At 52.9% G+C, this 140,698-nt stretch overlaps 2 protein-coding genes across 2 annotated transcripts in view; one reads left to right on the top strand and one right to left on the bottom strand.

Moving 5' to 3' along the window:
• Positions 1–30,488: 30,488 nt before the first annotated feature.
• LOC309685304 (sentrin-specific protease 2-like) lies at positions 30,489–96,852 on the bottom strand (the record flags this gene model as incomplete). Its single annotated transcript, XM_082501094.1, has 6 exons — positions 30,489–30,503; positions 94,606–94,701; positions 95,149–95,211; positions 95,915–95,965; positions 96,219–96,296; positions 96,757–96,852. 6 exons carry the CDS (start codon positions 96,850–96,852, stop codon positions 30,489–30,491), a joined length of 399 nt encoding a protein of 132 aa, XP_082357220.1.
• A 32,595-nt stretch (positions 96,853–129,447) lies between these two features.
• Positions 129,448–140,698, top strand: part of LOC309685303 (electroneutral sodium bicarbonate exchanger 1-like) — a gene marked incomplete at both ends in the record, with an annotated part of 17,096 nt that continues 5,845 nt past the window's right edge. Inside the window, 16 exons of the mRNA XM_082501093.1 lie at positions 129,448–129,462; positions 131,918–131,999; positions 132,712–132,846; positions 133,250–133,385; positions 133,577–133,737; positions 134,687–134,875; positions 135,022–135,131; positions 135,263–135,420; positions 135,796–135,883; positions 136,321–136,467; positions 136,632–136,723; positions 137,218–137,392; positions 137,528–137,661; positions 138,555–138,800; positions 138,903–139,008; positions 139,901–140,062. Coding sequence (XP_082357219.1) covers positions 129,448–129,462; positions 131,918–131,999; positions 132,712–132,846; positions 133,250–133,385; positions 133,577–133,737; positions 134,687–134,875; positions 135,022–135,131; positions 135,263–135,420; positions 135,796–135,883; positions 136,321–136,467; positions 136,632–136,723; positions 137,218–137,392; positions 137,528–137,661; positions 138,555–138,800; positions 138,903–139,008; positions 139,901–140,062 — 2,136 coding nt within the window. The remainder of the gene's footprint in view (positions 129,463–131,917; positions 132,000–132,711; positions 132,847–133,249; positions 133,386–133,576; positions 133,738–134,686; positions 134,876–135,021; positions 135,132–135,262; positions 135,421–135,795; positions 135,884–136,320; positions 136,468–136,631; positions 136,724–137,217; positions 137,393–137,527; positions 137,662–138,554; positions 138,801–138,902; positions 139,009–139,900; positions 140,063–140,698) is intronic.

Raw genomic sequence — 140,698 nt, 5'->3', positions numbered from 1 at the left:
ACGGGGAGAGGACCAAGATGGGGCTTGGGTGTCCCTTGGGGTGGCCGGGTGGCGGGGTAGGGCTGCTGGGGGCTGCCACGATGAGGGACACCCCCACGCCTTTCTCCATGGCTCCCAGAGCTCTGCTCCCTCCCTCCCTCCCACCCATCCAGTGCCACCGGAGAGGTGGTGTCCCCCCTCCCGGGGCGGGCAGGGGCTGCTGCCACCCCACCTAACACCTCAACGCACCAAACCAGCTTTCAGCAGTCACAGCCACCCGGGCGCTGCCAAGGGGGCAGCAGGGGCTCCCCAAAGGGGGCTTACAGAACACAGAGAGCGTCCGTACACCACTAACCCCTCTCCAGGGGTGGATTTTCGGGATGCTGCTTGCTCATCTCACCACTGAACAACACCCCGATTGCCCCTTCAGCACGTTGTGACCATCGCTTCGTGGCTTTTGTGCTCCGATGCTCCTCCTGGCTCCAATCCTCTTCCTGGGGGATTGTGAGGGAGCAAAAAACCACATCGCTACATCCAACTTTTTTTCAGTTAAATAAAAAAAAGAATAAATCACCCTCTGTCATTACCAGGTAGAGTTTTGTTCCATTAAGGCTCTTTTTATTAAAATAAATATTTAAATTATATAAAGAAATAAATACTTCTCTTTTCACATTAGATAACTCCCTGGAGACAGCAAAAAACAACCCAACACCACTGTGCACCAGTGTCCACCAGGGCTTTATACTTTTGTGGCTCTCATGTGCCAGGCCATCGAATCCACACAGTCCAATAAAGTCGGTTGTCCCTCTCCTCCTCCTGGCTGGAGGCAGGGCACCTCTACTGTTGACCGTAGTACCTACGATTAGCAGATCGGTTCCTACCTGGTCCGTAGGATCGCCTACCGTAGGTCGGAGCAACCTTCTTCCTGTAAGAATCCTTTCTTCTATCGGCTTCATTTTGCAACTCAAGCACCCGTGCCTGTAGGGCTGAGGTAGGTTCTCCATCCCTCTTCTTCATGTCTTCTGCATATTCACAGAGGCAAACCCACAGGATATCTCGCATCAGCTTTGATTTGTCTTGAGTCGGAGGGTGGTTTTTCTCTTGAGTAGGAGGGCGTTTCCTCTTAGCAGCTGCAACATGAGTCTGTACAGGGAAAGCATGGAGTTTTTCCTCCACCTTGGTTAGTTTATCAAACAGTTTATCGGTTTGCTCAACTAATTTCTGGGTCATTTGCTCTATTTTCTCAGTCAGTTTCTCAGTCATTTTCTCGGTGGTCACAGTCAGCTTTTCTATGGCTGCCACAGAAAAGGGACGAGAGAGACTGTCTTCATACTGTCGTACCTTATTAACCCCTTCATTTACAGTTGGTGTGTCAGTATCGGATCCTCCCCAGACCATTGTTGACAATGGGTGGGAATATGGTGATGGTGCACTTTGTACAAACTTTTTGAGCATAGACCGTTTGCATGGCATTTCATCAGGGTCTACTGTCGCTTGCCCATCACTATAAATCACCTCTCGCACAGGCAGTTCTCTCAGGTACTTAATACCTTTTCCCATGTTGGTCCATTTACTTGGACGGCATTCGATATCGTCCTTAAAGGGATACCTGCGCTTTATGGCTGACACCAGTCGCCTCCAGAGACTGAGAGTGCTTGTCTTTCTCCCAATTTCTTTATCAATCCCTCCATCCTTGGCCAGGTTTCCCAATCGCCTAGCTTCTCTGCCATCTCAGTCTAGGGTATCTGCCCCGCTATCCCAGCATCGGAGCAACCAGGAGACAAGTGTTTCGCCTTCATGACGACTAAAGTCCTTCCTGATATTTCTCAGATCTTTCCTAGAGAAGGATTTAACAACTCCCTCTACATCTGAGTCCTCCTGTGGTGAGGCTGCCCCAGAAGGGGCCTCTCCAGCATCTGCTCTAGAAGGACTCTGGCCTTTGTCTGTTTTCAAAGGTCTCTTTCCCTTCTGTGGTCTTGAAGGACCCTCCCCTGGATCTTGTTCAGAACTCTCCCCCAAGCTATGTGACTTGAGGTGGTCTTTGTGGTAAGGGGCAGGGGAAGGAGTTGACCTCCTCTTCCTGCTCCTGGTTACCGGGGCAGCTTGTACCGATTTTGATGGAGTTGGAGTAGTTTTGGTACTGGTTGTAGTGGCTGCAGTAGGTTGTGCCGGGAGAGGCGGCGGCGTGGCTTGTGCCGCTGCAGGGGGGGGCGCGGCTTGTGCCGGGACGGGCGGCGGAGGGGCCGGTGTTGTTGCAGTGGGGGGGGCGGCTGCCAGTGATGCCGGTGCCGCTGTGGTGGGGGGGCGGTTGCGGCCGGGCCGGGCGGGGCTGCGGTTTGCACCGCTGCAGATCGCCGAGCGGCTGCGCGGGTCTGAGTGGCGGCAGCGCATGGTCCCCTACGGCTCCCCCTGTGCCCATGTTTCCTATGAAACCACCCCTGCAACACATTCAGGAGCACCAACAACACAATCATGATCTTGAGAAGGTACCAGAGCCCAGAAGGTTTCCATGCCCCAGCTCTGAGGGTGTCACATCAGCATAAGTATCAAAGGGCGAAGTAAACATTCCCCAGGTAGAACCGAAAGTATAATTAATAACAGAATCCATCACCTGATGCCCGAGATATACAGGTAGAGCCGTTACCCAACTCATCGTGTTATACATCTGAATTGCGAACCACACCAAAACAGCACCTTTAAACCTTCGCATAAAAAGACAAAGAATAAATGAAGTTTGCAACACCTTTGGCAGGTTAAACCAAGTTGACTGCATTAAGGTCCAACAAAGCTGTTTAAAGGCATGATACACGATTTCGTCTAAGAACGACATGATGCAAGCTGTCTGTTCTAATCTCTGAGCAAACTGGAATTCAAACTATTCGGGCAACTTATCACAGCTCTGGTGGAGCACTGCTCGGGCCCCACGTTGGGCGCCAATTAATCTGTCATGGTTTAGGCCAAATCCACCACTGGGGACCTGGGGGACCCCAAACGGGACCGACAGATGCTCCCCTCTACCCCTCTTCAAAGAGAGAGGCAGAGGAGGAAAAAGAGACTTAGGAGTTTAGAAGGAACTAAACTACTTTAATGAAATATTAATAATAAAATAAAAAGAAATAATGAAAAATATATACAAAACCGTATCAAGCTCCCGAGATGACAATCACGTCACCGGCTGGCACTGGGGCAGTCCCAGGCTGAGTCCCCCTCAGACATCGGCCATTGAAGGAAGAGCACTGACCCTTTGATCCCTCAGCTTTTATACTGAGCATGAGGCAGATGGGATGGAATACCCTGTTGGTCAGTTTGGGGTCACCTGTCCTGTCCGCTCCTCCCTGCAGGTGGGACCCCACTATGCTTTTCCGCTTCCGACCCTCCAATGGGGCAAATCACAAAGTTGTTTGGCCGTGGGGGTTATAGCAATGAGTATAAGCAGAGCCTCTCTGCATCCCACGCCCGGGCATCAGCTGTAACCATTGGTCTGACCTCTCTGAGAGAGTGAACACTGTCTGCACAATATGCAGTTAACTTCAGTAGTTAGAAGAGGCCCCGCTAAGAAGCGAAGTTACTGAACAAAATTGGTTCTGTTTTACCTCAAACCAGGACAGAGGTAGAGTTTCGTTCCATTAAGGCTCTTTTTATTAAAATACGCTTTCTTTCCGTGGTCATGACAAATCCAGTTTTAGGAATCAAGTAGACGGTAGATATTCCAGAAACAGAGGAAAACTCTCTTTGAGGAGACGGTAGTTCAGCACGTTGTCCTTGGGAAGGTAAGTTGGGCAAACACGACTGTAACCACCACCACAGATGTTTCCCATTTGTCTGTAACGTGGTCGCGTGCGCTGTGAGGCGCGAGCGTGCGGCTCAGCCATGGAAGTTCGATGTTCCTTCTTCACTCTGCCCTTAACGAGGTCACACCCATCTTTCTGACTCTCGCTTAAGGTGCGTTAGCTAATTTCAAAGAGAGTTACTGTCTCCAAAATAAGGGGGGTGGGAGGGAAATAAACTGTCTTAACCCACTACTTCATAACTTGAAGAGGAAAATTTGTGTGCCTGCTGCTGTTCCAAATAAGGTCTAAGAAATGTAACTGCAATAACAACTAGTCACCCGGAGGTGATCACAGCGTTGTTCTAATAGTGCACATCTCACAGCAGCTGTTGGTGGTGTTGGCAAAAAAAAACCCCAAAACCCCAGAGTTACTGTCTCCAAAATAAGGGAGGTGGGGGGAATAAACCATCTTAACTTCTACTTCATAACCTAAAGAGGAAAATTTGTCTAAGAAATGTAACTAAAGGTCTAAGAAAACTAACTAAAGGTCTAAGAAATGTAACTAAGGTCTAAGAAACGTAATTAAAATAAGAACTCTAATAGTCCACATGTCACAGCAGCTGTTGGTGGATTATCTCCCACACCATCTTCTTGCGGAAGTATGGCATGTGAGTCTGAAAAGAGAAGAGAAATCCATTAAATTACGACGTCACGGTAGAAAGAGGCGGCAAAGCGGCATAAACGCCCAGCGGAGTCCTTAATAGGAAGTTCCCTTTAGGAACTGTCAACCATTTGGGTACAACACCCCATGTGGTTCCTAAGAGGGTGACACAACAACACGACAAAACCAGATTGGCTTGACTGCGCGACAGCTTACAAGCACGCTAACAAACAAAATGCTATAAAACAAAATCAATAAAAATAAGCAGTGTCTTGACTGGTCAAAGGGTAGAAGCCATTTCTCCAAAAGATACTGAGCCCAGATATGCCAAACCCGCTGGCGGCAGTATCTTGCCCAAGAGGAATCTCACCGGCAGCAGCTCCCAAAAGCGGGGATGGAGAACCACAGCTCTGCCCTGCCCAGGCCACTTGGAAGTTCTGATCCCAGCAACTACGCACCGAAACGGGGCACGAAACCTCAGCCCCTGCCCCGGACACAATTAAGAGCTGCTGCCTAACCTCCCTGGCTCCTGTCCCTGCGCGAAAGGGGCTGGAGGGGTTTATGACCTTCACTCACCTGGGTAAAGTTGAACGGTTTCTCTCTGGAGATGTACTCTGCGTAGTTGCACATAAAGACGCCGCAGTCGCTTCCGTTCAGCTGCTGAGGGATCTCCTAAGGAATGCAAAGAAGATGGAGGATTTCCCTCTGTCTCAAAAGAAAAGCAACTTGGAAGTAGCGCACATTACCCACACCGACACTGCGCTCACCGCACACTCCTGACCCTACTTGCGTAATCCCGAATACCCACTCCCGCCCACGAGGAACAGACCCAGTTCACTGCTCACCATCCCTCCCCTCTGCCTCCTGGACTCGGACCCTACAACCCAAATTCTTGGCAACCCCAGAAGGGGCAGCAGCCCTCCTCCCTGCGAGGCCTCTCAAGGTTCGCACCGCCTCTTTCTCAAGTGACCTTTCTTAAATCCAGTCTTTAGGGACTGCTTTTTACTATCAACTCCTCGAGAAACATCAGCTCAACCCTTTCTTTGTCACGTGCCAGGATCTGGGCCCCAAAGAAGCACTGACAGTTCCCATTTCAAACCCAAGGGGTGCTCACGTACACGTGGCTCCATGCTGTGAAGAGTCCACTCCGAAACATTCAGCTCCAGGTTTCTTTTTTCCCGGCTTTCTTTTTGCAGGTATTGGCTGGTTAAAACAAAAGGGGAAAAAAAAATCCCTTTTCGTCTCTGTAATTTAGGCCAACAACAAAATAAAGTGGCTGAAGGATCACAGGAAGATGAACGGCAGGACGGGAAAACGTCAGAGGATCCTCACAGCAACTGATTTAAGGCTGATTTGGGAGGAAAAATCCCAATCTTCAATTTATAAACATGCTGAGAGGCTGTGAGCTAATGGTCAAGAATGAGACCAACAATTCCAACAGAGGCTTCCACACAAACCTAAGTTCATTGCTTCAGAGAGGTCAAAAAACCCCAAATCACATGTTATCAGAGGACCAAGAGACAAATCAAGCAGGGAACTGTAATGCCATAATTCCACCGGGTGCCTTCATCCCACATACTGGGATCCAACTAACAAAGCCGGTACACGTGTGCCACGGGGCTATGGCGTATTTGGCTGTGCCTATCACGGGAAGGCGGCAGAATCCAGGCACCCCAGACCCTGGGTGCAGGGGACGCTGTGACACCAGATAAGCAGCCGATGCCAGACAACTCGCAGCAAGCAACGCCAAGATTCCGGGTTGGTTATCTACAAGCCATGTGAAAACTTGCAGTCGCCTTACAGGGACTCAATCTAAAATCCCTCTCCTCATTCACACCATAAAAGCAGTGACGGAGCGGTTACTTACAGCAAAGTCTGACAAATCTTGTCCCCTTTCTGGCCCAGCGAGTCCAAGTACGTGATCGTATTCTTCCTGAGATCTATGACCTGTTATTAAAAGGTGACCATTAGACAAAGCACAACCTTCTGCCGCACACCCCCCAACACCTACATGACTTCTCTTGCCAGTTTTTGCTCCCTGTCCAATTCTAAAGAAAAAGCCCGTGGGACTCACGGCTAGTGTCCAGTGTGCTTGCAAGTTCACAGGCACGAAGATGATGTCCTGCTTGAAGACATCGACACTTCTGGTCCATCTTCTTACTGCTTCGTAGCCCCCAGATGTTAGTTTGGCATAAAAGAAAGTACTGAACGCGTGGACCGCTGGATATCCTTCCTTCTTGCCTCTTTCCATCAGCAGACCCATGTAGAAATTAACCACCTGTACCATAAAGAGGAAACGTGAGGTGTCAAAATAAGACGCTGCCTTCCCCAACCAAAAATACAGCACCGCGTCTTTTCTGGCCACCCTTAAGCACGCAGCGGAGAGAACTCCAGCCTCAGCTGTCAGCTTTTGTTCCCAGAATTTCACATGGGGTTACATCGGCAGTTTGATCAAAACACCTGCCCCCCACGCCAATAACCCGGACGAACTCCTGGAAGCTGCATCATACAAGAAGTAACGGAACTTCCAGAAACGCTCGACCCTTCAATACCTCAAATAAGACCTGTACAGAGATTTCTAGGCTCTGCCGCGGAGGTCGTCAAAGAACGTTGACGGGACTTCTGTACACGGCGGAGGGGTATTTTTCAATAAAGGCTGAATGAGACTGTCCCTGTGCTGCAGCTGGTTTTACCTCATCATTTAGCCAGCAAAGGTTCCTGAGCGTGCGGATGTCCTCCCGAGTGACCTTTAGTTTGAAGGCACTGCTCATGATCTCATCTGGCTCACCTTTGCCAAATGCGGCACTGACCTCTCTCTCCATGGCCTGAAAGGAACAATTAAATGGGGAAGGACTTGTGAAACAGCGCATGGAGCACGCTGACCTGGGGGCAGCTTTCCACTGAAACACGGCCTGTAAATTCAGCTCAGCTGACAGAGAAACTGCCTTCGACGGTTTCTTGGCTCAGTGAGCGATAGCGCTTTTGCCTTGCTTGGTTGCTTTCAGCATCCCAACTTTGAACTTTAGAGCCCAGGCTTGCTGCCATTTCATTTCACCAAGGATGTTGGGATAAAACCCGTAAACTCAGCAAACACGCTAAAGCAGCTGAAGACGGAACACAAGTTTGGCAAACCACTTTCCCATGTGCTCCTGCGGCCCTCGCAATACCCAGGTTTAAGCCAACCCCAGCGGGCATCCTCCGTACCGAGGCAGCTAAGTCAGGGGCCTGAAACAGTGTGAAGGTGGGGGACTTCAAAGGGAACGGGAAAGGGGGAAACTGAGGCAGCTACACTGGAGTCAGGCAATGGGGAGTCCAGCTTGTGCACACAACTGGTCCCAATTTGCACGTTCCCATCTAAGTCTGCCTAGGGAATGCAAAGAAACCACTACGGATGGTGGTATAAAATACTCTGATCTGCAATAGCATCTTCTTGCTTGAATCTGGGCGAGCAAAATAAGAAAACCACCCGGTTTCCCTTGTACCCAGCATCAACGCTGCAGACCTTGTAAACTCTGCATTTGCTCGCCCTTTCCGAGTCCATCCTCAACAGGCAGGAAAAGGCGGGGGGAGCTCAATTAGACTGCAACTCCGAAGAATAAAAGCAGCCAAAATTCATACAAGCAGGGGAAACTGAACTCCCACTCCCCGGTGGACGGCACCACGGATCAGCACAAGCTGATCTTTCAGGTTCTATCACCACGGTAGGACAAGAGGCACATCCAATAGAACTGGATGAGTCGGGTTAGCACTGCTCTGGAGACTGGTGTTCAACCTGGACTCATTTTTTGTCCTGCTAACAGAAGGCCCACAAACCCTCAAGGCAGCACAACTGAAGGAGCGCTGGAGCACACGAAATCCTTCAAACCAGCTTTAGTGCTGACCCTCGCACTGCGAAGTCACAGCCGCAGACACTCGCTAACAGGTTCAAAGCAAGTTCTTCTAAGAGGAGTTCCCTGCAGCTCTGTCACAACCTTCTCTTTTGTCTAACAGACTGTCGGCTGTGGTACCTCTGTGAGCGGAGGAAAGCGTTCCGCTGTTTTTCCCAAGCCTGGCACTTTCTTTCCTTCCACATTGAGGCTGGCTGACTTTTTGGACTGAACACGTGTTGGGTGTCCTCGGAATAACGCATCTTCTGAGATTTCAGTGCCACGCTGCCTCTGTTAGACAAACGGACGTTAAGCTAGCAATCAAGCACAGATTTGTTTGCTTGGGAATAGGACAGAAAATCTTGCTTATATAGGAAACTGGAAGGGTTTTTGTACACACATCCAAACAGCAAACCCCAAAGTGACTTTTTATTGACGACTGCATTCCAACTGTGCACCCATGGAGTGCTGCACTTGGAGGCAAGAGAGGCAGAGAGCTCGTTTGGCTTGGGCTAGCGTTAAGAACCCCAGCAAAGCCTCCACGTGTAGGTATTAAGTTGAGAGTGAGACTACTATTTATGATTTCCATGATTAAAATTTTATTTTTGACCTCAATCCTGACCAGAGATGGAAGTCAGGGATGTACTTCCCATCCCAGCAAACAAGATAAGACTAAAGACACCCCAGTCCAGCTTTGCAGGTCAACTAAGGCTGTGCGCTAAAGATTTTGAGGCTATACCCAACACATGAAAGGGGAAGAATCAAAATGCTATAGTGTAGTGTGCTCCTAATAGTCCAGAAACAAAATTAACGGCAGCGGAAAACACTTTGCGACAGCGCTACTCATCAAATAATGCTCCCACTTTCCCTGGGAAAAACAACCTGGGCAAATACAGATATTGTTGAGGAAGTCATGTGAAGTGGAGAGTGCTGAAGTTTCTGATCACAAATAGCTCTATTTTCCTTGTGAATAACACAATCTTACCCCCGCGATGGTTTGTTTCGCTGCTCCTTCCTCTTCCTCAGAGTTTTCCTCTGGTGTGCAGTACCTGCCAGGAGAGGGAGAGAGAGAAGTGAGCTTTGTATCCATCCTCTCCCATGGAATTCTCAGGAATTCACCTTCTGGACAAGAAAGGCTTTTTCAAGGCTTATTCTGACTACAGCCCCAGTTGCACACATCAACACGTGACAATATCGCCTCAACGTCCAGCACCGTTCTTTCTTAGCAGCAGGACTGGGATAGAATGAAGAGCTGGGAGCTTTGCAATTTTTTTTTTTCCCATCTACTTGTACAAGACTCCTTTTCCTTCTCTTTATCAGTTGCATTATTTGGAAAACAGGGAAGCAACCAGCACTTCCTCTGTCGAGTGCTTTGTGATCTGCTGCTGATAAACACTGCACGCTGGGTGTTCTACTGCAAGGTATAACAGGAACATCTGCAACTAGACTTGCATCCAAACAGAGTGAGCTTCGGGAAACTAAGGCCAGCACACTGAATTCCAAATGGGACAGCCACAGGATGTTTACTTGCCTTCTACAGGCCAGTCAAGAGAGTGACTATCCCCATTTGGAGAGGATTGTCATTCAAACCACACAGACTCTGAAGAGCAAACAAATACACAGACATTAAAGTTGTCCAGATATATGTCCCTGCTTCAAAAACAAGAATTCGCATTGTCACCAAAAGACCCCTTTGAGAGAGGCTGCTGGCCTCTCAAACCCAACCGCACGCTGCTTTTTTCCCCCTCCTAGTCAAACCCCACGCATCCTCTAAGTCCCAAAAACTGCCTCAAGTCCCACCAGGCTTTACAAGCTCTCTAATCCTTCTGCTTAGGATGCGGGTTTCCAAGTGAAAGAAGTGAAATGTCAGCTCATTGATGGCTCGGCAGAACGACTCACAAACAAAAACGGATTCTGCACATCCAAGGACAACTTGGGACGGCCACCACTCGCACCCTTACTGGCTTTCTTCCCACAGCAAACACCACACCAGCACAACCCTCTTTGTCACGCAGCACGGCTCTCGCATGGCAGCTGTGTTGGAGATGCAACAGGCTTGCGAGCAATTCCGGAGCCGCAAGGTAGCTACTCATTACTACATTAAAAGAGACTCTACCTGATCGTATCACCTCTCTGCGACCACTGCGGGCAGCAAACATCTATACATTCGACACCTGCACAGAAAAGAAGTAGTAAGAAAACAAGAAGTTGATTTTCAATCACCATTGGATGTACATAGCTCTCCATTTCTGAGTGATAATTAAAAAAAAAAAGAAAAACTTTGAATGCTGACTCTATGGTCAGGAAGTTTGAATTCTGGCAAGCGCTTTGAACATCATCTGCCAGTGTATAAGAAATGCCCTATTCCGATTTGAAGTCTACCTACAAAGTGGAACGGATTGGAATCAGGGGGATACTCACCGGTCCTTAGTGTTGGACGTGGATAGACCTCTCCTCCGTATTTTGGTTCTTCCAGGTGACTCACAGTCGTCACTGGTTCCTTAGAGGAGGCTTGAACGCTTTGGGGCAGGAAAAAAACAACAGAGGAGAATCACAATTTTTATATGTGGGGCATTTGTTATCAGTGTATACCAATTCACGGTGGCTTTTGGGGTTTTTCTTTGAAAAGAACAAAATATTCTTTGCACATCCGACAAATATCTGCATCAACCTGAGGAGGCCACTTTACTCTGTGGGACAAGACAGCGTTCATTTCAACCAGCCCTGACCAATTCTGCTCAATCTATTTGTTAAAGGTTATGCTGACGCTGAGAATGGCAATGTCCACAACATCCACACTGCTGGGACATTTTACTTCAGACCTGCCCTGCTCTGACCTCAGGGACTATATGCTCAGTAGCAGTTGGAGTGCATTAGACACGTTCCCCAGGAACCTTCTCTGGTTTAGCTTCCTCTGAAAGGAATCTCTTTCTCAGGCTCCAGATCTGCTCCAAAATATGAGCCAAACCACAATAAGCAACGACTGGCAGATTAGACGCCCAAAGCAGAGTCTTGACCCGCTCTCAAATGCAGTGCACTTAAACTCAGTGCACACAAAATTACATGAGAAACTGTTTTCTGTATCATTTTCATGATATGGATTTTCATCTGAAGTGGCGGATTCTGGCGCAGCGCGCTCCTTAATGGGCGGCCTCAGGGGTAAGAAGCTGTCTGGACCAGCTTTGATGCTCTGTTTGCCATTCCGGATTGTGCTGAAAACATCAACGGCAAAAGAAATGGTATCCAGAGAACATTCCAATATGCACCTCCACCACCAACTACTTTGTCAAGCACGTACACCGATGATGATGGAGACAGACACGAGATGTTCATGACTTTCAGACGAAGATACGCTGTTGATTGTGTCCTCAGCCTCCTCTCAAGTTCAACACTTCCTCTTACTGCAGACCTTTAATCTCTACCTAATCTCCTGCGTCAATTAAGTAGCTGGGTTTAAAGAAAAAGTTGAAAATTGGTTCTTCAGGGGGGAAGCAGCTGGAGACCTCCCTTACCATAGGCAGTAAACCTTTTGGGGAAGAAGTCAAAGAAAACAGAAGGATTTTTACCTCAGACGTGGAATTATCTTGTGAGGATGGGATAGTGGTTCCTTCGTCAGGTGAGCATGGGTTCCACACGGCATCTGACCTACGAGGGAAGAGCATAAGGCATCAGGAACTCTAAAAGGAAACTGAAGAGGTTCATGAGTTTACAGTAACGAGCTTCAACAAAGATAAACTGTCATTTTCTCTCTCACATCATCATATTATTTCTGTTATGTCACTTGAGGACATTTTCAGGTTTTCACACCGGCAACTGCAGCAAGTTGCGCGCACAAGGTATTGCCAGCCGAAACCTGAAATACAAAAGGCTTCTCGGGATCTACTACTTAAAAGAAGCATTGAAAACAATTTACTTCTGGCAAGCTAACAGTGGACCTATCAGAATGGAAGGACTGCATCCAAGGCAGCTCTGGTACTGAGATGACAAGCTAAATGCCCGGCCCCACTCCAGAAGCAATGCAAGGATGCAGGTAAGAAACAGAGGTCACGCTCAAGTCTTCCCAGATGCTGCCTCGTCCCGTGCCTGCAATAATCTGTACAGAACCCCAGGGGTAGGCTTGGACGGTACACAAGGTAGGGTGAAAATGAAACAAGTCGTATAACTTGATGTCAGCCTTACCAATTTGTAGCATTGCTACATCGAGCGATGAAAATCTTGGTCTTTTACTTGAAGGCTCAAAAGAAGTGGACCGAATCTTAAAAGAAAACAAAAAAAAAGTACCAATGTGAGTATAACCTGAATGAGAATCCAAGCAAACACACTTCCTGAGACTTAGTCAGCTCTGCTATGATTTGCGGACCATGACTTGCTGGGTCAGATTGCAGAAGAATGCCAATCTTTGCAGGACCTTTGACAGGTACGCTTTAATTTTTGAATACAGGCTCTCATACGTGCAGTCAGCTCCTAAACATTCCAAAGTGTGATAATTCAGCCCTTGAAAAATATATTTTGTACAAATAAGAGTTAACGACTCTCTCAGGAATGAAGAATTAGAGCCCGACAGTCTCTTAGGCCTCTAATTCCATGGGGTAATAAGAAAAATAGCACTACACCTTTGAACCAAACTAGGGAGTCAAGCAGTAGGTGGCTCATTTTTACAGAGCCAAAGTCCTACAGGAATCCTCTCCTGGGCTGGTGGCTAATGAGCAGAAAGAGGTTTATCCACAGGAAGTACGCAGTTTTTCTTGTAAGGTAGTGTATTTTGATTCCTTAACCACAAACTCGAGAAAGAGAATAACGCAGACTTGAGTAAGGCAAACCCAGCCCACATTAGAGCTGCCTGCTAGAAATGGAAAAGAACCACCTACTGCTGTACAGGCTCAGAGCAGGCTCAACCTCAAGATGCAGTAGGGAGAGCCGCTTGCTCTCGCACCTTGCACAGATCCTAATATTTCAAAGCCCTCGCTAACCTCTTCCGCAGACTCTGTGCCGGCAGCATCTTCGCTGACGGAAGCCGCCGGGCGTTTGGTTGCCTTGGTCGGCAACTGCAGCACTGCAGAAACGTCAACTTTCTCTTTCTGCTCAGAGATGGAATAATCTAAAAAACAAAGACAGGCCGTATAAGAACAGGATAGAAAACCAACAGAGGTACATTGCGAATACAGACAGGAGGGAGCACACAGCTTGGATTTAAGATACTCTTTCTGCTGACAGGCGCGGGCTCAGCGCCAGAGACCTGGGCTATCTCCTGCTGGCAGTAAAAGTATTGGGCCCTGCCACAGTCACCGCAGAGAACGTCCGTCATCTATAGGGCTAAGCCCTACCGGACACCCTCAAGCCATTGGCTATAGGCATAGAGAGCCACAAGGCAAGAAGCCAACAGCTTGAAAAGCCACCGTTTCAGGAACAATGCCAGAGCACAAAAGCCAGACTTTTCCAAGGGACACGAAACCTCAGAAAAATCGGGCATATTCAGTACTTGTGTAATGCGCGATACCTGATTTTTGCTTTTTCGGCGGAGTCTCGTCATCATCATCATCCACAACTATGCAAACGCTGAGGAAAGAACACACACAACAGTGTTTTGCAACCCTAGGGAAGCTCCCAGCAGGCTGACTTCCCTTCACAGGGCCCAAACTTCCCAAGTTACTTTTCCTATCCCAAAGGTCTCCCCCTCCAAGCGCCCCTGGGATCATCTCAGGCACATACACCTAACTGCAGCCCTCCTCAACACCCCCCAACCTCTCCCAGCCAACGACCGCTCGCAGAGAGCTAATGATCCCGCTGCAGCACATTAGGCCTCTTTGGCTCATTCCGTTAATGCTTCCCAACATTTTACCTTTCTTCCTATCGCCAACAAATTAAGTTCGTTTCGGAAATCCCTACACTGAGTTGCAAAGAAAAGTCTAAGGAGGACAGGACATAAAAGGTGGGAAAGCAACTCGGGCATACACCCACTTCAATCACTTTGTCCTTTGGGAATGGAGCACACAGGTTGGTCCGAGGTGGGTTTTTTCCTCTCTTTGCCCCCCCAAATGTCAGGACAGCCGGATCCTTTGAAGAACTCTTTGGTCTTTCTTACACAAAGGAATTTCTCTTGAACTGTTATGCCCCCGACCCCTGCTGATAGCATTGCTTCTGGCCGGGGAGATGGGGGGGGAGTGGGCGCCGGGGCGATGCCCGGGGGCGGCCCTGAGGCGGCGGGGCGGCTCGCTGCCCTGGGGGGCGGCCTCTTGCGCGGCGGCCCCGCCGGGGGCGGCGAGGAGGGCGCCGAGGGCCCCCCGCAGCCATTAGTGGAGGGGCGGCTGAGGGGGGAGAGAGGGGCGGGGCGGGGCGGGGCGGTGGGTGCGCGCGCGCAGGCGCGCCGCCGTCTGTGCTCTGCCTGAGGGAGCCGTTAGCGGCCGCCCGGCCCGCTTCTGCCCCTGCCCTGCGGTGGGGCCGGGCCGGCGCCGTCCCGCCCGGCCCGCCTGGCCCTGCTCTGTCTGGGGGAGGCGCTTGCCCTTCTCCGGAAGCCCCGAGCCGGGCCCCGGCTGGCAGCTGGGCGCCGGGAGGCCGGGGAGTGCCCGGAGGAGGGGAAGAGGCCTTCGGGGAGAGGCCCCCACGGAGGCCGGAGGGGCCCCCCAGAAGCCCTCCAGAGACGGAGGGGCCCCCCAGAAGCCTCCCAGAGAGCGGAGGGGCCCCTCGGAGAGCGGAGAAGCCTTTCGGCGTCCCGCAGGCCTGAAGCGAGCGACAGCGGCCGGCGGCGCGGGCTCTCGCGCGCCCCCTCCTGCCTCCTCTGCCCTCGGTGGGTGAGGGAATGCCAATCCCGGGCTTACCGAGCCCTTTCCTCCGCGCTCGCACGGCGCTTTGCGCCCCTCTGGCGGGGAGCTGCGCTCGCTGCACCCGGCTGCGCCATGGCTGCGGTGCGACTGGAAGGACGCGGACTGCGTTCGGCGTTCCACCATGGTGAGCGGCTGTGACGGAGCGGCGCCCGACCGCCGGCCGCGGGCAGCCCCGCTCGAGCCGCTGCTGCGGGGGCCGGCGAGCGTGTGGTGAGTGCTGAGCTGTGTGCTGGGGGGTTGGGCTGGCTCTTGGGGCGCTGCCTTGCTCCTAAGGGGGCTTTGAAATGCGGTGCTCGCCCCTCGTTAACGAGCTGTTTCCTGTGGGGTGGAAATGTGCGGCTGTTGCTGCAGCCCCGTCCTGGAGAGGCTTTTTTTCCAGGGCTGGGAGCGAGAGCGGCGTCCAGGCTGGGCAGGGGAGCCGGGTCTGCTCGTCCTCCAGCTGAGCAGTGGTGGTTTGCAGGTAGCATCCGGTTGCACTTGCTGGAATGCAGAGCAGGAGAGAGTTGTGTCGTGGTTTTCCCCTGCAGATGCGGGACACGGGCGGCAAGGTGACAGCGTGGGGGGAGTGGGGGTAACTGGGAGCCCCCATCTGCCTCCCAGCCCCATGGTGGTGTCTTGCTGCTGTGCGTGGGTCTGGGGGTGGCCGGGAAGGGTCTGGCATGCTGGGGCCATCACTGACCCTCATTTTCTCTCCCACCATAGAGCTCCTCGGCATAGCTCTCAGCCAGCTCTCGGCGGAGCTCCCCCAGCCAGCGCCTTCCCACATCAGCACCCTTTAGGTGCCTGTCCCCCCTCTCCAGGAGATCTTTGCTGGGGCACCTTGGGAGAGTGGGCAACCACTACCATGGGATGGTGGGATGGGGACAGCCACCTCCTTTGTCCCCTGTCCAGCTGGTGCCCTGACCCTCTCACTCTTCCATGCCCCCGCAGCTTCCGGAGCAAGAGGTTGTGAACGTGTTCATCGGGACGCAGGCGGTGGGGGCCATCATCGGGAAGAAGGGGCAGCACATCAAGCAGCTGGTGCGGTTTGCGGGTGCCTCCATCAAGGTGAGGAAGGCGCTGCGGGGCTGGTCCTGCGCTTCGTGCCTCAGTTTCCCCTCTGCACTGCCGAGGTCAGGGAATGGGAGTGTGCGGGGAGCAGTTTTGCTCCCCAACTTATCACAGAACGGTTGAGGTTGGAAGGGACCTTGAAGATCATGGAGTCCCACCCCCCTGCCCTGTTCAGGGACACCTCCCCCCAGCCCAGGTTGCTCCAAGCCCCATCCAACCTGGCCTTGAACACCTCCAGGGCTAGGGCAGCCACAGCTTCTCTGGGCAAGCTGGGCCAGTGATTCACCACCCTCACAGTGAAAAATTTCTTCCTGTTACCTCCTCTAAATGTCCCCTCTTCCACTTTGAAGGCACCCCGCCTCGTCCTGTCACCCCATGCCCTTGTAAAAAGTCTCTCCCCAGCTCTCCTGTACCCGTTGGCATGGGCCCACCTCTCCCGCCTGTGTTTAGTAGAAACAGCAGCACCCTGGCCTGCAGCACCCTGGTTATGAGCCCGGCTCGGGTGGGAGGGGATGCTCCTGCATGGGGGGATTGCCCTGCGTTGTGGGGGGACATGCCACCGAGGGAAGGTCTTGCTGAAGCGGTGGCTGCACTCACGCTCCTTCTCCCCCATACTTCCCCAGATTGCACCGGCAGAAGGTCCCAAGGGCAGCGAGCGCATGGTCATCATCACAGGGCCGCCCGAGGCTCAGTTCAAGGTGCGCTGGGTGGGGGCTGTGGGTGTGGGGGACCGTAAGGGCCAAGTTGAGAGCGTCCCTGTGGTCAGCACTGTGCTGCCAGCCTGGCTTGGCCTCCCTCAGCGCCAGGGGAGCTCTTTGCTGGGTACCATGATTTTGATGCTGCTGGACGTGAGGACATTGTGAATGGACTGCTCGGTGCGGGCAAAGCCACCCGCATCCCACCTGGGTTCATCTTCCATAACCTTGTCTCCTGTGCACTTGAGCGGGATGGCGGCCCCCCCCCCCAAAAAATTGAGCCTCTCTCAAGGAGCGATGGAGGAAGCACAAGTTAAAAAAACCCAGAAACCTGAAATTAATTAGGGCTTGTCCGGGGTGAAAAGTTGGGAGCGGCGAGATGCTCGGTGGGGGCTCAGGGGTGGGTGGTGGTGGGAGAAACAGTGCCCTGACCCCCAACTCTTGCTTTTCCCTTCTCCTCCCCAAGACTGCACAGTGCAAGATGAGGGAAATGGTCCAGCAGGTGAAGCAGCAGGAGCAGAAACACGCTCCGGGAGCCCCGGCCTCGCAGCACAGCAAGTGATGCTCCTGTCGTGCCGCCCAGCACCGCCTGATGAATGTAACCCCACTGCCGGACAACCCCCTCCAACCTCCTCCACCACCCCCAGCAGGTCAGGGGAGCAAACCAAAGACCCGCCCAGACACACAGCCCCCCATTCCCGCGGCGCTGCGAGGATGCGCAGCTGAGGGGTACGGGGAGGGCTCTCTCCATCCCACAGCCTCCCCCTTCCTCCTCCGTCGCCTCCCGACGCTGTCCCTTTAGTTGGACTAACAGGGGCAGGTTTTGGTACCTCAGCACCTCACGCTTGTGTTTCCCTTTTAGAGATTTTGTGTGCCTTGTAAAACTGAGAGTTGGAGCATTTTTTCATTAATTTTTTTAATAAAAAAGACTGAGTTGGAAAAAACCATGTCGAGCGAGTGCGAGGCGGGAGAAGGAAAGCAATCCCAGGGGTGCTGACGTGCGGAAAGAAACTCCCCAACTCGGGGCGAGTTACAAAGCAGCATGTTTATTGCAGCGCTGGGTGCAAGGGGGATGGCTCCCAACTCGCCCAGGGGCTGGTAAAGCAAGCGTTCCTTTCTGATGCAAAGGCGTACGTATTCATTAGTGTAGGCTGGGAATAGGCACCACTCTGGTCATGATCTGTGGGTTGTTGTGGAGGAAGACTCCCAGTCTTCCTGCCGGTGTACTTTTCCCCTTTGGCTCAAGAGTGCTGCTGTGGCTGAGCTCTGAGCCGCCAGACCGGTTCTCAGCAGATGGTTACTTCGCGCAGACAATAAGGCCCTGAATAGCCCTTCCTGTTCTCTGGGTGGCTCTGGGTGGCTCTGCTCCTCTGCTGCTTCTAAGGTCGGGCTGCCCCAGTGTCATCATTGAGGAGCCTTTTGTCTATCCAGTTCTCACTTGTGGGTGTTCCTGCCCATGTCAGTGCCAGAGCTCTTCCGTAGGCTCCTTCTGCTAGCGGAGAGCCAGGGGCCGTTCCTTCAGGAGAAAGCTTGAGAAATGTTTAAAAAGAGAAAAGGGAAAGGAGGAAAAATAAAGTGGGAAAATGAAAAAGAGAAAAAGAAAAAAAGGGGGGGAAAAAGGGGGAAAAAGCAAAAAAGGTCAAAAGAAAAAAGGGGTAAAAGAGAAAAAAGGGGGAAGCGAAAACATATTAAAAAAGAAAGGTAGAAAGGAAAAAAAACCAACCAAACCAAGCAAGGAAAGGGGGAACAGCTGCGGGGCAAGAGGAGGGACAGGAGCTGGGGGGGGGGGAGGTGGCAGTGCCGGCGCCGACCCCGGGGGCTGCGACACCACGTTTTTGTCCTCTACTGCAAAGTGTTGTGTGAAAAACAACCAAGCAAAACCCACCCAACGACAACATCAAAAACCAAAGAGAAATCTCTGCAGCTCACAGGAGCCTGAGCTTGCTCTCGGTTGCTTTCTTTCCAGTGTCTTGGGGGTGTCACGGCCGAGCTGAGATTGGGGTGTGGTGGTGGTGGGAGTTTGTCCCATGGCTGTGATGGGGGGAGAAGGGGTGGGCGGGGAGTGGGGGATGTGGTGTGGGGTTTTCTTTGGGTGATGGTGTTTTTTTGCCAGGCGTCGCTTTACCCAGTGGCTCAGGGAGGTGTTGGCATCACAAAGCCTGCGCTAAAGCGGGGTGGGGGCTTCGCCGCAGTTGGTTAGCAGAGCCAAAGTGGTTATTAATGGTTCTTAAGGGCGCCCTAATTATGCCCGTGTAACTGGGAAGCTCAGATGCCCCCTAAGCACCCCCCCGGTGCTTCTCTAGCCAGGCGAGTGCTGGGCGTCCCCCCCTGCAGGAGAGGAGCGCACCTCCAGGGCGGGTGGAAGGGCATCACCCAAGAGGGAGAGGACCAAGATGGGGCTTGGGTGTCCTTGGGGTGGCCGGGTGGCGGGGTAGGGCTGCTGGGGGCTGCCACGATGAGGGACACCCCCACGCCTTTCTCCATGGCTTCCAGAGCTGTGCTCCCTCCCTCCCTCCCACCCATCCAGTGCCACCGGAGAGGTGGTGTCCCCCCTCCCGGGGCGGGCAGGGGCTGCTGCCACCCCACCTAACACCTCAACGCACCAAACCAGCTTTCAGCAGTCACAGCCACCCGGGCACTGCCAAGGGGGCAGCAGGGGCTCCCCAAAGGGGGCTTACAGAACACAGAGAGCGTCCGTACACCGCTGACCCCTCTCCAGGGGCGGATTTTCGGGATGCTGCTTGCTCATCTCACCACTGAACGACACCTCGATTGCCCCTGCAGCACTGTGTGACCATCGCTTCGCGGCTTCTGTGCTCCGATGCTCCTCCTGGCTCCAATCCTCTTCCTGGGGGATTGTGAGGGAGCGAAAATCCACATCGCTACATCCAACTTTTTTTCAGTTAAATAAAAAAAAAAGAATAAATCACCCTCTCTCATTACCAGGTAGAGGTTCGTTCCCTTAAGGCTCTTTTTATGAAAATAAATATTTAAATTATATAAAGAAATAAATACTTCTCTTTTCACATTAGATAACTCCCTGGAGACAGCAAAAAACAACCCAACACCACTGTGCACCAGTGTCCACCAGGGCTTTATACTTTTGTGGCTCTCATGTGCCAGGCCATCGAATCCACACAGTCCAATAAAGTCGGTTGTCCCTCTCCTCCTCCTGGCTGGAGGCAGGGCACCTCTACTGTTGACCGTAGTACCTACGATTATCAGATTGGTTCCTACCTGGTCCGTAGGATCGCCTACCGTAGGTTGGAGCAACCTTCTTCCTGTAAGAATCCTTTCTTCTGTCGGCTTCATTTTGCAACTCAAGCACCCGTGCCTGTAGGGCTGAGGTAGGTTCTCCATCCCACTTCTTCATGTCTTCTGCATATTCACAGAGGCAAACCCACAGGATATCTCGCATCGGCTTTGATTTGTCTTGAGTCGGAGGGTGGTTTTTCTCTTGAGTAGGAGGGCGTTTCCTCTTAGCAGCTGCAACATGAGTCTGTACAGGGAAAGCATGGAGTTTTTCCTCCACCTTGGTTAGTTTATCAAACAGTTTATCGGTTTGCTCAACTAATCTCTGGGTCATTTGCTCTATTTTCTCAGTCAGTTTCTCAGTCATTTTCTCGGTGGTCACAGTCAGCTTTTCTATGGCTGCCACAGAGAAGGGACCAGAGAGACTGTCTTCATACTGTCGTACCTTCTTAACCCCTTCATTTACAGTTGGTGTGTCAGTATCGGATCCTCCCCAGACCATTGTTGACAATGGGTGGGAATATGTTGATGGTGCACTTTGTACAAACTTTTTGAGCAGAGATCGTTTGCATGGCATTTCATCAGGGTCTACTATCGCTTGCCCATCACTATAAATCACCTCTCGCACAGGCAGTTCTTTCAGGTACAATCCCTCCATCCTTGGACAGGTTTCCCAATCGCCTAGCTTCTCTGCCATCTCAGTCTAGGGTATCTGCCCCGCTATCCCAGCATCGGAGCAACCAGGAGACAAGTGTTTCGCCTTCATGACGACTAAAGTCCTTCCTGATACTTCTCAGATCTTTCACGGAGAAGGATTGAACAACTCCCTCTACATCTGAGTCCTCCTGTGGTGAGGCTGCCCCAGAAGGGGCCTCTCCCGCATCTGCTCTAGAAGGACTCTGGCCTTTGTCTGTTTTCAAAGGTCTCTTTCCCTTCTGTGGTCTTGAAGGACCCTCCCCTGGATCTTGTTCAGAACTCTCCCCCAAGCTATGTGACTTGAGGTGGTCTTTGTGGTAAGGGGCAGGGGAAGGAGTTGACCTCCTCTTCCTGCTCCTGGTTCCCGGGGCGGCTTGTACCGATTTTGATGGAGTTGGAGTAGTTTTGGTACTGGTTGTAGTGGCTGCAGTAGGTTGTGCCGGGAGAGGCGGCGGCGTGGCTTGTGCCGCTGCAGGGGGGGGCGCGGCTTGTGCCGGGACGGGCGGCGGAGGGGCCGGTGTTGTTGCGGGGGGGGGGGCGGCTGCCGGTGGTGCGGGTGCCGGTGCCGGTGCAGGCGGCGGCGGAGGCGCCTGTGCCGTGGCGGTGCGGAAGACGGCTGCCGGTGGCGCCGTTGCTCCGGGGGGGGCAGCTGCCGGTGGTGCCGTTGCTCCGGGGGGGAGGCGGTAAGGATTTTAATTTTTTTTTTTTTTTTTTCAGAGGGGGTGGGGGCGGGAGGAGGATGTTTGGTTTTTAGCCAAAGCCGGCTTTTCTCGAGGTTAAAGGACAGGAACTAGTCCAGTGGTTCTCTAATGCCCGGTAGAGCAGGGATGTAGGATTGCCAGCAGGGGGTGAAACCCCCCATAATAATTAAAGGAGCGTTAAAAAGCGATTTCTTAAGGGCTTTGAGAAGAGCAGTGCCTGTATGAGCCAAGAGAAGGGATCCCGTCTCCTCAAAGAGGCATTTCTCTTTCACGCGCCCTTTCCTCTTTGCTTCCCTGAGTCCCAAACTGGGGTTGGCATCTGCTGCGTCCCCCTGTCCCGGCTGTCCCTCTGTCCCTTCGCTCTCCATCACCGCCCCGACGCGGCTGAAAGATGCGGGTTGCAGGAGAGAAGGGGGGAAAGAGGGGCGGCGGGTGTCCTGGTTCCGGCAGGGATGGGGTTAATTTCCCCGAGGAGCCGGCAGGGACACAGGTATCCCATCCCCTGTGAGCCATGCCCGGGGCTGGGGGGAGCTCGCCGGGGGAGGGGGCGGGAAGTGGCGGCTGGGAGCGGGCTGCGGCGGTGCGGGGCCGGTCGGTGCGCGGAGGCGCTGTCATCGCGTCCGTCTATTCCTTTACCGCTGTTATTGGGATTGTTTGCCCTTCCCGTTGCTCTTCTCTTAAACTGCCTTTATCTCAACCCGCGAGTTTTTTGCCTTTTTCTTCCGATTTTGCCCCCGGCTGCGGGAGTGGAGCGAGCGGCCGCGTGGTTCTTTGTTGCCGGCTGAGGCCAAACCACGACGGGGGAAACACCGGATTTCCAAGAGGTTGTCAGCCCAGGGCTGGGGAAAAATAAAAAATAAAAAAAAAACAAAAAAAAAACCTAGCAAAATTATTATTTTTTTTAAATTTCAAAAATAAAGCACACACAACCCCCAACCCCAGATGACACACACACATCCACACAGAAAAAAACACCTCAGGTTTTCATACCTCAGCACCTTGCGTTTGTGTTTCCCTTCTAGAGATTTTGTGTGCCTTGTAAAACTGATACTTGGAGCTTTTTTTGTTGTTTAATTTGTTAAAAAAAAAAAGTTGGAAAAAACTTTTGGAAAAGTTGGAAAAAACGATCTCGACCGAGTGTGAAGCAGGAGAAGGAAACCACTCCCACGGGTGCCAATGCTCTTCCGTAGTCTCCTTTGGCTAGCTGAGAGCCAGGGGCTGTTCCTTTGGAGAAAGCTTGAGAAATGTTAAAAAGGAGAAAAAAAAAGGGGAAAAAAGTGGTGGAAAGAAAAAGGGGGAAAAGAAAAAAAAGCAAAAGAAAAAAGGAGAAAAGAAAAAAAAAAGAGAAAGAGAAAAAAGGGGGGGAAGAAAGGCGGAAAAAAAAGGGAAAAAGAACCCCAACTCAAATATAAAAAAAGGTTGTAAGAAAAAAAAAAAAAAAAACAAACACAAAACAAAACCAAGCAAGGAAAGTGGTGAAAGCCGCTGGGAAGAGGAGGGACGAGGGACGGGAGCGAAGGGGGGGGGGGGGGTGAGGTGGCGGTGCCAGTGTGGCCCCAGGGGCTGTGACACCATATTTTTGTCCTCTACTGCAAAGTGTTCCGTGAAAAAAAAACAACCAAACCCCACCCAACGACAACATCATCACAAGAAAAAGAGAAATCTCTGCAGCTCACACGAGCCTGAGCTTGCTCTCCGTTGCTCTCTTTCCAGTGTCTCGGGGGGGTCATGGCCGAGCTGAGATTGGGGGGTGGTGGTGGTGGGAGTTTGCCCCATGGCTGTGATGGGGGGAGAAGGGGTGGGTGGGGAGTGGGGGCTGTGCTGTGGGGTTTTTTTGGGGTGGTGGTGGTTTTTTGCCAGGCGCAGCTTTACCCAGTGGCTCGGGGAGGTGTTGGCATCAGGAAGCCTGTGCTAAAGCGGGGTGGGGGCCTCGCCGCAGTTGGTTAGCAGAGCCAAAGTGGTTACTAATGGTTATTAATGGTGCACTAATTACGCCCGTGTAACTGGGAAGCTCAGATGCCCCCAGTCACCCACCCCCATCCCCCCCCCCCGGGTGCTTCTCTAGCCAGGCGAGTGCTGGGCGTCCCCCCCGCAGGAGAGGAGCGCACCTCCGGGGTGGGTGGAAGGGCGTCACCCAACGGGGAGAAGACCAAGATGGGGCTTGGGTGTCCCTTGGGGTGGCCGGGTGGCGGGGTAGGGCTGCTGGGGGCTGCCACGATGAGGGACACCCCCACGCCTTTCTCCATGGCTCCCAGAGCTCTGCTCCCTCCCTCCCTCCCACCCATCCAGTGCCACCGGAGAGGTGGTGTCCCCCCTCCCGGGGTGGGCAGGGGCTGTGCCACCCCATCTAACACCTCAACACACCAAACCAGCTTTCAGCAGTCACAGCCACCCGGGCGCTGCCAAGGGGGCAGCAGGGGCTCCCCACAGGGGGTTTACAGAACACAGAGAGCGTCCGTACACCACTAACCCCTCTCCAGGGGCGGATTTTCGGGATGCTGCTTGCTCATCTCACCGCTGAACAACTCCCCGATTGCCCCTTCAGCACATTGTGACCATCGCTTCGTGGCTTTTGTGCTCCGATGCTCCTCCTGGCTCCAATCCTCTTCCTGGGGGATTGTGAGGGAGCAAAAAACCACATCGCTACATCCAACTTTTTTTCAGTTAAATAAAAAAAAGAACAAATCACCCTCTCTTATTACCAGGTAGAGGTTCGTTCCCTTAAGTCTCTTTTTATGAAAATAAATATTTAAATTATATAAAGAAATAAATACTTCTCTTTTCACATTAGATAACTCCCTGGAGACAGCAAAAAAAAAAGCACCACCACTGTGCACCAGTGTCCACCAGGGCTTTATACTTTTGTGGCTCTCATGTGCCAGGCCATCGAATCCACACAGTCCAATAAAGTCGGTTGTCCCTCTCCTCCTCCTGGCTGGAGGCAGGGCACCTCTACTGTTGACCGTAGTACCTACGATTATCAGATTGGTTCCTACCTGGTCCGTAGGATCACCTACCGTAGGTTGGAGCAACCTTCTTCCTGTAAGAATCCTTTCTTCTATCGACTTCATTTTGCAACTCAAGCACCCGTACCTGTAGGGCTGAGGTAGGTTCTCCATCCCACTTCTTCATGTCTTCTGCATATTCACAGAGGCAAACCCACAGGATATCTCGCATCAGCTTTGATTTGTCTTGAGTCGGAGGGTGGTTTTTCTCTTGAGTAGGAGGGCGTTTCCTCTTAGCAGCTGCAACATGAGTCTGTCCAGGGAAAGCATGGAGTTTTTCCTCCACCTTGGTTAGTTTATCAAACAGTTTATCGGTTTGCTCAACTAATCTCTGGGTCATTTGCTCTATTTTCTCAGTCAGTTTCTCAGTCATTTTCTCGGTGGTCACAGTCAGCTTTTCTATGGCTGCCACAGAGAAGGGACCAGAGAGACTGTCTTCATACTGTCGTACCTTCTTAACCCCTTCATTTACAGTTGGTGTGTCAGTATCGGATCCTCCCCAGACCATTGTTGACAATGGGTGGGAATATGTTGATGGTGCACTTTGTACAAACTTTTTGAGCAGAGATCGTTTGCATGGCATTTCATCAGGGTCTACTGTCGCTTGCCCATCACTATAAATCACCTCTCACACAGGCAGTTCTCTCAGGTACTTCATACCTTTTCCCATGTTGGTCCATTTACTTGGACGGCATTCGATATCGTCCTTGAAGGGATACCTGCGCTTTATGGCTGACACCAGTCGCCTCCAGAGACTGAGAGTGCTTGTCTTTCTCCCAATTTCTTTATCAATCCCTCCATCCTTGGACAGGTTTCCCAATCGCCTAGCTTCTCTGCCATCTCAGTCTAGGGTATCTGCCCCGCTATCCCAGCATCGGAGCAACCAGGAGACAAGTGTTTCGCCTTCATGACGACTAAAGTCCTTCCTGATACTTCTCAGATCTTTCACGGAGAAGGATTGAACAACTCCCTCTACATCTGAGTCCTCCTGTGGGGAGGCTGCCCCAGAAGGGGCCTCTCCAGCATCTGCTCTAGAAGGACTCTGGCCTTTGTCTGTTTTCAAAGGTCTCTTTCCCTTCTGTGGTCTTGAAGGACCCTCCCCTGGATCTTGTTCAGAACTCTCCCCCAAGCTATGTGACTTGAGGTGGTCTTTGTGGTAAGGGGCAGGGGAAGGAGTTGACCTCCTCTTCCTGCTCCTGGTTCCCGGGGCGGCTTGTACCGATTTTGATGGAGTTGGAGTAGTTTTGGTACTGGTTGTAGTGGCTGCAGTAGGTTGTGCCGGGAGAGGCGGCGGCGTGGCTTGTGCCGCTGCAGGGGGGGGCGCGGCTTGTGCCGGGACGGGCGGCGGAGGGGCCGGTGTTGTTGCGGTGGGGGGGGCGGCTGCCGGTGGTGCGGGTGCCGGTGCCGGTGCAGGCGGCGGCGGAGGCGCCTGTGCCGTGGCGGTGGGGGGGGCGGCTGCCGGTGGCCCCGGTGCCGTGGGGGAGGCGGCTGCCGGTGGTGCCGTTGCTCCGGGGGGGGGCAGCTGCCGGTGGCCCCGGTGCCGTGGGGGAGGCGGCTGCCGGTGGTGCCGTTGCTCCGGGGGGGGCAGCTGCGGCCGGGCCGGGCGGGGCCGCGGTTCGCGCCGCTGCAGATCGCCGAGCGGCTGCGCGGGTCTGAGTGGCGGCAGCGCACGGTCCCCTCCAGCTCCCCCTGCACAGATGTTTCACAAGAAACCACCCCTGCACCACATTCAGGAGCATCAACAACAAAATCACGATCTTAACAAGGTACCAGTCCTTATCCTCAGAGCCCAGAAGGTTGCCATGCCCCAGCTCTGATGGGGTCACATCAGCATAATTATCAAAGGGCGAAGTAAACATTCCCCAGGTAGAAGAACCCTTTGATCCCTTTGGTCCCTTTTCTACTGAGCATGAGGCAGATGGGATGGAATACCCTGTTGGTCAGTTTTGGGTCACCTGTCCTGTCGCTCCTCCCCGCAGGTGGGACCCCACTATGCTTTTCCGCTTCCGACCCTCCAACGGGGCAAATAACAAAGCTGGTTGGCCGTGGGGGTTATAGCAATAAGTATAAGCAAGAGCCTCTCTGCATCCCATGCCTGGGCATCAGCTGTAACCATTGCTCTTATCGCTCTGAGAGAGTGAACGCTGACGGCACAATAGGCAGTTAATTTCAGTTGGTAGAAGAGGCCCAGCTAAGAAGCCAAGTTACTGAACAAAATTGGTTCTCTTTTACCTCAAACCAGGACACAGGGAGAGTTTCCTTCCATTAAGGCTCTTTTTATTAAAATAAATATTTATATTATATAAAGAAATAAATACTTCTCTTTTCACATTAGATCACTCCCTGGAGGCAGCAAAAAAAGCCAACCCCAAACCAGCCCAAAGGACAGGGGCTTTGGTGAGAAATCAAGAGATGGTAAACGCTTTCTTTCCGTGGTCGTGACAAATCCAGTTTTAGGAATCAAGGAGATGGTAGATATTCCAGAAACAGAGGAAAACTCTCTTTGAGGAGACGGTAGTTCAGCACGTTGTCCTTGGGAAGGTAAGGTGGGCAAACACAACTGTAACCACCACCACAGATGTTTCCCATTTGTCTGTAACGTGGTCGCGTGCGCTGCGAGGCGCGAGCGTGCGGCTCAGCCATGGAAGTTGACGATGTTCCTTCTTCACTCTGCCCTTAACGAGGTCACACCCACCTTTCTGGCTTTTGCTTAAGGTGCGTTAGCTAATTTCAAAGAGAGTTACTGTCTCCAAATTAAGGGGGGGTGGGGGGTGGTGGTGGGGAAATAAACTGTCTTAACCACTACTTCATAACTTGAAGAGGAAAACTTGTGTACCAAAACCCCAGAGTTACTGTCTCCAAAATAAGGGAGGTGGGGGGAATAAACCATCTTAACTTCTCCTTCATAAGCTAAAGAGGAAAACTTGTGTACCAAAACCCCAGAGTTACTGTCTCCAAAATAAGGGAGGTGGGGGGAATAAACCATCTTAACTTCTACTTCATAACCTAAAGAGGAAAATTCGTCTAAGAAATGTAACTAAAGGTCTAAGAAAACTAACTAAAGGCCTAAGAAAAGTAACTAAGGTCGAAGAAACGTAATCAAAATAAGAACTCTAAGAGTCCACGTGTCACAGCAGCTGTTGGTGGATTATCTCCCACACCATCTTCTTCCGGAAGTATGGCATGTGAGTCTGAAAAGAGAAGAGAAAGAAAAGAGAAATTAAATAATGACGTCACGGTAGAAAGAGGCGGCAAACACGCATAAACGCCCAGCGGAGTCCTTAATAGGAAGTTCCCTTTAGGAACTGTCAACCGTTTGGGTATAACACCCCACGCGGTTCCTAAGAGGGTGACACGACAACCCGACAAAACCAGATTGACTTGACCGCGCGACAGCTTACAAGCACGCTAATAAAAGACCCGTCTAAAACGAAATCAATAAAAAGAAGCGGTGTCTTGACTGGTCAAAGGGTAGAAGCCATTTCTCCAAAAGATACCGAGCCCAGATATGCCAAACCCGCTGGCGGCAGTATCTTGCCCAAGAGGAATCTCACCGGCAGCAGCTCCCAAAGGCGGGGATGGAGAACCACAGCTCTGCCCTGCCCAGGCCACTTGGAAGTTCTGATCCCAGCAACTACGCACCGAAACGGGGTACGAAACCTCAGCCCCTGCCCCGGACACAATGAAGAGCTGCTGCCTAACCTCCCTGGCTCCTGTCCCTGGGCGAGAGGGGCTTGGAGGGGTTTATGACCTTCACTCACCTGGCTAAAGTTGAATGGTTTCTCTCTGGCGATGTAATCTGCGTATTTACACATAAAGACGCCGCAGTCGCTTCCATTCAGCTGCTGAGGGATCTCCTAAGGAATGCAAAGAAGATGGAGGATTTCCCTCTGTCTCAAAAGAAAAGCAACTTGGAAGCAGCGCACATTACCCACACCGACACTGCGCTCACCGCACACTCCTGACCCTACTTGCCTAATCCCCGATACCCACTCCCGCCCACGAGGAACAGACCCAGTTCACTGCACACCATCCCTCCCCTCTGCCTCCCGGACTCGGACACTACGATCCAAATTTTTGGCAGGCCCAGAAGGCGCAGCAGCCCTCCCCCCTGCGAGGTGTCTCAAGGTTCGCACCGCCTCTTTCTTAAGTGGCCTTTCTTAAATCCGGTCTTTAGGGACTGCTTTTTACTATCAACTCCTCGAGAAACATCAGCTCAACCCTTTCTTTGCCACGTGCCAGGATCTGGGCCCCAAAGAAGCACTTACAGTTCCCATTTCAAACCCAAGTGGTGCTCACGTACACGTGGCTCCATGCTGTGAAGAGTCCACTCTGAAACATCCAGCTCCAGCTGTCTTTTTTCCCAGCTTTCTTTTTGCAGGTATTGGCTGGTTAAAACAAAAGGGAAAAAAAAAATCCCTTTTCATCTCTGTAATTTAGGCCAACAACAAAATAAAGCGGCTGAAGGATCACAGGAAGACGGACGGCAGGACGGTAAAATGTCAGAGGATCCTCACCGCAGCTGATTTAAGGCTGATTTTGAGGAAAAATCCCAATCTGAAACTTACAAACACAGGGAGAGGCTGTGAGCTAATGGTCAAGAACGAGGCCAACGACTCCATTGCTTCGGAGAGGTCAAAAAGCCCCAAATCACATGTTATCAGAGCACAAAGAGACAAACCAAGCAAGGAACTGTAATGCCGTAATTCCACCGGGTGCCTTGATCCCACATCCTGGGCTCCGACTAACAAAGTCGGCACACGTGTGCCACGGGTCTATGGCGTATTTGGCTGTGCCTCTCACGGGAAGGTGGCAGAATCCAGGCACCCCAGACCCTGGGTGCAGGGGACACTGTGACAGCAGATAAGCAGTCGATGCCAGACAAGTCGCAGCAAGCAACTCCAAGATTCCTGCTTGGTTATCTACAAGCCACGTGAAAACTGGCAGTCGCCTTACAGGGACTAAATCTAAAACCCCTCTCCTCATTCACACCAGAAAAGCAGTGACGGAGCGGTTACTTACAGCAAAGTCTGACAAATCTTGTCCCCTTTCTGCCCAAGCGAGTCCAAGTACGTGATGGTGTTCTTCCTCAGATCTATGACCTGTTATTAAAAGGTGACCGTTAGGCAAAGCACAACCTTGTGCCGCACACCCCCCAACACCTACATGACTTCTCTTGCCAGTTTTTGCTCCCCGTCCAATTCTAAAGAAAAAGCCCGTGGGACTCACGGCTAGTGTCCAGTGTGCTTGCAAGTTCACAGGCACAAAGATGATGTCCTGCTTGAAGACATCCACACTTCTGGTCCATCTTCTTACTGCTTCGTAGCCACCAGATGTTAGTTTGGCATAAAAGAAAGTACTGAACGCGTGGACCGCTGGATAGCCTTCCTTCTTGCCTCTTTCCATCAGCAGACCCATGTAGAAATTAACCACCTGTACCATAAAGAGGAAACGTGAGGTGTAAACATATGACGCTGCCTTCCCCAACCAAAAATACAGCACCACGTCTTTTCTGGCCACCCTTAAGCACGCAGCGCAGAGAACTCCAGCCTCAGCTGGAGGCTTTTGTTCCCAGGATTTCACACGGGGCTACATCGGCAGTTTGATCAAAACACCTGCCACCCACGCCAATAACCCGGACGAACTCCTGGAAGCTGCGTCATACAAGAAGTAACGGAACTTCCCGAAACGCTCGACCCTTCAACACCTCAAATAAGAAGTGTACAGAGATTTCTAGGCTCTGCAGCGGAGGTCGTCAAAGAACGTTGACGCGACTTCTGTACAGGGCGGAGGGGTATTTTTCAATAAAGGCTGAGTGAGACTAGCCCTGTGCTGCAGCTGGTTTTACCTCATCGTTTAGCCAGCAAAGGTTCCTGAGCGTGTGGATGTCTTCGCAAGTGACCTTTAGTTTGAAGGCACTGCTCATGATCTCATCTGGCTCACCTTTGCCAAATGCGGCACTGACCTCTCTCTCCATGGCCTGAAAGGAACAATTAAATGGAGAAGGACTTGTAAAACAGAGCATGGAGCACGCTGACCTGGGGGCAGCTTTCCACTGAAACACGGCCTGTAAATTCAGCTCAGCTGACAGAGAAACTGCCTTCGACGGTTTCCTGCCTCAGTGAGCGATAGCGCTTTTGCCTTGCTTGGTTGGTTTCAGCATCCTAACTTTGAACTTCACAGCCCAGGCTTGCTGCCGTTTCTTTTCACCAAGGACGTGGGGATAAAACCCGTCAACTTAGCAAACACGCTCAAGCAGCTGAAAATGGAACACAACTCTGGCAACCCCCTTTCCCAGGTGCTGCTGCGGCCCTCGCAATACCCAGGTTTAAGCCAACCCCAGCGGGCATCCTCCGTACCGAGGCAGCTAAGTCAGGAGCCTGAAAGAACGTGAAGGTGGGGGACTTCAAAGGGAACGGCAAAGGGGGAAACTCAGGCAGCCGTCCCGCTAACAGAAGGCCCACAAACCCTTAGGGCAGCACAACTGAAGGAGCGTGGGGAGCACACAAAATCCTTCAAAGCAGCTTTAGTGCTGACCCTCGCACTGTGAAACCACAACCACAGCCACTCGCTAACAGGTTCAATGCAAGTTCTTCAGATTTCAAAGCGCCTTAAGAACCACCGAGAAGAAGAGGACTTCCTTGCAGCTCTGCCACAACCTTCTCTTTTGTCTCACAGACTGTCGCCTACGGTACCTCTGTGAGCGGAGGAAAGCGTTCCGCTGTTTTTCCCAATCTTGGCACTTTCTTTTCCTCCACATCGAGGCTGGCTGACTTTTTGGACGGAACAGGTGTAGGGTGTCCTCGGAATAAGGCATCTTCTAAGATTTCTGTGCCACGCTGCCTCTGTTAGACAAACGGACATTAAGCTAGCAATCAAGCACAGATTTGTTTCCTTGGGGACAGGACAGAAAATCTTGCTTATATAGAAAACTGGAAGGGTTTTTGTACACCCATGCAACCAGCAAACTCCAAAGTTACTTCTTCTTGACGACTGCATTCCAACTGTGCACCCATGGAGTGCTGCACTCGGAGGCAAGAGAGGCAGAAAGCTCCTTTGCCTTGGGCTAGCGTTAAGAACCCCAGCAAAGCCTCCACGTGTAGGTATCAAGTTGAGATTGAGACTACTATTTCTGATTACCATGACTAAAATTTTATTTTTGACCTCAACCCTGACCAGAGGTGAAAGTCAAAGAGACGTACTTCCTATCCCAGCAAACAAGATAAGACTAAAGACACCCCAGTCCAGCTTTGCAGGTCAACCAAGTCTGTGCGCTAAAGATTTTGAGGCTATACCCAACACGTGAAAGGGGAAGAATCAAAACCGTATAGTGTAGTGTGCTCCTAATAGTCCAGAAACAAAATTAACGGCAGCGGAAAACACTTGGCGATAGCGCTACTCATCAAATAACGCTCCCGCTTTCCCGGGGAAAAACAACCTGGGCAAATACAGATATTGTTGAGGAAGTCATGTGAAGAGTGCTGAAGTTTCTCATCACAAAGAGCTCTATTTTCCTTGGGAATAACACAAGCTTACCCCTGCGATGGTTTCTTTCACTGCTCCTTCCTCTTCCGCAGAGTTTTCTTCTGGTGTGCAGTACCTGCCAGGAGAGGGAGAGAGAGAAGCGAGCTCTATATCCGTCCTGTCCCATGGAATTCTCAAGAATTCACCCTCTGGACAAGAAAGGCTTTTGCAAGGCTAAATACAGCACTAGTTTTTAAAGCGGGGAGAAGAATAGGGACAGAATTAGCTACAAAACAGGACTGCTGCAACTGAACCTCCCTCTGCTCCCATCTACGCTTTCTCCTCTCTCATGTAAGGGCAGGTCACTGCAGAAAGATGCGTGCATCTTACCGCCGTACAAAATCTCTCCCTGTAGCTGCACCTACTGCCCCCAAAAACCTGTTTCCATAAAGACCGCAAAGCCGTCGCAACTCACAGTCCTGCCAGCTCAGACAGCCAATACCAATGAGGCCGCTGGCCTCTCAAACCCAACTGCACGCTGCCTTTTTCCCCCTCCTAGGCAAACCCCAGGCATCCTTTGGGACTTACAAAGTCCCCAAAACTGCCTCAAGTCCCACCAGGCTTTACAAGCTCTCTAATCCTTCTGCTTAGGATGCGGGTTTCCAAGTGAAAGAAGTGAAATGTCAGCTCATTGATGGCTCGGCAGAACGACTCACAAACAAAAACGGATTCTGCACATCCAAGGACAACTTGGGACGGCCACCACTCGCACCCTTACTGGCTTTCTTCCCACAGCAAACACCACACCAGCACAACCCTCTTTGTCACGCAGCACGGCTCTCGCTTGTGTTGGAGATGCAACTGGCTTGCAAGCAATTCCGGAGCCGCAAGCTAGCTGCTTCTCTTTCACAGCACTGAGACGATCAAAGACCGTTGGTCATCTTCGAGACTCTACCAGCGGCTGAAAGAGATACACGCGCAGAGCCAAAAGGAACAAGAAGCATCATTAGAAGAGACTCTACCTGATCGTATCACCTCTCTGCGACCGCTGCGGGCAGCAAACATCTATACATTCGACACCTGCACAGAAAAGCAGTAGTAAGAAAACAAGAAGTCGACTTTCAATCACCATCAGATGTACACAGCTCTCCATTTCTGAGTGATAAATAAAAAAAAAGGAAAAACTTTGAAGGATGACGGTATGGTCAGGAAGTTCGAATTCTGGCAAGCACTTTGAACTCGGAACGTCATCTGCGAGTGTGTAAGAAATGCCCTATTCGGATTTGACGTCTACCTACAAAGTGGAACGGATTGGAATCATGGGGATACTCACCGGTCCTGAGTGTTGCACGTGGATAGACGTCTCCTCCGTATTTTGGTTCTTCCTGGTGACTCACAGTCGCCACTGGTTCCTTGGAGGAGGCTTGAACACTTTGGGGCAGGAAACAAACAACAGAGGAGAATCACAATTTTTATACGGGGGGCATTTGTTATCAGTGCGTACCAATTCACGCTGGCTTTTGGGGTTTTTCTTTAAGAAGAACAAAATATTCTTTGCACATCCGACAAATATCTGCATTAACCTGAGGAGGCCACTTTACTCTGTGGGACAAGACAGCGTTCATTTCAACCAGCCCTGACCAATTCTGCTCAATCTATTTGTTAAAGGTTATGCTGACGCTGAGAATGGCAATGTCCACAACATCCATACTGCTGGGACATTTTACTTCAGACCTGCCCTGCTCTGACCTCAGGGACTATATGCTCAGTAGCGGTTGGAGTGCATTAGACACCTTCCCCAGGAACTTCTCTGGTTTAGCTTCCTCTGAAAGGAATCTCTTTCTCAGGCTCCAGATCTGCTCCAAAATATGAGCCAAACCACAATAAGCAACGACTGGCAGATGAGACGCCGACAGCAGAGTCTTGACCTGCTCTCAAATGCAGTGCGCTTAAACTCAGCGCACCCAAAATTACATGAGAAACTCTCTTCTGTATCATTTTCATGGTATGGATTTTCATCTGCAGTGGCGGATTCTGGCGCAGCGCACTCCTTAACTGGTGGCCTCAGTGGTAAGAAGCTGTCTGGAGCAGCTTTGATGCTCTGTTTGCCCTTCCGGCTTGTGCTCAAAACATCAACGGCAAAAGAAACGGTATCAAGAGAACATTCCAATGTGCACCTCCACCACCACCTGCTTTGTCAAGCACGTACACCGATGACGATGGAGACAGACATGAGATGTTTATGACTTTCAGATGAAGACCTGCTGTCTTCAACTGGCTAATGGGGAAGTAGAGAGAAGTAAAAGTGAAAATCACAACAACTGCCTTGAAGATACGCTGTTGATTGTGTCCTCAGCCTCCTCTCAAGTTCAACGCTTCCTCTTACCGCAGACCTTTAATCTCTAGCTAATCTCCTGTGTCAATTAAGTAGCTGGATTTAAAGAAAAAGTTTAATATTGGTTCTTCGGGAGGGGAAGCAGCTGACGACCTCCCTTACCATAGGCAGTAAACCTTTCGGGGAAGAAGTCAAAGAAAACGGAAGGATTTTTACCTCAGACGGGGAATTGTCTTGTCAGGACGAGAGAGTGGTTCCTTCGTCAAGCGAGCATGGGTCCCACACGGCATTTGACCTACGAGAGAAGAGCGTAAGGCATGGGTAAGTATAAAAGGAAACTGAAGAGGTTTATGAGTTTACAGTAACGAGCTTCACCAAAGATAAATTGTCATTTTCTCTCTCACATCATCATATGATTTGTGTTATGTCACTTTAGGACATTTTCAGGTTTTCACACCGGCAACTGCAGCAAGTTGCGCGCACAAGGTATTGCCAGCCGAAACCTGAAATACAAAAGGCTCCTCAGGATCTACTACCTAAAAGGAGCATTGAAAACAATTTGCTTCTGGCAAGCTAACAGTGGACCTATCAGAACGGAAGGACTGCATCCAAGGCAGCTCTGGTACCGAGACGACCAGATCGACGCCCGGCTCCACTCCAGAAGCAATGCAAGGATGCGGGTAAGAAACAGAGGTCACGCTCAAGTATTCCCAGATGCTGCCTCGTCCCGTGCCTGCCATAATCCCTACAGAACCCTAGGGGTAGACTTGGACAGTACACAAGGTAGGGTGAAAATGAAACAAGTCGTATAACTTGATGTCAGCCTTACCAATTTGCAGCACGGCTACCTCGAGTGACGAAAATCGTGGTCTTTTAGTGGAAGGCTCTAAAGAAGTGGACCCAGGCTTAAAAGAAAACAACAAAAAAGCACCAGCGTGAGTGTAACCTGAATGTGAATCCCAGCAAACACACTTCCTGAGGCTTAGTCAGCTCTACTATGACTTGGGGACCATGACTTGCTGGTTCAGATTGCAGAAGGCGGCAAATCTTGGCAGGACCTTTGACAGGTACGCTTTAAATTTTGAATACAGGCTCTCATGTGTGCAGCAATTAAAAGAATACAGTCTTGTCACTGAGTTATCACTCAGTCGGCTTCTAAACATTCCAAAGGGTGATAGTTCGGCCCTTGAGAAATATATTTTGTACAAATAAGAGTTAACGACTCTCTCAGGAACGAAGAACTAGAGCCCGACAGTCTCTTAGCCCTCTAATCCCATGGGGCAATAAGAAAAACTGCACTACACCTTTGAACCAAACTAGGCAGTCAAGGTGGCTCATTTTTACAGAGCCAAAGTCCTACAGGAACGCTCTCCTGGACTGGTGGATATTGAGCAGAAAGTGGTTTATCCAGAGCAAGTATGCAGTTTTTCTTGTCAGGTAGTGTATATTGATTCCTTAACCACAAGCTTGAGAAAGAGAATAACAGTTTGCAAACACACTAAAACTATAAACTTGAACCATTCTCAAGTATCTGGAAGACAACTAACAGTTTGCTCCTCCCGCAGCTGCCAGTGCCGGAGCAGAGGACGCAGGCTTGAGTAAGGCAAACCCAGCCCACATTAGAGCTGCCTGCTAGAAATGCAAAAGAACCACCTACTGCTGTACAGGCTCAGAGCAGGCTCAACCTCAAGATGCAGTAGGGAGAGCCGCTTGCTCTCGCACCTTGCACAGACCCTAACATTTCAAAGCCCTCGCTAACCTCTTCCGCAGACTCTGTGCCGGCAGCATCTTCGCTGACGGAAGCCGCCGGGCGTTTGGTTGCCTTGGTCGGCAACTGCAGCACTGCAGAAACGTCAACTTTCTCTTTCTGCTCAGAGATGGAATAATCTAAAAAACAAAGACAGGCCGTATAAGAACAGGATAGAAAACCAACAGAGGTACATTGCGAATACAGACAGGAGGGAGCACACAGCTTGGATTTAAGATACTCTTTCTGCTGACAGGCGCGGGCTCAGCGCCAGAGACCTGGGCTATCTCCTGCTGGCAGTAAAAGTATTGGGCCCTGCCACAGTCACCGCAGAGAACGTCCGTCATCTATAGGGCTAAGCCCTACCGGACACCCTCAAGCCATTGGCTATAGGCATAGAGAGCCACAAGGCAAGAAGCCAACAGCTTGAAAAGCCACCGTTTCAGGAACAATGCCAGAGCACAAAAGCCAGACTTTTCCAAGGGACACGAAACCTCAGAAAAATCGGGCATATTCAGTACTTGTGTAATGTGCGATACCTGATTTTTGCTTTTTCGGCGGAGTCTCATCATCATCATCATCCACAACTATGCAAACGCTGAGGAAAGAACACACACAACAGTGTTTTGCAACCCTAGGGAAGCTCCCAGCAGGCTGACTTCCCTTCACAGGGCCCAAACTTCCCAAGTTACTTTTCCTATCCCAAAGGTCTCCCCCTCCAAGCGCCCCCGGGATCATCTCAGGCACATACACCTAACTGCAGCCCTCCTCAACACCCCCCAACCTCTCCCAGCCAACGACCGCTCGCAGAGAGCTAATGATCCCGCTGCAGCACATTAGGCCTCTTTGGCTCATTCCGTTAATGCTTCCCAACATTTTACCTTTCTTCCTATCGCCAACAAATTAAGTTCGTTTCGGAAATCCCTACACTGAGTTGCAAAGAAAAGTCTAAGGAGGACAGGACATAAAAGGTGGGAAAGCAACTCGGGCATACACCCACTTCAATCACTTTGTCCTTTGGGAATGGAGCACACAGGTTGGTCCGAGGTGGGTTTTTTCCTCTCTTTGCCCCCCCAAATGTCAGGACAGCCGGATCCTTTGAAGAACTCTTTGGTCTTTCTTACACAAAGGAATTTCTCTTGAACTGTTATGCCCCCGACCCCTGCTGATAGCATTGCTTCTGGCCGGGGAGATGGGGGGGGAGTGGGCGCCGGGGCGATGCCCGGGGGCGGCCCTGAGGCGGCGGGGCGGCTCGCTGCCCTGGGGGGCGGCCTCTTGCGCGGCGGCGGGGCCGGGGGCGGCGAGGAGGGCGCCGAGGGCCCCCCGCAGCCATTAGTGGAGGGGCGGCTGAGGGGGGAGAGAGGGGCGGGGCGGGGCGGGGCGGTGGGTGCGCGCGCGCAGGCGCGCCGCCGTCTGTGCTCTGCCTGAGGGAGCCGTTAGCGGCCGCCCGGCCCGCTTCTGCCCCTGCCCTGCGGTGGGGCCGGGCCGGCGCCGTCCCGCCCGGCCCGCCTGGCCCTGCTCTGTCTGGGGGAGGCGCTTGCCCTTCTCCGGAAGCCCCGAGCCGGGCCCCGGCTGGCAGCTGGGCGCCAGGAGGCCGGGGAGTGACCGGAGGAGGGGAAGAGGCCTTCGGGGAGAGGCCCCCACGGAGGCCGGAGGGGCCCCCCAGAAGCCCTCCAGAGACGGAGGGGCCCCCCAGAAGCCTCCCAGAGAGCGGAGGGGCCCCTCGGAGAGCGGAGAAGCCTTTCGGCGTCCCGCAGGCCTGAGGCGAGCGACAGCGGCCGGCGGCGCGGGCTCTCGCGCGCCCCCTCCTGCCTCCTCTGCCCTCGGTGGGTGAGGGAATGCCAATCCCGGGCTTACCGAGCCCTTTCCTGCGCGCTCGCACGGCGCTTTGCGCCCCTCTGGCGGGGAGCTGCGCTCGCTGCACCCGGCTGCGCCATGGCTGCGGTGCGACTGGAAGGACGCGGACTGCGTTCGGCGTTCCACCATGGTGAGCGGCTGTGACGGAGCGGCGCCCGACCGCCGGCCGCAGGCAGCCCCGCTCGAGCCGCTGCTGCGGGGGCCGGCGAGCGTGTGGTGAGCGCTGAGCTGTGTGCGGGGGGTTGGGCTGGCTCTTGGGGCGCTGCCTTGCTCCTAAGGGGGCTTTGAAATGCGGTGCTCGCCCCTCGTTAACGAGCTGTTTCCTGTGGGGTGGAAATGTGCGGCTGTTGCTGCAGCCCCGTCCTGGAGAGGCTTTTTTTCCAGGGCTGGGAGCGAGAGCGGCGTCCAGGCTGGGCAGGGGAGCCGGGTCTGCTCGTCCTCCAGCTGAGCAGTGGTGGTTTGCAGGTAGCATCCGGTTGCACTTGCTGGAATGCAGAGCAGGAGAGAGTTGTGTCGTGGTTTTCCCCTGCAGATGCGGGACACGGGCGGCAAGGTGACAGCGTGGGGGGAGTGGGGGTAACTGGGAGCCCCCGTCTGCCTCCCAGCCCCATGGCGCTGGATGCAGCTCAGATGCACCCACGCTCTGTGAGGGGGGGTTTGAGGGCCTGAAGGGTTGTCCCCGTGTCCCTGCCGGGCTTACGGTGGTATCTTGCTGCTGTGCGTGGGTCTGGGGGTGGCCGGGAAGGGTCTGGCATGCTGGGGCCATCACTGACCCTCATTTTCTCTCCCACCATAGAGCTCCTCGGCATAGCTCTCAGCCAGCTCTCGGCGGAGCTCCCCCAGCCAGCGCCTTCCCACATCAGCACCCTTTAGGTGCCTGTGTCCCCTCTCCAGGAGATCTTTGCTGGGGCACCTTGGGAGAGTGGGCAACCACTACCATGGGATGGTGGGATGGGGACAGCCACCTCCTTTGTCCCCTGTCCAGCTGGTGCCCTGACCCTCTCACTCTTCCATGCCCCCGCAGCTTCCGGAGCAAGAGGTTGTGAACGTGTTCATCGGGACGCAGGCGGTGGGGGCCATCATCGGGAAGAAGGGGCAGCACATCAAGCAGCTGGTGCGGTTTGCGGGTGCCTCCATCAAGGTGAGGAAGGCGCTGCGGGGCTGGTCCTGCGCTTCGTGCCTCAGTTTCCCCTCTGCACTGCCGAGGTCAGGGAATGGGAGTGTGCGGGGAGCAGTTTTGCTCCCCAACTTATCACAGAACGGTTGAGGTTGGAAGGGACCTTGAAGATCATGGAGTCCCACCCCCCTGCCCTGTTCAGGGACACCTCCCCCCAGCCCAGGTTGCTCCAAGCCCCATCCAACCTGGCCTTGAACACCTCCAGGGCTAGGGCAGCCACAGCTTCTCTGGGCAAGCTGGGCCAGTGATTCACCACCCTCACAGTGAAAAATTTCTTCCTGTTATCTCCTCTAAATGTCCCCTCTTCCACTTTGAAGGCACTCCGCCTCGTCCTGTCACCCCATGCCCTTGTAAAAAGTCTCTCCCCAGCTCTCCTGTACCCGTTGGCATGGGCCCACCTCTCCCGCCTGTGTTTAGTAGAAGGCCAGATGCTCGGTGGGGGCTCAGGGGTGGGTGGTGGTGGGAGAAACAGTGCCCTGACCCCCAACTCTTGCTTTTCCCTTCTCCTCCCCAAGACTGCACAGTGCAAGATGAGGGAAATGGTCCAGCAGGTGAAGCAGCAGGAGCAGAAACACGCTCCGGGAGCCCCGGCCTCGCAGCACAGCAAGTGATGCTCCTGTCGTGCCGCCCAGCACCGCCTGATGAATGTAACCCCACTGCCGGACAACCCCCTCCAACCTCCTCCACCACCCCCAGCAGGTCAGGGGAGCAAACCAAAGACCCGCCCAGACACACAGCCCCCCATTCCCGCGGCGCTGCGAGGATGCGCAGCTGAGGGGTACGGGGAGGGCTCTCTCCATCCCACAGCCTCCCCCTTCCTCCTCCGTCGCCTCCCGACGCTGTCCCTTTAGTTGGACTAACAGGGGCAGGTTTTGGTACCTCAGCACCTCACGCTTGTGTTTCCCTTTTAGAGATTTTGTGTGCCTTGTAAAACTGAGAGTTGGAGCATTTTTTCATTAATTTTTTTAATAAAAAAGAATGAGTTGGAAAAAACCATGTCGAGCGAGTGCGAGGCGGGAGAAGGAAAGCAATCCCAGGGGTGCTGACGTGGGGAAAGAAACTCCCCAACTCGGGGCGAGTTACAAAGCAGCATGTTTATTGCAGCGCTGGGTGCAAGGGGGATGGCTCCCAACTCGCCCAGGGGCTGGTAAAGCAAGCGTTCCTTTCTGATGCAAAGGCGTACGTATTCATTAGTGTAGGCTGGGAATAGGCACCACTCTGGTCATGATCTGTGGGTTGTTGTGGAGGAAGGCTCCCAGTCTTCCTGCCGGTGTACTTTTCCCCTTTGGCTCAAGAGTGCTGCTGTGGCTGAGCTCTGAGCCGCCAGACCGGTTCTCAGCAGATGGTTACTTCGCGCAGACAATAAGGCCCTGAATAGCCCTTCCTGTTCTCTGGGTGGCTCTGGGTGGCTCTGCTCCTCTGCTGCTTCTAAGGTCGGGCTGCCCCAGTGTCATCATTGAGGAGCCTTTTGTCTATCCAGTTCTCACTTGTGGGTGTTCCTGCCCATGTCAGTGCCAGAGCTCTTCCGTAGGCTCCTTCTGCTAGCGGAGAGCCAGGGGCCGTTCCTTCAGGAGAAAGCTTGAGAAATGTTTAAAAAGAGAAAAGGGGGGAAAAAAAAAAAGGGAAAGGAGGAAAAAAAAAAGTGGGAAAAGAAAAAAGAGAAAAAGAAAAAAAGGGGGAAAAAGCAAAAAAGGTCAAAAGAAAAAAGGGGTAAAAGAGAAAAAAGGGGGAAGCGAAAACATATTGTAAAGAAAGGTAGAAAGGAAAAAAAACCAACCAAACCAAGCAAGGAAAGTGGGAACAGCTGCGGGGCAAGAGGAGGGACAGGAGCTGGGGGGGGGGAGGTGGCAGTGCCGGCGCCAACCCCGGGGGCTGCGACACCACGTTTTTGTCCTCTACTGCAAAGTGTTGTGTGAAAAACAACCAAGCAAAACCCACCCAACGACAACATCAAAAACCAAAGAGAAATCTCTGCAGCTCACAGGAGCCTGAGCTTGCTCTCGGTTGCTTTCTTTCCAGTGTCTTGGGGGTGTCACGGCCGAGCTGAGATTGGGGTGTGGTGGTGGTGGGAGTTTGTCCCATGGCTGTGATGGGGGGAGAAGGGGTGGGTGGGGAGTGGGGGATGTGGTGTGGGGTTTTCTTTGGGTGATGGTGTTTTTTTGCCAGGCGTCGCTTTACCCAGTGGCTCAGGGAGGTGTTGGCATCACAAAGCCTGTGCTAAAGCGGGGTGGGGGCCTCGCCGCAGTTGGTTAGCAGAGCCAAAGTGGTTATTAATGGTTCTTAAGGGCGCCCTAATTATGCCCGTGTAACTGGGAAGCTCAGATGCCCCCTAAGCACCCCCCCGGTGCTTCTCTAGCCAGGCGAGTGCTGGGCGTCCCCCCCTGCAGGAGAGGAGCGCACCTCCAGGGCGGGTGGAAGGGCATCACCCAAGAGGGAGAGGACCAAGATGGGGCTTGGGTGTCCTTGGGGTGGCCGTGTGGCGGGGTAGGGCTGCTGGGGGCTGCCACGATGAGGGACACCCCCACGCCTTTCTCCATGGCTTCCAGAGCTGTGCTCCCTCCCTCCCTCCCACCCATCCAGTGCCACCGGAGAGGTGGTGTCCCCCCTCCCGGGGCGGGCAGGGGCTGCTGCCACCCCACCTAACACCTCAACGCACCAAACCAGCTTTCAGCAGTCACAGCCACCCGGGCACTGCCAAGGGGGCAGCAGGGACTCCCCAAAGGGGGCTTACAGAACACAGAGAGCGTCCGTACACCGCTGACCCCTCTCCAGGGGCGGATTTTCGGGATGCTGCTTGCTCATCTCACCACTGAACGACACCTCGATTGCCCCTGCAGCACTGTGTGACCATCGCTTCGTGGCTTCTGTGCTCCGATGCTCCTCCTGGCTCCAATCCTCTTCCTGGGGGATTGTGAGGGAGCGAAAATCCACATCGCTACATCCAACTTTTTTTCAGTTAAATAAAAAAAAAAGAATAAATCACCCTCTCTCATTACCAGGTAGAGGTTCGTTCCCTTAAGGCTCTTTTTATGAAAATAAATATTTAAATTATATAAAGAAATAAATACTTCTCTTTTCACATTAGATAACTCCCTGGAGACAGCAAAAAAAAAAGCACCACCACTGTGCACCAGTGTCCACCAGGGCTTTATACTTTTGTGGCTCTCATGTGCCAGGCCATCGAATCCACACAGTCCAATAAAGTCGGTTGTCCCTCTCCTCCTCCTGGCTGGAGGCAGGGCACCTCTACTGTTGACCGTAGTACCTACGATTATCAGATTGGTTCCTACCTGGTCCGTAGGATCGCCTACCGTAGGTCGGAGCAGCCTTCCTCCTGTAAGAATCCTTTCTTCTATCGGCTTCATTTTGCAACTCAAGCACCTGTGCCTGTAGGGCTGAGGTAGGTTCTCCATCCCTCTTCTTCATGTCTTCTGCATATTCACAGAGGCAAACCCACAGGATATCTCGCATCAGCTTTGATTTGTCTTGAGTCGGAGGGTGTTTTTTCTCTTGAGTAGGAGGGCGTTTCCTCTTAGCAGCTGCAACATGAGTCTGTGCAGGGAAAGAATGGAGTTTTTCCTCCACCTTGGTTAGATTATCAAACAGTTTATTGGTTTGCTCAACTACTCTCTGGGTCATTTGCTCTATTTTCTCAGTCAGTTTCTCAGTCATTTTCTCGGTGGTCACAGTCAGCTTTTCTATGGCTGCCACAGAAAAGGGACGAGAGAGACTGTCTTCATACTGTCGTACCTTCTTAACCCCTTCATTTACAGTTGGTGTGTCAGTATCGGATCCTCCCCAGACCATTGTTGACAATGGGTGGGAATATGTTGATGGTGCACTTTGTACAAACTTTTTGAGCAGAGATCGTTTGCATGGCATTTCATCAGGGTCTACTATCGCTTGCCCATCACTATAAATCACCTCTCGCACAGGCAGTTCTTTCAGGTACAATCCCTCCATCCTTGGACAGGTTTCCCAATCGCCTAGCTTCTCTGCCATCTCGGTCTAGGGTATCTGCCCCGCTATCCCAGCATCGGAGCAACCAGGAGACAAGTGTTTCGCCTTCATGACGACTAAAGTCCTTCCTGATACTTCTCAGATCTTTCACGGAGAAGGATTGAACAACTCCCTCTACATCTGAGTCCTCCTGTGGGGAGGCTGCCCCAGAAGGGGCCTCTCCAGCATCTGCTCTAGAAGGACTCTGGCCTTTGTCTGTTTTCAAAGGTCTCTTTCCCTTCTGTGGTCTTGAAGGACCCTCCCCTGGATCTTGTTCAGAACTCTCCCCCAAGCTATGTGACTTGAGGTGGTCTTTGTGGTAAGGGGCAGGGGAAGGAGTTGACCTCCTCTTCCTGCTCCTGGTTCCCGGGGCGGCTTGTACCGATTTTGATGGAGTTGGAGTAGTTTTGGTACTGGTTGTAGTGGCTGCAGTAGGTTGTGCCGGGAGAGGCGGCGGCGTGGCTTGTGCCGCTGCAGGGGGGGGCGCGGCTTGTGCCGGGACGGGCGGCGGAGGGGCCGGTGTTGTTGCGGTGGGGGGGGCGGCTGCCGGTGGTGCGGGTGCCGGTGCCGGCGGCGGCGGAGGCGCCTGTGCCGTGGCGGTGGGGGGGGCGGCTGCCGGTGGCGCCGGTGCCGTGGGGGAGGCGGTAAGGATTTTAATTTTTTTTTTTTTTTTTCAGAGGGGGCGGGGGCGGGAGGAGGATGTTTGGTTTTTAGCCAAAGCCGGCTTTTCTCGAGGTTCAAGGACAGGAACTAGTCCAGTGGTTCTCTAATGCCCGGTAGAGCAGGGATGTAGGATTGCCAGCAGGGGGTGAACCCCCCCATAATAATTAAAGGAGCGTTAAAAAGCGATTTCTTAAGGGCTTTGAGAAGAGCAGTGCCTGTATGAGCCAAGAGAAGGGATCCCGTCTCCTCAAAGAGGCATTTCTCTTTCACGCGCCCTTTCCTCTTTGCTTCCCTGAGTCCCAAACTGGGGTTGGCATCTGCTGCGTCCCCCTGTCCCGGCTGTCCCTCTGTCCCTTCGCTCTCCATCACCGCCCCGACGCGGCTGAAAGATGCGGGTTGCAGGAGAGAAGGGGGGAAAGAGGGGCGGCGGGTGTCCTGGTTCCGGCAGGGATGGGGTTAATTTCCCCGAGGAGCCGGCAGGGACACAGGTATCCCATCCCCTGTGAGCCATGCCCGGGGCTGGGGGGAGCTCGCCGGGGGAGGGGGCGGGAAGTCGCGGCTGGGAGCGGGCTGCGGCGGTGCGGGGCCGGTCCCGGTCGGTGCGCGGAGGCGCTGTCATCGCGTCCGTCTATTCCTTTACCGCTGTTATTGGGATTGTTTGCCCTTCCCGTTGCTCTTCTCTTAAACTGCCTTTATCTCAATCCGCGAGTTTTTTGCCTTTTTCTTCCGATTTTGCCCCCGGCTGCGGGAGTGGAGCGAGCGGCCGCGTGGTTCTTTGTTGCCGGCTGAGGCCAAACCACGACGGGGGAAACACCGGATTTCCAAGAGGTTGTCAGCCCAGGGCTGGGGAAAAAAAAAAAAAAAAAAACCCAACAAAAAACCTAGCAAAATTATTATTTTTTTTAAATTTCAAAAATAAAGCACACACAACCCCCAACCCCAGATGACACACACACATCCACACAGAAAAAAACACCTCAGGTTTTCATACCTCAGCACCTTGCGTTTGTGTTTCCCTTCTAGAGATTTTGTGTGCCTTGTAAAACTGATACTTGGAGCTTTTTTTTTTGTTTAATTTGTTAAAAAAAAAAAGACGAGTTGGAAAAAACGATCTCGACCGAGTGTGAAGCAGGAGAAGGAAACCACTCCCACGGGTGCCAATGCTCTTCCGTAGTCTCCTTTGGCTAGCTGAGAGCCAGGGGCTGTTCCTTTGGAGAAAGCTTGAGAAATGTTAAAAAGGAGAAAAAAAAAGGGGAAAAAAGTGGTGGAAAGAAAAAGGGGGAAAAGAAAAAAAAGCAAAAGAAAAAAGGAGAAAAGAAAAAAAAAAAGAGAAAGAGAAAAAAGGGGGGGAAGAAAGGCGGAAAAAAAAGGGAAAAAGAACCCCAACTCAAGTATAAAAAAAGGTTGTAAGAAAAAAAAAAAAAAAAACCCAAACACAAAACAAAACCAAGCAAGGAAAGTGGTGAAAGCCGCTGGGAAGAGGAGGGACGAGGGACGGGAGCGAAGGGGGGGGGGGGGTGAGGTGGCGGTGCCAGTGTGGCCCCAGGGGCTGTGACACCATATTTTTGTCCTCTACTGCAAAGTGTTCCGTGAAAAAAAAACAACCAAACCCCACCCAACGACAACATCATCACAAGAAAAAGAGAAATCTCTCCAGCTCACAAGGGCCTGAGCTCGCTCTCTGTTGCTCTCTTTCCAGTGTCTCGGGGGGGTCATGGCCGAGCTGAGATTGGGGGGTGGTGGTGGTGGGAGTTTGCCCCATGGCTGTGATGGGGGGAGAAGGGGTGGGTGGGGAGTGGGGGCTGTGCTGTGGGGTTTTTTTGGGGTGGTGGTGGTTTTTTGCCAGGCGCAGCTTTACCCAGTGGCTCGGGGAGGTGTTGGCATCAGGAAGCCTGTGCTAAAGCGGGGTGGGGGCCTCGCCGCAGTTGGTTAGCAGAGCCAAAGTGGTTACTAATGGTTATTAATGGTGCACTAATTACGCCCGTGTAACTGGGAAGCTCAGATGCCCCCAGTCACCCACCCCCATCCCCCCCCCCCCCCCCCCCCCCCGGTGCTTCTCTAGCCAGGCGAGCGCTGGGCGTCCCCCCCGCAGGAGAGGAGCGCACCTCTGGGGTGGGTGGAAGGGCGTCACCCAACGGGGAGAAGACCAAGATGGGGCTTGGGTGTCCCTTGGGGTGGCCGTGTGGCGGGGTAGGGCTGCTGGGGGCTGCCACGATGAGGGACACCCCCACGCCTTTCTCCATGGCTCCCAGAGCTCTGCTCCCTCCCTCCCTCCCACCCATCCAGTGCCACCGGAGAGGTGGTGTCCCCCCTCCCGGGGTGGGCAGGGGCTGTGCCACCCCATCTAACACCTCAACGCACCAAACCAGCTTTCAGCAGTCACAGCCACCCGGGCGCTGCCAAGGGGGCAGCAGGGGCTCCCCACAGGGGGTTTACAGAACACAGAGAGTGTCCGTACACCACTAACCCCTCTCCAGGGGCGGATTTTCGGGATGCTGCTTGCTCATCTCACCGCTGAACAACTCCCCGATTGCCCCTTCAGCACATTGTGACCATCGCTTCGTGGCTTTTGTGCTCCGATGCTCCTCCTGGCTCCAATCCTCTTCCTGGGGGATTGTGAGGGAGCAAAAAACCACATCGCTACATCCAACTTTTTTTCAGTTAAATAAAAAAAAGAATAAATCACCCTCTCTTATTACCAGGTAGAGTTTTGTTCCCTTAAGGCTCTTTTTATGAAAATAAATATTTAAATTATATAAAGAAATAAATACTTCTCTTTTCACATTAGATAACTCCCTGGAGACAGCAAAAAACAACCCAACACCACTGTGCACCAGTGTCCACCAGGGCTTTATACTTTTGTGGCTCTCATGTGCCAGGCCATCGAATCCACACAGTCCAATAAAGTCGGTTGTCCCTCTCCTCCTCCTGGCTGGAGGCAGGGCACCTCTACTGTTGACCGTAGTACCTACGATTATCAGATTGGTTCCTACCTGGTCCATAGAATCGCCTACCGTAGGTCGGAGCAGCCTTCCTCCTGTAAGAATCCTTTCTTCTATCGGCTTCATTTTGCAACTCAAGCACCTGTGCCTGTAGGGCTGAGGTAGGTTCTCCATCCCTCTTCTTCATGTCTTCTGCATATTCACAGAGGCAAACCCACAGGATATCTCGCATCGGCTTTGATTTGTCTTGAGTCGGAGGGTGGTTTTTCTCTTGAGTAGGAGGGCGTTTCCTCTTAGCAGCTGCAACATGAGTCTGTACAGGGAAAGCATGGAGTTTTTCCTCCACCTTGGTTAGTTTATCAAACAGTTTATCGGTTTGCTCAACTAATCTCTGGGTCATTTGCTCTATTTTCTCAGTCAGTTTCTCAGTCATTTTCTCGGTGGTCACAGTCAGCTTTTCTATGGCTGCCACAGAGAAGGGACCAGAGAGACTGTCTTCATACTGTTGTACCTTCTTAACCCCTTCATTTACAGTTGGTGTGTCAGTATCGGATCCTCCCCAGACCATTGTTGACAATGGGTGGGAATATGTTGATGGTGCACTTTGTACAAACTTTTTGAGCAGAGATCGTTTGCATGGCATTTCATCAGGGTCTACTATCGCTTGCCCATCACTATAAATCACCTCTCGCACAGGCAGTTCTTTCAGGTACAATCCCTCCATCCTTGGACAGGTTTCCCAATCGCCTAGCTTCTCTGCCATCTCGGTCTAGGGTATCTGCCCCGCTATCCCAGCATCGGAGCAACCAGGAGACAAGTGTTTCGCCTTCATGACGACTAAAGTCCTTCCTGATACTTCTCAGATCTTTCACGGAGAAGGATTGAACAACTCCCTCTACATCTGAGTCCTCCTGTGGTGAGGCTGCCCCAGAAGGGGCCTCTCCAGCATCTGCTCTAGAAGGACTCTGGCCTTTGTCTGTTTTCAAAGGTCTCTTTCCCTTCTGTGGTCTTGAAGGACCCTCCCCTGGATCTTGTTCAGAACTCTCCCCCAAGCTATGTGACTTGAGGTGGTCTTTGTGGTAAGGGGCAGGGGAAGGAGTTGACCTCCTCTTCCTGCTCCTGGTTACCGGGGCGGCTTGTACCGATTTTGATGGAGTTGGAGTAGTTTTGGTACTGGTTGTAGTGGCTGCAGTAGGTTGTGCCGGGAGAGGCGGCGGCGTGGCTTGTGCCGCTGCAGGGGGGGGCGCGGCTTGTGCCGGGACGGGCGGCGGAGGGGCCGGTGTTGTTGCGGTGGGGGGGGCGGCTGCCGGTGGTGCGGGTGCCGGTGCAGGCGGCGGCGGAGGCGCCTGTGCCGTGGCGGTGCGGAAGACGGCTGCCGGTGGCGCCGTTGCTCCGGGGGGGGCAGCTGCCGGTGGCGCCGGTGCCGTGGGGGAGGCGGCTGCCGGTGGTGCCGTTGCTCCGGGGGGGGCAGCTGCGGCCGGGCCGGGCGGGGCCGCGGTTCGCGCCGCTGCAGATCGCCGAGCGGCTGCGCGGGTCTGAGTGGCGGCAGCGCACGGTCCCCTCCAGCTCCCCCTGCACAGATGTTTCACAAGAAACCACCCCTGCACCACATTCAGGAGCATCAACAACAAAACCACGATCTTAACAAGGTACCAGTCCTTATCCTCAGAGCCCAGAAGGTTGCCATGCCCCAGCTCTGATGGGGTCACATCAGCATAATTATCAAAGGGCGAAGTAAACATTCCCCAGGTAGAAGAACCCTTTGATCCCTTTGGTCCCTTTTCTACTGAGCATGAGGCAGATGGGATGGAATACCCTGTTGGTCAGTTTTGGGTCACCTGTCCTGTCGCTCCTCCCCGCAGGTGGGACCCCACTATGCTTTTCCACTTCCGACCCTCCAACGGGGCAAATAACAAAGCTGGTTGGCCGTGGGGGTTATAGCAATAAGTATAAGCAAGAGCCTCTCTGCATCCCATGCCTGGGCATCAGCTGTAACCATTGCTCTTATCGCTCTGAGAGAGTGAACGCTGACGGCACAATAGGCAGTTAATTTCAGTTGGTAGAAGAGGCCCAGCTAAGAAGCCAAGTTACTGAACAAAATTGGTTCTCTTTTACCTCAAACCAGGACACAGGGAGAGTTTCCTTCCATTAAGGCTCTTTTTATTAAAATAAATATTTATATTATATAAAGAAATAAATACTTCTCTTTTCACATTAGATAACTCCCTGGAGGCAGCAAAACAAGCCAACCCCAAACCAGCCCAAAGGACAGGGGCTTTGGTGAGAAATCAAGAGATGGTAAACGCTTTCTTTCTGTGGTCGTGACAAATCCAGTTTTAGGAATCAAGTAGACGGTAGATATTCCAGAAACAGAGGAAAACTCTCTTTGAGGAGACGGTAGTTCAGCACGTTGTCCTTGGGAAGGTAAGTTGGGCAAACACGACTGTAACCACCACCACGGATGTTTCCCATTTGTCTGTAATGTGGTTGCGTGCACTGTGAGGCGCGAGCGTGCGGCTCAGCCATGGAAGTTGACGATGTTCCTTCTTCACTCTGCCCTTAACGAGGTCACACCCACCTTTCTGGCTCTTGCTTAAGGTGCGTTAGCTAATTTCAAAGAGAGTTACTGTCTCCAAAATAAGGGGGGGGGGGGGGGGGGGTGGAGGTGGGGAAATAAACTGTCTTAACCACTACTTCATAATTTGAAGAGGAAAACTTGTGTACCAAAACCCCAGAGTTACTGTCTCCAAAATAAGGGAGGTGGGGGGAATAAACCATCTTAACTTCTCCTTCATAAGCTAAAGAGGAAAACTTGTGTACCAAAACCCCAGAGTTACTGTCTCCAAAATAAGGGAGGTGGGGGGAATAAACCATCTTAACTTCTCCTTCATAACCTAAAGAGGAAAATTCGTCTAAGAAATGTAACTAAAGGTCTAAGAAAACTAACTAAAGGCCTAAGAAAAGTAACTAAGGTCGAAGAAACGTAATCAAAATAAGAACTCTAAGAGTCCACGTGTCACAGCAGCTGTTGGTGGATTATCTCCCACACCATCTTCTTCCGGAAGTATGGCATGTGAGTCTGAAAAGAGAAGAGAAAGAAAAGAGAAATTAAATAATGACGTCACGGTAGAAAGAGGCGGCAAACACGCATAAACGCCCAGCGGAGTCCTTAATAGGAAGTTCCCTTTAGGAACTGTCAACCGTTTGGGTACAACACCCCACGCGGTTCCTAAGAGGGTGACACGACAACCCGACAAAACCAGATTGACTTGACCGTGCGACAGCTTACAAGCACGCTAATAAAAGACCCGTCTAAAACAAAATCAATAAAAAGAAGCGGTGTCTTGACTGGTCAAAGGGTAGAAGCCATTTCTCCAAAAGATACCGAGCCCAGATATGCCAAACCCGCTGGCGGCAGTATCTTGCCCAAGAGGAATCTCACCGGCAGCAGCTCCCAAAGGCGGGGATGGAGAACCACAGCTCTGCCCTGCCCAGGCCACTTGGAAGTTCTGATCCCAGCAACTACGCACCGAAACGGGGTACGAAACCTCAGCCCCTGCCCCGGACACAATGAAGAGCTGCTGCCTAACCTCCCTGGCTCCTGTCCCTGGGCGAGAGGGGCTTGAAGGGGTTTATGACCTTCACTCACCTGGCTAAAGTTGAACGGTTTCTCTCTGGCGATGTAATCTGCGTATTTACACATAAAGACGCCGCAGTCGCTTCCGTTCAGCTGCTGAGGGATCTCCTAAGGAATGCAAAGAAGATGGAGGATTTCCCTCTGTCTCAGAAGAAAAGTGACTTGGAAATAGCGCACATTACCCACACCGACACTGCGCTCACCGCACACTCCTGACCCTACTTGCCTAATCCCCGATACCCACTCCCGCCCACGAGGAACAGACCCAGTTCACTGCTCACCATCCCTCCCCTCTGCCTCCCGGACTCGGACACTACGATCCAAATTTTTGGCAGGCCCAGAAGGCGCAGCAGCCCTCCCCCCTGCGAGGTGTCTCAAGGTTCGCACCGCCTCTTTCTTAAGTGACCTTTCTTAAATCCGGTCTTTAGGGACTGCTTTTTACTATCAACTCCTCGAGAAACATCAGCTCAACCCTTTCTTTGCCACGGGCCAGGATCTGGGCCCCAAAGAAGCACTTACAGTTCCCATTTCAAACCCAAGGGGTGCTCACGTACACGTGGCTCCATGCTGTGAATAGTCCACTCTGAAACATCCAGCTCCAGCTGTCTTTTTTCCCAGCTTTCTTTTTGCAGGTATTGGCTGGTTAATACAAAAGGAAAAAAAAAAATCCCTTTTCATCTCTGTAATTTAGGCCAACAACAAAATAAAGCGGCTGAAGGATCACAGGAAGACGGACGGCAGGACGGTAAAATGTCAGAGGATCCTCACCGCAGCTGATTTAAGGCTGATTTTGAGGAAAAATCCCAATCTGAAACTTACAAACACGGGGAGAGGCTGTGAGCTAATGGTCAAGAACGAGGCCAACGACTCCATTGCTTCGGAGAGGTCAAAAAGCCCCAAATCACATGTTATCAGAGCACAAAGAGACAAACCAAGCAAGGAACTGTAATGCCGTAATTCCACCGGGTGCCTTGATCCCACATCCTGGGCTCCGACTAACAAAGTCGGCACACGTGTGCCACGGGGCTATGGCGTATTTGGCTGTGCCTCTCACGGGAAGGTGGCAGAATCCAGGCACCCCAGACCCTGGGTGCAGGGGACGCTGTGACAGCAGATAAGCAGTCGATGCCAGACAAGTCGCAGCAAGCAACTCCAAGATTCCTGCTTGGTTATCTACAAGCCACGTGAAAACTGGCAGTCGCCTTACAGGGACTAAATCTAAAATCCCTCTCCTCATTCACACCATAAAAGCAGTGACGGAGCGGTTACTTACAGCAAAGTCTGACAAATCTTGTCCCCTTTCTGGCCCAGCGAGTCCAAGTACGTGATCGTATTCTTCCTGAGATCTATGACCTGTTATTAAAAGGTGACCATTAGACAAAGCACAACCTTCTGCCGCACACCCCCCAACACCTACATGACTTCTCTTGCCAGTTTTTGCTCCCTGTCCAATTCTAAAGAAAAAGCCCGTGGGACTCACGGCTAGTGTCCAGTGTGCTCGCGAGTTCACAGGCACGAAGAGGATGTCCTGCTTAAAGACATCGACACTCTTGGTCCACCTTCTGACCGACTCGTAGCCCCCAGATGTTAGTTTTGGATAAAAGAAAGTACTAAACGCGTGGACTGCTGGATAGCCTTCCTTCTTCCCTCTTTCCATCACCAGACTCATGTAGAAATTAACGACCTGCACCATAAAGAGGAAACGTGAGGTGTCAAAATAAGACGCTGCCTTCCCCAACGAAAAATACAGCACCACCTCTGTTCTGGCCACCCTTAAGCACGCAGCGCAGAGAACTCCAGCCTCAGCTGGAGGCTTTTGTTCCCAGGATTTCACACGGGGCTACATCGGCAGTTTGATCAAAACACCTGCCACCCACGCCAATAACCCGGACGAACTCCTGGAAGCTGCATCATACAAGAAGTAACGGAACTTCCAGAAACGCTCGACCCTTCAATACCTCAAATAAGACCTGTACAGAGATTTCTAGGCTCTGCCGCGGAGGTCGTCAAAGAACGTTGACGGGACTTCTGTACACGGCGGAGGGGTATTTTTCAATAAAGGCTGAATGAGACTGTCCCTGTGCTGCAGCTGGTTTTACCTCATCATTTAGCCAGCAAAGGTTCCTGAGCGTGCGGATGTCCTCCCGAGTGACCTTTAGTTTGAAGGCACTGCTCATGATCTCATCTGGCTCACCTTTGCCAAATGCGGCACTGACCTCTCTCTCCATGGCCTGAAAGGAACAATTAAATGGGGAAGGACTTGTGAAACAGAGCATGGAGCACGCTGACCTGGGGGCAGCTTTCCACTGAAACACGGCCTGTAAATTCAGCTCAGCTGACAGAGAAACTGCCTTCGACGGTTTCTTGGCTCAGTGAGCGATAGCGCTTTTGCCTTGCTTGGTTGCTTTCAGCATCCCAACTTTGAACTTTAGAGCCCAGGCTTGCTGCCATTTCATTTCACCAAGGATGTTGGGATAAAACCCGTAAACTCAGCAAACACGCTAAAGCAGCTGAAGACGGAACACAAGTTTGGCAAACCACTTTCCCATGTGCTCCTGCGGCCCTCGCAATACCCAGGTTTAAGCCAACCCCAGCGGGCATCCTCCGTACCGAGGCAGCTAAGTCAGGGGCCTGAAACAGTGTGAAGGTGGGGGACTTCAAAGGGAACGGGAAAGGGGGAAACTGAGGCAGCTACACTGGAGTCAGGCAATGGGGAGTCCAGCTTGTGCACACAACTGGTCCCAATTTGCACGTTCCCATCTAAGTCTGCCTAGGGAATGCAAAGAAACCACTACGGATGGTGGTATAAAATACTCTGATCTGCAATAGCATCTCCTTCTTGCTTGAATCTGGGCGAGCAAAATAAGAAAACCACCCGGTTTCCCTTGTACCCAGCATCAACGCTGCAGACCTTGTAAACTCTGCATTTGCTCGCCCTTTCCGAGTCCATCCTCAACAGGCAGGAAAAGGCGGGGGGAGCTCAATTAGACTGCAACTCCGAAGAATAAAAGCAGCCAAAATTCATACAAGCAGGGGAAACTGAACTCCCACTCCCCGGTGGACGGCACCACGGACCAGCACAAGCTGATCTTTCAGGTTCTATCACCACGGTAGGACAAGAGGCACATCCAATAGAACTGGATGAGTCGGGTTAGCACTGCTCTGGAGACTGGTGTTCAACCTGGACTCATTTTTTGTCCTGCTAACAGAAGGCCCACAAACCCTCAAGGCAGCACAACTGAAGGAGCGCTGGAGCACACGAAATCCTTCAAACCAGCTTTAGTGCTGACCCTCGCACTGCGAAGTCACAGCCGCAGACACTCGCTAACAGGTTCAAAGCAAGTTCTTCTAAGAGGAGTTCCCTGCAGCTCTGTCACAACCTTCTCTTTTGTCTAACAGACTGTCGGCTGTGGTACCTCTGTGAGCGGAGGAAAGCGTTCCGCTGTTTTTCCCAAGCCTGGCACTTTCTTTCCTTCCACATTGAGGCTGGCTGACTTTTTGGACTGAACACGTGTTGGGTGTCCTCGGAATAACGCATCTTCTGAGATTTCAGTGCCACGCTGCCTCTGTTAGACAAACGGACGTTAAGCTAGCAATCAAGCACAGATTTGTTTGCTTGGGAATAGGACAGAAAATCTTGCTTATATAGGAAACTGGAAGGGTTTTTGTACACACATCCAAACAGCAAACCCCAAAGTGACTTTTTATTGACGACTGCATTCCAACTGTGCACCCATGGAGTGCTGCACTTGGAGGCAAGAGAGGCAGAGAGCTCGTTTGGCTTGGGCTAGCGTTAAGAACCCCAGCAAAGCCTCCACGTGTAGGTATTAAGTTGAGAGTGAGACTACTATTTATGATTTCCATGATTAAAATTTTATTTTTGACCTCAATCCTGACCAGAGATGGAAGTCAGGGATGTACTTCCCATCCCAGCAAACAAGATAAGACTAAAGACACCCCAGTCCAGCTTTGCAGGTCAACTAAGGCTGTGCGCTAAAGATTTTGAGGCTATACCCAACACATGAAAGGGGAAGAATCAAAATGCTATAGTGTAGTGTGCTCCTAATAGTCCAGAAACAAAATTAACGGCAGCGGAAAACACTTTGCGACAGCGCTACTCATCAAATAATGCTCCCACTTTCCCTGGGAAAAACAACCTGGGCAAATACAGATATTGTTGAGGAAGTCATGTGAAGTGGAGAGTGCTGAAGTTTCTGATCACAAATAGCTCTATTTTCCTTGTGAATAACACAATCTTACCCCCGCGATGGTTTGTTTCGCTGCTCCTTCCTCTTCCTCAGAGTTTTCCTCTGGTGTGCAGTACCTGCCAGGAGAGGGAGAGAGAGAAGTGAGCTTTGTATCCATCCTCTCCCATGGAATTCTCAGGAATTCACCTTCTGGACAAGAAAGGCTTTTTCAAGGCTTATTCTGACTACAGCCCCAGTTGCACACATCAACACGTGACAATATCGCCTCAACGTCCAGCACCGTTCTTTCTTAGCAGCAGGACTGGGATAGAATGAAGAGCTGGGAGCTTTGCAATTTTTTTTTTTCCCATTTACTTGTACAAGACTCCTTTTCCTTCTCTTTATCAGTTGCATTATTTGGAAAACAGGGAAGCAACCAGCACTTCCTCTGTCGAGTGCTTTGTGATCTGCTGCTGATAAACACTGCACGCTGGGTGTTCTACTGCAAGGTATAACAGGAACATCTGCAACTAGACTTGCATCCAAACAGAGTGAGCTTCGGGAAACTAAGGCCAGCACACTGAATTCCAAATGGGACAGCCACAGGATGTTTACTTGCCTTCTACAGGCCAGTCAAGAGAGTGACTATCCCCATTTGGAGAGGATTGTCATTCAAACCACACAGACTCTGAAGAGCAAACAAATACACAGACATTAAAGTTGTCCAGATATATGTCCCTGCTTCAAAAACAAGAATTCGCATTGTCACCAAAAGACCCCTTTGAGAGAGGCTGCTGGCCTCTCAAACCCAACCGCACGCTGCTTTTTTCCCCCTCCTAGTCAAACCCCACGCATCCTCTAAGTCCCAAAAACTGCCTCAAGTCCCACCAGGCTTTACAAGCTCTCTAATCCTTCTGCTTAGGATGCGGGTTTCCAAGTGAAAGAAGTGAAATGTCAGCTCATTGATGGCTCGGCAGAACGACTCACAAACAAAAACGGATTCTGCACATCCAAGGACAACTTGGGACGGCCACCACTCGCACCCTTACTGGCTTTCTTCCCACAGCAAACACCACACCAGCACAACCCTCTTTGTCACGCAGCACGGCTCTCGCATGGCAGCTGTGTTGGAGATGCAACAGGCTTGCGAGCAATTCCGGAGCCGCAAGGTAGCTACTCATTACTACATTAAAAGAGACTCTACCTGATCGTATCACCTCTCTGCGACCACTGCGGGCAGCAAACATCTATACATTCGACACCTGCACAGAAAAGAAGTAGTAAGAAAACAAGAAGTTGATTTTCAATCACCATTGGATGTACATAGCTCTCCATTTCTGAGTGATAATTAAAAAAAAAAAGAAAAACTTTGAATGCTGACTCTATGGTCAGGAAGTTTGAATTCTGGCAAGCGCTTTGAACATCATCTGCCAGTGTATAAGAAATGCCCTATTCCGATTTGAAGTCTACCTACAAAGTGGAACGGATTGGAATCAGGGGGATACTCACCGGTCCTTAGTGTTGGACGTGGATAGACCTCTCCTCCGTATTTTGGTTCTTCCAGGTGACTCACAGTCGTCACTGGTTCCTTAGAGGAGGCTTGAACGCTTTGGGGCAGGAAACAAACAACAGAGGAGAATCACAATTTTTATATGTGGGGCATTTGTTATCAGTGTATACCAATTCACGGTGGCTTTTGGGGTTTTTCTTTGAAAAGAACAAAATATTCTTTGCACATCCGACAAATATCTGCATCAACCTGAGGAGGCCACTTTACTCTGTGGGACAAGACAGCGTTCATTTCAACCAGCCCTGACCAATTCTGCTCAATCTATTTGTTAAAGGTTATGCTGACGCTGAGAATGGCAATGTCCACAGCATCCACACTGCTGGGACATTTTACTTCAGACCTGCCCTGCTCTGACCTCAGGGACTATATGCTCAGTAGCAGTTGGAGTGCATTAGACACGTTCCCCAGGAACCTTCTCTGGTTTAGCTTCCTCTGAAAGGAATCTCTTTCTCAGGCTCCAGATCTGCTCCAAAATATGAGCCAAACCACAATAAGCAACGACTGGCAGATTAGACGCCCAAAGCAGAGTCTTGACCCGCTCTCAAATGCAGTGCACTTAAACTCAGTGCACACAAAATTACATGAGAAACTGTTTTCTGTATCATTTTCATGATATGGATTTTCATCTGAAGTGGCGGATTCTGGCGCAGCGCGCTCCTTAATGGGCGGCCTCAGGGGTAAGAAGCTGTCTGGACCAGCTTTGATGCTCTGTTTGCCATTCCGGATTGTGCTGAAAACATCAACGGCAAAAGAAATGGTATCCAGAGAACATTCCAATATGCACCTCCACCACCAACTACTTTGTCAAGCACGTACACCGATGATGATGGAGACAGACACGAGATGTTCATGACTTTCAGATGAAGATACGCTGTTGATTGTGTCCTCAGCCTCCTCTCAAGTTCAACACTTCCTCTTACTGCAGACCTTTAATCTCTACCTAATCTCCTGCGTCAATTAAGTAGCTGGGTTTAAAGAAAAAGTTGAAAATTGGTTCTTCAGGGAGGAAGCAGCTGGAGACCTCCCTTACCATAGGCAGTAAACCTTTTGGGGAAGAAGTCAAAGAAAACAGAAGGATTTTTACCTCAGACGTGGAATTATCTTGTGAGGATGGGATAGTGGTTCCTTCGTCAGGTGAGCATGGGTTCCACACGGCATCTGACCTACGAGGGAAGAGCATAAGGCATCAGGAACTCTAAAAGGAAACTGAAGAGGTTCATGAGTTTACAGTAACGAGCTTCAACAAAGATAAACTGTCATTTTCTCTCTCACATCATCATATTATTTCTGTTATGTCACTTGAGGACATTTTCAGGTTTTCACACCGGCAACTGCAGCAAGTTGCGCGCACAAGGTATTGCCAGCCGAAACCTGAAATACAAAAGGCTTCTCGGGATCTACTACTTAAAAGAAGCATTGAAAACAATTTACTTCTGGCAAGCTAACAGTGGACCTATCAGAATGGAAGGACTGCATCCAAGGCAGCTCTGGTACTGAGATGACAAGCTAAATGCCCGGCCCCACTCCAGAAGCAATGCAAGGATGCAGGTAAGAAACAGAGGTCACGCTCAAGTCTTCCCAGATGCTGCCTCGTCCCGTGCCTGCAATAATCTGTACAGAACCCCAGGGGTAGGCTTGGACGGTACACAAGGTAGGGTGAAAATGAAACAAGTCGTATAACTTGATGTCAGCCTTACCAATTTGTAGCATTGCTACATCGAGCGATGAAATTCTTGGTCTTTTACTTGAAGGCTCAAAAGAAGTGGACCGAATCTTAAAAGAAAACAAAAAAAAAGTACCAATGTGAGTATAACCTGAATGAGAATCCAAGCAAACACACTTCCTGAGACTTAGTCAGCTCTGCTATGACTTGCGGACCATGACTTGCTGGGTCAGATTGCAGAAGAATGCCAATCTTTGCAGGACCTTTGACAGGTACGCTTTAATTTTTGAATACAGGCTCTCATACGTGCAGTCAGCTCCTAAACATTCCAAAGTGTGATAATTCAGCCCTTGAAAAATATATTTTGTACAAATAAGAGTTAACGACTCTCTCAGGAATGAAGAATTAGAGCCCGACAGTCTCTTAGGCCTCTAATTCCATGGGGTAATAAGAAAAATAGCACTACACCTTTGAACCAAACTAGGGAGTCAAGCAGTAGGTGGCTCATTTTTACAGAGCCAAAGTCCTACAGGAATCCTCTCCTGGGCTGGTGGCTAATGAGCAGAAAGAGGTTTATCCACAGGAAGTACGCAGTTTTTCTTGTAAGGTAGTGTATTTTGATTCCTTAACCACAAACTCGAGAAAGAGAATAACGCAGACTTGAGTAAGGCAAACCCAGCCCACATTAGAGCTGCCTGCTAGAAATGGAAAAGAACCACCTACTGCTGTACAGGCTCAGAGCAGGCTCAACCTCAAGATGCAGTAGGGAGAGCCGCTTGCTCTCGCACCTTGCACAGATCCTAATATTTCAAAGCCCTCGCTAACCTCTTCCGCAGACTCTGTGCCGGCAGCATCTTCGCTGACGGAAGCCGCCGGGCGTTTGGTTGCCTTGGTCGGCAACTGCAGCACTGCAGAAACGTCAACTTTCTCTTTCTGCTCAGAGATGGAATAATCTAAAAAACAAAGACAGGCCGTATAAGAACAGGCTAGAAAACCAACAGAGGTACATTGTGAATACAGACAGGAGGGAGCACACAGCTTGGATTTAAGATACTCTTTCTGCTGACAGGCGCGGGCTCAGCGCCAGAGACCTGGGCTATCTCCTGCTGGCAGTAAAAGTATTGGGCCCTGCCACAGTCACCGCAGAGAACGTCCGTCATCTATAGGGCTAAGCCCTACCGGACACCCTCAAGCCATTGGCTATAGGCATAGAGAGCCACAAGGCAAGAAGCCAACAGCTTGAAAAGCCACCGTTTCAGGAACAATGCCAGAGCACAAAAGCCAGACTTTTCCAAGGGACACGAAACCTCAGAAAAATCGGGCATATTCAGTACTTGTGTAATGTGCGATACCTGATTTTTGCTTTTTCGGCGGAGTCTCGTCATCATCATCATCCACAACTATGCAAACGCTGAGGAAAGAACACACACAACAGTGTTTTGCAACCCTAGGGAAGCTCCCAGCAGGCTGACTTCCCTTCACAGGGCCCAAACTTCCCAAGTTACTTTTCCTATCCCAAAGGTCTCCCCCTCCAAGCGCCCCTGGGATCATCTCAGGCACATACACCTAACTGCAGCCCTCCTCAACACCCCCCAACCTCTCCCAGCCAACGACCGCTCGCAGAGAGCTAATGATCCCGCTGCAGCACATTAGGCCTCTTTGGCTCATTCCGTTAATGCTTCCCAACATTTTACCTTTCTTCCTATCGCCAACAAATTAAGTTCGTTTCGGAAATCCCTACACTGAGTTGCAAAGAAAAGTCTAAGGAGGACAGGACATAAAAGGTGGGAAAGCAACTCGGGCATACACCCACTTCAATCACTTTGTCCTTTGGGAATGGAGCACACAGGTTGGTCCGAGGTGGGTTTTTTCCTCTCTTTGCCCCCCCAAATGTCAGGACAGCCGGATCCTTTGAAGAACTCTTTGGTCTTTCTTACACAAAGGAATTTCTCTTGAACTGTTATGCCCCCGACCCCTGCTGATAGCATTGCTTCTGGCCGGGGAGATGGGGGGGGAGTGGGCGCCGGGGCGATGCCCGGGGGCGGCCCTGAGGCGGCGGGGCGGCTCGCTGCCCTGGGGGGCGGCCTCTTGCGCGGCGGCGGGGCCGGGGGCGGCGAGGAGGGCTCCGGGGGGCCCCCACAGCCATCGGTACAGGGGAGGCTGAGGGGGGAGAGAGGGGCGGGGCGGTGGGTGCGCGCGCGCAGGCGCGCCGCCGCCTGTGCTCTGCCTGAGGGAGCCGTTAGCGGCCGCCCGGCCCGCTTCTGCCCCTGCCCTGCGGTGGGGCCGGGCCGGCGCCGTCCCGCCCGGCCCTGCTCTGTCTGGGGGAGGCGCTTGCCCTTCTCCGGAAGCCCCGAGCCGGGCCCCGGCTGGCAGCTGGGCGCCGGGAGGCCGGGGAGTGCCCGGAGGAGGGGAAGAGGCCTTCGGGGAGAGGCCCCCACGGAGGCCGGAGGGGCCCCCCAGAAGCCCTCCAGAGACGGAGGGGCCCCCCAGAAGCCTCCCAGAGAGCGGAGGGGCCCCTCGGAGAGCGGAGAAGCCTTTCGGCGTCCCGCAGGCCTGAGGCGAGCGACAGCGGCCGGCGGCGCGGGCTCTCGCGCGCCCCCTCCTGCCTCCTCTGCCCTCGGTGGGTGAGGGAATGCCAATCCCGGGCTTACCGAGCCCTTTCCTCCGCGCTCGCACGGCGCTTTGCGCCCCTCTGGCGGGGAGCTGCGCTCGCTGCACCCGGCTGCGCCATGGCTGCGGTGCGACTGGAAGGACGCGGACTGCGTTCGGCGTTCCACCATGGTGAGCGGCTGTGACGGAGCGGCGCCCGACCGCCGGCCGCGGGCAGCCCCGCTCGAGCCGCTGCTGCGGGGGCCGGCGAGCGTGTGGTGAGTGCTGAGCTGTGTGCGGGGGGTTGGGCTGGCTCTTGGGGCGCTGCCTTGCTCCTAAGGGGGCTTTGAAATGCGGTGCTCACCCCTCGTTAACGAGCTGTTTCCTGTGGGGTGGAAATGTGCGGCTGTTGCTGCAGCCCCGTCCTGGAGAGGCTTTTTTTCCAGGGCTGGGAGCGAGAGCGGCGTCCAGGCTGGGCAGGGGAGCCGGGTCTGCTCGTCCTCCAGCTGAGCAGTGGTGGTTTGCAGGTAGCATCCGGTTGCACTTGCTGGAATGCAGAGCAGGAGAGAGTTGTGTCGTGGTTTTCCCCTGCAGATGAGGGACACGGGCGGCAAGGTGGCAGCGTGGGGGGAGTGGGGGTAACTGGGAGCCCCCGTCTGCCTCCCAGCCCCATGGCGCTGGATGCAGCTCAGATGCACCCACGCTCTGTGAGGGGGGGTTTGAGGGCCTGAAGGGTTGTCCCCGTGTCCCTGCCGGGCTTATGGTGGTATCTTGCTGCTGTGCGTGGGTCTGGGGGTGGCCGGGAAGGGTCTGGCATGCTGGGGCCATCACTGACCCTCATTTTCTCTCCCACCATAGAGCTCCTCGGCATAGCTCTCAGCCAGCTCTCGGCGGAGCTCCCCCAGCCAGCGCCTTCCCACATCAGCACCCTTTAGGTGCCTGTCCCCCCTCTCCAGGAGATCTTTGCTGGGGCACCTTGGGAGAGTGGGCAACCACTACCATGGGATGGTGGGATGGGGACAGCCACCTCCTTTGTCCCCTGTCCAGCTGGTGCCCTGACCCTCTCACTCTTCCATGCCCCCGCAGCTTCCGGAGCAAGAGGTTGTGAACGTGTTCATCGGGACGCAGGCGGTGGGGGCCATCATCGGGGAGAAGGGGCAGCACATCAAGCAGCTGGTGCGGTTTGCGGGTGCCTCCATCAAGGTGAGGAAGGCGCTGCGGGGCTGGTCCTGCGCTTCGTGCCTCAGTTTCCCCTCTGCACTGCCGAGGTCAGGGAATGGGAGTGTGCGGGGAGCAGTTTTGCTCCCCAACTTATCACAGAACGGTTGAGGTTGGAAGGGACCTTGAAGATCATGGAGTCCCACCCCCCTGCCCTGTTCAGGGACACCTCCCCCCAGCCCAGGTTGCTCCAAGCCCCATCCAACCTGGCCTTGAACACCTCCAGGGCTAGGGCAGCCACAGCTTCTCTGGGCAAGCTGGGCCAGTGATTCACCACCCTCACAGTGAAAAATTTCTTCCTGTTATCTCCTCTAAATGTCCCCTCTTCCACTTTGAAGGCACTCCGCCTCGTCCTGTCACCCCATGCCCTTGTAAAAAGTCTCTCCCCAGCTCTCCTGTACCCGTTGGCATGGGCCCACCTCTCCCGCCTGTGTTTAGTAGAAGGCCAGGCCTGCAGCACCCTGGTTAGGAGCCCGGCTCGGGTGGGAGGGGATGCTCCTGCATGGGGGGATTGCCCTGCGTTGTGGGGGGACATGCCACCGAGGGAAGGTCTTGCTGAAGCGGTGGCTGCACTCACGCTCCTTCTCCCCCATACTTCCCCAGATTGCACCGGCAGAAGGTCCCAAGGGCAGCGAGCGCATGGTCATCATCACAGGGCCGCCCGAGGCTCAGTTCAAGGTGCGCTGGGTGGGGGCTGTGGGTGTGGGGTCAGTAAGGGCCAAGTTGAGAGCGTCCCTGTGGTCAGCACTGTGCTGCCAGCCTGGCTTGGCCTCCCTCAGCGCCAGGGGAGCTCTTGGCTGGGTACCGTGGTTTTGATGCTGCTGGACGTGAGGACATTGTGAATGGACTCCTCGGTGCGGGCAAAGCCACCCGCATCCCACCTGGGTTCATCTTCCATAACCTTGTCTCCTGTGCACTCGAGCGGGATGGCGGCCCCCCCCCCCCAAAAATTGAGCCTCTCTCAAGGAGCGATGGAGGAAGCACAAGTTAAAAAAACCCAGAAACCTGAAATTAATTAGGGCTTGTCCGGGGTGAAAAGTTGGGAGCGGCGAGATGCTCGGTGGGGGCTCAGGGGTGGGTGGTGGTGGGAGAAACAGTGCCCTGACCCCCAACTCTTGCTTTTCCCTTCTCCTCCCCAAGACTGCACAGTGCAAGATGAGGGAAATGGTCCAGCAGGTGAAGCAGCAGGAGCAGAAACACGCTCCGGGAGCCCCGGCCTCGCAGCACAGCAAGTGATGCTCCTGTCGTGCCGCCCAGCACCGCCTGATGAATGTAACCCCACTGCCGGACAACCCCCTCCAACCTCCTCCACCACCCCCAGCAGGTCAGGGGAGCAAACCAAAGACCCACCCAGACACACAGCCCCCCATTCCCGCGGCGCTGCGAGGATGCGCAGCTGAGGGGTACGGGGAGGGCTCTCTCCATCCCACAGCCTCCCCCTTCCTCCTCCGTCGCCTCCCGACGCTGTCCCTTTAGTTGGACTAACAGGGGCAGGTTTTGGTACCTCAACACCTCACGCTTGTGTTTCCCTTTTAGAGATTTTGTGTGCCTTGTAAAACTGAGAGTTGGAGCATTTTTTTATTAATTTTTTTAATAAAAAAGACTGAGTTGGAAAAAACCATGTCGAGCGAGTGCGAGGCGGGAGAAGGAAAGCAATCCCAGGGGTGCTGACGTGCGGAAAGAAACTCCCCAACTCGGGCGAGTTACAAAGCAGCATGTTTATTGCAGCGCTGGGTGCAAGGGGGATGGCTCCCAACTCGCCCAGGGGCTGGTAAAGCAAGCGTTCCTTTCTGATGCAAAGGCGTACGTATTCATTAGTGTAGGCTGGGAATAGGCACCACTCTGGTCATGATCTGTGGGTTGTTGTGGAGGAAGGCTCCCAGTCTTCCTGCCGGTGTACTTTTCCCCTTTGGCTCAAGAGTGCTGCTGTGGCTGAGCTCTGAGCCGCCAGACCGGTTCTCAGCAGATGGTTACTTCGCGCAGACAATAAGGCCCTGAATAGCCCTTCCTGTTCTCTGGGTGGCTCTGGGTGGCTCTGCTCCTCTGCTGCTTCTAAGGTCGGGCTGCCCCAGTGTCATCATTGAGGAGCCTTTTGTCTATCCAGTTCTCACTTGTGGGTGTTCCTGCCCATGTCAGTGCCAGAGCTCTTCCGTAGGCTCCTTCTGCTAGCGGAGAGCCAGGGGCTGTTCCTTCAGGAGAAAGCTTGAGAAATGTTTAAAAAGAGAAAAGGGAAAGGAGGAAAAATAAAGTGGGAAAATGAAAAAGAGAAAAAGAAAAAAAGGGGGGGAAAAAGGGGGAAAAAGCAAAAAAGGTCAAAAGAAAAAAGGGGTAAAAGAGAAAAAAGGGGGAAGCGAAAACATATTAAAAAAGAAAGGTAGAAAGGAAAAAAAACCAACCAAACCAAGCAAGGAAAGTGGGAACAGCTGCGGGGCAAGAGGAGGGACAGGAGCTGGGGGGGGGGAGGTGGCAGTGCCGGCGCCGACCCCGGGGGCTGCGACACCACGTTTTTGTCCTCTACTGCAAAGTGTTGTGTGAAAAACAACCAAGCAAAACCCACCCAACGACAACATCAAAAACCAAAGAGAAATCTCTGCAGCTCACAGGAGCCTGAGCTTGCTCTCGGTTGCTTTCTTTCCAGTGTCTTGGGGGTGTCACGGCCGAGCTGAGATTGGGGTGTGGTGGTGGTGGGAGTTTGTCCCATGGCTGTGATGGGGGGAGAAGGGGTGGGCGGGGAGTGGGGGATGTGGTGTGGGGTTTTCTTTGGGTGATGGTGTTTTTTTGCCAGGCGTCGCTTTACCCAGTGGCTCAGGGAGGTGTTGGCATCACAAAGCCTGCGCTAAAGCGGGGTGGGGGCCTCGCCGCAGTTGGTTAGCAGAGCCAAAGTGGTTATTAATGGTTCTTAAGGGCGCCCTAATTATGCCCGTGTAACTGGGAAGCTCAGATGCCCCCTAAGCACCCCCCCGGTGCTTCTCTAGCCAGGCGAGTGCTGGGCGTCCCCCCCTGCAGGAGAGGAGCGCACCTCCAGGGCGGGTGGAAGGGCATCACCCAAGAGGGAGAGGACCAAGATGGGGCTTGGGTGTCCTTGGGGTGGCCGTGTGGCGGGGTAGGGCTGCTGGGGGCTGCCACGATGAGGGACACCCCCACGCCTTTCTCCATGGCTTCCAGAGCTGTGCTCCCTCCCTCCCTCCCACCCATCCAGTGCCACCGGAGAGGTGGTGTCCCCCCTCCCGGGGCGGGCAGGGGCTGCTGCCACCCCACCTAACACCTCAACGCACCAAACCAGCTTTCAGCAGTCACAGCCACCCGGGCACTGCCAAGGGGGCAGCAGGGACTCCCCAAAGGGGGCTTACAGAACACAGAGAGCGTCCGTACACCGCTGACCCCTCTCCAGGGGCGGATTTTCGGGATGCTGCTTGCTCATCTCACCACTGAACGACACCTCGATTGCCCCTTCAGCACATTGTGACCATCGCTTCGTGGCTTTTGTGCTCCGATGCTCCTCCTGGCTCCAATCCTCTTCCTGGGGGATTGTGAGGGAGCAAAAAACCACATCGCTACATCCAACTTTTTTCAGTTAAATAAAAAAAAGAATAAATCACCCTCTCTTATTACCAGGTAGAGTTTTGTTCCCTTAAGGCTCTTTTTATGAAAATAAATATTTAAATTATATAAAGAAATAAATACTTCTCTTTTCACATTAGATAACTCCCTGGAGACAGCAAAAAACAACCCAACACCACTGTGCACCAGTGTCCACCAGGGCTTTATACTTTTGTGGCTCTCATGTGCCAGGCCATCGAATCCACACAGTCCAATAAAGTCGGTTGTCCCTCTCCTCCTCCTGGCTGGAGGCAGGGCACCTCTACTGTTGACCGTAGTACCTACGATTATCAGATTGGTTCCTACCTGGTCCGTAGGATCGCCTACCGTAGGTTGGAGCAACCTGCTTCCTGTAAGAATCCTTTCTTCTATCGGCTTCATTTTGCAACTCAAGCACCTGTGCCTGTAGGGCTGAGGTAGGTTCTCCATCCCTCTTCTTCATGTCTTCTGCATATTCACAGAGGCAAACCCACAGGATATCTCGCATCGGCTTTGATTTGTCTTGAGTCGGAGGGTGGTTTTTCTCTTGAGTAGGAGGGCGTTTCCTCTTAGCAGCTGCAACATGAGTCTGTACAGGGAAAGCATGGAGTTTTTCCTCCACCTTGGTTAGTTTATCAAACAGTTTATGGGTTTGCTCAACTAATCTCTGGGTCATTTGCTCTATTTTCTCAGTCAGTTTCTCAGTCATTTTCTCGGTGGTCACAGTCAGCTTTTCTATGGCTGCCACAGAGAAGGGACCAGAGAGACTGTCTTCATACTGTCGTACCTTCTTAACCCCTTCATTTACAGTTGGTGTGTCAGTATCGGATCCTCCCCAGACCATTGTTGACAATGGGTGGGAATATGTTGATGGTGCACTTTGTACAAACTTTTTGAGCAGAGATCGTTTGCATGGCATTTCATCAGGGTCTACTATCGCTTGCCCATCACTATAAATCACCTCTCGCACAGGCAGTTCTTTCAGGTACAATCCCTCCATCCTTGGACAGGTTTCCCAATCGCCTAGCTTCTCTGCCATCTCAGTCTAGGGTATCTGCCCCGCTATCCCAGCATCGGAGCAACCAGGAGACAAGTGTTTCGCCTTCATGACGACTAAAGTCCTTCCTGATACTTCTCAGATCTTTCACGGAGAAGGATTGAACAACTCCCTCTACATCTGAGTCCTCCTGTGGTTGTGTCTGCCCCAGAAGGGGCCTCTCCAGCATCTGCTCTAGAAGGACTCTGGCCTTTGTCTGTTTTCAAAGGTCTCTTTCCCTTCTGTGGTCTTGAAGGACCCTCCCCTGGATCTTGTTCAGAACTCTCCCCCAAGCTATGTGACTTGAGGTGGTCTTTGTGGTAAGGGGCAGGGGAAGGAGTTGACCTCCTCTTCCTGCTCCTGGTTCCCGGGGCGGCTTGTACCGATTTTGATGGAGTTGGAGTAGTTTTGGTACTGGTTGTAGTGGCTGCAGTAGGTTGTGCCGGGAGAGGCGGCGGCGTGGCTTGTGCCGCTGCAGGGGGGGGCGCGGCTTGTGCCGGGACGGGCGGCGGAGGGGCCGGTGTTGTTGCGGTGGGGGGGGCGGCTGCCGGTGGTGCGGGTGCCGGTGCCGGTGCAGGCGGCGGCGGAGGCGCCTGTGCCGTGGCGGTGCGGAAGACGGCTGCCGGTGGCGCCGTTGCTCCGGGGGGGGCAGCTGCCGGTGGCGCCGGTGCCGTGGGGGAGGCGGCTGCCGGTGGTGCCGTTGCTCCGGGGGGGGCAGCTGCGGCCGGGCCGGGCGGGGCCGCGGTTCGCGCCGCTGCAGATCGCCGAGCGGCTGCGCGGGTCTGAGTGGCGGCAGCGCACGGTCCCCTCCAGCTCCCCCTGCACAGATGTTTCACAAGAAACCACCCCTGCACCACATTCAGGAGCATCAACAACAAAACCACGATCTTAACAAGGTACCAGTCCTTATCCTCAGAGCCCAGAAGGTTGCCATGCCCCAGCTCTGATGGGGTCACATCAGCATAATTATCAAAGGGCGAAGTAAACATTCCCCAGGTAGAAGAACCCTTTGATCCCTTTGGTCTCTTTTCTACTGAGCATGAGGCAGATGGGATGGAATACCCTGTTGGTCAGTTTTGGGTCACCTGTCCTGTCGCTCCTCCCCGCAGGTGGGACCCCACTATGCTTTTCCGCTTCCGACCCTCCAACGGGGCAAATAACAAAGCTGGTTGGCCGTGGGGGTTATAGCAATGAGTATAAGCAAGAGCCTCTCTGCATCCCATGCCTGGGCATCAGCTGTAACCATTGCTCTTATCGCTCTGAGAGAGTGAACGCTGACGGCACAATAGGCAGTTAATTTCAGTTGGTAGAAGAGGCCCAGCTAAGAAGCCAAGTTACTGAACAAAATTGGTTCTCTTTTACCTCAAACCAGGACACAGGGAGAGTTTCCTTCCATTAAGGCTCTTTTTATTAAAATAAATATTTATATTATATAAAGAAATAAATACTTCTCTTTTCACATTAGATAACTCCCTGGAGGCAGCAAAACAAGCCAACCCCAAACCAGCCCAAAGGACAGGGGCTTTGGTGAGAAATCAAGAGATGGTAAACGCTTTCTTTCTGTGGTCGTGACAAATCCAGTTTTAGGAATCAAGTAGACGGTAGATATTCCAGAAACAGAGGAAAACTCTCTTTGAGGAGACGGTAGTTCAGCACGTTGTCCTTGGGAAGGTAAGTTGGGCAAACACGACTGTAACCACCACCACGGATGTTTCCTGTTTCCCATTTGTCTGTAACGTGGTCGCGTGCGCTGTGAGGCGCGAGCGTGCGGCTCAGCCATGGAAGTTGACGATGTTCCTTCTTCACTCTGCCCTTAACGAGGTCACACCCACCTTTCTGGCTCTTGCTTAAGGTGCGTTAGCTAATTTCAAAGAGAGTTACTGTCTCCAAAATAAGGGGGGGGGGGGGGGGTGGTGGAGGTGGGGAAATAAACTGTCTTAACCACTACTTCATAATTTGAAGAGGAAAACTTGTGTACCAAAACCCCAGAGTTACTGTCTCCAAAATAAGGGAGGTGGGGGGAATAAACCATCTTAACTTCTCCTTCATAAGCTAAAGAGGAAAACTTGTGTACCAAAACCCCAGAGTTACTGTCTCCAAAATAAGGGAGGTGGGGGGAACAAACCATCTTAACTTCTCCTTCATAAGCTAAAGAGGAAAACTTGTGTACCAAAACCCCAGAGTTACTGTCTCCAAAATAAGGGAGGTGGGGGGAATAAACCATCTTAACTTCTACTTCATAACCTAAAGAGGAAAATTCGTCTAAGAAATGTAACTAAAGGTCTAAGAAAACTAACTAAAGGCCTAAGAAAAGTAACTAAGGTCGAAGAAACGTAATCAAAAGAAGAGCTCTAAGAGTCCACGTGTCACAGCAGCTGTTGGTGGATTATCTCCCACACCATCTTCTTCCGGAAGTATGGCATGTGAGTCTGAAAAGAGAAGAGAAAGAAAAGAGAAATTAAATAATGACGTCACGGTAGAAAGAGGTGGCAAACACGCATAAACGCCCAGCGGAGTCCTTAATAGGAAGTTCCCTTTAGGAACTGTCAACCGTTTGGGTACAACACCCCACGCGGTTCCTAAGAGGGTGACACGACAACCCGACAAAACCAGATTGACTTGACCGCGCGACAGCTTACAAGCACGCTAATAAAAGACCCGTCTAAAACGAAATCAAGAAAAAGAAGCGGTGTCTTGACTGGTCAAAGGGTAGAAGCCATTTCTCCAAAAGATACCGAGCCCAGATATGCCAAACCCGCTGGCAGCAGTATCTTGCCCAAGAGGAATCTCACCGGCAGCAGCTCCCAAAGGCGGGGATGGAGAACCACAGCTCTGCCCTGCCCAGGCCACTTGGAAGTTCTGATCCCAGCAACTACGCACCGAAACGGGGTACGAAACCTCAGCCCCTGCCCCGGACACAATGAAGAGCTGCTGCCTAACCTCCCTGGCTCCTGTCCCTGGGCGAGAGGGGCTTGGAGGGGTTTATGACCTTCACTCACCTGGCTAAAGTTGAACGGTTTCTCTCTGGCGATGTAATCTGCGTATTTACACATAAAGACGCCGCAGTCGCTTCCATTCAGCTGCTGAGGGATCTCCTAAGGAATGCAAAGAAGATGGAGGATTTCCCTCTGTCTCAAAAGAAAAGCAACTTGGAAGCAGCGCACATTACCCACACCGACACTGCGCTCACCGCACACTCCTGACCCTACTTGCCTAATCCCCGATACCCACTCCCGCCCACGAGGAACAGACCCAGTTCACTGCTCACCATCCCTCCCCTCTGCCTCCCGGACTCGGACACTACGATCCAAATTTTTGGCAGGCCCAGAAGGCGCAGCAGCCCTCCCCCCTGCGAGGTGTCTCAAGGTTCGCACCGCCTCTTTCTTAAGTGACCTTTCTTAAATCCGGTCTTTAGGGACTGCTTTTTACTATCAACTCCTCGAGGAACATCAGCTCAACCCTTTCTTTGTCACGTGCCAGGATCTGGGCCCCAAAGAAGCACTTACAGTTCCCATTTCAAACCCAAGGGGTGCTCACGTACACGTGGCTCCATGCTGTGAAGAGTCCACTCTGAAACATCCAGCTCCAGCTGTCTTTTTTCCCAGCTTTCTTTTTGCAGGTATTGGCTGGTTAAAACAAAAGGAAAAAAAAAAATCCCTTTTCATCTCTGTAATTTAGGCCAACAACAAAATAAAGCGGCTGAAGGATCACAGGAAGACGGACGGCAGGACGGTAAAATGTCAGAGGATCCTCACTGCAGCTGATTTAAGGCTGATTTTGAGGAAAAATCCCAATCTGAAACTTACAAACACGGGGAGAGGCTGTGAGCTAATGGTCAAGAACTAACAAAGTCGGCACACGTGTGCCACGGGGCTATGGCGTATTTGGCTGTGCCTCTCACGGGAAGGTGGCAGAATCCAGGCACCCCAGACCCTGGGTGCAGGGGACGCTGTGACAGCAGATAAGCAGTCGATGCCAGACAAGTCGCAGCAAGCAACTCCAAGATTCCTGCTTGGTTATCTACAAGCCACGTGAAAACTGGCAGTCGCCTTACAGGGACTAAATCTAAAACCCCTCTCCTCATTCACACCAGAAAAGCAGTGACGGAGCGGTTACTTACAGCAAAGTCTGACAAATCTTGTCCCCTTTCTGCCCAAGCGAGTCCAAGTACGTGATCGTGTTCTTCCTCAGATCTATGACCTGTTATTAAAAGGTGACCGTTAGGCAAAGCACAACCTTGTGCCGCACACCCCCCAACACCTACATGACTTCTCTTGCCAGTTTTTGCTCCCCGTCCAATTCTAAAGGAAAAGCCCGTGGGACTCACGGCTAGTGTCCAGTGTGCTCGCGAGTTCACAGGCACGAAGAGGATGTCCTGCTTAAAGACATCGACACTCTTGGTCCACCTTCTGACCGACTCGTAGCCCCCAGATGTTAGTTTTGGATAAAAGAAAGTACTAAACGCGTGGACTGCTGGATAGCCTTCCTTCTTCCCTCTTTCCATCACCAGACTCATGTAGAAATTAACGACCTGCACCATAAAGAGGAAACGTGAGGTGTCAAAATAAGACGCTGCCTTCCCCAACGAAAAATACAGCACCACCTCTGTTCTGGCCACCCTTAAGCACGCAGCGCAGAGAACTCCAGCCTCAGCTGGAGGCTTTTGTTCCCAGGATTTCACACGGCGCTACATCGGCAGTTTGATCAAAACACCTGCCACCCACGCCAATAACCCGGACGAACTCCTGGAAGCTGCGTCATACAAGAAGTAACGGAACTTCCCGAAACGCTCGACCCTTCAACACCTCAAATAAGAAGTGTACAGAGATTTCTAGGCTCTGCAGCGGAGGTCGTCAAAGAACGTTGACGCGACTTCTGTACAGGGCGGAGGGGTATTTTTCAATAAAGGCTGAGTGAGACTAGCCCTGTGCTGCAGCTGGTTTTACCTCATCGTTTAGCCAGCAAAGGTTCCTGAGCGTGCGGATGTCTTCGCGAGTGACCTTTAGTTTGAAGGCACTGCTCATGATCTCATCTGGCTCACCTCTGCCAAATGCGGCACTGACCTCTCTCTCCATGGCCTGAAAGGAACAATTAAATGGGGAAGGACTTGTGAAACAGCGCATGGAGCACGCTGACCTGGGGGCAGCTTTCCACTGAAACACGGCCTGTAAATTCAGCTCAGGTGACAGAGCAACTGCCTTCGACGGTTTCCTGCCTCAGTGAGCGATAGCGCTTTTGCCTTGCTTGGTTGGTTTCAGCATCCTAACTTTGAACTTCACAGCCCAGGCTTGCTGCCGTTTCTTTTCACCAAGGACGTGGGGATAAAACCCGTCAACTTAGCAAACACGCTCAAGCAGCTGAAAATGGAACACAACTCTGGCAACCCCCTTTCCCAGGTGCTGCTGCGGCCCTCGCAATACCCAGGTTTAAGCCAACCCCAGCGGGCATCCTCCGTACCGAGGCAGCTAAGTCAGGAGCCTGAAAGAACGTGAAGGTGGGGGACTTCAAAGGGAACGGCAAAGGGGGAAACTGAGGCAGCCGTCCCGCTAACAGAAGGCCCACAAACCCTTAGGGCAGCACAACTGAAGGAGCGCGGGGAGCACACAAAATCCTTCAAAGCAGCTTTAGTGCTGACCCTCGCACTGTGAAGCCACAACCACAGCCACTCGCTAACAGGTTCAATGCAAGTTCTTCAGATTTCAAAGCGCCTTAAGAACCACCGAGAAGAAGAGGACTTCCTTGCAGCTCTGCCACAACCTTCTCTTTTGTCTCACAGACTGTCGCCTACGGTACCTCTGTGAGCGGAGGAAAGCGTTCCGCTGTTTTTCCCAATCTTGGCACTTTCTTTTCCTCCACATCGAGGCTGGCTGACTTTTTGGACGGAACAGGTGTAGGGTGTCCTCGGAATAAGGCATCTTCTAAGATTTCTGTGCCACGCTGCCTCTGTTAGACAAACGGACGTTAAGCTAGCAATCAAGCACAGATTTGTTGAAGTTTCTGACCACAAAGAGCTCTATTTTCCTTGGGAATAACACAAGCTTACCCCTGCGATGGTTTCTTTCACTGCTCCTTCCTCTTCCGCAGAGTTTTCTTCTGGTGTGCAGTACCTGCCAGGAGAGGGAGAGAGAGAAGTGAGCTCTATATCCGTCCTGTCCCATGGAATTCTCAAGAATTCACCCTCTGGACAAGAAAGGCTTTTGCAAGGCCTATTCTGACTAGCCCCGGTTGCACACATCAACATGTGACAATATCGCCTCAACTTCCAGCACCGGTCTTTCTTAGCAGCAAGACTGGGATAGAATGAAGAGCTGGGAGCTTTGGAAGTTTGTTTTTTTTTTTTCCCATCTACTTGTACAAGACTCCTTTTCCTTCTCTTTATCAGTTGCATTATTTGGAAAACAGGGAAGCAACCAGCACTTCCTCTGTCGAGTGCTTTGTGATCTGCTGCTGATAAACACTGCACGCTGGGTGTTCTACTGCAAGGTATAACAGGAACATCTGCAACTAGACTTGCACCCAAACAGAGTGAGCTTCGGGAAACCAAGACCTGTTTCCATAAAGACCGCAAAGCCGTCGCAACTCACAGTCCTGCCAGCTCAGACAGCCAATACCAATGAGGCCGCTGGCCTCTCAAACCCAACTGCACGCTGCCTTTTTCCCCCTCCTAGGCAAACCCCAGGCATCCTTTGGGACTTACAAAGTCCCCAAAACTGCCTCAAGTCCCACCAGGCTTTACAAGCTCTCTAATCCTTCTGCTTAGGATGCGGGTTTCCAAGTGAAAGAAGTGAAATGTCAGCTCATTGATGGCTCGGCAGAACGACTCACAAACAAAAACGGATTCTGCACATCCAAGGGCAACTTGGGACGGCCACCACTCGCACCCTTACTGGCTTTCTTCCCACAGCAAACACCACACCAGCACAACCCTCTTTGTCACGCAGCACGGCTCTCGCTTGTGTTGGAGATGCAACTGGCTTGCAAGCAATTCCGGAGCCGCAAGCTAGCTACTTCTCTTTCACAGCACTGAGACGATCAAAGACCGTTGGTCATCTTCGAGACTCTACCAGCGGCTGAAAGAGATACACGCGCAGAGCCAAAAGGAACAAGAAGCATCATTAGAAGAGACTCTACCTGATCGTATCACCTCTCTGCGACCGCTGCGGGCAGCAAACATCTATACATTCGACACCTGCACAGAAAAGCAGTAGTAAGAAAACAAGAAGTCGACTTTCAATCACCATCAGATGTACACAGCTCTCCATTTCTGAGTGATAAATAAAAAAAAAGGAAAAACTTTGAAGGATGACGGTATGGTCAGGAAGTTCGAATTCTGGCAAGCACTTTGAACTCGGAACGTCATCTGCGAGTGTGTAAGAAATGCCCTATTCGGATTTGACGTCTACCTACAAAGTGGAACGGATTGGAATCATGGGGATACTCACCGGTCCTGAGTGTTGCACGTGGATAGACGTCTCCTCCGTATTTTGGTTCTTCCCGGTGACTCACAGTCGCCACTGGTTCCTTGGAGGAGGCTTGAACACTTTGGGGCAGGAAACAAACAACAGAGGAGAATCACAATTTTTATACGGGGGGCATTTGTTATCAGTGCGTACCAATTCACGCTGGCTTTTGGGGTTTTTCTTTAAGAAGAACAAAATATTCTTTGCACATCCGACAAATATCTGCATTAACCTGAGGAGGCCACTTTACTCTGTGGGACAAGACAGCGTTCATTTCAACCAGCCCTGACCAATTCTGCTCAATCTATTTGTTAAAGGTTATGCTGACGCTGAGAATGGCAATGTCCACAGCATCCACACTGCTGGGACATTTTACTTCAGACCTGCCCTGCTCTGACCTCAGGGACTATATGCTCAGTAGCGGTTGGAGTGCATTAGACACCTTCCCCAGGAACTTCTCTGGTTTAGCTTCCTCTGAAAGGAATCTCTTTCTCAGGCTCCAGATCTGCTCCAAAATATGAGCCAAACCACAATAAGCAACGACTGGCAGATGAGACGCCGACAGCAGAGTCTTGACCTGCTCTCAAATGCAGTGCGCTTAAACTCAGCGCACCCAAAATTACATGAGAAACTCTCTTCTGTATCATTTTCATGGTATGGATTTTCATCTGCAGTGGCGGATTCTGGCGCAGCGCACTCCTTAACTGGTGGCCTCAGTGGTAAGAAGCTGTCTGGAGCAGCTTTGATGCTCTGTTTGCCCTTCCGGCTTGTGCTCAAAACATCAACGGCAAAAGAAACGGTATCAAGAGAACATTCCAATGTGCACCTCCACCACCACCTGCTTTGTCAAGCACGTACACCGATGACGATGGAGACAGACACGAGATGTTTATGACTTTCAGATGAAGACCTGCTGTCTTCAACTGGCTAATGGGGAAGTAGAGAGAAGTAAAAGTGAAAATCACAACAACTGCCTTGAAGATACGCTGTTGATTGTGTCCTCAGCCTCCTCTCAAGTTCAACGCTTCCTCTTACCGCAGACCTTTAATCTCTAGCTAATCTCCTGTGTCAATTAAGTAGCTGGATTTAAAGAAAAAGTTTAATATTGGTTCTTCGGGAGGGGAAGCAGCTGACGACCTCCCTTACCATAGGCAGTAAACCTTTCGGGGAAGAAGTCAAAGAAAACGGAAGGATTTTTACCTCAGACGGGGAATTGTCTTGTCAGGACGAGAGAGTGGTTCCTTAGTCAAGCGAGCATGGGTCCCACACGGCATTTGACCTACGAGAGAAGAGCGTAAGGCATGGGTAAGTATAAAAGGAAACTGAAGAGGTTTATGAGTTTACAGTAACGAGCTTCACCAAAGATAAATTGTCATTTTCTCTCTCACATCATCATATGATTTGTGTTATGTCACTTTAGGACATTTTCAGGTTTTCACACCGGCAACTGCAGCAAGTTGCGCGCACAAGGTATTGCCAGCCGAAACCTGAAATACAAAAGGCTCCTCAGGATCTACTACCTAAAAGGAGCATTGAAAACAATTTGCTTCTGGCAAGCTAACAGTGGACCTATCAGAACGGAAGGACTGCATCCAAGGCAGCTCTGGTACCGAGACGACCAGATCGACGCCCGGCTCCACTCCAGAAGCAATGCGAGGATGCGGGTAAGAAACAGAGGTCACGCTCAAGTATTCCCAGATGCTGCCTCGTCCCGTGCCTGCCATAATCCCTACAGAACCCTAGGGGTAGACTTGGACAGTACACAAGGTAGGGTGAAAATGAAACAAGTCGTATAACTTGATGTCAGCCTTACCAATTTGCAGCACGGCTACCTCGAGTGACGAAAATCGTGGTCTTTTAGTGGAAGGCTCTAAAGAAGTGGACCCAGGCTTAAAAGAAAACAACAAAACAGCACCAGCGTGAGTGTAACCTGAATGTGAATCCCAGCAAACACACTTCCTGAGGCGTAGTCAGCTCTACTATGACTTGGGGACCATGACTTGCTGGTTCAGATTGCAGAAGGCGGCAAATCTTGGCAGGACCTTTGACAGGTACGCTTTAAATTTTGAATACAGGCTCTCATATGTGCAGCAATTAAAAGAATACAGTCTTGTCACTGAGTTATCACTCGGTCGGCTTCTAAACATTCCAAAGGGTGATAGTTCGGCCCTTGAGAAATATATTGTGTACAAATAAGAGTTAACGACTCTCTCAGGAACGAAGAACTAGAGCCCGACAGTCTCTTAGCCCTCTAATCCCATGGGGCAATAAGAAAAACTGCACTACACCTTTGAACCAAACTAGGCAGTCAAGGTGGCTCATTTTTACAGAGCCAAAGTCCTACAGGAACGCTCTCCTGGACTGGTGGATAATGAGCAGAAAGTGGTTTATCCAGAGCAAGTATGCAGTTTTTCTTGTCAGGTAGTGTATATTGATTCCTTAACCACAAGCTTGAGAAAGAGAATAACAGTTTGCAAACACACTAAAACTATAAACTTGAACCATTCTCAAGTATCTGGAAGACAACAAACAGTTTGCTCCTCCCGCAGCTGCCAGTGCCGGAGCAGAGGACGCAGGCTTGAGTAAGGCAAACCCAGCCCACATCATAGCTGCCTGCTAGAAATGCAAAAGAACCACCTACTGCTGTACAGGCTCAGAGCAGGCTCAACCTCAAGATGCAGTAGGGAGAGCCGCTTGCTCTCGCACCTTGCACAGACCCTAACATTTCAAAGCCCTCGCTAACCTCTTCCGCAGACTCTGTGCCGGCAGCATCTTCGCTGACGGAAGCCGCCGGGCGTTTGGTTGCCTTGGTCGGCAACTGCAGCACTGCAGAAACGTCAACTTTCTCTTTCTGCTCAGAGATGGAATAATCTAAAAAACAAAGACAGGCCGTATAAGAACAGGATAGAAAACCAACAGAGGTACATTGCGAATACAGACAGGAGGGAGCACACAGCTTGGATTTAAGATACTCTTTCTGCTGACAGGCGCGGGCTCAGCGCCAGAGACCTGGGCTATCTCCTGCTGGCAGTAAAAGTATTGGGCCCTGCCACAGTCACCGCAGAGAACGTCCGTCATCTATAGGGCTAAGCCCTACCGGACACCCTCAAGCCATTGGCTATAGGCATAGAGAGCCACAAGGCAAGAAGCCAACAGCTTGAAAAGCCACCGTTTCAGGAACAATGCCAGAGCACAAAAGCCAGACTTTTCCAAGGGACACGAAACCTCAGAAAAATCGGGCATATTCAGTACTTGTGTAATGCGCGATACCTGATTTTTGCTTTTTCGGCGGAGTCTCGTCATCATCATCATCCACAACTATGCAAACGCTGAGGAAAGAACACACACAACAGTGTTTTGCAGCCCTAGGGAAGCTCCCAGCAGGCTGACTTCCCTTCACAGGGCCCAAACTTCCCAAGTTACTTTTCCTATCCCAAAGGTCTCCCCCTCCAAGCGCCCCTGGGATCATCTCAGGCACATACACCTAACTGCAGCCCTCCTCAACACCCCCCAACCTCTCCCAGCCAACGACCGCTCGCAGAGAGCTAATGATCCCGCTGCAGCACATTAGGCCTCTTTGGCTCATTCCGTTAATGCTTCCCAACATTTTACCTTTCTTCCTATCGCCAACAAATTAAGTTCGTTTCGGAAATCCCTACACTGAGTTGCAAAGAAAAGTCTAAGGAGGACAGGACATAAAAGGTGGGAAAGCAACTCGGGCATACACCCACTTCAATCACTTTGTCCTTTGGGAATGGAGCACACAGGTTGGTCCGAGGTGGGTTTTTTCCTCTCTTTGCCCCCCCAAATGTCAGGACAGCCGGATCCTTTGAAGAACTCTTTGGTCTTTCTTACACAAAGGAATTTCTCTTGAACTGTTATGCCCCCGACCCCTGCTGATAGCATTGCTTCTGGCCGGGGAGATGGGGGGGGAGTGGGCGCCGGGGCGATGCCCGGGGGCGGCCCTGAGGCGGCGGGGCGGCTCGCTGCCCTGGGGGGCGGCCTCTTGCGCGGCGGCGGGCCCGGGGGCGGCGAGGAGGGCGCCGAGGGCCCCCCGCAGCCATTACTGGAGGGGAGGCTGAGGGGGGAGAGAGGGGCGGGGCGGTGGGTGCGCGCGCGCAGGCGCGCCGCCGCCTGTGCTCTGCCTGAGGGAGCCGTTAGCGGCCGCCCGGCCCGCTTCTGCCCCTGCCCTGCGGTGGGGCCGGGCCGGCGCCGTCCCGCCCGGCCCTGCTCTGTCTGGGGGAGGCGCTTGCCCTTCTCCGGAAGCCCCGAGCCGGGCCCCGGCTGGCAGCTGGGCGCCGGGAGGCCGGGGAGTGCCCGGAGGAGGGGAAGAGGCCTTCGGGGAGAGGCCCCCACGGAGGCCGGAGGGGCCCCCCAGAAGCCCTCCAGAGACGGAGGGGCCCCCCAGAAGCCTCCCAGAGAGCGGAGGGGCCCCTCGGAGAGCGGAGAAGCCTTTCGGCGTCCCGCAGGCCTGAGGCGAGCGACAGCGGCCGGCGGCGCGGGCTCTCGCGCGCCCCCTCCTGCCTCCTCTGCCCTCGGTGGGTGAGGGAATGCCAATCCCGGGCTTACCGAGCCCTTTCCTGCGCGCTCGCACGGCGCTTTGCGCCCCTCTGGCGGGGAGCTGCGCTCGCTGCACCCGGCTGCGCCATGGCTGCGGTGCGACTGGAAGGACGCGGACTGCGTTCGGCGTTCCACCATGGTGAGCGGCTGTGACGGAGCGGCGCCCGACCGCCGGCCGCAGGCAGCCCCGCTCGAGCCGCTGCTGCGGGGGCCGGCGAGCGTGTGGTGAGTGCTGAGCTGTGTGCGGGGGGTTGGGCTGGCTCTTGGGGCGCTGCCTTGCTCCTAAGGGGGCTTTGAAATGCGGTGCTCGCCCCTCGTTAACGAGCTGTTTCCTGTGGGGTGGAAATGTGCGGGTGTTGCTGCAGCCCCGTCCTGGAGAGGCTTTTTTTCCAGGGCTGGGAGCGAGAGCGGCGTCCAGGCTGGGCAGGGGAGCCGGGTCTGCTCGTCCTCCAGCTGAGCAGTGGTGGTTTGCAGGTAGCATCCGGTTGCACTTGCTGGAATGCAGAGCAGGAGAGAGTTGTGTCGTGGTTTTCCCCTGCAGATGCGGGACACGGGCGGCAAGGTGGCAGCGTGGGGGGAGTGGGGGTAACTGGGAGCCCCCGTCTGCCTCCCAGCCCCATGGCGCTGGATGCAGCTCAGATGCACCCACGCTCTGTGAGGGGGGGTTTGAGGGCCTGAAGGGTTGTCCCCGTGTCCCTGCCGGGCTTATGGTGGTATCTTGCTGCTGTGCGTGGGTCTGGGGGTGGCCGGGAAGGGTCTGGCATGCTGGGGCCATCACTGACCCTCATTTTCTCTCCCACCATAGAGCTCCTCGGCATAGCTCTCAGCCAGCTCTCGGCGGAGCTCCCCCAGCCAGCGCCTTCCCACATCAGCACCCTTTAGGTGCCTGTCCCCCCTCTCCAGGAGATCTTTGCTGGGGCACCTTGGGAGAGTGGGCAACCACTACCATGGGATGGTGGGATGGGGACAGCCACCTCCTTTGTCCCCTGTCCAGCTGGTGCCCTGACCCTCTCACTCTTCCATGCCCCCGCAGCTTCCGGAGCAAGAGGTTGTGAACGTGTTCATCGGGACGCAGGCGGTGGGGGCCATCATCGGGAAGAAGGGGCAGCACATCAAGCAGCTGGTGCGGTTTGCGGGTGCCTCCATCAAGGTGAGGAAGGCGCTGCGGGGCTGGTCCTGCGCTTCGTGCCTCAGTTTCCCCTCTGCACTGCCGAGGTCAGGGAATGGGAGTGTGCGGGGAGCAGTTTTGCTCCCCAACTTATCACAGAACGGTTGAGGTTGGAAGGGACCTTGAAGATCATGGAGTCCCACCCCCCTGCCCTGTTCAGGGACACCTCCCCCCAGCCCAGGTTGCTCCAAGCCCCATCCAACCTGGCCTTGAACACCTCCAGGGCTAGGGCAGCCACAGCTTCTCTGGGCAAGCTGGGCCAGTGATTCACCACCCTCACAGTGAAAAATTTCTTCCTGTTATCTCCTCTAAATGTCCCCTCTTCCACTTTGAAGGCACTCCGCCTCGTCCTGTCACCCCATGCCCTTGTAAAAAGTCTCTCCCCAGCTCTCCTGTACCCGTTGGCATGGGCCCACCTCTCCCGCCTGTGTTTAGTAGAAGGCCAGATGCTCGGTGGGGGCTCAGGGGTGGGTGGTGGTGGGAGAAACAGTGCCCTGACCCCCAACTCTTGCTTTTCCCTTCTCCTCCCCAAGACTGCACAGTGCAAGATGAGGGAAATGGTCCAGCAGGTGAAGCAGCAGGAGCAGAAACACGCTCCGGGAGCCCCGGCCTCGCAGCACAGCAAGTGATGCTCCTGTCGTGCCGCCCAGCAGCACCTGATGAATGTAACCCCACTGCCGGACAACCCCCTCCAACCTCCTCCACCACCCCCAGCAGGTCAGGGGAGCAAACCAAAGACCCGCCCAGACACACAGCCCCCCATTCCCGCGGCGCTGCGAGGATGCGCAGCTGAGGGGTACGGGGAGGGCTCTCTCCATCCCACAGCCTCCCCCTTCCTCCTCCGTCGCCTCCCGACGCTGTCCCTTTAGTTGGACTAACAGGGGCAGGTTTTGGTACCTCAGCACCTCACGCTTGTGTTTCCCTTTTAGAGATTTTGTGTGCCTTGTAAAACTGAGAGTTGGAGCATTTTTTCATTATTTTTTTTAATAAAAAAGAATGAGTTGGAAAAAACCATGTCGAGCGAGTGCGAGGCGGGAGAAGGAAAGCAATCCCAGGGGTGCTGACGTGCGGAAAGAAACTCCCCAACTCGGGGCGAGTTACAAAGCAGCATGTTTATTGCAGCGCTGGGTGCAAGGGGGATGGCTCCCAACTCGCCCAGGGGCTGGTAAAGCAAGCGTTCCTTTCTGATGCAAAGGCGTACGTATTCATTAGTGTAGGCTGGGAATAGGCACCACTCTGGTCATGATCTGTGGGTTGTTGTGGAGGAAGGCTCCCAGTCTTCCTGCCGGTGTACTTTTCCCCTTTGGCTCAAGAGTGCTGCTGTGGCTGAGCTCTGAGCCGCCAGACCGGTTCTCAGCAGATGGTTACTTCGCGCAGACAATAAGGCCCTGAATAGCCCTTCCTGTTCTCTGGGTGGCTCTGGGTGGCTCTGCTCCTCTGCTGCTTCTAAGGTCGGGCTGCCCCAGTGTCATCATTGAGGAGCCTTTTGTCTATCCAGTTCTCACTTGTGGGTGTTCCTGCCCATGTCAGTGCCAGAGCTCTTCCGTAGGCTCCTTCTGCTAGCGGAGAGCCAGGGGCCGTTCCTTCAGGAGAAAGCTTGAGAAATGTTTAAAAAGAGAAAAGGGAAAGGAGGAAAAATAAAGTGGGAAAATGAAAAAGAGAAAAAGAAAAAAAGGGGGGGAAAAAGGGGGAAAAAGCAAAAAAGGTCAAAAGAAAAAAGGGGTAAAAGAGAAAAAAGGGGGAAGCGAAAACATATTAAAAAAGAAAGGTAGAAAGGAAAAAAAACCAACCAAACCAAGCAAGGAAAGTGGGAACAGCTGCGGGGCAAGAGGAGGGACAGGAGCTGGGGGGGGGGAGGTGGCAGTGCCGGCGCCGACCCCGGGGGCTGCGACACCACGTTTTTGTCCTCTACTGCAAAGTGTTGTGTGAAAAACAACCAAGCAAAACCCACCCAACGACAACATCAAAAACCAAAGAGAAATCTCTGCAGCTCACAGGAGCCTGAGCTTGCTCTCGGTTGCTTTCTTTCCAGTGTCTTGGGGGTGTCACGGCCGAGCTGAGATTGGGGTGTGGTGGTGGTGGGAGTTTGTCCCATGGCTGTGATGGGGGGAGAAGGGGTGGGCGGGGAGTGGGGGATGTGGTGTGGGGTTTTCTTTGGGTGATGGTGTTTTTTTGCCAGGCGTCGCTTTACCCAGTGGCTCAGGGAGGTGTTGGCATCACAAAGCCTGCGCTAAAGTGGGGTGGGGGCCTCGCCGCAGTTGGTTAGCAGAGCCAAAGTGGTTATTAATGGTTCTTAAGGGCGCCCTAATTATGCCCGTGTAACTGGGAAGCTCAGATGCCCCCTAAGCACCCCCCCGGTGCTTCTCTAGCCAGGCGAGTGCTGGGCGTCCCCCCCTGCAGGAGAGGAGCGCACCTCCAGGGCGGGTGGAAGGGCATCACCCAAGAGGGAGAGGACCAAGATGGGGGTTGGGTGTCCTTGGGGTGGCCGTGTGGCGGGGTAGGGCTGCTGGGGGCTGCCACGATGAGGGACACCCCCACGCCTTTCTCCATGGCTTCCAGAGCTGTGCTCCCTCCCTCCCTCCCACCCATCCAGTGCCACCGGAGAGGTGGTGTCCCCCCTCCCGGGGCGGGCAGGGGCTGCTGCCACCCCACCTAACACCTCAACGCACCAAACCAGCTTTCAGCAGTCACAGCCACCCGGGCACTGCCAAGGGGGCAGCAGGGGCTCCCCAAAGGGGGCTTACAGAACACAGAGAGCGTCCGTACACCGCTGACCCCTCTCCAGGGGCGGATTTTCGGGATGCTGCTTGCTCATCTCACCACTGAACGACACCTCAATTGCCCCTGCAGCACTGTGTGACCATCGCTTCGCGGCTTCTGTGCTCCGATGCTCCTCCTGGCTCCAATCCTCTTCCTGGGGGATTGTGAGGGAGCGAAAATCCACATCGCTACATCCAACTTTTTTTCAGTTAAATAAAAAAAAAAGAATAAATCACCCTCTCTCATTACCAGGTAGAGGTTCGTTCCCTTAAGGCTCTTTTTATGAAAATAAATATTTAAATTATATAAAGAAATAAATACTTCTCTTTTCACATTAGATAACTCCCTGGAGACAGCAAAAAAAAAAGCACCACCAGTGTGCACCAGTGTCCACCAGGGCTTTATACTTTTGTGGCTCTCATGTGCCAGGCCATCGAATCCACACAGTCCAATAAAGTCGGTTGTCCCTCTCCTCCTCCTGGCTGGAGGCAGGGCACCTCTACTGTTGACCGTAGTACCTACGATTATCAGATTGGTTCCTACCTGGTCCGTAGGATCGCCTACCGTAGGTTGGAGCAACCTTCTTCCTGTAAGAATCCTTTCTTCTATCGGCTTCATTTTGCAACTCAAGCACCTGTGCCTGTAGGGCTGAGGTAGGTTCTCCATCCCTCTTCTTCATGTCTTCTGCATATTCACAGAGGCAAACCCACAGGATATCTCGCATCGGGTTTGATTTGTCTTGAGTCGGAGGGTGGTTTTTCTCTTGAGTAGGAGGGCGTTTCCTCTTAGCAGCTGCAACATGAGTCTGTACAGGGAAAGCATGGAGTTTTTCCTCCACCTTGGTTAGTTTATCAAACAGTTTATCGGTTTGCTCAACTAATCTCTGGGTCATTTGCTCTATTTTCTCAGTCAGTTTCTCAGTCATTTTCTCGGTGGTCACAGTCAGCTTTTCTATGGCTGCCACAGAGAAGGGACCAGAGAGACTGTCTTCATACTGTCGTACCTTCTTAACCCCTTCATTTACAGTTGGTGTGTCAGTATCGGATCCTCCCCAGACCATTGTTGACAATGGGTGGGAATATGTTGATGGTGCACTTTGTACAAACTTTTTGAGCAGAGATCGTTTGCATGGCATTTCATCAGGGTCTACTATCGCTTGCCCATCACTATAAATCACCTCTCGCACAGGCAGTTCTTTCAGGTACAATCCCTCCATCCTTGGCCAGGTTTCCCAATCGCCTAGCTTCTCTGCCATCTCAGTCTAGGGTATCTGCCCCGCTATCGCAGCATCGGAGCAACCAGGAGACAAGTGTTTCGCCTTCATGACGACTAAAGTCCTTCCTGATACTTCTCAGATCTTTCACGGAGAAGGATTGAAGAACTCCCTCTACATCTGAGTCCTCCTGTGGGGAGGCTGCCCCAGAAGGGGCCTCTCCAGCATCTGCTCTAGAAGGACTCTGGCCTTTGTCTGTTTTCAAAGGTCTCTTTCCCTTCTGTGGTCTTGAAGGACCCTCCCCTGGATCTTGTTCAGAACTCTCCCCCAAGCTATGTGACTTGAGGTGGTCTTTGTGGTAAGGGGCAGGGGAAGGAGTTGACCTCCTCTTCCTGCTCCTGGTTCCCGGGGCGGCTTGTACCGATTTTGATGGAGTTGGAGTAGTTTTGGTACTGGTTGTAGTGGCTGCAGTAGGTTGTGCCGGGAGAGGCGGCGGCGTGGCTTGTGCCGCTGCAGGGGGGGGCGCGGCTTGTGCCGGGACGGGCGGCGGAGGGGCCGGTGTTGTTGCGGTGGGGGGGGCGGCTGCCGGTGGTGCGGGTGCCGGTGCCGGTGCAGGCGGCGGCGGAGGCGCCTGTGCCGTGGCGGTGGGGGGGGCGGCTGCCGGTGGCGCCGGTGCCGTGGGGGAGGCGGTAAGGATTTTAATTTTTTTTTTTTTTTTTTCAGAGGGGGTGGGGGCGGGAGGAGGATGTTTGGTTTTTAGCCAAAGCCGGCTTTTCTCGAGGTTCAAGGACAGGAACTAGTCCAGTGGTTCTCTAATGCCCAGTAGAGCAGGGATGTAGGATTGCCAGCAGGGGGTGAAACCCCCCATAATAATTAAAGGAGCGTTAAAAAGCGATTTCTTAAGGGCTTTGAGAAGAGCAGTGCCTGTATGAGCCAAGAGAAGGGATCCCGTCTCCTCAAAGAGGCATTTCTCTTTCACGCGCCCTTTCCTCTTTGCTTCCCTGAGTCCCAAACTGGGGTTGGCATCTGCTGCGTCCCCCTGTCCCGGCTGTCCCTCTGTCCCTTCGCTCTCCATCACCGCCCCGACGCGGCTGAAAGATGCGGGTTGCAGGAGAGAAGGGGGGAAAGAGGGGCGGGGGGTGTCCTGGTTCCGGCAGGGATGGGGTTAATTTCCCCGAGGAGCCGGCAGGGACACAGGTATCCCATCCCCTGTGAGCCATGCCCGGGGCTGGGGGGAGCTCGCCGGGGGAGGGGGCGGGAAGTCGCGGCTGGGAGCGGGCTGCGGCGGTGCGGTGCGGGGCCGGTCGGTGCGCGGAGGCGCTGTCATCGCGTCCGTCTATTCCTTTACCGCTGTTATTGGGATTGTTTGCCCTTCCCGTTGCTCTTCTCTTAAACTGCCTTTATCTCAACCCGCGAGTTTTTTGCCTTTTTCTTCCGATTTTGCCCCCGGCTGCGGGAGTGGAGCGAGCGGCCGCGTGGTTCTTTGTTGCCGGCTGAGGCCAAACCACGACGGGGGAAACACCGGATTTCCAAGAGGTTGTCAGCCCAGGGCTGGGGAAAAATAAAAAAAAAAAAAAAAACCAAAAAAAAAAACCTAGCAAAATTATTATTTTTTTTAAATTTCAAAAATAAAGCACACACAACCCCCAACCCCAGATGACACACACACATCCACACAGAAAAAAACACCTCAGGTTTTCATACCTCAGCACCTTGCATTTGTGTTTCCCTTCTAGAGATTTTGTGTGCCTTGTAAAACTGATACTTGGAGCTTTTTTTGTTGTTTAATTTGTTAAAAAAAAAAAGACGAGTTGGAAAAAACGATCTCGACCGAGTGTGAAGCAGGAGAAGGAAACCACTCCCACGGGTGCCAATGCTCTTCCGTAGTCTCCTTTGGCTAGCTGAGAGCCAGGGGCTGTTCCTTTGGAGAAAGCTTGAGAAATGTTAAAAAGGAGAAAAAAAAAGGGGAAAAAAGTGGTGGAAAGAAAAAGGGGGAAAAGAAAAAAAAGCAAAAGAAAAAAGGAGAAAAGAAAAAAAAAAAGAGAAAGAGAAAAAAGGGGGGGAAGAAAGGCGGAAAAAAAAGGGAAAAAGAACCCCAACTCAAATATAAAAAAAGGTTGTAAGAAAATAAAAAAAAAAAAAAAACAAACACAAAACAAAACCAAGCAAGGAAAGTGGTGAAAGCCGCTGGGAAGAGGAGGGACGAGGGACGGGAGCAAAGGGGGGGGGGTGTGAGGTGGCGGTGCCAGTGTGGCCCCAGGGGCTGTGACACCATATTTTTGTCCTCTACTGCAAAGTGTTCCGTGAAAAAAAAACAACCAAACCCCACCCAACGACAACATCATCACAAGAAAAAGAGAAATCTCTGCAGCTCACACGAGCCTGAGCTTGCTCTCCGTTGCTCTCTTTCCAGTGTCTCGGGGGGGTCATGGCCGAGCTGAGATTGGGGGGTGGTGGTGGTGGGAGTTTGCCCCATGGCTGTGATGGGGGGAGAAGGGGTGGGTGGGGAGTGGGGGCTGTGCTGTGGGGTTTTTTTGGGGTGGTGGTGGTTTTTTGCCAGGCGCAGCTTTACCCAGTGGCTCGGGGAGGTGTTGGCACCAGGAAGCCTGTGCTAAAGCGGGGTGGGGGCCTCGCCGCAGTTGGTTAGCAGAGCCAAAGTGGTTACTAATGGTTATTAATGGTGCACTAATTACGCCCGTGTAACTGGGAAGCTCAGATGCCCCCAGTCACCCACCCCCATCCCCCCCCCCCGGGTGCTTCTCTAGCCAGGCGAGCGCTGGGCGTCCCCCCCGCAGGAGAGGAGCGCACCTCCGGGGTGGGTGGAAGGGCGTCACCCAACGGGGAGAAGACCAAGATGGGGCTTGGGTGTCCCTTGGGGTGGCCGTGTGGCGGGGTAGGGCTGCTGGGGGCTGCCACGATGAGGGACACCCCCACGCCTTTCTCCATGGCTCCCAGAGCTCTGCTCCCTCCCTCCCTCCCACCCATCCAGTGCCACCGGAGAGGTGGTGTCCCCCCTCCCGGGGTGGGCAGGGGCTGTGCCACCCCATCTAACACCTCAACGCACCAAACCAGCTTTCAGCAGTCACAGCCACCCGGGCGCTGCCAAGGGGGCAGCAGGGGCTCCCCACAGGGGGTTTACAGAACACAGAGAGTGTCCGTACACCACTAACCCCTCTCCAGGGGCGGATTTTCGGGATGCTGCTTGCTCATCTCACCGCTGAACAACTCCCCGATTGCCCCTTCAGCACATTGTGACCATCGCTTCGTGGCTTTTGTGCTCCGATGCTCCTCCTGGCTCCAATCCTCTTCCTGGGGGATTGTGAGGGAGCAAAAAACCACATCGCTACATCCAACTTTTTTTCAGTTAAATAAAAAAAAGAATAAATCACCCTCTCTTATTACCAGGTAGAGGTTCGTTCCCTTAAGGCTCTTTTTATGAAAATAAATATTTAAATTATATAAAGAAATAAATACTTCTCTTTTCACATTAGATAACTCCCTGGAGACAGCAAAAAACAACCCAACACCACTGTGCACCAGTGTCCACCAGGGCTTTATACTTTTGTGGCTCTCATGTGCCAGGCCATCGAATCCACACAGTCCAATAAAGTCGGTTGTCCCTCTCCTCCTCCTGGCTGGAGGCAGGGCACCTCTACTGTTGACCGTAGTACCTACGATTATCAGATTGGTTCCTACCTGGTCCATAGAATCGCCTACCGTAGGTCGGAGCAGCCTTCCTCCTGTAAGAATCCTTTCTTCTATCGGCTTCATTTTGCAACTCAAGCACCCGTGCCTGTAGGGCTGAGGTAGGTTCTCCATCCCTCTTCTTCATGTCTTCTGCATATTCACAGAGGCAAACCCACAGGATATCTCGCATCAGCTTTGATTTGTCTTGAGTCGGAGGGTGGTTTTTCTCTTGAGTAGGAGGGCGTTTCCTCTTAGCAGCTGCAACATGAGTCTGTACAGGGAAAGCATGGAGTTTTTCCTCCACCTTGGTTAGTTTATCAAACAGTTTATCGGTTTGCTCAACTAATCTCTGGGTCATTTGCTCTATTTTCTCAGTCAGTTTCTCAGTCATTTTCTCGGTGGTCACAGTCAGCTTTTCTATGGCTGCCACAGAGAAGGGACCAGAGAGACTGTCTTCATACTGTCGTACCTTCTTAACCCCTTCATTTACAGTTGGTGTGTCAGTATCGGATCCTCCCCAGACCATTGTTGACAATGGGTGGGAATATGTTGATGGTGCACTTTGTACAAACTTTTTGAGCAGAGATCGTTTGCATGGCATTTCATCAGGGTCTACTATCGCTTGCCCATCACTATAAATCACCTCTCGCACAGGCAGTTCTTTCAGGTACAATCCCTCCATCCTTGGACAGGTTTCCCAATCGCCTAGCTTCTCTGCCATCTCAGTCTAGGGTATCTGCCCCGCTATCCCAGCATCGGAGCAACCAGGAGACAAGTGTTTGCCTTCATGACGACTAAAGTCCTTCCTGATACTTCTCAGATCTTTCACAGAGAAGGATTGAACAACTCCCTCTACATCTGAGTCCTCCTGTGGGGAGGCTGCCCCAGAAGGGGCCTCTCCAGCATCTGCTCTAGAAGGACTCTGGCCTCTGTCTGTTTTCAAAGGTCTCTTTCCCTTCTGTGGTCTTGAAGGACCCTCCCCTGGATCTTGTTCAGAACTCTCCCCCAAGCTATGTGACTTGAGGCGGTCTTTGTGGTAAGGGGCAGGGGAAGGAGTTGACCTCCTCTTCCTGCTCCTGGTTCCCGGGGCGGCTTGTACCGATTTTGATGGAGTTGGAGTAGTTTTGGTACTGGTTGTAGTGGCTGCAGTAGGTTGTGCCGGGAGAGGCGGCGGCGTGGCTTGTGCCGCTGCAGGGGGGGGCGCGGCTTGTGCCGGGACGGGCGGCGGAGGGGCCGGTGTTGTTGCGGGGGGGGGGGCGGCTGCCGGTGGTGCGGGTGCCGGTGCCGGTGCAGGCGGCGGCGGAGGCGCCTGTGCCGTGGCGGTGGGGGGGGCGGCTGCCGGTGGCGCCGGTGCCGTGGGGGAGGCGGTAAGGATTTTAATTTTTTTTTTTTTTTTTTCAGAGGGGGTGGGGGCGGGAGGAGGATGTTTGGTTTTTAGCCAAAGCCGGCTTTTCTCGAGGTTCAAGGACAGGAACTAGTCCAGTGGTTCTCTAATGCCCAGTAGAGCAGGGATGTAGGATTGCCAGCAGGGGGTGAAACCCCCCATAATAATTAAAGGAGCGTTAAAAAGCGATTTCTTAAGGGCTTTGAGAAGAGCAGTGCCTGTATGAGCCAAGAGAAGGGATCCCGTCTCCTCAAAGAGGCATTTCTCTTTCACGCGCCCTTTCCTCTTTGCTTCCCTGAGTCCCAAACTGGGGTTGGCATCTGCTGCGTCCCCCTGTCCCGGCTGTCCCTCTGTCCCTTCGCTCTCCATCACCGCCCCGACGCGGCTGAAAGATGCGGGTTGCAGGAGAGAAGGGGGGAAAGAGGGGCGGGGGGTGTCCTGGTTCCGGCAGGGATGGGGTTAATTTCCCCGAGGAGCCGGCAGGGACACAGGTATCCCATCCCCTGTGAGCCATGCCCGGGGCTGGGGGGAGCTCGCCGGGGGAGGGGGCGGGAAGTCGCGGCTGGGAGCGGGCTGCGGCGGTGCGGTGCGGGGCCGGTCGGTGCGCGGAGGCGCTGTCATCGCGTCCGTCTATTCCTTTACCGCTGTTATTGGGATTGTTTGCCCTTCCCGTTGCTCTTCTCTTAAACTGCCTTTATCTCAACCCGCGAGTTTTTTGCCTTTTTCTTCCGATTTTGCCCCCGGCTGCGGGAGTGGAGCGAGCGGCCGCGTGGTTCTTTGTTGCCGGCTGAGGCCAAACCACGACGGGGGAAACACCGGATTTCCAAGAGGTTGTCAGCCCAGGGCTGGGGAAAAATAAAAAAAAAAAAAAAAACACAAAAAAAAAAACCTAGCAAAATTATTATTTTTTTTAAATTTCAAAAATAAAGCACACACAACCCCCAACCCCAGATGACACACACACATCCACACAGAAAAAAACACCTCAGGTTTTCATACCTCAGCACCTTGCGTTTGTGTTTCCCTTCTAGAGATTTTGTGTGCCTTGTAAAACTGATACTTGGAGCTTTTTTTTTTGTTTAATTTGTTAAAAAAAAAAAGACGAGTTGGAAAAAACGATCTCGACCGAGTGTGAAGCAGGAGAAGGAAACCACTCCCACGGGTGCCAATGCTCTTCCGTAGTCTCCTTTGGCTAGCTGAGAGCCAGGGGCTGTTCCTTTGGAGAAAGCTTGAGAAATGTTAAAAAGGAGAAAAAAAAAGGGGAAAAAAGTGGTGGAAAGAAAAAGGGGGAAAAGAAAAAAAAAGCAAAAGAAAAAAGGAGAAAATAAAAAAAAAAGGAGAAAGAGAAAAAAGGGGGGGAAGAAAGGCGGAAAAAAAAGGGAAAAAGAACCCCAACTCAAATATAAAAAAAGGTTGTAAGAAAAAAAAAAAAAAAAACAAACACAAAGCAGAACCAAGCAAGGAAAGTGGTGAAAGCCGCTGGGAAGAGGAGGGACGAGGGACGGGAGCGAAGGGGGGGGGGGGGGTGAGGTGGCGGTGCCAGTGTGGCCCCAGGGGCTGTGACACCATATTTTTGTCCTCTACTGCAAAGTGTTCCGTGAAAAAAAAACAACCAAACCCCACCCAACGACAACATCATCACAAGAAAAAGAGAAATCTCTGCAGCTCACACGAGCCTGAGCTTGCTCTCCGTTGCTCTCTTTCCAGTGTCTCGGGGGGGTCATGGCCGAGCTGAGATTGGGGGGTGGTGGTGGTGGGAGTTTGCCCCATGGCTGTGATGGGGGGAGAAGGGGTGGGTGGGGAGTGGGGGCTGTGCTGTGGGGTTTTTTTGGGGTGGTGGTGGTTTTTTGCCAGGCGCAGCTTTACCCAGTGGCTCGGGGAGGTGTTGGCACCAGGAAGCCTGTGCTAAAGCGGGGTGGGGGCCTCGCCGCAGTTGGTTAGCAGAGCCAAAGTGGTTACTAATGGTTATTAATGGTGCACTAATTACGCCCGTGTAACTGGGAAGCTCAGATGCCCCCAGTCACCCACCCCCATCCCCCCCCCCCGGGTGCTTCTCTAGCCAGGCGAGCGCTGGGCGTCCCCCCCGCAGGAGAGGAGCGCACCTCCGGGGTGGGTGGAAGGGCGTCACCCAACGGGGAGAAGACCAAGATGGGGCTTGGGTGTCCCTTGGGGTGGCCGTGTGGCGGGGTAGGGCTGCTGGGGGCTGCCACGATGAGGGACACCCCCACGCCTTTCTCCATGGCTCCCAGAGCTCTGCTCCCTCCCTCCCTCCCACCCATCCAGTGCCACCGGAGAGGTGGTGTCCCCCCTCCCGGGGTGGGCAGGGGCTGTGCCACCCCATCTAACACCTCAACGCACCAAACCAGCTTTCAGCAGTCACAGCCACCCGGGCGCTGCCAAGGGGGCAGCAGGGGCTCCCCACAGGGGGTTTACAGAACACAGAGAGTGTCCGTACACCACTAACCCCTCTCCAGGGGCGGATTTTCGGGATGCTGCTTGCTCATCTCACCGCTGAACAACTCCCCGATTGCCCCTTCAGCACATTGTGACCATCGCTTCGTGGCTTTTGTGCTCCGATGCTCCTCCTGGCTCCAATCCTCTTCCTGGGGGATTGTGAGGGAGCAAAAAACCACATCGCTACATCCAACTTTTTTTCAGTTAAATAGAAAAAAGAATAAATCACCCTCTCTTATTATCAGGTAGAGTTTTGTTCCCTTAAGGCTCTTTTTATGAAAATAAATATTTAAATTATATAAAGAAATAAATACTTCTCTTTTCACATTAGATAACTCCCTGGAGACAGCAAAAAACAACCCAACACCACTGTGCACCAGTGTCCACCAGGGCTTTATACTTTTGTGGCTCTCATGTGCCAGGCCATCGAATCCACACAGTCCAATAAAGTCGGTTGTCCCTCTCCTCCTCCTGGCTGGAGGCAGGGCACCTCTACTGTTGACCGTAGTACCTACGATTATCAGATTGGTTCCTACCTGGTCCGTAGGATCGCCTACCGTAGGTTGGAGCAACCTTCCTCCTGTAAGAATCCTTTCTTCTATCGGCTTCATTTTGCAACTCAAGCACCTGTGCCTGTAGGGCTGAGGTAGGTTCTCCATCCCTCTTCTTCATGTCTTCTGCATATTCACAGAGGCAAACCCACAGGATATCTCGCATCGGCTTTGATTTGTCTTGAGTCGGAGGGTGTTTTTTCTCTTGAGTAGGAGGGCGTTTCCTCTTAGCAGCTGCAACATGAGTCTGTACAGGGAAAGCATGGAGTTTTTCCTCCACCTTGGTTAGTTTATCAAACAGTTTATCGGTTTGCTCAACTAATCTCTGGGTCATTTGCTCTATTTTCTCAGTCAGTTTCTCAGTCATTTTCTCGGTGGTCACAGTCAGCTTTTCTATGGCTGCCACAGAGAAGGGACCAGAGAGACTGTCTTCATGCTGTCGTACCTTATTAACCCCTTCATTTACAGTTGGTGTGTCAGTATCGGATCCTCCCCAGACCATTGTTGACAATGTGTGGGATTATGGTGATGGTGCACTTTGTACAAACTTTTTGAGCATAGACCGTTTGCATGGCATTTCATCAGGGTCTACTGTCGCTTGCCCATCACTATAAATCACCTCTCGCACAGCCATTTCTCTCAGGTACTTAATACCTTTTCCCATGTTGGTCCATTTACTTGGACGGCATTCGATATAGTCCTTAAAGGGATACCTGCGCTTTATGGCTGACACCAGTCGCCTCCAGAGACTGAGAGTGCTTGTCTTTCTCCCAATCTCTTTATCAATCCCCCCATCCTTGGCCAGGTTTCCCAATCGCCTAGCTTCTCTGCCATCTCAATCTAGGGTATCTGCCCCACCATCCCAGCATCGGAGCAACCAGGAGACAAGTGTTTCACCTTCATGACGACTAAAGTCCTTCCTGATATTTCTCAGATCTTTCCTAGGGAAGGATTTAACAACTCCCTCTACATCTGAGTCCTCCTGTGGGGAGGCTGCCCCAGAAGGGGCCTCTCCAGCATCTGCTCTAGAAGGACTCTCGCCTCTGTCTGTTTTCAAAGGTCTCTTTCCCTTCCGTGGTCTTGAAGGACCCTCCCCTGGATCTTGTTCAGAACTCTCCCCCGAGCTATCTGACTTGAGGTGGTCTTTGTGGTAAGGGGCAGGTGAAGGAGTTGACCTCCTCTTCTTCCTCCTGGTTACCGGGGCGGCTTGTACCGATTTTGATGGAGTTTGAGTAGTTTTGGTACTGGTTGTAGTGGCTGCAGTAGGTTGTGCCGGGAGAGGCGGCGGCGTGGCTTGTGCCGCTGCGGGGGGGGGCACGGCTTGTGCCGGGACGGGCGGCGGAGGGGCCGGTGTTGTTGCGGTGGGGGGGGCGGCTGCCGGTGGTGCCGGTGCCGCTGCGGTGGGGGGGCGGTTGTGGCCGGGCCGGGCGGGGCTGTGGTTTGCACCGCTGCAGATCACCGAGCGGCTGCGCGGGTCTGAGTGGCGGCAGCGCATGGTCCCCTACGGCTTCCCCTGTGCCCATGTTTCCTATGAAACCACCCCTGCAACACATTCAGGAGCACCAACAACAAAATCACGATCTTGAGAAGGTACCAGAGCCCAAAAGGTTTCCATGCCCCAGCTCTGAGGGTGTCACATCAGCATAAGTATCAAAGGGCGAAGTAAACATTCCCCAGGTAGAACCGAAAGTGTAACTAATAACAGAAGCCATCACCTGATGCCCGAGATATACAGGTAGAGCCGTTACCCAACTCATCGTGTTATACATCTGAATTGCGAACCACACCAAAACAGCACCTTTAAACCTTCGCATAAAAAGACAAAGAATAAACAAACTTTGCAACACCTTTGGCAGGTTAGAGCAAGTTGACTGCAGTAAGGTCCAACAAAGCTGTTTAAAGGCATGATACACGATTTCGTCTAAGAACGACATGATGCAAGCTGTCTGTTCTAATCTCTGAGCAAACTGGAATTCAAACTATTGGGGCAACTTATCACAGCTCTGGTGGAGCACTGCTCGGGCCCCACGTTGGGCGCCAATTAATCTGTCATGGTTTAGGACAAATCCACCACTGGGGTGGATTCCTTCTTCACTCTGCCCTTAACGAGGTCACACCCATCTTTCTGGCTTTTGCTTAAGGTGCGTTAGCTAATTTCAAAGAGAGTTACTGTCTCCAAAATAAGGGGGGGGGGGGGGAGGGAAATAAACTGTCTTAACCCACTACTTCATAACTTGAAGAGGAAAATTTGTGTGCCTGCTGCTGTTCCAAATAAGGTCTAAGAAATGTAACTGCAATAACAACTAGTCACCCGGAGGTGATCACAGCGTTGTTCTAATAGTGCACATCTCACAGCAGCTGTTGGTGGTGTTGGCAAAAAAAAACCCCAAAACCCCAGAGTTACTGTCTCCAAAATAAGGGAGGTGGGGGGAATAAACCATCTTAACTTCTACTTCATAACCTAAAGAGGAAAATTTGTCTAAGAAATGTAACTAAAGGTCTAAGAAAACTAACTAAAGGTCTAAGAAATGTAACTAAGGTCTAAGAAACGTAATTAAAATAAGAACTCTAATAGTCCACATGTCACAGCAGCTGTTGGTGGATTATCTCCCACACCATCTTCTTGCGGAAGTATGGCATGTGAGTCTGAAAAGAGAAGAGAAATCCATTAAATTACGACGTCACGGTAGAAAGAGGCGGCAAAGCGGCATAAACGCCCAGCGGAGTCCTTAATAGGAAGTTCCCTTTAGGAACTGTCAACCGTTTGGGTACAACACCCCATGTGGTTCCTAAGAGGGTGACACAACAACCCGACAAAACCAGATTGGCTTGACTGCGCGACAGCTTACAAGCACGCTAACAAACAAAATGCTATAAAACAAAATCAATAAAAATAAGCAGTGTCTTGACTGGTCAAAGGGTAGAAGCCATTTCTCCAAAAGATACCGAGCCCAGATATGCCAAACCCGCTGGCGGCAGTATCTTGCCCAAGAGGAATCTCACCGGCAGCAGCTCCCAAAGGCGGGGATGGAGAACCACAGCTCTGCCCTGCCCAGGCCACTTGGAAGTTCTGATCCCAGCAACTACGCACCGAAACAGGGTACGAAACCTCAGCCCCTGCCCCGGACACAATGAAGAGCTGCTGCCTAACCTCCCTGGCTCCTGTCCCTGGGCGAGAGGGGCTTGGAGGGGTTTATGACCTTCACTCACCTGGGTAAAGTTGAACGGTTTCTCTCTGGAGATGTACTCTGCGTATTTGCACATAAAGACGCCGCAGTCGCTTCCGTTCAGCTGCTGAGGGATCTCCTAAGGAATGCAAAGAAGATGGAGGATTTCCCTCTGTCTCAAAAGAAAAGCAACTTGGAAGTAGCGCACATTACCCACACCGACACTGCGCTCACCGCACACTCCTGACCCTACTTGCGTAATCCCCAATACCCACTCCCGCCCACGAGGAACAGACCCAGTTCACTGCACACCATCCCTCCCCTCTGCCTCCCAGACTCGGACACTACAACCCAAATTCTTGGCAACCCCAGAAGGGGCAGCAGCCCTCCTCCCTGCGAGGTGTCTCGAGGTTCGCACCGCCTCTTTCTCAAGTGACCTTTCTTAAATCCAGTCTTTAGGGACTGCTTTTTACTATCAACTCCTCGAGAAACATCAGCTCAACCCTTTGCTTTGTCACGTGCCAGGATCTGGGCCCCAAAGAAGCACTGACAGTTCCCATTTCAAACCCAAGTGGTGCTCACATACACGTGGCTCCATGCTGTGAAGAGTCCACTCCGAAACATTCAGCTCCAGGTTTCTTTTTTCCCGGCTTTCTTTTTGCAGGTATTGGCTGGTTAAAACAAAAGGGGAAAAAAAAATCCCTTTTCGTCTCTGTAATTTAGGCCAACAACAAAATAAAGTGGCTGAAGGATCACAGGAAGATGAACGGCAGGACGGGAAAACGTCAGAGGATCCTCACAGCAGCTGATTTAAGGCTGATTTGGGAGGAAAAATCCCAATCTTCAATTTATAAACACGCTGAGAGGCTGTGAGCTAATGGTCAAGAATGAGACCAACAATTCCAACAGAGGCTTCCACACAAACCTAAGTTCATTGCTTTGGAGAGGTCAAAAAACCCCAAATCACATGTTATCAGAGGACCAAGAGACAAACCAAGCAGGGAACTGTAATGCCATAATTCCACCAGGTGCCTTCATCCCACATACTGGGATCCAACTAACAAAGTCGGCACACGTGTGCCACGGGGCTATGGCGTATTTGGCTGTGCCTATCATGGGAAGGTGGCAGAATCCAGGCACCCCAGACCCTGGGTGGAGGGGACGCTGTGACACCAGATAAGCAGCCGATGCCAGACAACTCGCAGCAAGCAACGCCAAGATTCCGGGTTGGTTATCTACAAGCCACGTGAAAACTGGCAGTCGCCTTACAGGGACTCAATCTAAAATCCCTCTCCTCATTCACACCATAAAAGCAGTGACGGAGCGGTTACTTACAGCAAAGTCTGACAAATCTCATCCCCTTTCTGGCCCAGAGAGTCCAAGTATGTGATGGTCTTCTTCCTGAGATCTATGACCTGTTATTAAAAGGTGACCATTAGACAAAGCACAACCTTCTGCCACACACCCCCCAACACCTAAATGACTTCTCTTGCCAGTTTTTGCTCCCTGTCCAATTCTAAAGAAAAAGCCCGTGGGACTCACGGCTAGTGTCCAGTGTGCTCGCGAGTTCACAGGCACGAAGATGATGTCCTGCTTGAAGACATCGACACTTCTGGTCCATCTTCTTACTGCTTTGTAGCCCCCAGATGTTAGTTTGGCATAAAAGAAAGTACTGAACGCGTGGACCGCTGGATAGCCTTCCTTCTTGCCTCTTTCCATCAGCAGACCCATGTAGAAATTAACCACCTGTACCAAAAAGAGGAAACGTGAGGTGTCAAAATAAGACGCTGCCTTCCCCAACCAAAAATACAGCACCGCGTCTTTTCTGGCCACCCTTAAGCACGCAGCGGAGAGAACTCCAGCCTCAGCTGTCAGCTTTTGTTCCCAGAATTTCACATGGGGTTACATCGGCAGTTTGATCAAAACACCTGCCCCCCACGCCAATAACCCGGACGAACTCCTGGAAGCTGCGTCATACAAGAAGTAACGGAACTTCCCGAAACGCTCGACCCTTCAACACCTCAAATAAGAAGTGTACAGAGATTTCTAGGCTCTGCAGCGGAGGTCGTCAAAGAACGTTGACGGGACTTCTGTACAGGGCGGAGGGGTATTTTTCAATAAAGGCTGAGTGAGACTAGCCCTGTGCTGCAGCTGGTTTTACCTCATCGTTTAGCCAGCAAAGGTTCCTGAGCGTGTGGATGTCTTCGCGAGTGACCTTTAGTTTGAAGGCACTGCTCATGATCTCATCTGGCTCACCTTTGCCAAATGCGGCACTGACCTCTCTCTCCATGGCCTGAAAGGAACAATTCAATGGGGAAGGACTTGTGAAACAGAGCATGGAGCACGCTGACCTGGGGGCAGCTTTCCACTGAAACACGGCCTGTAAATTCAGCTCAGCTGACAGAGCAACTGCCTCCGACGGTTTCCTGCCTCAGTGAGCGATAGCGCTTTTGCCTTGCTTGGTTGGTTGCAGCATCCCAACTTTGAACTTTAGAGCCCAGGCTTGCTGCCATTTCTTTTCACCAAGGACGTTGGGATAAAACCCGTAAACTCAGCAAACACGCTAAAGCAGCTGAAGACGGAACACAAGTTTGGCAAACCACTTTCCCATGTGCTCCTGCGGCCCTCGCAATACCCAGGTTTAAGCCAACCCCAGCGGGCATCCTCCGTATCGAGGCAGCTAAGTCAGGAGCCTGAAAGAACGTGAAGGTGGGGGACTTCAAAGGGAACGGGAAAGGGGGAAACTGAGGCAGCTACACTGGAGTCAGGCAATGGGGAGTCCAGCTTGTGCACACAACTGGTCCCAATTTGCACGTTCCCATCTAAGTCTGCCTAGGGAATGCAAAGAAACCACTACGGATGGTGGTATAAAATACTCTGATCTGCAATAGCATCTTCTTGCTTGAATCTGGGCGAGCAAAATAAGAAAACCACCCGGTTTCCCTTGCACCCAGCATCAACGCTGCAGACCTTGTAAACTCTGCATTTGCTCGCCCTTTCCAAGTCCATCCTCAACAGGCAGGAAAAGGTGGGGGGAGCTCAATTAGACTGCAACTCCGAAGAATAAAAGCAGCCAAAATTCATACAAGCAGGGGAAACTGAACTCCCACTCCCCGGTGGACGGCACCACGGACCAGCACAAGCTGATCTTTCAGGTTCTATCACCACGGTAGGACAAGAGGCACATCCAATATAACTGGATGAGTCGGGTTAGCACTGCTCTGGAGACTGGTGTTCAACCTGGACTCATTTTTTGTCCTGCTAACAGAAGGCCCACAAACCCTCAAGGCAGCACAACTGAAGGAGCGCTGGAGCACACGAAATCCTTCAAACCAGCTTTAGTGCTGACCCTCGCACTGCGAAGTCACAGCCGCAGACACTCGCTAACAGGTTCAATGCAAGTTCTTCAGATTTCAAAGAGCCTTAAGAACCACCGAGAATAAGAGGAGTTCCCTGCAGCTCTGTCACAACCTTCTCTTTTGTCTAACAGACTGTCGGCTGTGGTACCTCTGTGAGCGGAGGAAAGCGTTCCGCTGTTTTTCCCAAGCCTGGCACTTTCTTTCCTTCCACATTGAGGCTGGCTGACTTTTTGGACTGAACACGTGTTGGGTGTCCTCGGAATAACGCATCTTCTGAGATTTCAGTGCCACGCTGCCTCTGTTAGACAAACGGACGTTAAGCTAGCAATCAAGCACAGATTTGTTTGCTTGGGAACAGGACAGAAAATCTTGCTTATATAGGAAACTGGAAGGGTTTTTGTACACACATCCAAACAGCAAACCCCAAAGTGACTTTTTATTGACGACTGCATTCCAACTGTGCACCCATGGAGTGCTGCACTTGGAGGCAAGAGAGGCAGAGAGCTCGTTTGGCTTGGGCTAGCGTTAAGAACCCCAGCAAAGCCTCCACGTGTAGGTATTAAGTTGAGAGTGAGACTACTATTTATGATTTCCATGATTAAAATTTTATTTTTGACCTCAATCCTGACCAGAGGTGGAAGTCGGAGATGTACTTCCCATCCCAGCAAACAAGATAAGACTAAAGACACCCCAGTCCAGCTTTGCAGGTCAACTAAGGCTGTGCGCTAAAGATTTTGAGGCTATACCCAACACATGAAAGGGGAAGAATCAAAATGCTATAGTGTAGTGTGCTCCTAATAGTCCAGAAACAAAATTAACGGCAGCGGAAAACACTTTGCGACAGCACTACTCATCAAATAATGCTCCCACTTTCCCTGGGAAAAACAACCTGGGCAAATACAGATATTGTTGAGTAAGTCACGTGAAGTGGAGAGTGCTGAAGTTTCTGATCACAAAGAGCTCTATTTTCCTTGTGAATAACGCAAGCTTACCCCCGCGATGGTTTGTTTCGCTGCTCCTTCCTCTTCCTGAGAGTTTTCTTCTGGTGTGCAGTACCTGCCAGGAGAGGGAGAGAGAGAAGTGAGCTTTGTATCCGTCCTCTCCCATGGAATTCTCAGGAATTCACCTTCTGGACAAGAAAGGCTTTTTCAAGGCTTATTCTGACTACAGCCCCAGTTGCACACATCAACACGTGACAATATCGCCTCAACGTCCAGCACCATTCTTTCTTAGCAGCAGGACTGGGATAGAATGAAGAGCTGGGAGCTTTGCAATTTTTTTTTTTCCCATTTACTTGTACAAGACTCCTTTTCCTTCTCTTTATCAGTTGCATTATTTAGAAAACAGAGAAGCAACCAGCACTTCCTCTATCGAGGGCTTTGTGATCTACTGCTGATAAACACTGCACGCTGGGTGTTCTACTGCAAGGTATAACAGGAACATCTGCAACTAGACTTGCACCCAAACAGAGTGAGCTTCGGGAAACTAAGGCCAGCACACTGAATTCCAAATGGGACAGCCACAGGATGTTTACTTGCCTTCTACAGGCCAGTCAAGAGAGTGACTATCCCCATTTGGAGAGGATTGTCATTCAAACCACGCAGACTCTGAAGAGCAAACAGATACACAGACATTAAAGTTGTCCAGATATATGTCCCTGCTTCAAAAACAAGAATTCGCATTGTCACCAAAAGACCCCTTTGAGAGAGGCTGCTGGCCTCTCAAACCCAACCGCACGCTGCTTTTTTCCCCCTCCTAGTCAAACCCCACGCATCCTCTAAGTCCCAAAAACTGCCCCAAGTCCCACCAGGCTTTACAAGCTCTCTAATCCTTATGCTCAGGATGCGAGTTTCCAAGTGAAAGAAATGAAATGTCAGCTCCTTGATGGCTCGGCAGAACGACTCACAAACCAAAACGGATTCTGCACATCCAAGGACAACTTGGGACGGCCACCACTCGCACCCTTACTGGCTTTCTTCCCACAGCAAACACCACACCAGCACAACCCTCTTTGTCACGCAGCACGGCTCTCACATGGCAGCTGTGTTGGAGATGCAACTGGCTTGCGAGCAATTCCGGAGCCGCAAGGTAGCTACTCATTACTACATTAAAAGAGACTCTACCTGATCGTATCACCTCTCTGCGACCACTGCGGGCAGCAAACATCTATACATTCGACACCTGCACAGAAAAGAAGTAGTAAGAAAACAAGAAGTTGATTTTCAATCACCATTGGATGTACATAGCTCTCCATTTCTGAGTGATAAATAAAAAAAAAAAGAAAAACTTTGAATGCTGACTGTATGGTCAGGAAGTTCGAATTCTGGCAAGCGCTTTGAACATCATCTGCCAGTGTATAAGAAATGCCCTATTCCGATTTGACGTCTACCTACAAAGTGGAACGGATTGGAATCATGGGGATACTCACCGGTCCTTAGTGTTGGACGTGGATAGACCTCTCCTCCGTATTTTGGTTCTTCCAGGTGACTCACAGTCGTCACTGGTTCCTTAGAGGAGGCTTGAACGCTTTGGGGCAGGAAACAAACAACAGAGGAGAATCACAATTTTTATATGTGGGGCATTTGTTATCAGTGCGTACCAATTCACGGTGGCTTTTGGGGTTTTTCTTTGAAAAGAAAAAAATATTCTTTGCACATCCGACAAATATCTGCATCAACCTGAGGAGGCCACTTTACTCTGCGGGACAAGACAGCGTTCATTTCAACCAGCCTTGACCAATTCTGCTCAATCTATTTGTTAAAGATTATGCTGACAGTGAGAATGGCAATGTCCACAGCATCCACACTGCTGGGACATTTTACTTCAGACCTGCCCTGCTCTGACCTCAGGGACTATATGCTCAGTAGCAGTTGGAGTGCATTAGACACGTTCCCCAGGAACCTTCTCTGGTTTAGCTTCCTCTGAAAGGAATCTCTTTCTCATGCTCCAGATCTGCTCCAAAATATGAGCCAAACCACAATAAGCAACGACTGGCAGATTAGACGCCGACAGCAGAGTCTTGACCCGCTCTCAAATGCTATTGCCAGCGCACTTAAGATTACATGAGAAACTGTTTTCTGTATCATTTTCATGATATGGATTTTCATCTGAAGTGGCGGATTCTGGCGCAGCGCGCTCCTTAACTGGTGGCCTCAGTGGTAAGAAGCTGTCTGGAGCAGCTTTGATGCTCTGTTTGCCATTCCGGATTGTGCTGAAAACATCAACGGCAAAAGAAATGGTATCCAGAGAACATTCCAATATGCACCTCCACCACCAACTACTTTGTCAAGCACGTACACCGATGATGATGGAGACAGACACGAGATGTTCATGACTTTCAGATGAAGATACGCTGTTGATTGTGTCCTCAGCCTCCTCTCAAGTTCAACACTTCCTCTTACCGCAGACCTTTAATCTCTACCTAATCTCCTGCGTCAATTAAGTAGCTGGGTTTAAAGAAAAAGTTGAAAATTGGTTCTTCAGGGGGGAAGCAGCTGGAGACCTCCCTTACCATAGGCAGTAAACCTTTTGGGGAAGAAGTCAAAGAAAACAGAAGGATTTTTACCTCAGACGTGGAATTATCTTGTGAGGATGGGATAGTGGTTCCTTCCTCAGGTGAGCATGGGTTCCACACGGCATTTGACCTACGAGAGAAGAGCGTAAGGCATCAGGAACTATGAAAGGGAACTGAAGAGGTTCATGAGTTTACAGTAACGAGCACACACCGGCAACTACAGCAAGTTGTGCGCACAAGGTATTGCCAGCCGAAACCTGAAATACAAAAGGCTTCTCGGGATCTACTACATAAAAGGAGTATTGAAAACAATTTGCTTCTGGCAAGCTAACAGTGGACCTATCAGAATGGAAGGACTGCATCCAAGGCAGCTCTGGCACTGAGACGACAAGATAAACGCTCAGCTCCACTCCAGAAGCAATGCAAGGATGCAGGTAAGAAACAGAGGTCACGCTCAAGTCTTCCCAGATGCCGCCTCGTCCTGTGCCTGCAATAATCTGTACAGAACCCCAGGGGTAGGCTTGGACGGTACAAAAGGTAGGGTGAAAATGAAACAAGTCGTATAACTTGATGTCAGCCTTACCAATTTGCAGCATTGCTACATCGAGTGATGAAAATCTTGGTCTTTTAGATGAAGTCTCAAAAGAAGTGGACCGAGTCTTAAAAGAAAACAAAAAAAAGTACCAATGTGAGTATAACCTGAATGTGAATCCAAGCAAACACACTTCCTGAGACTTAGTCAGCTCTGCTATGACTCGGGGACCATGACTTGCTGGTTCAGATTGCAGAAGAATGCCAATCTTTGCAGGACCTTTGACAGGGACGCTTTAATTTTTGAATACAGGCTCTCATACGTGCAGTCAGCTCCTAAACATTCCAAAGTGTGATAATTCAGCCCTTGAAAAATATATTTTGTACAAATAAGAGTTAACGACTCTCTCAGGAATGAAGAATTAGAGCCCGACAGTCTCTTAGCCCTCTAATCCCATGGGGTAATAAGAAAAATAGCACTACACCTTTGAACCAAACTAGGGAGTCAAGCAGTCGGTGGCTCGTTTTTACAGAGCCAAAGTCCTACAGGAATCCTCTCCTGAACTGTTGGATAATGAGCAGAAATAGGTTTATCCACAGAAAGTATGCAGTTTTTCTTGTAAGGTAGTGTATTTTGATTCCTTAACCACAAACTCGAGAAAGAGAATAACGCAGACTTGAGTAAGGCAAACCCAGCCCACATTATAGCTGCCTGCTAGAAATGGAAAAGAACCACCTACAGCTGTACAGGCTCAGAGCAGGCTCAACCTCAAGATGCAGTAGGGAGAGCCGCTTGCTCTCGCACCTTGCACAGATCCTAATATTTCAAACCCCTCGCTAACCTCTTCCGCACACTCTGTGCCTGGAGCATCTTTGCTGACGGAAGCCGCCGGGCGTTTGGTTGCCTTGGTTGGCAACTGCACCACAGCAGAAACTTCTTCAGCTTTCTCCTTCCGCTCAGAGATGGCATAATCTAAAAAACAAAGACAGGCCATGTAAGAACATGATAGAAAACCAACAGAGGTACATTGCGAATACAGCCAGGAGGGAGCACACAGCTTTGATTTAAAATACTCTTTCTGCTGACACGCGCGGGCTCACCGCCAGAGACCTGGGCTATCTCCTGCTGGCAGTAAAAGTACTGTGCCCTGCCACAGTCACCGCAGATAACGTCATACAGAGGGCTAAGCCCTACCGTACACCCTCAAGCCATTGGCTATAGGGATAGATAGCCACAAGTAAAGAACAGCTTGAAAAGCCACAGTTTCAGGAACAATGCCAGAGCACAAAAGCCAGACTTTTCCAAGGGACACGAAACCTCAGAAAAATCAGGCATATTCAATACTTCTGTAATGTGCAATACCTGATGTTCTCTTTTTCGCCGGACTCTCGTCACCATCATCCACAGGTATCCAAACGCTGAGGAAAGAACACACACAACAGTGTTTTGCAGCCCTAGGGAAGCTCCCAAGAGGCTGACTTCCCTTCACAGCGCCCAAACTTCCAAAGTTACCTTTCCTATCCCGAAGGTCTCCCCCTCCAAGCGCCCCTGAGATCATCTCAGGCACATACACCTAACTGCACCCCTCCTCAACACCCCCCAACCTCTCCCAGCCAACGACCGCTCGCAGAGAGCTAATTATCCCGCTGCAGCACATTAGGCCTCTTTGGCTCATTCCGTTAATGCTTCCTAACATTTTACATTTGTTCCCATCGCCAAAAACTTAAGTTCATATGTAAAGTTTTCCTCTTTCCTCGGGGAAAGCAGCACACCAGAGATTACTACGCCATCTCATTTCGTAAATCACTACACTGAGTTGCAAAGAAAAGTCTAAGGAGGACAGGAAATAAAAGGTGGGAAAGCAACTCGTGCATACACCCACTTCAATCACTTTTTCCTTTGGGAATGGAGCACAAATATTGCTCCTAGGTGGGTTTTTGCCTCTATTTGCCCTCCCAAATGTCATGACAGACGGCAAGGATTCTTTGAAGAATTCTTTGGTCTTTCTTACACAGAGGAATTTCTTTGAAACTGTTATGCCCCCAAACCCTGATGATATCATTGCTTCTGGACTATCTTCTCTCTGTATCAGGAGCACAAAAAAGTCCCTAACGGCACCTTTCATACAACGTCAAGAGTATTGGCTATTACTATGCTATTAAAGTCAGGCAGAAAATATCGGGGGGTAGGCATTAGAGGCAAATACCCTCCCATAAAGATGCATTCTTACTCAGCATATTTCATACTTCAGAAGGCAAAAGTAAAGAAGGCAAAATCTTTGTATCCTCCTGCTCAATTGTTCGCAGGAGCTAACTCCTTCTGAGCTGCTCTCCAGGCTCAAGGCTACGTCCTGAGAGAAGCGCAGTTTCAATACCTGACGGCACTTACGGCAACTGCCTGTGAACAGAAATGCCGCTTTCTCCAGCTTTACCAGAGCACCCGGCACCTGGGAGAGCCTTGTTTTGTCCTTTTTTACTTTACCAGCCACTTGGAGGTTTAGGATCAGTTTGAGGGTGAGAAAAGAGGAATTCTCTCCTGGGAAGTTGTACTAAGCTGCTCCCCGCTCCTTCACCACTCCAAGTCTCCACCCCCTCTTTTTCCCTTTTCAAGCCCCCGCTGTGCAGACGGAAAGCTAACGAGGGGGTGGCTTTGCCCACGGATTTGGGGGGAACATCTGGAAGTCACAGTCATCTCAGCATCACAGGGGAACGACTCTGACTGCGGCCCGGGGCGAGCCCACAGCGGCAGGAGCCACAGCCGCCGCACAGGGCCGGAAGGACGGGGCTGCCGGGCTGGGAGAGGGCGGGGGGGGCACGGGGCTGCCGGGGCCCACCACGAGCCCCACCGCCCCGGAGGGGGGGCTCTGGGCGGGCAGAGGGGCCGAGGCCAGAGCCAGGGGAGCCCCAGAGCAAGACCCCGCCCTGCACCCGAGCCCACAGAGCGACTAACGCCGCTCCCGGCCCGAGGCGCCGGGCGGGCTCCCGCCAAGGAGCCCCGGGGGTCCCGCAGGCCCCAGGCGGAGGGGGGAGTGGGCGCCGGGGCGATGCCCGGGGGCGGCCCTGAGGCGGCGGGGCGGCTCGCTGCCCTGGGGGGCGGCCTCTTGCGCGGCGGCGGGGCCGGGGGCGGCGAGGAGGGCGACGAGGGCCCCCCGCAGCCATTAGTGGAGGGGAGGCTGAGGGGGGAGAGAGGGGCGGGGCGGTGGGTGCGCGCGCGCAGGCGCGCCGCCGCCTGTGCTCTGCCTGAGGGAGCCGTTAGCGGCCGCCCGGCCCGCTTCTGCCCCTGCCCTGCGGTGGGGCCGGGCCGGCGCCGTCCCGCCTCGCCCTCCTCTGTCTTGGGGAGGCACTGGCCCTTCTCCGGAAGCCCCGAGCCGGGCCCCGGCTGGCAGCTGGGCGCCGGGAGGCGGGGGAGACGCCTGTCTGCCCTCGGGGAGAGGCCCCCCCAGAGGCCGGAGGGGGCCCCACAGAAGCCCTCCAGAGACGGAGGGGCCCCCCAGAAGCCTCCCAGAGAGCGGAGGGCCCCCCCCGAGAGCGGAGAAGCCTTTCGGCGTCCCGCAGGACTGAGGCGAGCGGCACCGCCCGGCGGCGCGGGCTCTCGCGCGCCCCCTCCTGCCTCCTCTGCCCGCGGTGGGTGAGGGAATGCCAGTCCCGGGCTTACCAAGCCCTTTCCTCCGCGCTCGCACGGCGCTTTGCGCCCCTCTGGCGCGGAGCTCCGGTGGCCGCATCCGGCTGCGCCATGGCTGCGGCGCGACTGGAAGGACGCGGACTGCGTTCGGCGTTCCACCATGGTGAGCGGCTGCGATGGAGCGGCGCCCGACCGCCGGCCGCAGGCAGCCCCGCTCGAGCCGCTGCTGCGGGGGCCGGCGAGCGTGTGGTGAGTGCTGAGCTGTGTGCGGGGGGTTGGCTGGCTCTTGGGGCACGGCCTCGCCCTGCCCTTGCTCCTAAGGGGGCTTTTCAATGCGGTGCTCGCCCGTCGTTAACGTGGGGTGGACATGTGCGGGTGTTGCTGCAGCCCCGTGGCGGAGAGGCTTTTCCAGAGAGTTTTTTAAGTGTAAGAGGAGCGAATGTTCTGAGCAGGACGTGGTGTCGGTTGTTATAATTTGATCCCACAAATTGATGCGAGACAGAGTCAATTAAAAATTTGGAATATTTATTTAGCAAGTGGCAGCAAGCAAAACAGCGCTGGGCGGCCCGGGAGTCTCACTCCGCCGACGGCTCGCGCCCGGTTCCCGAAAGTCCCTGGTTTTATACTCTGCTTTTTCCGGTAGAGAGGTACTCTGCATCTGCACGACACGACTTGTTGCTAGGGGGTCGTTTTCTGCTTTCCTTTTCCTCCTGGTGGTCGCAGGGATGAAAGATTCATGTCTTCCTCACATCATGTACTCTTCGTCTTCATGAGCCCCCCTCCCCTCCTCCAAGTCTTTTTCACATCCTACTTTGTTTGCATAACCTGACCTTTGCAGTTTTAGCCTTGCTCGCTCAACAGGATGCTGGCTATCTTGCAACAGCAGGTTCAGCAATTGCCTTTTTGTAAAACAATGTAACAGTGTAAGTTTCTAGTTTTGGTGAACAAACAGCGCTGAGCTTATCACATCGGTGGCTGTAGCTTCATCTGTGGAGCTGTAGAGTCGTGGGAAGGATGGAGGAGAAGGAACGAGGCTCCTGGTGAAGGGAGGGAAGTGAGGAGGTGCAGTGTCCAGCCCGGCGTCGAGGAGTGTCTGGGCAGGAGGGAACACGTTGGTGTAGGAGCCATGGAGCAGCCCATGGCCCAAAGCAGAGGGTGGACACGGGGAGCATGGGCTCAATGCGAGGAGGAGCACGAAACCTCGGCGTGGGGGGTTTAAATGGAGGTCTGGGAGCGAGAGCGGCCCTCAGCCTGGGCAGGGGAGCTGGGTCTGCTCCTTCTCCCCCTGAGAAATGGTGGTTTGCAGGTAGCATCTGGTCGCACTTGCTGGAACGCGGAGCAGGAGAGAGTTGTGTCCTGGTTTTCCCCTACAAAGGCAGGACACGGGTGGAAACGTGGCAGTGGGGAGGGAGTGGGAGAAACCGGGAGCCCCCATCCACCTCCCAGCCCCATCGCGCTGGGTTGGGGCTGCAGCTCACCCCAATGCACCCTCGGGTGCACACACCCTCTGTGAGGGGAGGAGTTCAGGGCCTGAAGGGTTGTCCCCGTGTCCCTGTTGGGCTCACGCTGGTGTCACACTGCTGTGCATGGGGCTGGGAGCGGCGGGGAAGGATCTGGCACGCTGGGGCCGTCACTGACCCTCATTATCTCTCCCACCATAGAGCTCCTCAGCATACCTCTCGGGTCTGTATGGAGCTCACCTGGCTGGCACCTTCCCCCATCAGCACCCGGTAAATGCCTGGCACCCCTTCTTCGCTTGGGCACCTTGGGAGGGTGGGTAACTACTACCATGGGATGGTGGCATGGGGACAGCCACCTCCTTTATCCCTTGTCCGTCCGGTCCCCTGACCCTCTCGCTCTTCTGTGCCCCCGCAGCTGCTGGAGCAAGAGGCTGTGAACCTGTTCATTGGGACGCAGGGGGTGGGGGCCATCATCGGGAAGAAGGGGCAGCACATCAAGCAGCTGGTGCGGTTTGCGTTGCCTCCACCAAGGTTAGGAAGGTGCTGCGGGGCTGGTCCTGTGCTTCGTGCCTCAGTTTCCCCTCCCCACTGCTGAGGGCAGGGAATGGGAGTCTGCGGGTTGCGGTGTTGCTCTCCAAATTATCATAGAATGGGTTGACAGAGACCTTGAAGACCATCCAGTCCACCCTGCTGCCCTGGTCAGGGACACCTCCCACCACCCTAGGTTGCTCGAAACCCCGACCAACCTGGCCTTGAACACCTCCAGGGATGGGGAAGCCACAACTTCTCTGGGCAACCTGGGCCAGTGATTCACCACCCTCACAATGAAAAATTTCTTCCTGATATCTCATCTCAATCTGCCCTCTTCCAGTTTGAAGCCATTCCCTGTCGTCCTATCACTCCATGCCCTTGTAAAAAGTCCCTCCCCAGTTCTCCTGTAGCCGTTTAGGGACTGGAAGGGGCTCTAAGGTGTCCCTGGAGCCTTCTCTTCTCCGGGCTGAACCCCCCCAACTCTCTCAGCCTGTGCTCCCAGCAGAGGGGCTCCAGCCCTCACAGCATCTCCAGGGCCTCCTCTGGCCCCACTCCACCAAGTCTGTGTCCTGCTGCTGTTGGAACCGCCTGAGCTGGAGGCAGCACTGCAGAGAGGTGTCCCCAGAGTGCAGCCGAGAGGCAGAATCCCCTCCCTCGCCCTGCTGGCCACACTTCTTCTGATGCAGCCCAGGATACAGGTGGCTTTCTGAGCTGCGATCACGTGTTGCCGGCTCATGTTGAGCTTCTCATCAATCAGCACTCCCAGGTCCTTCTCCCCAGGGCTGCTCTCCATCCATTCTCCGCCCAGCCTGGATTTGTGCTGGGGATTGCCCCGACCCAGGTGCAGGAGCTTGCACTTGGCCTGGTTGAACTTCAGGAGGTTGGCACATGCCCACCTCTCCGGCCTGTCGTTAGTAGAAGGCCAGGCCTGCAGCACCCCAGTTATCACCCCGGCTCAGGTGGGAGGGGATGCTCCTGTATGGGGAGGTTGCCCTGCGTTGTCGGGGGGACATCCCACCGAGGGAAGGTCTTGCGGAAGTGGGCACTGTGCTCATGCTCCTTCTCCCCCATCCCTCCCCAGATCACCCTGGCAGAAGGTCCCGAGGCCAGCGAGCGGATAGTTATCATCACGGGGCCGCCCGAGGCTCAGTTCAGGGTGTGCTGGGTGGGGGGTGGGGGTGGGGGGGACACTAAGGGACAAGATGAGAGCATCCCTGTGGTCACCACTGTGCTGCCAGCCTGGCTTGGCCTCCCTCAGCGCCGGGGGAGCTCTTTGCTGGGTACCGTGGTTTTGATGCTGCTGGACATGGGGACATCATCCCCTCTGCGGATGGAGAGGCACAGCGGGCACTGCCTGATGGTTTTCCTTCTGTCCGTCTCCTCCCCAGGCCCAGGGGTGAATATTTGGGAAGCTGAAAGAGGATAACTTCTTTAACCCAAAAGAAGTGAAGCTTGAAGCCCACATCAAGGTGCCTTCCTTCGCCTCCAGCTGTGTGATAGGCAAAGGAGGCAAGACAGTCAGGGGGGGGTGTGTGTGTGTGCATGGGTGCCCCCACCCTCTTTGCCCCGGGGACGCAGAGTTGGGCATCAGCCGTCACCCCTGCCGACCCCAGGGGGACAAATCCCGGGTGCACAGTGGTTTCAGCAACATCTTGACCCTCAGCCCCCATGTCCGGGTGGTGGTTCTCGTTGGTCCCAAGGAAGGGCGACACACACACAGGGTGCCTGGTGCCATGGTGACACCAGCAGCAGAGGATTTTGGCTCTTCCACAACAGAAGCCTCTTGTGGTTCGCTCCAGGTGAATGAACTGCAAAACTTAACCAGTGCGGAAGTCCTTTTGCCATGAGACCAAACCCCGGACGAGAACGAGGAGGTCATCGTTAAAATCATTGGGCATTTCTTTGCCAGTCAGGTACGGTTTGGCCATGGCTTTACCCCATATTCCCCAGCCGCTTTCATCCACCAAGGAAAGGCGCGGGGTGGCTGAGCCCAGCACCACCCGAGCACCCTGCCGCTCTTCTTGGGGGCACAGGGACCACCCAAAAGAGGCACTGAAGGTGTTTCATCAGCTCCCCCTGGCTGTGTGAGCGCTGAAATTGAAGATTGACTTGACTGATCTAAAAATGGGTGTTTTGGATGCTGTGCAGAGCAGCACCCAGGGTGTGAATGGCCTCCTTGGTGCGGGCAAAGCCACGCGCATCCCACCTGGGTGCATCTTCCATAACCTTGTCTCTTGTCAACTCGAGAGGGAGGGCGGCCCCCCAGAAAAATTCAGGCGCTCTTGAGGAGCGATGTAGGAAGCACAAGTTAAAAAAAAAAAAAAAAAAAAAAGCAAAACCAAAACAAACCAAAAAAACAAACTTGAAATTAGTTACAGCTTGTCTGGAGTGAAAAGTTGAAAAGATGCTCGGTGGCAGCTCGGGTGTGGGTGGTGGGGGGAGAAGCTGTGTCCTGACCCCCACCTCTTGCTTTTCCCCTCTCCTCCCCAAGACTGCACAGCGCAAGATGAGGGAAATGCTCCAGCAGGTGAAGCAGCAGGAGCAGAAACACACTCCGGGAGCCCCGGCCTCGCAGCACAGCAAGGGAAGCTCCTGCCGTGCTGCCCAGCACCGCCTGAGGAATGTAACCCCGCCGCCGGACATCCCCCCCCTCCCAAACCTTCCTCCCCACCCCCCTGCAGGTCAGGGGAGCAAACCAAAGACCCCCCCAAACACACAGCCCCCCATTCCCCGCGGCGCTGTGAGGATGCACAGCCGAGGGGTACGGGGAGGGCTCTCTCCATCCCACAGCCTCCCCCTTCCTCCTCCCTCGCCTCCCGACGCTGTCCCTTTAGTTGGACTAACGTGGGCAGGTTTGGGTACCTCAGCACCTCACGCTTGTGTCTCCCTTTTAGAGATTCTGTATGCCTTGGAAACCTGAGAGTTGGAGGGTTTTTTTATTAATTTTCTAATAAAAAAAGAAACGAGTTGGACAAAACGATGGGGATAGGCAGCACTGTGGTCATTCTCTCCGGGGCGTTGTGGAGGAAGGCTGCCAGTCTTCCTCCCAGTGTACTTTTCCCCGTTGGCTCCAGACTGCTGCTGGGGCTGAGCTCTGAGCCGCCAGAGCGGTTCTCAGCAGACGGTCACTCGGCGCAGACAATGAGGCCCTGAATAGCCCTTCCTGTGCTCTTGATGGCTCCGGACGGCTCTGCTCCTCTGCTGCTTCTAAGGTGGGGCTGCCCCAGTGCCCTCACTCAGGAGCCCTTTGTCTGTGCAGGTCTCACTTGTGACAGGGGGTGGGGGTGTTGCCAAACTAACTGCTGTGCTGCGATGTGGGAGTGGGTGTTCCTGCCCGTGTCAGTGCCAGAGCTCTTCCGTAGGCTCCTTCTTCCAGCGGAGAGCCAGGGGCCGCTCCTTCGGGAGAGAGCTTGTTTAAAAAGAGGGGGAAAAAAAAAGGGGGGGGGGGAAATTGTGGGAAAAGAAAAAAGGGGGAAAAGAGAAAAAAAGGGGAAAAAAGTGAAAAAAGGAGAAAAGTGAAAACGGGGGAAAAGGTGGAAACAGAGAAAAAAGGGGGGGGGGGGAAGCAAAAAAAAGGGAAAACGAAAAAAGGGGAAAAAGAGAAAAAAGGAGGGGGAAGCAAAAAACAAAAGGGAGAATGAAGAAAACCCCACATATTAAAAAAGGTAGAAAGGAAAAAAAAAAAAACCAAACAAACCACGGAAGGAAAGTGGGAACAGCCGCCGGGCAGGAGGAGGGACAGGAGCCGGGGGAGGGGGGGGAGGTGGCGGTGCCAGCGGCGGCCCCGGGGGCTGCGACACCACGTTTTTGTCTTCTACTGCAAAGAGTTCTGTGAAAAACAACCAACCAAATCCCACCCACCGACAACATCAAAACCCAAAGAGAAATCTCTCCAGCTCACACGAGCCTGAGCTCGCTCTCCATTGCTCTCTTTCCCGTGTCTCGGGGGGGTCACGGCCGAGCTGAGATTGGGGGGGGGGGTGGTGGGAGTTTGCCCCATGGCTGTGATGGGGGGAGAAGGGGTGGGTGGGGAGTGGGGGATGTGGTGTGGGGTTTTCTTTGGGTGATGGTGTTTTTTTGCCAGGCGCAGCTTTACCCAGTGGCTCGGGGAGGTGTTGGCATCAGGAAGCCTGTGCTAAAGCGGGGTGGGGGCCTCGCCGCAGTTGGTTAGCAGAGCCAAAGTGGTTACTAATGGTTATTAACGGCACAGTAATTAGGCCCGTGTAATGGGGAAGCTCAGATGCCCCCTAAACAACCCCCCCCCCGCGGTGCTTCTCTAGCCAGGCGAGCGCTGGGCATCCCCCCCCGCAGGAGAGGAGCGCACCTCCGGGGTGGGTGGAAGGGCATCACCCAACAGGGAGAGGACCAAGATGGGACTTGGGTGTCCCTTGGGGTGGCTGGGTGGCGGGGTAGGGCTGCTGGGGGCTGCCACGATGAGGGACACCCCCACGCCTTTCTCCATGGCTCCCAGAGCTGTGCTCCCTCCCTCCCTCCCACCCATCCAGTGCCACCGGAGAGGTGGTGTCCCCCCTCCCGGGGTGGGCATGGGCTGGTGCCACCCCATCTAACACCTCAACGCACCAAAGCACCTCACTGGGGGAGGGACCCTGTGCCTGGTAGCCCCGTGCGCCCCAGCACTGTAAGGATGGGGCTGAGGCCCCACCACGGCCACCCTGTGCAAACCAAAGATCCCCCCAAACACACAGCCCCCCATTCCCCGCAGCGCTGCGAGGATGCACAGCCGAGGGGTACGGGGAGGGCTCTCTCCATCCCACAGCCTCCCCCTTCCTCCTCCCTCGCCTCCCGACGCTATCCCTTTCGTTGGACTAACACAGGCAGAGAGAGAGAGAAAGAGAGGTTTTATTCTTCTTCTTTTTTTTTTAATTTTTTATTTCCTAAAAGCCACCAGTTTTTCATCCCAGACATGGCCAGAGGAGCTCGCCCAGCGTTGAGGGGGGGAGGTTGGGCTGCGTCGCGCAGCGCAGCGGCTCATCAGTTTTTAGAATTAATGTAACGATAACGAAACTAACGGTGATTTTTAAGTTTTGTAAGGATTTTAATTATTTATTTATTTAATTAATTTCAGAGCGGGTGGGGGCAGGGGCAGAGGGGGTGTTTGTTTTTTAGCAGAAGCCGGCTTTTCTAGAGGTTAAAGGAAAGGCCGTGCTTGGATATAAATGCTTTGGGGAAAGATCCCGGTTGCAAAGAGAGAAAGGGGGAAGAGCCAGATTTCCAACAGGTTGTCAGCCCAGGGCTGGGGGGAAAAAAAAAAACAAAACACTAGCAAAATTATTATTTTTTTTTAATTTCAAAAGTAACACACACACAACCCCCAATCCCAGGTGACACACACACATCCACACACAAAAACTACCTCAGGTTTTCGTACCTCAGCACATTGCGCTTCTGTTTCCCTTTTAGAAATTTTGTGTGCCTTGTAACACTGATAGCTGGAGCATTATTTTTGTTTATTTTCTTAATAAAAAAAAAAAAAGAGTTGGAAAACACGCTCTCTACTGAGTGCGAGGCGGGAGAAGGAAAGCAATCCCACGGGTGCCAGAGCTCTTCCATATTCTCCTTCTGCTGGCTGAGAGCCAGGGGCCATTCCTTCGGAGAAAGCTTGAGAGATGTTTAAAAAGAGAAAAAGAAAAAAAAAACCAAAAGAAAAAAATGGGGGGAGAAAAAAAAAGAGGGGAAAGAAGAACAAAGAGAAAAAGAGATAAAGGGGGGGAAGAAAAAAGGGGGAAGCGGAAAAAAAGGGAAAAGGAAAAAAGGGGGGGGGGAAGAGAAAAAAAAAGGAAAAGGAAACAAAACCCCCAAATATAAAAAAAAAAAGAAAGGTAGAAAGGAAAAAACAAACAACCAAACCAAGCAAGGAAAGGGGTGAAAGCCCTCGGGCAAGACGAGGGACGAGAACCGGGGGTGAGGTGGCGCTGCCAGCGCCGGCCCCGGGGGCTGTGACACCACACTGCAAAGTGTTCTGTGAAAAAAACAACCAAAACCCACCCAACGACAACATCAAAAACCAAACTCACAAGAGCCTGAGCTCGCTCTCCGTTGCTCTCATTCCAGTGTCTTCGGGGGGTCACAGCCGAGCTGAGATTGGGGGGTGGTGGTGGTGGGAGTTTGCCCCATGGCTGTGATGGGGGGAAAAGGGGTAGGTGGGAGTGGGTGGTGTCGTGTGGAGTTTTTTTGGGGTGGTGGTGGGTTTTTTTGAGGTGGTGGTGTTTTTTTTGCCAGGTGTCGCTTTACCCAGTGGCTCGGGGAGTGTGACGAAACGGGAAAAAGGGCTTCACTGAGAGGTTCAAATTAACAATTGATTTGGACTTCACTCACAGGTCCAATACGTCACTATTGCAAGTTCTGTGTGCGCGATGGCGATTACACTATTGCGGTTTAGAAGCAATTAGCGGGATCCACTATTGCGAGCTACAAATGCCCCCGACAAGTAGCAACACAAACCACAAGGGCGCTAGATATTAATGCCTTAGAAGAGTGTGCACCAGTCACAAACTCAATCGCATGCCCTATACCGTACGGATGTTTCTTAGTCACTTACCCTCTCTCTCTCAGGTGAGGTCGCTCCATCCCGGGGAAGTTACCCTGTACAGCGTCCTGGATGGGGGGGACAGATCTCCTAGGGGCCAGCTGTATCCTTGGAGGATTCCCCATTTGTCTCCCCAGACCCCGCGGTTTATATTTCCTGACTCGGTGAGGGTGCAGGATTATGCCCGAGTGGATTACACTGTCTGGGATATTTCCCTCTGGTGGTGCCATAGCGAAGTCTCTGTTGCCAATTTGTGATGTCCGGCGCTCACTGTCACGGGAAGAGTGGTGGGATGGGACTCGGGGCATTTTGATTGTTAAGGGCCATTTGGTTTTGGTTGTTCTGTGCCATCTGGAGATAAGCCCGGGCTGAGCTGTTTTGCAGCTCCCCCCAAGTTCTCTCTGCACAGCCACGGCACGGCGGGGATGGAGCTGAGTGGGATGGCAGCTCCCTGCCTCTCACCTCTGGTGCTCTGAATCCGGCTTGGCTGGCTGCTCCCACACAGTGTGTTACTGGCTTGCCCAGCAGGTAAAGAACCCAGATTTGGGACACCACTGGGGTGTCCGTAAGGGGTCCTGGGCTGCCCTTACGGGGTCCTGGGGGGGACTCTTGCAGGCCAGAGGGAGTCTGGGGCAGTTTTTCAAGGATCTGGGGGTCCCCTCTGGTGCCTCTGGGGAGGGTTTTGTGGCTGGAGAGAGCCGAGCTGGTTTCAAGAAGTGCTTCCTCCCTTTCTCCAGCCCACCCAGCTCCCCCGACACCACCACCCCCCCAGGTTGGTGGGTGCCCGCAGTGCCAGCCTGTCCCACTGGGTCGGGCACTGAGGGGGGCACAGCCCCAGCCGCGGGATGGGAGGAGGACTCCGTCCCCTCCCTCAGCAGCTTCTCAGCTAGCAGATGAAGGAACGGAGCTCAAGTCGACACAGGAGAAGCAGGGAGTGTGGGGGAGACCCCCAGATCCTGCCCCAGACCCTCAGCCTGTGCCCTGCCCTGCCTGCGCTGGGCAGCCCTGCCCGCCTGCTGAGGAGGGGGTGCTGCCCACGGGCCCCGATAGAGGACACAGGGTATAGCGGGCTCTCTTCTCTCTCCTCCTCTGCAGGGCAACCGAGGAGGCAGCACCCACTGGGCTCCCTGCCAACCGTATACCATCGAAGCAGTGATGCCTCTCTCTACCCCCTGCCCCCCCCCCAAGCCCCCAGGTCCCCCTGCCCTCCTCTGCCACATATAGGTCCTATCAGTGGGGACAGCTCCTTCTGGTCCAGGCACCCCCCGGGCTCCTGGGCCCCCCGAGGGCCACCCCAAGAGCCCCTACAGCCTGCGCTTGCTGGCCAACTCGGAGGACTGCAGCAGCCTGTTGAGGAGCAGCTCCTCTCCCCAGAGATCCCTCTACCACTTCCTGGAGCCCTGGCCCAGTGCAGCAACAGAGCCAGTGGTGCTCACACACTCAGGACAACCCCGCTCTCCCATGGCTGCTGGTGGGGCAGTGGGGAAACTGGGGCTGGTCCTCAGCCAGGAGCCTCCACAGGAGCTGCCAGCAGGGACCGAGAAAGAGTGGGTTCCCAGGCAGGGAACGGAACTGAGCGTGCAAGCATACGCTCTGGAGCTCTGAGCTGCTGCGTGGTGCCAGGTCTATCCAACGTCAGGCAGTACGTTCCCAGGAGATGTCACCGCTAACAACTCTTCCGAGGAAGTGGGGCCATTTCTGTAGTCGTAGCCTGCCTGGAGAAAGAGCCCCACGGAGCCAATAGTCTGCTGAGCAGCAAGGGAGCAGAGTCGCTGACTCTCAACCAAGGACTGAAATACAGCAACCCACTCTATTGCCTTCCCCCTTCGCCCGCTGCCTCCCACAGTCACCAGGGAGCTCCAAGTGAGGGGACCCCTCCCCCACTCCCCCAAATCTGCCCAACACCCCCAAAGCTCCCCAAAGGCACGGGACTCCTCCCACACATCTCCACTCCCCACACCGACAACCCTGCCTCCCCCCCAAAGCTCCAAAAAGCAGCAGTCCTTAGGGCACACTCCTTAAGCTGACTCCACAGCTACGGCTCCCCGTCGGCTCTGGGGGAGACAAGGGGGCCCCGGGGCTCTCCGTGGGCTTTAAGGGGGTCCCAGGGCTGCCCACGGGCTCCCAGCAATGCCCGTGCCCACCACCCACCCCCGCTTCAGGGGGCCCAGCGCTGACACCCCCCACCCCATCTCGGGGGTACCTGGGGGGACTCGGCCGTGGGCTGGAGGCGGGCGAAGGGGGCACGGCCGGGCTGACCTGCCAGGGTCGGGGGAGCTGAGAGCGGAGCCCAGAGCGGAGCCAAGCGCCCGGCCAGGCCGGCCCCGGGCACCCTGCGCTGCGGCCGGGGCTGCCGCCACCTGCGGGGAGCGAGCGGGGGGTGAGGGGGCGGCAGCGGGGGACGGGGGGCCTGAATCGGCCCTGTTCCCTCCGGGGACCCCCCAGTCAGCTCTGCCCCTCCCAAACAGGCCCAGCCCACCCCCCGAGCCCCCCAGCCCGGTCCCGCCACCCCACAAATCCCCCGAACTGGCCCTGGACACCTCCGCTCCTGCCGCTGCCGCTGCCGCCGCCGCCGCCGCCGCCGCCCCGCCCGCGCACGCTCCCGCTTCCGCTTCCGCCCCCCTCGGCCCCGGTCCGACCGGGTACCGTCTCCCCCGGTACCGACCATCGCAGCTCCCAACCGCTGACGCACACCGGAAGTGCTCCCCTTCGCGTCCGCCCACCGCGCATGCGCCGAAGGGCAAACCCGGGCCACGCCCCCCAGCACCGCCCCCGCCCTCATCACCGCACCACCGATTCTCTCCGCCTCGGGCAGTGCGAGGCTGAAACCAGCCCAGCCTTCCCCAAATGCGCCGGGACCCCCCGAAACCAGCCCAGCCTTCCCCAAAATGAGCCGGACAGCCGTCTGCAGAGCTCCGCCAGCCCCCCCGACGGACATCACGGGGATGGGGGGAAAGAAAACAACCAGAAAGGTACTGAAAATAACGTGGAGACGGTGCTTAGAGATCCTTCTGAGAGGCAAAACCCGGCCTTTGTTCTCATTTTTGAACACGGGGTTTCGCAGTGCTTCGCGGGCAGTGCTTATCCAGGGGCATCAGCTATCCCGGGAAGCGAACGTTCCCATCCCGTGTGGCAAAAGTCCACTCGCATGAATAACTTAGACAGAACCAGCCCACAAAAGGACAAGAGGCACCTTTGGTCACCCTTTGCTTGAAGCTTCGCTAAAACTGTATCCTCAGATTGGCCCTGTCCTGCAGTTTCTTTCCCAGAGTTTTGCCCCAAACCCACGCTTCTAGCCCCGCTCCCCAAGCCCTCCCTCAGGGCCCACCACCTTTCCCCAGCCCAGCCTGTCCTTAAAGCTTTTCTTTCCACACACAGCCCTTTCCACTCACCTCCCTCCGGGGCCTCCTCTCTCACAGGCACCTCACAGCCCTGCAAACCTCCTCTCCCGAAAAGCCATTCCCCCCTCGCTCCCCCCTCACGCAACACCTCTTCCCCTCACACACTCGCTCCCACACCCCCCACCATCCTCTCTTCCTCTCTCCTCCCCTCCCCCCATCTTTCGCCCCCCCTTCCCCTCTCCTCCCATTCAAAATGGCCCTTCCCTCCCCCTCTCGCCTTTTCCTGCCTCAGCCCCCGCCCCCCGCTCAGGTGACACCGCACACAGCCGCCATGAGGCGCGGCGGGGAGGGCCGGGGCCGTGAGAGGCGATTGCGGTGAGGGAATTTTCCTCTTTTTCCCTCTTCTTTTCATCTCCTCAGGCTTCGGGCAGCCCCGCGTGGGCGGCTGGAGATCCCCCCCTCCCCTTCCAGGAGTGGCCCCGGCCCTGGGGCGGCCCCGCCTCCCTCCTCCCCACAGGCTCTCCTCAGGGAGAGCCCCCAAATCTGTCCCCTGGGCGGCCCCACAGCCTCCTGTGTGTCCGGGAATGGGGTTTCCTTCAGGGAGAGCCCCCAAATCCATCTCTGTCATTGCCCTACAGCCTCCTGCGTGGCTGGGAGCAGTGATTCCCTCAGGGATAGATCCCCCCTCATCCCCAAACCTATCCCCAGGGTGGTCCCACAGCCTTCTGCATGGCTGGGAGCAGTGTTTCCCTCAGGGAGAGCCCCCAAATCCATCCCCAGGGTGGTCCCACAGCCGCCTGTGTGGCCAGGAACGGCGTTTCCCCCATGGATGGAGCCCTCTCCTTCCCCCTACCCCACTCCTGGGCAGCCTTTTCCTCCGTCCCACCTTCTCCCCACAGCTCTTCCAGGGCTGGGAAAACACTCCTGCCCTTTCTCTTCCTGCGGGTTTTGAGAAGAAGAGCCCCCCATCTCCCCAGCCCACACGTGGGGTGTGGGCAGCTCCACGCCTTGTGTTTGAAGCGGGAATTGGGATGTTTCAGTTTTCTTCTGCGATCAGGCATGGTTGTGAAAGGGCCAGTTGTAGTGGTTAGGCTTTGGTGGGTGAGTAACAGCAAATCTTATTGAACTTTTCCTTTTTTTCAGATTTTGTGTAGGGGGCCCGTTGTCCTCACGCCCGCGAGTTCTGCTCCAGGTCAAGCGAAGCCCCATGGAACTGGCCCTAAGCGCGGCGGCGGCCATGGACCAGCGCCTCTTCGGCGTCGAGAACGTGGTTTATTTTGAGGTGAATCTCCCTGTTTTTCTTGAAAAGCGGGGGGCTGGTTTGTAGCGAGGCTTAAAACCCTGGGTTGTGCCTAAGTGTGGGGCTGATTTCAACCTCAGGGGCTGCGACTCCGTCCTCAGGGGCTCCGACTCACAGCCCTGGCAGCACCGTCAGCGTGCCGGGCTCAGCGTTCTCTTGTATTTTGAAGGGTTTCTTACGGATCGGCAGCAGCCGGGGATATTTAGCAGCTGTGTATTGGTGGTGGAATCCGTGTGGTGAAAAGATCTTTGGGGTAAAGAGGTGAATAGGTGGTTTGTTTTTTTTTCACCTCGAGAATGTTTCTTGTTGCCTTGTACCTGTAAAAAGATGTTCAAATCGTTAAGGTGTTCAAATCGTTTCATAAAATTACCCCCTAGACAGGAATATGTTTTGTGGTTGGTTTGGGTTTTTTTATAAGAGTCCTTTCAGGCTGCTCTCCAGGTGGAAATGGGCAATGCAAAGGCATTACAATGATAGATTTGCTAAATATGTTGCCGAGGTCTATATTAGTGGCTTTTCCTGAAGCGGGGAAAAGACGTCCTGTTTAATTCTTGTTTGCATTTGAAATTCTCTGTGAAATGGATTAAGCAGAGAGGGCTTCTTTTTGTGGGTCTGCCCTTGGGAGGAGAGCGCCTTTAGGAAAAGGCTTTTCTGGAGGGGACAGAGAACTTAATTGCTGATGTCTCTAAAAGCGCGCCCTGTTTGGGTGCTTTGAATTTTCCAGTGTGGGAAAAGCCGCAGAAGTGTGTATTTCTGTCCAGCTGCAGAGAAATGGGTAATACTGAGCCCTATATAGCTTGGTTGTTTTTTTTTCCCCTGTGTGATGACTGGTGTGGAGGAAGTTTGTACCAAAGAGTCAACTTCTGATTGTGGGCAGCCCCTGTTTTAGGAAGTGTTGCACAGATTGCTTATCGATGCAACTGCTGCCGCGACTCCCGCACTCCCTGCTGCTGTCAAGCTTTTATTACTTGTTCTGAAAAGCTCTCGAAATACATGCTGAGCTGCGCAGCTCCCCCGAGCCAGGTGGCCACGGCCACTGCCTCCTCGGCTCCTGTTGGCCATGGCTGACTATTTTCAGCAGGATTTGAGTATGTCTGTGTGCTCCTCCTTCCTTTTTAGCCATCTGTTATTTGAGTTTGGGACTCGGAGGCCTTACTGTCTTCCTGCACTCTGTTTTTTATCACTGTTGACAGTTCTGGATTCACCAATAACAGTACTCAGCGCTTACATCTGGAACTCCCTGAAAACAATGAACTCATTGATCCGGGGCCAAAGGTTTAGAAGTAAATTGAACAAGGCCAAGCCTTGGGATCTTTAGTAACGTGATTCGGAGCCTCTCACCTGGCTTCTTGGTGGAGCTGGCACAGAGGTCGGTGATAATCCAAAACTGCAGAGCGAGCTGGGTGCCCGTGGAAGGGGAACTGCACTCTCAAGTGGCAATACTTGGGGTCTCGTTGCCTGTGGGAGGGGAAGGGACGTCAAGAGTCAACCTAAAGGAACTTCTCACCTTCAGAGATGGGGCTCTGGAGGTGACGGTTAATTGAGGGGAGTCGTGGAAGTGTGCCTTACTGAGCAACATCCTGCTGCTGGCCCGAGACTAAATGTCTCCAAAGTTTGGGGTTGGTTTAAGTGCTTTTTGGTTATTAGCTGGATGTCACTCTTACAAGCACCTCTTGCCCTGTCTGGAGGGGTTTGCTGCTGCCTCCTGCGTTGGGCCGAGGGGACCGGCAGCCCTCAGGACAGGGACTTTCTCAGGCGCGGAGGTTAAATCCGGTGCGTGCTGCTTAAAAGCTGCTCTGGGTGTTAGTGCGGCGGTCACGGTGAGAAATGTGTTGGCTTAGGGGAGCCTGAGATTTGCATTCCTCTTAACTGCGGGGGATTTTGGGGAGCCTAGGTGGTACAATCCCCTTCCTGCTCTCAGATTCCTGTTGCTGAGCCGGCAGCGGGGTGTTAGCAGAGCTGATGCCCACAGCGGCTGAGGGTCGGCATGATCCCGGCATCGCCGGAGCTCTGGAGCCGAGGAATGGGAGGGTGGCCCATTTGCATCACAGCTTGTGAGGGAAATAGTGCAGTTTTATATAGCCGGGGTGCGTAAACGGGGATTCCTCTGTGCACGTGTGCTTACAGGGTGCACGCATGTGTGTTACGCGGAGAGTTTCTTAATGCCTGCGAAGCTTTATGAGATTGGTTAATGAGCGTTGCTTTGCTGTGCAAGTGCAAAGTGTTATTTTCATGGAGAAACCAGCTGGGATGTTCCGTTTATTTTTCTTTTGTTAAAGGCAGAATGCCTATTTTAAAGCTTTCCTTGCAGGCAGAATGACATCTGCTTTTGAGGATTGTTTCTTTCCCTGCAGGGTGGGAAAATCTACAGCCTCGCTAAGGCCGCAGAGGAAGAAAACTTGTCAGTTTCCTGGAGCAAACTGCAGTTTGGAGGGGGGGGGGTTGTTTGCCAGAGCGCCTTTTAACACCTAGTCGGGCTCATTTCTTTTCCCTGGGGGCTGAGGTTTAACATCACCTTTTCATTTGCCTAGCTTTAGGTTGTATGAATTAATGGGTGTTTCAATGAGAACCGCAAGACCTAATTTCTGAGTCGCCATCTTAAAAATTGTGCAGGAACGGAAGTGGGACAGGGAGGTGACCAGAGTGAAACGCTGAAGGCTGTTAAGGCTGGAATAAGGAATGGCGGGGCTTGTTCTGGTCACCCAATATGACAATAAAAGGCAACGAATTCCCTGTGGAGGTAAAGAACCGACAATCTGGGAGGGCGTTCAGGGATTTGCCTCATCGAAGGGTTTCCAGGGGAATAAGGGGGTCACTCTCCATCTCATTCCTGGTGAGCTGCCTGCCTGTAAAGACCGTTACTGCATTATAATCACGGAGGCAGGCCCTGAGTTAAGGTTTGGGAAACCATTAGCTAATTTTGTGGTTAATTCTTTTTTTTTTTAGAGTGAGTCTGTGAATTGGTTCTCTGTGCTGAAGATGAGACACGTCCTTTCCTCTGCTTTGGCAGTGGCCGCTTTCCTTGGGCACAGGGACCGCCCACCCCTCTGGTCCTTTCTCTGTAAGTAAATCGTGGCTGTGTCTCCTTCCTGCCCGGCCTGGGGAGCTTGTCCTTTACTGAGTGAGAAAGCAAGTTTTTCCGGGGAAGAAAAAAAGAGATTTAAAAATCTCTGTCTTTCTGTGCAGCAGTGCCGTCCCAATGCGGCCTCGGGAGAGGCACCTTTCCTTCAGCGCTGGAACCGTGGCAGGGAAGGGACCTGCTGTCTTGTTCAGATGGATGAATTTCATCGTTCTTTGGCAAGAAACGAATGTGGTGACAATCGTTACGTGGTCCAGCTGGCCTTGGTGGTCAGCCCCCTCCTCCCTTTCCCTGTGGGAAGGCTCCGAGGATCTCCCGGGCTATAGGAACAGGCAGGCAGTAAGGATGCTGTGCTGGGAAGCTTTGACTGCCTTTGCTATCTTCCTCCTGCAAATGGAGAGATGAATCCGCAGCACTTTGGAGCTCACCTTCCCCAAACGCTGAGTTCGCTATTTGTTATCCACAAATGATGTGTTATTCTGTGCAGGAAACGGGATTTTTCAGAAATTCCAGCACGGTATGGGAAGAAAAAGCTCCTGGCATTTTTAATGCAGGTTATTCCTTTTTGGTGTCGCAATTAAAAAGTGACGTCTGTAACTTTGAAACAAATATTTGTACGTATTTGTCAATGGGTGCAATTCACGTAGCCGCTGGAAGGAGAAGTGATCTTAACCGCATCTCTTATTTCAGGCTGTATCGTGATAACGCCGGGGATTGATGTCCCGCTGGGGATTTTTCTCCAGTTCCCATCTTTTGCGGCTAATTGAGCGGCAGAGATTTCCCAGCTAGACAGGCAGTGAGCTCTACGGAGTGAATGCGAGCGCGGATCTAATGTTGACGGTGATTAAACTATATTGTTAAAAGACTCCTGCCTCGCAAAGAAAGTCTGGAAAAGTGAAAAAGGATGTGCCTTTCTCCTTTGGGATTGCTTTTATGGCAGCGGGAATGGAAACAGCCCACCGGGGTTTTGCTCTGCTCCTGGCTTTGGCTTGGAAAAAGCCCCGAACGGCTCAATCCCTGTGGGGCCGACTGTGACCCAGGTGAGGGGCAGCTGTGCCAGGAGATCCGGAGGGTCCATCTCCATACCTTCCGTGTCCAGTGAGAGATTTCCCTGAAAAGAGGGAAATTCTGGGAGAATGGGGAGTGGTGTGCAATGATGAGGGTGGCGAGGAAGGCTAAAGGATGGTCTCAATGATTTTTACCGTGAGCAGGTTTTTTCATAGATCTTTTGGGCAGAATGGACCGGGACTTTGTGTTTTGGCCAATGAAGGTTAACTCTAAAATCCGCATTGGGCCATGAGCTCCAGCCCAGCAGTCAGAATAACCGAAAACCCTGGGGAAAAGGGGCTGAGGAGCGGGTGCGTGGCTGGTTTGGCGCTGGGGCTCTGCCAGCCCTCCCTGTTGCCGTTGACCTTCTCCCCATGGCTCGGCCACTTCTCCCACTGTCCCACAGCACTGCGGAGGGTAATGGAGGTTTTTTTTTGGCCGGAGTATACCCCTGTGCTGGCCAGAAAAGGCCAGTGCTAGCCCAGGCTGGGCTTGCCACTCAGGCTGACCTCATGCCGGTTGCTGGCCTCCCGCCTTCTACACAACATTCCAACGGTGGTCTTGGCCCACCGTCGCAGCTCTTCTGCTGCTGGCTGTCGGTCTCAGAGTGAACCTCGCCAGTTTGCTCAGGGTTTGAGGAAGGAAGCGGCAATTTTCTTGCCCGATGGGGCGCAAAAGGGCTCACGTGGTGGAACGGTAATGCTGTTGGTGGCGAGAAGGGGCTGTGGGAGTTGTTAGAGGGCAGTTGGTGATGCTGTGCTGGGAAATAACTGCCGTACCTGACACGTCCACTCCTTCGAAGCGGGTGCGTGCTATCGTGCTGTTTCCAGCTCTCCTTCCTCACCTCCTCTGCCTTAACAATTTCAGACACGTCAACATTGGCAGCGACTTTCAGGCAGAGATCCCAGACCTCCAGGACAGATCCCGGTTGGAGGAGGAGGAGGAGGGAGCGTCGCTGGTGTGGAAGCCCTGGGGAGACATCGCAACGAACCCGGAAACACAGGACAGAGGTTTCTCTTAACGTTTTTCTTGTCAGGTTCCCCCTGAGATACTAAGGGTCGAAAACTGCACGTTTTCACAGCAGCTGCTTGTCCGTTGGGACCCTCTCCCTCCTTTCCTTGACTTCCTTCGTGGCTGGTAGCACCCGAGGGTGCTCAGATTTGGTGGGACAGTGAACAGATAACAACCGGTGGCGCTCTCAGTCGTGTCCTCTGGGAGAGACGGTTTGTAGCTGTCCCACCTCAACTGCAGTGACCTCAGGAGAAGGGAGATCTGTCTCTGGAGCTTCTGGTCCCAAAGCTGCTCTGAAGGGAGAGAGAGCGATAGCAGATAACCTGCCTTTTTTGCAGTGCGTTTTATGGGTCTCCAGTCTGTCTGCTCTGTTTGCCCTCGGCCTTGTATCGCACCTTTCCCCCTTTTTTGATGGGAACTGACTTTCTGTTGTTTTTTGTTGCATTTCTAGTGACAAATCTGCTCAATTTCACCTGCTCCAATGTCATGCCGGGGGGAAGAGGCAACCTGGAGCATGCCTTGCACCACCTGCATGAAGCTCTGGTAAGAAGCAGCTATTTTCGAATTCCTACCAGACTAGGACAGTCTTTGGTACTGGGGTGAGCTGGGAGTCGCTCCTGAGTTTTCTGTTCCGCAGGCTCGAATCTCTTTGCTAAAGGGGCAGAGTTCTTGCGTGCTGCCTGTTGGCCGCCGCCTGCATTAAGGTCTTGTGGGATGACAGACCCTGTGTATCAATAAGAGCTTGTTCTGTCTCTTGTCAATTCTGACAATTTGGAGAATAGAAGTCCTCCTACTCCTGCAGGCAGCTCTGCCTGCAGCAGGGACGAACCCAGAAGGACTCCAGCAGCGAGCAGTGGCCGTTGGGGTGCCACAGCTTGGTCCCCGGAGATCTGCGCGGGTTCTGGTTTCTTAAAACACACCAGTGTGGATTGAGGAAATATTCCCATCGACTGCCGTGGGCGGAGGCGACCCCAACGCGCTGTTGCTGAGCATCAACTGAGCACCATCTTCCTACAGTGGGCTGAAGAGTTGAGGTCCCTCCTGAGGGGGAACCTAAGTCTTGTTCTCTGAACTCCTGCAGGAGGGTCTGGAGATGCTGCAGTCTGGGGCACCCCAGCGACCTGAATCCCATCCCCTGGCTGATTATCATTACGCAGGTAAAGCGGAAGCAGAGCTTGTTGCTTCTCCGGGAATGCGAGCAGGTACTGCCGTTCCCTTTGTTCTGATTGAAAGAAGTGATTTTTAAAAACGTGTGAGCAACGGTTCGTGTTCTTCGGGGCAGGGAAAATAGTCGTTTTAATCTGTTCCGGGGGCCTTTTGGCACAGGGAGTGCCTTGTCCCTGTGTTCCAGCCCACTGCTGTCCCGTGCAGTGATGCCTCACGCTGCTGTACGCTCCTCCTTTTGCATGCCGGCTTCACGGCAGCTCTGCTGGCAGCCATAACTGCTCGTGCTAACGAACTCCCTGCGGCATTGGCTAATCACTTTCCACAGGAGGAGAGATGTGGATGTGTGATGAATAACTTGTGCGGATTTCAGGTAGGCTGCGAGTGGTCTAATCATTTGCACGTGGCTGTTTCTTCCCAGGCTCAGACACTTGGACGCCCCTGGAGGAGCAGTTGTTTAAAGAGGCTTTTTATGTGCATAAGAAGAATTTCCACCTGATCCAGAAGAAGGTAAAGCTGTTAGACCGAGTTGGGTTGCGGGTTGTTAGTGTGGAGGGGAGTTTTAACCCAGAAAAGTCGTCTTTTGAATGGCGTGTTGGAATCCTGTCCTTGGGATGCAGCTTCATGCTAAAAAGACAACGGTACGAAACATAATTTTCCTTATGTGTAATTACCAAAGAATATTTAATCTCTCCGGTACAAATTATGGGAAATATTAAAAGAATAATGACACATTCCGCTGACCATCGGCGTATAACGTACAGTTCTGCCCTCCCAAGGCTTCTTTACGGCCCTTTCAGAAGAAGGGGGCTCGTTTTCGGCCTGATCTCACCTGTGCATTGTGCTGTGGGGACTGCAGACAGAGGGGGGGACAGACAAAGAGCGCTCGATAGATTTGTTGTGGGTCTGTGCCTTCGGTGTTTTCCTGCGGTATTTCCCTCATCAATCGCTTCTGGTTTTCTCCCGACAGATTCAGACGAAGACCGTGGCCCAGTGTGTGGAATATTACTACACCTGGAAAAAACACGTCAGGTTTGGCGCCACCCGACCTGGTCGGACAGCCAAAAGTCTCCAGCGAGGCATGGATGAGGTGGAGGCGGCTGAAGAGAAGGTAGGAAAACTGCCGGGGGTGGGTGCGAGATGCCCCATGGACGCATTGTCCCGGGCTCTCGGAAACGATCCCCTTCGCATTAAACTTGCTTCTGATGATTTTCGGGGATGTTTCGTGACGTCCCAGTGCTCCGTCACAGGAACTGCCGGTGATCCGCCTCTGTGTGGGTCTTGCCAAAATGTTCCTTGCCAGGAAGCAGAAATGTGGCTCACAGAAATACATATTATTTAGGGTTTTTTTTGATGGCAGCCACTGGGTAAGCATGTCACTTCAGTTCTCTGTAATTCTACTGTTCTGCTGAGGACAGTAGAAATAATATGGTTTTTCTTTCACCATCTGTCTTTGCACCCCATCCTCCCCGTCTAATTTCAGCGTTGTTTTGGCTGTTTTAGCGTTCGGAGGAGCTCAGCGGGGCAGGCTGGGGCTGATAGAATGCGTTCCACCCAGCACACAAATAAACCCCTCACTGCCTGAGCCGTTTGGGGATGTTTCCAGCTAGTTTTTCGCTTTAGCTGTCCCCCTTGCTGAGGAGAAGGAGAAATGAGCACAAGCTGTCTGCTTTACAGGGTGGTTGCAGCCTGGAGAAGAGGCGCCGGCTCGGGCCAAAGGAGAATTCCCAAAGAAAGCAGAAGAGCAGCAAAAAGACGCCCCGTGGCACAGGCAGTCCCTCCCGCCATTCCGGGGACGCTCCGCGCGGGGCTGGAGGCGCAGGCGATGCAGCTGGGTTTCCCTGCGGGCAGTGTGGAAGGTGAGCTGCTCGCTTTTTCTTCTTGAAACTCACTGCTTTGGGCTCAAACAGATGGAAACTCTCCGAGATGGCTGGGGGACAGCAGAACTAAGGGCAGCTGGAGGATTCCCCCTGTCCTGCCGCCACCTGCTGCTTTTGTTGGACTTTTAGCTGAAACCGCTGTGTTTTCCTGTGCCTTTGAAGGCCTCACGGTCTCTTCCCTGAGGTGTTGGGGCACCTGTCCCGCGCCGCACGTGGCCACGTGTTGTCACCACCATTTGTTTAATAGCCTCTTTTCCTCTGCGCCCGTTGGAGCAACGAACCCGGCGGGATTGTTCCTGCTCAGTTCCATCCTCCTCCCGTCTCCCCTGCACTCGGGGCTCCTCCATCTCCCGCTGACTGCAGCCACAAAGGTTTCTCTCTCTCTCTTTGAAGGCCCTTTCCTCCCATTACAGGCTCAGGGCGGTTCATCTCCTTGGGCGAGAATCCCAGCGTTTCTCCTTTGTTTGGCTGAGAAAAAGGTTCCACTGAAGTTCCTTCTTGCGGTTTGCGGCCCGAGGGCTCCTGCGCTACAGTCGCTCGTGCCAAGCGACATCGCTCGTGCCACGCAGAGCCACTCGAGTTTCAGTGCGACCCGATTTTAATCCATCGTGATGTTAATTCTCCTATTTTAATCCCCAATGATCTGCCGTGTTTAACCAACGAGGTCCCACCCAGCCGGGGGTACCGGCAGAGACTGTGCAAAACGCACAAGAAACTCACAAAATTAGAAATAATGAAACATCGTCTAACAAATTTTTTTTTCTTAAAAAAGGAGTTAAAAATCCCCGTTTGTTTTTTCCCTTCCAGGGTGTTTGGGACAGTCAATGGGAGGAACGCGCATGTGAAATACCATCGCCCACGGCAGGATCGGAAGGCCCTGGAGACGTCTTCAAAGAGCGGCGAAGCCGGCAGAAGCCCAGAGGGTGACCTCCTCCCGTTGGCAACTGGGCAACTGCCGGTGCAGCCCAGCAACCAGGTCCCTTTCCTCCACTAAGAAAACCCCACCCACCATCTCTCGCCTTCGGCAGCGCCTGAGCTCTGCGGAGGGTCCACCACCACGAGGTCACCCCCGCTCCAGAAAGACCCAGAAGATAAGAACAGCAGAGAATAAGGTATTGTATTTAATAGTGTTTCCCCCTTAGGTGATAGTGACGTGTAGATTTTCGGTCTTTCTTTAGTGACGTGTAGTCTTTCGGGTGAAAGACTGAGAGGAATTTGCATCTCCGCCAGCAAGGGATGATGGTCACGTCCTGGTGATGCTCAGCTGTGACCTGCGTGTGTCCCCCCCTCCTCACAGCCCCACTTTGGGGCTCTGGAGATGTGTCCTCTCCCGGGTCCAGTCCCCGTCACAGCCCAAATCCTGGCTCAGGAGCCGGAGGGGTCCCTGCAGGGGACGGTGCTGACCCCCACGATAGCAAAGGAGGGAGCCACAGGGCCGGTGGCTTCGTCTGGGTAGGATGGAGAGGGGCGAGGAGGGGGGTCTCCTGCTCCGCCACCAGAGCAGCTCCCCCAGTTTGGACCCTCATCCCCTTATAACACTGGGATCAGTGTTATTAATTACACTTTGCGTGAGATTAATTACATCAATCCTCCCTCCTGCTGCTGGTGGCCAGTCCAGCTTGCATGTGACGGGCCGAGGGGGCCGAGGTGGGAGGTTTGCCTGCTCGTGCGATGCTTTTGGCCTCCCCCGGCACCGGGAGGGCTCAAAGCCGGACCTGAACCTCTGCTTTGTGCTTTTCCTCATCCTCAATTACACCAAAGCTTCCCCAGGGAAAGATTTTTCTTTCTAACCGGAAGAGTTGCACTGAGACAGGTAAACTGAGGCAGGACAGTTAAAAGTCCCTCTCTCTCCTGCTGGGACAAAAAAAACCCTGCAGCAAAATAATAATTTGGAGAATTTTTCTTGAGATGGAACAACACCCTCTGCTCCGAAACTCAAAAGTGAGCTCGCCATCCCCTTTCCCAGCCCCGTTTCGATGATTTGATGTTTTCCAGGCGCCTGGCAGCAACGGCGAAGGACAAAGAGGGAAGGCGAAGCGTCTGTGAGTGCTGGTACCCGTCCTGGGATGGGATAATTCGCTTTCTGGAGGCATCTCTCCGTCCTGCTCTGTCCCATCCCAAGCCCACGCATCCACAGATCCCATAGACTTATTAAATCCTTAAATCCTCCAGCGATTTCCTCAATGAAATAACCTTTGTGAGTCCATTTGAGTGGCTTAATCAGGAAAAAGAGGGTTTTGAGTGGCACCGTTTCCTTCGGTGGCATCTCTGTGCGAGGTTTGCCGCGATTTCGGGGATGCTGCAACAACTGGGGAAGGGCGATGGGATGCTCGGAGCATCTTGCCACGGACCCACTTGGCTTCTTTCCTCCTGTCTTTGCGCCTGAAGCTTTAATACTAAATAATAAAAAAGCAGCAGAGATCTGAGCTTGGATCCCGATGGGATTTTAACGGATTAGCCCTCGTTGTCACCCTCCTTCGCTGTGTTCTTTTACACCCCATGTCGCCTTTCAGGGCGAGCCGGGGCCGTTAACCTTTGTGCTGAGCAGCGCCGGGGAGGAAGTTCATGACAGCAAATGAATCTGTAGGCTGGAAATGAGGGATTAGCTCCGCTCGGAACATAAAGTAGGGCTGGAGATAGCTGGCGGAAGCGAGGAGAGTAAAACATGGGGCTTCTCTGGCCATTTCCGTACGGCGTAGGACTTGGTCTGGCTAACGAGGGTTTATGGAAGCCGAGAAGGGACGGAGGCTGTGCCGAAGGGAGACCTCCCTGAAACACCCTGATTTGATGCAGGAAATGTTGATGAAAATCAGGGCTGCCCCATAACGGGCATTTCCCCAACGGTTTGTGCCTCGTGTGGTCTTTTGGCAGTTTGGGCTTTCAAATACACCCAAACACTGTGTAACACCTTTTGCCCTGCCGAGATGCAGCGTTTCCACCCCTTTTCTCTATTCTGGAGAGTTTTTCCTCAAAACAGAGCAGGTTTCTCCCCATCCGCTAAGTTTTCCAAGCGGGATCAGTATTGGGGTGTATGGCTTTAAATAACTGCCGGGGTCACCCTGAACATTCCGATCCCAGCAACGGTTGCTGTTTATGTGCTGGAGATGGTGCAGACTGGGAGTCACTGGGCTGCAGTCGGAGGGTTTGGTCCCCCGATTGATCTGGAGGCTCAGTTATCCCCCAAAACCGGTGACCGACTTGAGGATGAAGCAGGAGGAGCGTCCCAAAATGACACTTCTGGAAGAGTTACAGGTGGGAGGGCTGTGCCGAGGGGCTGCGCATCCCCCAAAAAGGGGGGGAGACTTCCCAAAATCCCACTGGCATGTCGCCAGAGCAGGGAAGGATGCGGGGGGATGATGCTTTGTGCCCTGCCGGGGGCAGGTTTAGCATTGTGGGTGGGAGCACAGAGCCAAAATGGTTTCTGAGAGAGAAGCAGACATTCCCCACGTCGCTCGGGGGGGATTTGGGGAGCTGTGATGCCCAAATCGCTCCGTTTATTCCCACTCTGACACCCCTGTAACACACTCAAGCTCGCCGTTGTATTTAAATTGCGATTTTATTTCAATTGTGATTGTATCTAAGTTGTGATTTAATTTAAATAGTGATTTAATTCAAATTGGGGTTTTATTTCGGTGGCGATTTTACTTAAATTGCGATTTAATTCAAATTGGTGTTTTACTTAAGTAATGATTTTACTAAAATTGCCATTTAAAGCGATTTGATTAAGCCCCTTTTGTCCCGTGCCTTTTCTGAGGATGGGGTTTGGGTTTTTGAGTTTTTTTTCCGGTAAATCTGGAGGGGAGTAGACGCATTGCTAAGAAGGGACGGAGGGTGGTGGAGATCGGCGTGGGAGAGAGGACGGGAAAGCCACAGGCGCGTCATAATCCAGCTGCCGGGTGACGCGGGCGAGTGCCGGGAGGTGGCGGGGAGGTCGCAGCAAGTCGGCTTTGAAATTAGTACTCGGGGGCCAGAAAAAACTCATTCCCAGATGGGAACGTTTGTTCCTTTTGCTCATTAAATTAACTGGTGAGCGGGAGGTGTGAGCTTCCCGAGCGTTGCTGCTGCGCGGCAGCAGATGATGCCATTCAGTCGAAGCAGGGATTTGGGGGATAAAAAGCAGATTTCTGGTGTTTTGCTCTTCTCTAAAGAGAAGGGTTTCCTGGAGGCCCTTTCAAAGTTGCAGTTGCGACTCGAGTGTGAGACGTGGTTGGGTTTTTATTTCTTTGAGCGTGGTGATCCCGGTGATGCCCTTCCCCAGCCCAGGGGCAAGGGGAGAAGAGAACGCCTGTAATTCTCCTTCAGCTTTTAAGGCACAGATGCTCTTTGTGCAGCGCTGGCAGTGGTATTTCAGCCAAGGAGGGCATTAGCTGTTAGCCTTTGGCTTTTCTTTTGAGGAGAAAAACGCAGTTTTGTGTGGAAAGCAGGCTTGCAGCAAGAGAAGCCCGAGCCTGGTTGGGCTGAAGTCGAAGCTTCACCCTTGCAGGTTCTTGAGGGCCTTTGGAGGTTGATGGTGGCCATGTCCTGTGGCCAAGTGCCATCTAGTGAGTCCTGCAGGTATCACTTTTGGAGAATGAAACTGGCTGTGCTCAAAAGTGTGGAGTTGGGTTCCCCCACCCCACTCCACCCCCAGTTTGGAAATCCCTTTTTTAATTTTAATTTTTCGAAAGGAACCACAAGAACGAAGCAGGAGGTTTGGGTTTGGTTTGAAACACTCAACTGTCTCCCCTTTTAGTAAATCCTTCCAGACTCACGGTATATACAATACAGGTGACATTACAGGTGGTTTTATTTGGGTATGGGAATAAAAACCTCCAAGTCCGTGTTTTTTGGGCTGTGCCTGGAGGAGGAGACACGCAGAGGTGTGATGCTCTTGGGCTCGCGTGGCGCAGGGATGGGTGATGACTGGGAGGACGTAAGGGAGCTCTCCTCACCTGGTCCCAACTTGTATCTTCTTCTCCTCACTAAACAGAGACACGACGAGGAGGCGGTGATTGACCAGGGAAGAACGAGCACCGCTGTCACTATTCACTATGAGAAGGAGGAGCTGGAAGGTGAGTCGGGAGAGGTGCCACCAGCCCCACGCGTTTTTCCGTCGCGCTAAGTCCCTGCCACGTCCTGTGCTCAGCGTATGCATCACCTGCAGCGAAACGTGGCATGCTTCTAAATAAACAAGCACAGTTATTTTCACATTGTTTTAATATTATGGCTTTTAGACAGAGGGGAAAAAGCCCCCATGGCATCTGCGGTGTGAGCGTTGGCCACAGAGCTTGGTAGTTCCCAGCTTGTTTTCTCAGAGGCTGCTCTTGGCTTGGAGAGGTCAGGAGAATAATTTGATGGCTGCAGACACAGGGCTGTGATTTTCTTTTTTTTTTTGTTCCAGACTTCATTATCACAGGACTGATTGGATCTCCTCTTGTTGCCTTGTGCCATACAAAGATTTTAAAAATAATTACCTTCTGTCGCTGCTTAATGAGCAGGTCTGAGTGTTGTCCAGCCGAAGCTGGAATTTTAGACAAGGGTTGATACTTTCAGGGCACTTTTAGGTGACCCGGAGCCATCGCTTGTTGTTGCTCTGTTGTTGCAAAGTTAGAGTAAAACAGGCTTGGAAAAAGGGAGGGGTCTCTGACATTCAGGGATGCAGTGAAACTAAAATGAAGAGAAGTTGGTGTTTCCTCCTGGGATGGCTGCGCTGGTTTAGTCATGGCATCAGTGTCAACCATCTCCGCAATATTGGGAGTGATGAGAACGCTGCTTTTTTTGCAGGCCACCGCACCCTGTCCGTGGGTGTGCGGATGCCGCTGGTGAGGCAAAGCCACCGGCACCACCGACCCCACCGCCAGAAGCATCGGAAGAAGGAACGGGAGGAGGACTGTGCCCCGCTGGAGCAGGGCTACCACTGTAAGTCCCGCCGCAGCGTTCATGAGCCTCCTCGGGGCTGCGTGGGTGCCGGGGTCCTCTGCAAGCAGGTCCATGTGGCTGATGTGTTTGGTTTGCTGTTCTTCTGAGGGAAAGTGGCGTTATTTGGGAGGCAGTTGAAGGCATAATGGATTGAGGCTGGTCTTCCTTAGAGGGATCCTGCCTTTAAAAATGGAAACATGGGGAAGGAAAGTGGCCCGTCCTTATGCAGAGGTGGAACAGATGGTTCTCCTTCTCCATGGCTCTGTGCAAGCCTGGCCAGATCCAGGGGAGAGAGGCCAGCCCAATATTTAGGGCTGAACTGGTGCCGATCGATGGCCACTTTGTGTGTGAGCGTGACGGGTCGAATGCAGGTGTGGTAACGGGATTTATCTTCTGCCCCCAGACACCCCATCCCAGCGGGTGCAGTTCATCCTCAGCACCGAGGAGGATGAGCAGCACGTTCCCCACCACTTGTTCACCGAGCTGGATGAGATCTTCCTGAAGGAGGGTGAAGATGCCGAGTGGAAGGAAACGGCAAGGTAAATCCCTGCCGCTGGCTGCGGTGGCGGCCGCGGGCTCTGCCTTCCGCTCTCCGGGACGTGAAGCTTTTGCAGCTGCAGGTGCCGATGCGCGGAGCCTTCTCCTCTTGCCGCCCCGTAGCTGCACCAAAGGGGTTGCAGAGCTGAGGCTGTTTTCTTGCAACGGGGCTGATCGTGCCTGATGTCCGCAGGTGGCTGAAGTTTGAGGAGGACGTGGAAGATGGCGGCGAGCGCTGGAGCAAGCCCTACGTGGCCACGCTGTCCTTGCACAGCCTCTTTGAGCTGCGGAGCTGCATCATGAACGGGACAGTGCTGCTGGATGTTTGTGCCAACAGCATCGAAGAGATCGCAGGTACTGAGCGCACTGCGTCCCGCCGGGAACGGCCGAGCTCAATTTGCCGCGGTGCCCTTCACTCCCATATCAAGCCCTGCCCCAATGGCACGTCCTTTTCCAGAACCTCCGCTGTGTTTTTAAGTGGTGGGTTGCTTTTTGGATGTAGACTGGGTGTACAACAGTCACATCAGCTTTTTCTCCCAGTATGGGAGCCTTTTGAAAGCAATTTGTGGGGTCAGAGAGGCGATTAGAGAATATTCTCCGGCCAGAAGGGAGTGTCAGGGCTTGGCAGGCTGCTTTTAGGAACACGGAGTCTGCGTAAGAGCTGAACCTCCTTAAATAAACTACTTACTACAAGCTGTTTCCTCCCGTTCTTTGTTTTGTTTTTTTCCTATTGCCTTAACATCCAGGATTTAAGAGCTTTAAAGGCAGAGTTTATCTGGCAGGTGACCAAGCAGCATATTTCTGTGGGGAAGATAATTGAAGTTAATTGAAAAAGCAGCTTTGGAGAAATTATCTTTGACTGGCAGGTCTCCATTCAGCCCTTGCAAGAGCTGGAGAAGTCGGAGCCGTTATTAGCACGTTTCTCCCCGGGCTTGCCAAATTGCAGTCGATGGGCAAAGGAAACTCTGGGAAAGTCTGTGCTAGAGATTGCTTATAATTTGTTGAAATGTGTCGAGTCTAGAGAGTCTGTCTAGAAACGCCAGATCGGGCAAAAAAATGTCATTATCTAGGATGGGGAATAATTATCTGAGCGGAGTGATGAATAAGCACTTTGATGATGGCTTTTAGCAACAGAGAATTCTTCCTTTCGCTGCAAAGGCTGAACTGCATTAAAACGTCTTGCTAAGCAAGGCTGAGCCCGCGTTAGGGTATCCTGCGTGGCGCAGCCTTCGCCGGGGGCTTGAGGGGTCGGGGCTTGGGGACTTTCTGCTCTGACGGCTTCGTTTCCTGTTGCCATCTCCAGATATGATCCTGGGCCAGCAAGAGCAGTCCGCAGAGTTTGATGAGCGCATGCGGGCAAAAGTTCGAGAAGTGCTTTTGAAGAAGCATCACCATCAGAACGAGAAGAAAAGAAACAACCTTCTCCCCATCGTCTGCTCATTTGCTGACATGAGCAAGAAGCAGTTAGACGTGCATCCCCTCGACAAGCCAGGTGAGGGTTCCTGCAGGGTTTGGTACCCGGTGAGGGTTTCTGCCAGGCTTTGGCACCAGGTGAAAGTTTCTGCAGGGCTTTGGCCCCATTAGACTTCTCCCGGCAAAGGAGAAGTGTCCCGATTGCTCCTTGCCTGTCTTTCTCAGTGTCTTTCTTTCTCCTCCCAACCCAAACACTCACTCCTCATCCATCTCCCACCACTGCAGAAGCTAAAAATGGGGTGAACCATGACAGCCATGCGATGGATCTAAGCAAGGTGAGACACTCGTAGCTTTCTTACACTTTTTGGCAAGATTTGCTCTTGCAAACTTGGCTGCAGAGTGTTCTGCAGAGTGCGGTGGACTTTACTTTTGGGGTAATGGCCTGAAAATCCTTTGTCATGCCCAGGCGGAGCTGCGCTTCATGAAGAAAATTCCCACCGGGGCTGAAGCGTGCAGCGTGCTCGTAGGAGAGCTGGATTTCCTTCGCCAGCCCGTCGTGGCATTTGTCCGCCTGAGCCCAGCTGTCCTCCTCTCGGGCATGATGGAAGTTCCCATCCCAACGAGGTCTGAATGAGAAGCGCAAAGTTTTTATTTAAAAAAAAAAACCACCACAACAAAACACTAAATTCATGCATCAGTTGGGCGTCCCAGGGGAACACAGCCAGTGGGAGCAAGCAGGTTTCTCCCACCCACATCTCCGTGCTTTCATTCCTCCATTCCCTGCTGGAGCTTTTAAACCCATTGGCCAATTTTAATGAAAGTTGGTCCAAACCTCAAATTTGTGTTTGGTTTTGATGCGTTTCAAATTCATCACCGGAGTCGGTGAGCCTACACGTCCCCGCTGGAGCCACGCTCTGGGCTGGGAGCTCCCAGAGATTTCCTTGGGCGCCCTTTGAGTGAGGCCATGTTCTTCTCTCTCATTTTGGTTTTCTTGCCTAGGTTCCTGTTTGTTTTGCTTGGACCAGGAGGAAAAGCCCATCAGTACCACGAGATCGGCAGGTCCATGGCTACTATCATGACGGATGAGGTGTGACAAGATAAGAGATATCTCTGGGTCATTTTTTTGGGCTTTCTTCACCTCTCCCTGTGTCTGTAGTAGTGAGGAAGAGGGTTTGTTGTCTCTCTTAGCTGCCTGCAGGAGGCTAAAATCCCACCTGGGCTGCAGCCCGCGCCTCATCCTTCTCCCCAGGGTCCCCAGCATGCTGTCCCCAGTGGTGGCATTGCCAGGGCCAGTGAAACTTCTCCTCTTGAAGCAGAAGGCTGTGGTGTGCCATGGGGGACGGGAGCCTGGTGGAGATGGTTACAAATACTGTGATGCACAGATTTTTGCTTTGGGGGGAATATTTCCTGCCACTTCCAACAGGCGATTTGGGGGAAATGACCTTGCATTTAGCCAAGAGCTTATTGCACTGGTTAGGACATCCGAGATGGGTCATCCTCTCACCAGGTTGTCTCCTACGGCAGGTCTTCCACGATGTTGCCTATAAAGCCAAGAACCGGGCTGACCTGGTGGCTGGCATCGATGAGTTTCTGGATCAGGTCATGGTTTTGCCGCCAGGAGAGTGGGATCCCTCCATCCGAATTGAGCCCCCGAAAAACATCCCTTCGCAGGTGGGTGCTGCGGCAGAAGGAGGCACAATGGGGACGGGCAGGAGGGCAGCACGGCTGGGGGTGCTGCTCAGGGGCCCAAATTCACAGGTCACGTACCCAGCCCAAAAAGCAAACCAAGCCAGTGGCTGCAAAGACATATCTTTATCTTATTTCCATTTTAACAGGAAAAAAGGAAGGTGCCAGAAGCTCTTGATGACAGCGCTTCTCACAGCAAGCCGGAGAAGCACAGCGGTCCTGAACTGGAGCGGACAGGAAGGTGTGAACTGAAATAGTTTAGTGGGGTGTTTTTCTGTTTGCCCCTAAAATCTGAGTGCGCACCTCCCTTCTAGCAGAGTTTTGGGGTTAACTGGGTCAGTGAAGGGGCTCCAGGTTACCAGCTTGGTCCCCTGGGCTGGGTGGGTGGGAGATTTGGGCAGCTGGGCTCAGCTGCAGTGTGGTTGCACAGAGGTTTTCTTGCTTTGGGGTGGAAGCAGATGTGTAAGTACCTCCAGGTAGAGCTCTGCTGCTTCTCAAAGTGAGGGACTGTTGCAATAAGAGGGGACGGGCTCTCAGGTTTGGTCTCCTTTTCTTTTTGTTGGAGGGGTTTTTTGTATGCCTCAGTTTCTACTGGGGCTAAAATGGGAGAAGGAGACTTCTTTTTAGCAACGGAAGTTACTCTGTGCTTGTGATTGTCCTTCCTCAGCCAAGAAAATTTAACGCTGTCTTCCACGAAAATGTTGGTTTGTTTTTTTTTTTTTTTCCTTCCTCCAGGCTCTTTGGCGGTTTGATCCGGGATGTGAAGCGAAAAGCCCCCTGGTTCTGGAGTGACTTTCGGGATGGTCTGAGCCTGCAGTGTCTGGCGTCCTTCCTCTTCCTCTACTGTGCCTGCATGTCCCCCATCATCACCTTCGGGGGACTGCTGGGGGAGGCGACCAACGGCCACATAGTGAGCACCTCTCTCTGTTGGGTGGCACGGGGGAGGACAACACTCATGCAAAAGTCCTTGCTGCAGTGAATTTGCACTTGTTTTTTTTCCCCCTAATGATTTAATTACTCACTGCTGCCTCTCTTCCCCGGACAGAGTGCCATGGAGTCGCTGCTGGGCGCATCCATGACCGGCGTGGTGTATTCCCTCTTTGCTGGCCAACCTCTCACCATCCTTGGCAGCACCGGCCCCGTCCTCGTGTTCGAGAAGATCCTCTACAAATTCTGCAAGTAAGGCTGGCTGCTGCGGCCAGGTGCTGCGAGCGCCTTTGGAAGAAGGCAGGGATGGAGAAAGGATGTTTTTCTTAGTGGTAGTTGGTAGATTTAAGTTGTCTTCTGTGTCACAGACATCACGCGCTGCTGCTTTAGTATGTGACGGTGCAGGAGCCCTCGGTCTCTGAAGGATGGATGGGTGGTTCGGGTTTTTTAGGGTTAAAGTGAAAGAGCAGGAGGAGGAGAAACCACAAGGATGTGGATGCCCGAGCTGGGCTGCACAGGGAAGATGAGACAAATGACTCTGGTTTGGGAATGAGGGAAGATTTGCTTTCCTCTCAGTACAAACTCGGGCACTTTTTTGTATGATTTTTGCTGGAAGTAGAAATATATTTTACCCACATATCCAAAGAGTTTTCCGGTCCAATGTTTTGATGATTTTTGAGAAAGCAGGAGCTTTTCAGGCAAAATGGATATTTTCCATGACAGTCTTTTTGTTGTGGCAACTGTGATGGGAGATTAACCCCCCTTATTGCAATTAAATTTATTCTGAAGCCCCAACTTGCTGGCAGCAGGTAACTGGGTGCAAACCCAGCCGGTTTCGCTGTTAGGGCATCAGGGTGATGTGGGAGAATACCACCTTCCACAACAGGGACCTGACCTCAATTAGCCTCCGAGGCATTAACACAAGGTAATTGTTAAATAAGGATAATTAAATAATTGGCCTCTCCTCCTGCGGGCCCACACCCTGTGCCGCAGCCCCGAGGCTGTCTGTCGTAGGACGCGGAAACTGCATTTACCATCCGCAGCCTTGACACGCTCCTGAATTGCTGCCGACTTTCCCCGAAGGAAGGCACGGCTCGGAGCCTCTTGCTGCCCTCTCCACCCTGCGTTTTCTTTTGCTTTCCCAGGGACTACACGCTCTCCTATCTCTCTCTCCGGGCATGCATCGGGCTGTGGACCGCCTTCTTCTGCATAGTGCTGGTGGCCACTGATGCTAGCTCTTTGGTGTGCTACATCACCCGCTTCACCGAAGAAGCCTTCGCCTCCCTCATCTGCATCATCTTCATCTACGAGGCTCTGGAGAAGCTGAGTCACCTGCGAGTGACCTACCCTGTGCACACGCACAGCAAGCTGGACTTCCTCACCATCTCCTAGTGGGTTTCTTCCTCCTAAAACGCCGCTGCCCCTTGGCAGGAGCTCAGGGCTGCACCTCCATCGCCTTCCCCTCACCCCTGTCTTGGCTTCTCTCCTCCCAGCTGTAAGTGTGAGGCACCGACCCATCCCAGCAACGGAACCCTGCAGTTCTGGGAGAGCAACAAGATCAATGTGTCTGGCATCACCTGGGAGAACCTCACGGTGACTGTAAGTGCCCCGAGTCACTGCTTCCTCGTGTCGCGGCCGCGGGGTCCAGGGGCACTGGCCTGGTGCAAAGCTCAGAGCCCTTCAGGTGATGATGGGCTTCCAACTGTGCCAGTGCTGCTCTGAAAAGTTGTTACTTCAGTCTAAGGTTTGGGTTTAACCCCCTTGGGCCTGGGAAGGAGAGTCCACCTCATCCCCGACATGGTGGGCAATAACTGTTATCCTCAGGACAGCGGTTCTGTCTGGGAGCAAGGTTCAGTGGGTGCTTTGGTTATTGGAGAAGTTGGAGGACTTCAGTTCATGCTTGAAGGCTGTAATTAGCTTCCTTAATTGGTTCCTAGTAACTCCAGGCCTTGCTTTCTTACTCAGCGCTGTCTGAAGGTACGTGCATAAACTTGCATGTCTGAGCAGCCCCTTGGGCCATTGTTGCTGCAAGCAGAGCTCAGGCACAGGGTGGGACGCTCTTATGGACATCTTCACCCCCCTTGGCCGTGTCCTGTGAGCCCGACCCTGGGAAGGGACAATTTGTCTCTTCTCCTTTCCTGTCGCTGTTTTCTTAGCCCTCCTTCCCCGTTCCCTCCTTCCCCGTCCCCAAGAGTTTCCAGTGTTTCCTTCCCCTCTGGTGTCTTCTTCAGCCACGGTTACCTGCTGTTCAAGCAGAGGATGTGCCATAGGTCTGTGGTACGGTGTCCCATCACATCTCCTCTCTCCGCTGTCTGTGTAGTTCCATGTGTCACTTATTCAGCTGCTGTTGATCGTTAAATATAAATCTCCGCTAGCTGCAGCAGTCCCGAGGTCACAGATCTTGGAGCAAGATCCTCCAAACTCCCTAGTTATCCGAGGTTTCCTTGCCACATGTGCACTACCTTTGTGTCCTGATGCTCTGTTTCCCCAGGAATGTCGGTATTTGCATGGAGAGTTTCGTGGACCTGCCTGTGGACACGATGGCCCCTACACGCCCGATGTCCTCTTCTGGTGCTGCATCCTCTTCTTCTCCACCTTTGTCCTGTCGGGCTTATTGAAGAAGTTTAAAACCAGCCGTTACTTCCCGACCAGAGTAGGTAGAAGACGGTGGCCAGCAGCAGTCTCCACACTCATTTCCCAAAATGGCTTTCCTGGAGCACTAAGCAGTGTTTGCCACCGCTTGGTCAAACTGGGAAATATTGGACCTTGAAGGCCAAACTTGGATGTCCCTCACTCATTTCCAGGAGTGCAAAACGATCGTAGCGTTTCCCACCTGCCTCTCGACCTGCCCCGGAGCAGTTTTTTGCCCAGGCAGTGGGAAATCGGGTCTTCCAAAGTTGGTTGTCTGTTGTTTTTTTGTTTGTGTTTTTTTTTCACCTGGTGTGCCCAAGGGGAAAGTTGATTCAAATGAGGAACTGCCATAGAAAAAGACACAAAAGACACTGTTTCTTCCTTTTGAGGAGTAAATGATGCCTCAGTGCCTTATTCCCATTGTAGCTGTGAGTGCAGCTGTAGTGGCAGATGTCTGTTTCCTTATTTTTTAAGTTATTGGCTTTTTTTTAGGGTTTGAATTTAAACGACCCTTTTCCACCTAATGAAACTTTTTTTATTGCCTGACACCAGATCTCGCAGGTACAAACACAGCAACAGCATCTAACCGAGGGATTTGGCTGCATCTTCTCAGAGTGGTGGGAATTTGTTAACCAGCCTTAATGCTGTTGATGTCTTT

Source organism: Vanellus vanellus, assembly GCF_965231255.1.
Source record: "Vanellus vanellus genome assembly, contig: HAP1_SCAFFOLD_114, whole genome shotgun sequence".
Taxonomy (NCBI): domain Eukaryota; kingdom Metazoa; phylum Chordata; class Aves; order Charadriiformes; family Charadriidae; genus Vanellus; species Vanellus vanellus.
Note: the sequence above shows the minus strand (reverse complement) of the source record. Positions and strands in the feature narration are given on the sequence as shown.